This window comes from Heptranchias perlo, chromosome 5 (assembly GCF_035084215.1).
Source record: "Heptranchias perlo isolate sHepPer1 chromosome 5, sHepPer1.hap1, whole genome shotgun sequence".
Classification (NCBI taxonomy): domain Eukaryota; kingdom Metazoa; phylum Chordata; class Chondrichthyes; order Hexanchiformes; family Hexanchidae; genus Heptranchias; species Heptranchias perlo.
The window spans coordinates 66,573,918-66,695,813 of record NC_090329.1 but is presented as its reverse complement, the minus strand read 5'-3'; the positions used below and the strand labels follow the sequence as shown (position 1 = coordinate 66,695,813).

Genomic DNA, 121,896 nt, shown 5'->3' with positions numbered 1-121,896 from the left:
TTAAGGAAAAGCATTAGATAAATATCTAATTTCAAAACAAGATTAGAGACAATAAGAATGAAATCCCTCATGTTGCACAGAGTGTATGTTAATGGAAGGTTTTTTTAAAAACATCATTAGTAACACTTTACTCTGTGCACTTTCTGGAAGCTAGATGATTTAGGGTGTTAACTGACCTTTCATTCCAATTCTTTAATTTATATAGACACTGCAGTCTGCTACAAGGTTGTGAAAGGTTTCAAGGTTGAGATGTGTACCTCAAATTTATTGCTGCCTTAAAACACACTCCAGATTCATTCTGTATAATATTACTTACCATTATTTCTGCTTACTGTCTGGCATGCTGTGGCCAAAAGTGATGCACATATTGTTCCTGTGATTGAATTATGGACCTAGAACATAACGGACTATTTGAATAGCAGATCATTTGTCAAAGGACCACTGAACTAAGGAGAGTATCATGGCAGAATGTGATCATGTTCTCACCTGCCATCCATACAAATGTACTTTTCCAGCAGGTCATTGGGTAGCAACCAACAGCAGGAACTCTGGCTGACTTTTCCCCCTCACTAGCACTGAGGCCAACTGTTATGCTGGGACCTTCTGGTGTAGAACTTAGTACACCAGCCAGTGTCTTATGCCTCTAGGCTGTCAGGGGAGTTCACATAAGCTACATCATACTGCAGCTGATTCACATTCTTCCAGGTGCTCTCATTACCAGCACAAATGTTAACACGGAAGAACATTTAGTCATTTTTATATTGCAATTCTGGCATTCAGTTAGAGCCCCAAAGGGCAATTCCCCAGCTACAAAACTGTTGTACTATCGTAATTTATTGCTTTGAGCTCCACTAGTGGTGATCATTCTGAAGCTTTCTCCAGGACCAGAGAAAAACTTGTTTCAAGATTCAAACTCACTAATAAGCAGGAAAAGATTAAAACTAAACTGAAAAAAAAAACCTCATTAAGTGTCAAATCTTAACCAAAAGATTCCCTACAAAACGCCACGTTTGAGTACTATGATTAGAAAAGTATACCAATAGATCCAAAGAATGCTTTCAAATTCAACAGCTCTAATCCTGCTACTTCCAACCTACAAATAGTTTGTTTTTAGTGAAGGTGGGAAGCAGAAACAAGATTGCCACCATGTCTACCTTTTCCTACTGCCCATAGTCAACTTGAATCCAGCACAGTTTTTCTCCTTTACTAACAGCTAAAGGAGTTTTTTTAAAAGTACAAAAAAAGGCAACTACCAATTACTCATCTGGCCATGCAGTGGGTAGCTAAGCCATACAGACAAGGAAGATGTAACGCATTCAGTAAGAATGGCTAGTTAGGTCTACAGGGTTCTGGAAAAATACCTCAGTGGTGAGTCAACTCCTTCAAAAAAAGTGACGAAGGTACACGTGTGTGTGTGTGTGAGAGAGAATTAACATGCAATCGAATGTTCTTTAAAAGGCGGAACAAAATTTAGGTTACCAGATTCAAATAGCTAAAAAGGTAAAGTTGTATATAACAATGTACAATTCATATCTGTAAAAGCAACAATCAGTTAAACTTCATTATAAACATATACTGGTAAATTATTAGCTGTTAGGTTCATCATTACATTTTCAGCTGTTACTGACTGCGATTGAGTTTCTCCCATGACTGAGAAAAGCATAATGACAGGTTTATAATAATATGGAACAGCAGGGTTCCACTGAGTTCACAAAAGGATGAATGGGTTACTGACAATGTAGATCACTTTAAACTAACCATATTCATACAGAGTATAAATTTATATATGGTAAAAGGTAAATATTAAATATATAAAAATACAAATACAAAAATCTGATCAATTTATAATCTCCCACTTCTGATTAATTGATCATCTGGGAGTATTTTGTTAACGAGCATCTGGGACTATTTTGTTCAAAGTGAGTGATGCAACTAAGAAATGGAAAATAAGCTAATCTTCATGATGTGTAACTCCTGAGAATTTACGGTTAAAATAAACTAACATGTGAAACTTAACAACACAAAACATCTATCACGCAAGAGACCCATTAAACTTTGAGACCCAATGGAAAACATTTCACCTTTAACAACAGTGAAGAGCAGGTTTTTTTGGTGTTGATAAAATGCAATGACTTGGCATTAGACTCATCAGCAAACATTTCCAGACCAAGACAAGAAATTTAGATCATCAACTTGTCTGTTACTAGCAATACATTGCCAAAGTTTCTACGATTTAAAAAATATATATTTCAGTTGCATAAAAATAAACTGGACAGTGTAACTATTCACACTAGGTCATAAAGTCAAACAAAACCAATGGTTTGTTTGTACAAATGCATATTTAGAGATGAGGAAGTCATGTGGACAGATTGCCTACCTTGTAATTCCTCAAACGATATGCATTTGACATACAGTAGGAAAGGTTCTGGGGAAAGCATATGCTGAGCGTGCACATGAAAATGCCATCATGATGTTGTAGTAATTTGTACAGGCTCTTACTCCTGCATCATATAAAGACCCAGGAACTACAATATTGTGCCAGTTCATTTTGACTGGAGACTAAAGTAAAACTTAATGACTTAACACGGACCCCCTCAAATCTATACGCCAGCAGCAATGAATGGGTGGGATGGTGGTACATGGATGATGCACACCATTTGGACGATGAAGCTCCTACCAGGTAAGTAATTATTATTTTTTGATATTCTCCAAGTCATAGAAGCACAGCAAGGTAGTACAGATTTAGGATGTGGGAAGCTCGCACAAAATTGCCATACCACCAATTGTCAGGACTGATCTGCCAAATCTAGATGATAATGACAGCAAACTATAACAGCCTTACAAATGCCATCAATTGAAACTCAGTTGAGGGATGGCCAGGAAGCAGGTGCATTGACCCTTAATCTGCCCCATGGGTTTCTTCACTGCAAGCTAGTAGTATGAAAGATGCAAACAATTGGCTAATTAATAGTTTGCCTACAATCCTTGCACCGTAGGAACTGAATAACTATTGAGTGCCTTAAATTGCTGTGAGAAGGACATATCAACTCAGGGCATTGAAGGGAGCTACAGAGTGGAAATGATCTAGTTCTGACTTATAGAATCATAAAGCACAGGAGGCCGCCTTTTGGCCCACCGTGCCTGTGGCCGCTCTTTGAAAGAGCTATCCAATTAGTCCCATTTCCCTGCTCTTTCCCCATAACCCTGTAAATATTTTGCACTTCAAGTATTTATCCAATTCCCTTTTGAAAGTTACTATTGAATCTGCTTCCACCACTCTTCCAGGCAGTGCAGTCCAGATCAATACAACTCTCTGCATAACTTTTTTTCCCTCATTTTCCTCTGGTTCTTTTGCCAATTACCTTAAATCTGAGTCCTCTGCTTACTAATCCTTCTACTACTGGAAACAGTTTCTCCTTATTTACTCTTCTTCATGATTTTGAACACTTCTATCATATCTTCTCTTAACCTTCTCTGCTCTAAGGAGAACAACCCCAGATTCTCTAGTCTTTCCATGTAACTCAAGTCCCTCATCCCTGGCACCATCTAGTAAATCTCCTCTGCACCATCTTTAAGGCCTTGACATCCTTCCTAAAGTGTAGTACCCAGAATTGGACACAATACTCCAGTTGGGGTCTAACCAGTATGTTATAAAGGTTTAGCGTAACTTCCTTGCTTTTGTACTCTATGCCTCTATTTATAAAGCCAAAGATCCCATGTGCCTTTTTAATGGCCTTCTCAACTGGTCCTGTCACCTTCAAAAACTTGTATTCATAACCCCCAGGTCTTTCTGTTCCTGCACCCCCTTTAAAATTGTACCATTTAGTTTATATTGCCTCCTCATTCTTCCTACCAAAATGAATCACTTTACACTTCTCTGCATTAAATTTCATCTGCCATGTGTCTGCCCATTTCACCAGTCTGGCTATATCCTCCTGAAGTCTGTTCCCATCCTCCTTACTGTTTACTACATTTCCGAGTTTCGTGTCATCGGAAACTTTGAAATTATACCCTCTCCAGTCTGAAAAACTGGTTTTCACCACTACTCTCTGCTTTCTGTCCCTTTGCCAATTTTGTATCCAGGCAGCAGCTGTCCCTTTAATCCCATGGGTTTCAATTTTGCTAACAAGTCTATTATGTGGTACTTTATCAAATGCCTTTTGAAAGTCCATATACACATCAACCACACTACCCTCATTAACCATCTCCGTTACTTCAAAGAACTCAAATCAAGTTAGTTAAACACAATCAAACAAATCTATACTGGCTTTCATTTATTAATCCATATTTTTCCAAGTGCCAATTAATTTTGTACCGGATTAATGTCTCAAAGTTTTCCCACCACCGGCTGACTGGCCCGTAGCTGCCGGGTTTATCCCCCTCCCCTTTTTTGAACAGGGGTGTAACATTTGCAATTCTCAAGTCCTCTGGCACCATTCCCATATCCAAGGAGGATTGGAAGATTGGGCCCAGAGCCTCCACAATTTCCACCCTCACTTCCCTCAGCAACCTAGGATGCATCTCATCCAGACCGGGTCACTTTTCTACTTTGAGCGCCCTCTTTATCTATTTTTATCCTATCCAATTTCTCTGCTACCTCCTCCTTTACTGTGACATTGGTAGCATCCTCTTCTTTAGTGAAGACAGATGCAAAGTATTCATTTAGTACCTCCGCTATGCCCTCTGCCTCCACAAGATCTCCTTTTTGGTCCCTAATTGGCCCCACCCTTACTGTGACTACCCTTTTACTATTTATATGTTTATAAAAGACTTTTGGGTTTTCTTTAATGTTAGCCGCTAATCTATTTTCATACACTCTGCAACCTCCTTTCCTTTTTCAGTTCTCCCCTGTACCTTCTGTATTCAGCTTGGTTCTCTACTGAATTATGAACCTGACATTTATCATAAGCTTCCTATGTAGCATTGGATAAAACAATATCCAATTTCTTGATTCAAATGAAACTAGGAAGTAACCTGAAGTTAAAAATTCTCACTCAGGCATTCAAAGAAAAGTCTGACACAATTAACTTTCTACCATTAATTTGTTGAATGGGTGTAAACGTCAGTTTACAGACCTCTTTTGTATTTTAGTTTTTGTATACTTTGTTCAATCATTGGATGAGACACGAGAGGGCTCTGTTTGGCAGAGACCAAGGTCGACACAGAAAAGTTATTAGGTCCTCTCCCTTCACTGGAGGATCTCAGGGTCATTACCACCGCTCCCGTGGCCTATCGCCACCTTCTGCACGGTGGTCACAGGAAGCAGTAAAACTGGCAACAACGGGCCTCATTGCTGGAATTTCTCCATAATCTCCAACACTATCCTGACCCACTGCTGGCGGGATCACCGAGGGGAATCCAGCCCAATAGCACTGCTTAAACTTTTTCCATTTTGTGTTATAAACTGTTAGCTGATGACCTGTGGGAACTAATCAAAATAACTACTGCATGGTCCAGAAGACCCTAATCGAACAATCATTGTCTTTCAATAACCAGACAACCAACCAAAATGTTTCCAGGTCTAGAGGGATTATTTTCCACTGAACTACAGGAGATCCTTTCCACGAGGTAGCAGGATCATGTCTCTGCTCATTGCCATGATGTTTGTGAGTCGCAGATTGCAGGACCAGTCAGGAGCTACCAGCACAACTTTGCTGTGTCGACATGTACCTTTTGAACTGCTCACACAATCAGAGAAGACACGTACAGAAACCGTTGCATCCATAAAAAGGATTATCTAGCTTTCAAGCCAACAGCTTTTGGCCTCAAACAGAAACAGGGGAGATCCTGCTCATCTGGAGGCAAACAGGTTTATCTCTTCAACTCCTTATACTGTCCTGAACCAGTACTGGGTTTATCTTCCACTTCTGAGGATGAACTGAGACATGTCACACAGCCTCTAGCACTCTGGTGTCTACCCATGCTGCGTGTTGAGCTGAGAGTCATCTAACACCAACCCACACATCAAGACACTAGCCGGATTACCTCTCAACAAGAAGCAGAACGAGTTTTCCAGTCTAGAAGTTTTCTATGCCAACTTTACTGCTTTTATTTCCAATTGATTATCAGAGGTGGACTGCTCAATCAACCTTTTACCTCGACTCCAGTTCCCCTGTAGATCCCTAACCTGTCAAGTGTTCGTCATAGTAGAGCAGAACTCCTTGGAAGAATAGTGTGAAGGTAACCTCGTGCTGACTTGAACCAGGGCTGCATCACATATTTCAGTAGGTCAAGTGACATCAAAGGCAAGGGGAGCTCCATGTTGTCAGAGCAATAGTTAACACCTTAAAAGATAAGGTGTCAAATGACCTTCATTTAAAGTTCAGCACCAATTAACTTGGCAGATGATGTTGCAGGCATGTTGATTTAATGATGAAGCCACTTTGGTACATTGCCTGTATCAAAAGCAAAGGGCACACCATATAAACATAGCAGAGATGGACATACTCTGTAATCAGTATAACATTCCAGTTTTCTTGAGCCCTTGTCTGCCTTATTTGCTCCTAAAACAGCTGGCCTCAGAATACAGTATTGGTCAATGACATTTCTATGACCTAAAGCATAATTTTTGTTTTGTCCTTTCAAAAAAAGGCAGTACATCCTTCATCTGGTGTCAACATTTTTACTCTCCTGGGGAACCTGGAATGCAAAAACCCAGGTAAGCCAAATAATTTAATAGAATATTTCATCGCTGTCTGACTTAGCTAACTAACTCAGCTAACTAACTCTCGGAGAGAACAGGGGCTTTATGGTTAAGAAAAATAACTTTTATTTAAATAGGACCTTTCATGTCCTCAAACCTCTTCACAATTTTACTTTTGAAGTACAGTCACTGATGTAAGCAAACACAGCAGTCATTCACATACAGCATGTGCCCATAAACCGTAAATTAGGTAAATGACCAGTTAACCAGTTTTAGTTGTGTTCACACCACACGTGGTGCATTTACCAATTGAGCCATTAGAGCATTAAAGATATGATTCGTGCAGAAGATGGAAATAATCAGAGTCACAAATGACATCCTCTGTGACTGTTGTGTACTTTTTTTTTAAATTCTTGACCTCTCGGCAGCCTTTGGCATGGTTGACCATACCATCCTCCTGCAACATCTCCTCTCCATTGTCCAGCTCAATGGGACTATCCTCGCTTGGTTCCCTCTTATCTAATTGTAGATTGTAGAGCATCTCTAGCAATGGCTTCTCTTCGCACCACTGCAGTTACCTCTGGAGTCTCTAATGTCTATCCAGGGCCCCCTCCTCTTCCTTGTTAACATGTTGCCCTTTGATGATATCACCCAAAGACATATGGCCAGCTTCCACACATACACTGACTATACCCAGCTCTACCTTTCTACCAGATCTCTTGATCCCTCCACTGCTTCTGTTGCCAGACTACTTATCCAACAGTGCAACCTCAGCTTCCTAAGTGATCATGAGCTGGGCATTTTGATTCCATCTCCACGGCATTATAAAGACCGCCTACTTCCACCCCATAACATCACCCATCTCCGCCCTTGCCTCTGCCCATCTGTCAAAGCCCTCATCCATGTTTTAGTCACCTCCCGCCTTGACTATTCCAATCCTCTCCTGGCCTGCCTTCCATCTTCCATAAGCTTTAGCTCATCCAAAAACTCAGTTGCATTGCCTGTAGCCTATCTCGCACAAAGTCTCACTCACCCAGTACCACTGTGCTCACTGGCCTACTTTGACTCCCAGGTTACTAATGCCTAAAATTTAAAATTCTCACTCTCAGGTTAAAATCCATTCTTGCCTCACCCCTCCCTATCTCTGTAACCTTATCAAGCTTTACAACTCCCTAGAACTCTGCTTTTCTCCAACTCTGGCTTCTTCTGCATCCCTCCTCCTTTTGCCCTCCATTGTCGGCCATTCTGTCAGCCATCTAGGCCCTACACCTCTCTGCCACTCTCTCCTGCTTTAAGGCCCTTCTTAAAACCCAACTCTTTGACCAATCTTTTAGTCACCCCTTCTAATATCTCCTCCTTTGGCCCAGGATCAATTATTGCCTGATTATGATAGGTATTGCAATGGAAAGGATGTCATCTAATATGGACCAATGTTTGCAACTTTGTAGAATTGGCTGTGTTTAATAGCTTAATGGTACCAGAAATGGTCAATTGCTCAGTAAGCCTGGGATGCTGGTATTGAAAAACGGTAGAAATTGAAGCCGTTAGCTCCTCTGTTCTGGCCTGTGATGGGACCCAGGGGAAGGACATCACACAAATGTTTGATTTTAGAGCAAATCAGTCAAAATATAACAGATGGTCAGCTGCTGTGGTGTTGTGAGCCAGTTTGGAAGCACAACAATTAAAGATGTTTACCTGTTAACATCTTTGAACGTTTCCCTCAGAGAATTATGTTTGGTCCCACTGTTTCTCATCTTCAAAAAATTAGTGGATTTTCCTCTAATGACTCAAGATAAATTCATCAACATGGTGTGGCAATGAACTTTAGGTACCTGCATGAATAGCGTGTGACATTTCAGCAAATATGCAATTAACAAGGCCAACTTCTTCACACAGATATGATAAATGACTACTTCTCAAGAGGAAGGTCAGTATATTGGGAACAAATTTTACTACCTTTCACCAATCCTTGAAGGCGGAAAAGTCTTGGCTTAACCTCTTTCAGTTCTCATCACATGCATTTACCAACTCATTCGCCAATACTGTAGCAACTCTAGGAAATCATTTGTGTTTGTTTACATACTTTACTGTTGTGAAATGTGTCCACAATAGAACGGTTATGAAAAACTGAAGTCTGGACATTTTACTGCCAATCTGAGATGAGAACAGGTAGTACATACAAATAAACTAGTTTACTGCAGATCACAATAAAACACTAACAAAAGATACAGAAATCTATCAAGCCTATTCCATTCTAGGTGGCACAAATGCCTTTTTGGTTAGAATTCAATCCTCATTATTTACAAAATATATGGATGAACAGAAGAGAAAACTTATTATTCAGCCAGCTGGTTAACAATGAATGGCTTTGATCTTTCCATTTATAGTGGAAATATTCTCTAGCCTCTACCCACATTGCTAGCAGTATGTTAATAAACCATTAAATTGTTAAGACACTTTGCCCTGTGCCCACTATTCTCCAGCTGCATTCCCCATCTAGAGGTTAGCACTTAATGGGTAATGTGGGCAGGAACCATTAGACATCCATCACATTCATTCTTCCACAAAAACCCTTTGATCAAAGCAAAATCTCAGTACCATTGGAGACTACAGTGCCAACAAGTTCTGCTGAAATAGCCTCCTGAAGAGTTTACAATTTAAGTCAATGATAGCTGTTCCTAGGCTCTGGCGCTTGCTCTGAAGGATACCAAGTATTATCAAATGTCTGGGCTGGATCTTCACAATCGGCACAGTTGAAAACTTCATCTGGACAGGTCCCGGAGGTGAGAGGTGTTCTCGCCCATTTCCCTTATATATAATGCTCTTAAATCAGAGCAGAGATATATTCTGGGCAGGGGTTCAGAATCTGTTTCTCAGATGGTAGCCTACATTTGCCTAGCAACTTTGATTGTAGCCAAGATTCTATGAGCCAAGATGCTGACAATAGAATTCCTCTCCTTTCACTTAAATATTTCCCAACAGCACAATTTTTATGGCAACTTATTGTTACTCTCATTACAGCAGTGGCCTTGTGCATGCTGTGCTCAAGCACTTCCTGTAATACAAGACTGTGATCTAACTTTTGTTAGAGATGTTTATCAATCTGTATTTATTAGATATGTCTATGTATTTAGATCAGGATATTTCTGAACAAAATCTTAATGTTACAGCAAAAGGTGGCAAACAGTGGGAACTGTGTTTATGTACAATGCTGGCTTTCTGCCATACTACAAAAATATTTAATGTGATTTTTATTGCAAATGCAGACAACCTACATAAACTCAGTTTGTTTTTCTGCTTATTGATTAGCTTTGTTGGCCAGAGGCTGCAGAAGACTGCTGAGCTGAATTCAAAGTGCTAACAAAGACACTGACCTTTTGAACTGAGGTGACCTGGAGTTCAGTCACTGGTCTGAACTGGCCAGAACCGGTTTGAATTCGTTCCGCTTCTTACAGAGACAAAGGAACGGTGATGCTACCTGGGCCCTTGGAACAGAGCCAATCAGGGGATGACATCGGTCACTCCAGCAACTTTGAGCCAACCGGAGAAGACAGCATCATTCGAAAAGACAGACTTGGGGAATAAAAACTGAAGAGTTGCTGGTTTGGTCCCAGTGTGTGTCTGTCTTTGTTTGTGAGCAAGAGAGAGTCAGTGTGTGTTTTTGTTGGTGTGTGTTTGTGTCTTTGTTTGTGAGGGAGACTCTGGAGACTAACCCTCGTGGAAGTGAATACCTTACGTCAGGGACGTAAAGACTGCGTCGGGGACGTGGAGACGACGTCGGGAGTAAGAGGGAGAATTGCCTGGCCAGCAGCGTCTCTCCTTTCCAGGTAATATAATATCCTTTCTATTCTGGGACCACTCTGGGAGTGTTGTCAGGAAAACCTAGTGGGTGTGCTTTTAAATCCTAGTTTGAGTATAAACCTGTATAACCTGCTGTAAACTACATGCCTATATCTAACTAGACGTATAAGCGGTATGTACATGATCTAATAACGTTAATAAAGCGAATTGAGAATTAAGAGAGAATTGACTCTTCCTGTGTACTAAGCTAAAACCATTAACCGGTGACTTCCGGTCAACAGCTTGCATTTAATAACAATTCTTTTCCCCTTCCTCCCACACAAAGTTCTTTGCTGTAGGCTGTCTAACAGGTCTGAGGCATGTCACTTCAATTTCAATATTCAAATCAATATAAACAAAATTTCATTGGTGCGTTTAAAATCTCAACTTTTGTGGCTTATAAAATTTACCAACTGGTATCTTGCCTAAATTTGCTGGACAGCAATGGCAACACAATGATATTGACAAAGTTTATTTAAGCAGCAGAATTGCATTTTGTTATACGGTTCAGTCTAATTTTAAATCTGAAAAACCATATGCAAGCATATACTCAAAATGGCACAACTTGTATTAAAATGATTAATACATCCCCAGAAATACAAATATAGTCCTTTCTGTATTGTTCATTAAGAATAACACACAATACAAAGGGGTGTATGTGGTACAAAGTCAGACTGGTTCCATTCAGTGCAAATATTGCAAACACCAGACATTTGCAAGTTAATTTTCAGTAAGAAGTCTACAGATACACACTGTTGATTATGACTAAGTGCATTGTTACTTCATTTAGTGACTATTATGGGCAGGCATGAAACCAAAGCAGTCAATTGAGCAAAATAGAAAAAGGTTAACGTGGCATCATTTTAATGCAAAAACTGAAGTTTCCATTTCAGCACTGGTCCAGACATACTTATACCTAATGGAATGCCTTTTGCCTGGAAATTAAGTTCAACTAAAAAAATCTACAATAGTTAGCAGGGCCTGGAGATTAAGTTATGGCAACATGGCACATCAAAAAAAAATTCATACAAGATGTTTTGTCCCAAGCATTGAGACTATTGTATACTATTAAATCAGTGGCATTTGAATTTGCTAAGCATGGTATTTTAAATAAATTACATATTCTGATTACATTGTTAGAAAGCACACTTTGAATATTTGTTTAATTTTCTAAATAATTTGTTTGAATAAAGTATTAGGCTTCAGTAAATAACCTAGACTCTCTATTGTGATATTTAATGTTATGCCAGTGTTCGAGTGCAATGTCTATGCTAAATCTTCTGAATTCATTTTGTCGTTGCCCAGATAATAAGTCCCACGACCACAGCTAAGATTACCAAGACCACGATTAAGATGCATATCTTCTTACGAGATTTGCGCTGTGGAAAAGAAAAAAGTAAATCTAATTATTTTTAAATGTGTTAGTGGAAAAACAAAAAACACCCTTAAATCAACCGATAGGTTGATCTCAAGTATGAGAGAAAGGAAGCACTATACAGTTAGCTTTGTGTGATACAGGTTAACTAAATAATTCAGCAATACAATTTAATAATTCTGCAGTGAATTAGGTCAGGAACAATGAAAATAACCATAAAAGTTTGGTTTTCATTCTCAAATACCCCATGCATCTTGCTATTTGCCCACTACACTCCCCAAAAAACAGACCTTACCTGATATTCGGCTGCCCTATTGAGTTGCTGGTTTGCTTGCTGAACATGTACCTCAGCAGTTTCCACATTGGCTTCTATGCTATCTGCAGAAACATACAAGAACATTGAAGGAACACTCAAAAACAAACAGAAGTTTTGATATGCACAGAAATAAATAACCAACATTTATACAGTGCCTTTCACATCCTCTGGACAGCACAAAGTGCTCAAAGGCGAATGAGTTACTTTTGTAGTGCAGTCACTTATGTAGGCAAACATGGTAATTAATTGGAGCACAGTAAAATTGCATAACAGTGATAAGATAAATAATTCAGGGTTAAATAGGACACCAGAATAACTTCTCTGCTCCTCTTTGAATAGTGCCATGGGCCCTTATCACCTCAGTTTAACATCTTATCTGAAAAATGGCACATCTGACAATGCAGCACTCCCACATTGAAATATCATCTTAGATTATGTACTAAGGTCCTTGTTGTGGGGCTTGAACCCATGACCTTCTAATTCAGAGCAAAAATGCTACCACTGGACCAACCTGGTGCTGCTCATGGGGGAAGATAGGAGGAAGAGGGAAATTGGTATATCCCATGTCAAACATTTTGCTGGTACTTTTCTCCCCCCTTTATTGCTCATCTGTACACCTCATGTCACATGTGTCCCTCAGCCAAGTGGACAGGCTGGAGATTGAGGTGTAGGAATCAATGCTGCTGTAACAGGCACTAAATGTTTAAAACTTATAATTGTGTATTTTAGTTGCAAAGTGTTATTACAACAATGATAAAGCATGTGAACGATTTAGTAAGTTTTCTAAAAAAAATAGGGGAGCATGGAGTTCCAATTCATTGTGCTCTAGAGTTGTAGGCCATAAATTCACACCCACAGTTCTCTATAAGGAGCGGCAGAACACCGGAGGACTGAGCTGGTTGCCTGCCTGCAGTCATGGTCTGTAACAGTGTGGGGAAGAAATGGAAAAATTCTGAAGTCCTTTTTAAAGTTCAATGTAATCTGGAGTGATTAGAGTACACTTTGTTAAAAGGTCAAAACACCTTCCAAAGCAGGAATCAGGTATTAAAAGATCAATTTTCAAAATGCACGCCTTTCATGACAACATAGAATTTTACTATTAAAAATAGGGAGATTCTGTGTGTCTGCCATTTACCAATAATCAGGTCTGTGTGTCATGAACGTTGTGTCTGTCAATTTTCTCTCATTTGGTTGAGTGTTTTTGTTCCTCTGGTTGGGTCTGTTTTTTTGTCCTTCCTAATTGGTTAGCTTGGTTATTTTAATTATTCACGATATAGCTGGGCTCAGACGGAGAAGAAAGCTTTTGCTAATATTGTTCAAAAGCTGTAAATATTGTGAACTCTGAGGTAAGCTGATAAATGCTCACACGAATAAAATTGCACAGAAATTACTTGCAAAAACCTGCAATTCCATTTACAGCACTCTGGTATAGACACCTGGACTTCCACAAGTCTCAAGCTCAATTTAAGAAACCAATGCCCCAATCAGCAACTGCTTTGGCTTCTACCCGAGCACTCCTAATGGGTCTAAAACATAAGAAATAGGAGCAGGAGTAGGCCACATGGCCCCTCAAGCCTGCTGTGCTATTCGACAAGATCATGGCTGATCTTAGACCTCAACTCCACTTTCCTGCCCAATCCCCATATCCCTTCATTCCCCTAGAGTCTAAAAATCTATATCTCAGCCTTGAATATACTCAATGACTCAGCATCCACAGCCTTCTGCGGTAGAGAATTCCAAAGGTTCACAACCCTCGGAATGAAGAAATTCCTCATCTCAGTCTTAAATGGCCGACCCCTTATCCTCAGACTATGCTTCTCTTTCTTTTTATTTAATTTTCTTTTTGTAAATCAATCCATCTCATGAGCACCCAGCCCTGCCACCTCTTCAAAATTGAGCATACCCTTACCTAGGCCTCAGTTCTGATCTCTACTTGGACTTGGCTCTATCTGGACCTGACTCACCCACAGAGCTCAGTCTTTTTAGTCTGCAAGCAGTGCCATGAGACATCTGCTAGTAATGTTCATTATTCTGTATCAATTTAAATCGTGCTGTTACCTACCAAAAGGCATGTTTCTTTTAAAATTATGATCATTGTAAAACTGGGCACGTGGGAGGATGAAGAAAGGATGTAGTTGTGGAGTGGTGCACAGCCACACTACTGCAGCAGTTATTGCTGCTGACATGCCGTAGCATTCCAAATACCCTAGTTTATGTTTCTAATTTTACTATCCTCGAGGGATAAACCGGATAGTCACTTAAAACGGACAAGCTCCTACTCATGAATTAGTCTGTTAAACATTTTGCATTGTATTCGGAAATCAAAAATGAAGAAAACTGGCTTCCATCCCACCTCAATACAAATCTGGCTTTTTGTTTTTAACCAAAGAGAGAGAGCGTTTTTTTAAAATTCAACAGCTTCATCTCACTTACTTTTACTGACCACATTTCCTCAGTTTCTATAATAGTAAGATAAAAAAAAAATCAAACAAATTGCAAAAAAAGTTGGGCATATAATCACCGTTCCTTTGTTGCATGAACCTCACCCAATAGTTTAGTGAGTAAAGTCACTGATCACCGCCCAGTATAGCACTAAGCCATAAAGATCAGAAGGCCCCATGTTCAATTTCAGTCTATGCTGAGTTAGCTGCTCTCACATAGGGCAGTAGAGGGGAAAAAGAAAAAGTTAGCCAAGGTTCTGGGTCTGACTGCTATCCACTAATTCCTTGTGGAACAGTTGAGTACATCTGCTGAGGATACAATCAGGCTGGGTTGTGATATCCTTCACTGTAAATAAACTATCCAAGCTCACACATAAATAGCTTTTAGGGTGTGTCATCAAAGACTGCTGACACACAAGAATGGCACCAAGCAAGAGTCAGGGAGGGAAGAAAATGTGTTTTATGGGCTGGGGGGGGGGGGGGGGGGGGGAAGAGAGAGAAGGGGGAGTTAGAGGCTGAGTGAACCTCTTAAATTAATGCTGTTTACATTAAAATTACAGTTTCCAGTTTTAGATGTGTCCAAGTATGCTACCATAAACAAACATTCAGCGAGGAGATTTAAAGGGCATCCCAAAACATTGAGATAATTTTTTTTGGGTTATCACTGTGCAATTCCCTTCCTCCCCTCAAAAAAGATTAAATATCATACTGAATTAACAAATTCACCCTGGAGACCAACTATCATAAAAGGTGACAGACCAGTGTACAAAATGTGGTCCAATTTAAAGATGTGAATTATTAAGTATCACCCACTTAAAGGTCCAGGACAAAAGAAACCTCAAAGTGATGCATGTCACACTTAAGTCAATCCCCACTGCAGCAACTTGGTTGAAGTTTACAATATATGCCTATTTCTTTCTCCACTTCCTTCCCAAAAAATAGAAAAGACCAACCAGGAACAGGTACAGGGGACAAGTAGAGGGAAGTCTTAAATTAAGTTTACATCTGAAGGTCACTGAATGGATTGTCCATCTTAAATTGGTTAACTACAGACTGTACAATTTCTGCAGTCACCAAATTGCACTCTATTGTAGAATAAATGAAGGGCACTGACATACACACACAATGCATTATAGGGATCGTCAGCTTAAAATAATGAAGCCTCTATAGTCCTACCTGCTAATACAACACTCACTGGTGTTATCAACCCTGTGAAGACAGTGTTAAGTCCCAGGGTTTTCTCTTGGCTCCCTTGACATCAATTTTTCTTTAACCAGCACAATGACAAGTTTGAATATAACTCAAACGTCAGCTGTTATGTTCTTGTTTTTGCAAAAAGCTCTGGGTATGCATATTGTGCATACTTTAGTGGCACGTGTTTCAACGCATATAGTTTTTAGCTAACTGTGTTGGCTAAAGACACTCAGCTGATTTCAGCAACCTGCTGCATACTGTCAGCAAGAATTGACAGTTTTCTTTCCTGAGGCCAATCCAGTGGTATGAATTATGACTGCTTACTACTGTATACACAGTAAACACAAAAGTACCAACTCCTGCAATTGACACCCAGGACCAAGAGGATGTAATCAAAGAGGTGCACTAAAATTTTTGGCAAAAAGTAGTGAGGCCTGAGAACCACCCTATGTCTATAATGGAATCTTGGCTGGCTGCACTGTATTTAGTTGGGGGTCCAATCAGATGTTCTTACAGCAAAGACTGATTTTCTTGGGAGATATGCTTTCAGCCTGTAGCAGTTTTAAGACAAGAGCAGCTCTGGGAAAGGGAAACCATTGTCCCACCTACACTAAAAGGAGTTGTGGAAGTTGGTGTGCAAATATGGAAAATAACTTACAGCCTTGGATAAGTCAACAAGAGCCAATGGACATTTTACACTGAAGTTGCTCTAGGTCCAGATTCTAATGGCACTGGGAGCAGCTGGCCAGAAGCGGAGGTAAAGCTAACCAGAACTGAACTGACTGAGGTGCCATCTTGCATACCAGTCTACAAGTGATTTATCATAAGCAAAGCACTTTATAAACTATTTTAGAAATTAACAAAAACTTAAATCTTGACCACACTTTGCTGCAATTTCTTGAAGGGACAGTGCCCTTAGGTTAATTTGGCCCTCCTCCAATGTGATGATAGCTATTGTCTATTAGCATGTAAACATTGAACAAATGAGGAAGAATTCCACTTTTTATGATGTGGGTGATTAGACAATGCTCTTGAAGCTTAGCCCAAATCACCCAATATTTTGTAGTAATAGGATCTCACCTTTACTCCCATTCCTTTGAATGCCTCCCAAATCATACCAACCAAGTTATACTTGGTGCTTCTGCTTTCTTTAACTCAGTATATCATTCCACATGTACAGGCACATCTGCAACATTACATGTTGAGCCATGCCTAATTTGGCAGATCTATTTCAAAATTCTTGCACCATATTTATGCCACTACAAGTTTAAATACAGTGCAAAACCCTAGTATAACAAATACACAAAAACTATAAGAATAGCTTATGTGAAAATGTAAGTGTGTAATAGAGGTTGTGTTTAAGTTACACTGTTGAGACAATACAAGAGTATCCGTCTTATATCTGAAGTTGCAATAGATTTAACTTGGCCCTGACATTATTTGGGAAAAAAATAAATGTTTCTGTTCCCAGTATGGATATAAACCACCTGATCATAGTATCACACAACACAGAAAAAGGCCATTTGGCCCATCGTGCCTATGCCAGCTCTTTGGTAGAGATATCCAATTAGCCCCACTCACCTGCTCTTTCCCCATAGCCCCGTAAATTTTTTCCCCTTCATGTATTTATCCAATTACCCATTGAAAGTTATTATTGAATCTGCATCCACCACCCTTTCAGGCAGTGCATTCCAGATCACAGCAACTCCCTGCGTTTTTAAAAAAAAAACACTTCCTCATGTCATCTTTGTTTCTCTTGCCAATCACATTAAATCTGTGCCCTTTGTTTAACGATCCTTCTGCCGCTGGAAACAGTTTCTCCTTAATCTATCAAAACCGGTCATGATTTTGAACATCTCTATCAAAAATCCTCTTAACCTTCTCTGCTCTGAGAACAATCCCAGCTTCTCCAGTCTCTCCACATAACTGAAGTCCCTCATCCCTGGTACCATTCTTGTGAATCTCTTCTGCACCCTCTGTAACCTATGATTCTACCCTCTCTAAGGCTTTGACATCCTAAAGTGTGGTGCCCAGAATTGAACACAATACCCCAGCCTAACCAGTGTTTTATAAAGGTTTAGCATTACTTCCCTGCTTTTGTACTCTATGCCTCTAATAATAAAGCCCAGGATCCCATATGCTTTTTAACAGCCTTCTCGACTTGTTCTGCCACCTTCAAAGATTTCTGTACATATACTCCCAGGTGTCTGTCCCTGCATCCCCTTTAACATTGTACCATTTAGTTTATATTGCCTCCTCTCAGTCATCCTACCAAATTGAATCACTGCACACTTCTGCATTAACTTTCATCTGACCTGTGTTTGTCCATTTCACCTGTCTGTCTGTGGCCTCCTTACGTCTGGTACTATCGTTCCCATTGTTTACCACATGTCCACGTTGGGCACCACCACCATAGTGAGAAATAGAGATAGACCTACCCAACAGTTATTTAAAACAGTTTGTTTAGTTTTAAGGCTATTTAACTGTTTAGCTAACACTAAAATATTAACTTAAAACAGTAACCAAACACAAACGACACTAACCATTAAAAACACGAACCAATAAACTAAATACTTGCACTGACTTACCCTCAGTGCTCCTTGGGTTGTGATGTCACTGACATTTATCCCCCTGTCCGTTTCAGACTCACCGCTCTGCGTGCCTTTCACGATGCTCTCAAAATGATGGGCACAAAACTCACCAAGAACTGTCCATCGAGAAATTATTAAAAATCCTATGTAGAATGCATACTACTTGTCCACAAACCTTACTTCCTGTCAACATTTATCATTGTAATTTGCTATGCCAACATTTCCCATGCGAGGAGCTCATGGACAACTTTGTCACCAAGATTGAGACCAACCGTTCAGCTGCCTCACATCTTTCTCTAGTTTCTCTCCTATCTCCCCTCATACCCTCTCCGATCTCATCTTGACCATGAGACTCGACTCATCTGCTCCCTTGACCCTATTCCCACCAAACTGCCGACAACCCAGCTTCCCTTCCTGGCCCCCATGTTAGCTGATATTGTTAATGGTTTCCTCTCCTCAGCTACTGTCCCACTCAGCCATCAAATCTGCTGTCATCACCCACCTCCTTAAAAAAAAAACCCACCCTTGATCCCTCTGTCCTTGCAAACTACCGCCCCATCTCCAACCTCCCTTTCCTCTCCAAAGTCCTTGAATGTGTTGTCGCCTCCCAAATCCATGCCCATCTTTCCCACAACTCCATGTTTGAATTCCTCTAATCAGGTTTCCACCCCTGCCACAGTACTGAAACAGCCCTTATCAAAGTCAGAAATTATATCCTATGTGACTGCGACTGTGGTATACTAACCCTCCTCATCCTTCTCGACCTGTCTGCAGCCTTTGACATGGTCGACCATACCATCTTCCTCCAAAACCTGTCCTCCGTCATCCAGTTGTGACTGCGCTTGCCTGGTTCCATTCTTATCTATCCAGACATAGCAGAGTATCACCTGCAATGGCTTCTCTTCCTGCACCATTACCTCTGGAGTTCCCCAAGGATCTATCCTTGGCCCCCTCCTATTTCTCATCTACATACTGCCCCCTTGGCGACATCATCCAAAAACACATCAGGTTCCACATGTACGCTGATGACACCCAGCTCTACCTCACCACCTCTCTCGTCTCATTTGTCACACTGCTTGCCCGACATCCAGTACTGGATGAGCAAAAATTTCCTCCAACTAAATATTTGGTCCCCGCCACAAACTCCATTCCCGAGCCACCGACTCCATCCCTCTCCCTAGCCACTGTCTGAGGCTGAACCAGACCGTCCGCAACCTTGGCGTCCTATTTGACCCCGAAATAAGCTTCCAACCACATATCCGCTCCATCACTAAGACCACCTACATACACCTCCGTAACACTGCCCGTTTCCGCCCCTGCCTCAGATCGTCCGTTACCAAAGACCTCATCCATGCCTTTGTTATCTCTAAACTCGACTATTCTAAAGCTCTCCTGGCCGGTCGCCCTTCGTCCACATTCTGTAAACTTGAGCTCATCCAAAACTCTGCTGCCCGTATCCTAACTCGCACCAAGTCCAGTTCACCCATCACCCATCTGTGCTTGCTGACCTACATTGGCTCCTGGTCCGGGAACACCTCAATTTTAAAATTCTCATCTTTGTTTTCAAGTCCCTTCACGGCCTTGCCCCTCCCCATCTCTAACCTCCTCCAGGATCTCTGTGCTCCTCCAATTATTACCTCTTGCCCATCCCCGATTTTAATCGCTCCACTGTTGCCAGCCATGCCTTCAGCTGCCTAGGCCCCAAGCTCGAACTCCCTTCCAAACCTCTCGCTCCTCCTTTAAGACGCTTCTTTAAAACCTAACTATGACAAAGCTTTTGGTCACCTGTCCCAATATCTCCTTATTTGACTCGGTGTCAAGTTTTGTTTGATAACTGTCCTGTGAAGTGCCTTGGGATGTTTTATTACATTAAAGGTGCTATATAAATGCAAGTTGTTGTTTTGCTAGGACAACGGTCACAATATAATTGCAGGCTCTGGCCACTAGGTGACTATGGAGCAAGTTTCTTCAGTCTCTCTGCCAACTGAGTTATCATCCTGTATATTTAAAAACAACCTTCTATTCGTCAATTAACCATAGAAAATGCCCACAGGCAATTTAATAGTACATATTTTTCCTATTTCTGTGGTTCAAAAGAACCTCTAATCTTACTAAAGCAAGCCAAAAATGTTGAACTAGTAGCTAATGCAAACCTGGAATACATCAATTAAATCTAGTAATTGATACAACAGGAAGACGAATATCCTTAAATACTTCTGAAAGAGTGCACATCAGACCACAATTACTCATTTGATGAGCTTCTGGAAAGCCTACAAATTATTAATTCATCTCAAAATATATCTGAGAAGATACTGTCGCTCTCAGCAGTATATGCTATTTTAATTCCAAGTTTTAAAATTGTTGTATCTGAAATCAATAGAACACAAAAAACTGTATATCACAGCATAACCAAGGACACTATTGGAACACCAGATGCTTACCAACCAGGTCTCCTTGCTCATGAATCATCATTCCCAAGTCTTTAAATATTTCATTAATGTCCAGGATATCAGACTGAAATGAACAAAAGCAGCTTAGTCTTTGTATCAAATTGTAAAAATTAAGAAATGTTTCAGTCATTTATCCCAGCAAGGTTAGTCATATAAAACAATTTCTTTAGCCTAACTGGGGCATCTCTGATAGGTTTCCCCCCTCACCATCTATATCTATATTTCAAATTTGCTGCTCATTGAGTATTTTCTGTTTTTATTGCAGAACTATGGTCCATTAATTGGATAAAGAAGTGTTAGATTCAAAGCATGATTTCCTTTTAAGACTTATTATGGTTGAGTTGGAAAGGTCCAAGGTACTTGAGATGTCTGCACAAAAATAAATTAAAGATAACTATCTTTTAATATGGCCTGCCTCAGACTATTGTTATCAATCACATATCTTCAGGGTATTCATCACTCCAGCTGTGGGGAGGGCTGAAATTAAGACGACTTCTTCTAGGGGTTTATACTCATCTCTCGAGGATTAAGTGATATTTCCAAAACCCCACACTGTATAAAAACCTTGCTTAATGTACTTTTCAACTGGGGAAATGTATTAACTGTAAATATTCATTTTTAAAAATAGACTTCAAAACCAGGTTACCATTAAGGGTCAGATGACAGGCCTGATCTTTCCTTCCACAGAATACTGATCATAATTCCTTTGGATTATCATTGAAAATTTGCAGCCAGGTACATTAACAGCTTCTTATAAAGAAATATATTTAACAGCACTACTTGATTTTATTTCCCCCCAAAAGGAGGGATGGATGGAAAGGAAACTAATTCTTTCCAATGCAGATCAATAGGCAGCATGATAGGTCAAATGATAGAATAATCATACATGATGAGCAGGCCTGAGGAGCTGAATATGCTTTTCTTACTCTGGATTTTATGTTCTTCAATGGCTCTTGGGGTTTTAAAGTTTACCTACCTGAACAGAGATAAGGAAAATTGGATCAGACTGTTCCAAACTGAATTTATTGTAGAAAGATCAAAGGGAATCAAAGACTTACAATTACATTTGTGGACAGAATCACAGTACATCATGGAGACAGCAATGTCAATAATGACAACTGTGTTGGGACAGGATTGTCTGGGTGTTTTAGCTCAAACTGGTGCTTCAGCAAATGGAGGATTTGCTGACATTTCCAACCATGTTCCAGGCTCATCCGCTATAGTTGAAACCATTAGTACCAGATATGGCAATCACAGCCCCAAGGTTAGAGGTTTCTATCTCAGTGACAGCTGGAACAAATTTTGAAGACACTTGTGGCTTTGCACTGGAGGCCACTGAGGCAACTACAACACCAAGTCGTAATAAAGCCTCTTCAATATCTGCGTCAATGCTGAAGTATTACCATACAAAGTGGAAAAACTACTGGGTCACAGAAGTGTTTGATGTGTTCTCTTTAATTGTATAAGATAATATGGAATGTTAATTGTATTTGTGATTTATATCAATTAGTGTTAATTGTATTCAGGTGGTGGATATCAACTGGGGACTCTTGTTCCATTTATAGGAGGGTGTGTAATGTTAAGCTGTGTGAATAAAGGCTTGGAAGCAACTGAAGACTAGGCTCTAGTATTCTATCCTTCACCTCTGGCTAGCACACCTCAATTATTCTTGTCGAAATTGGAATGCTCCCGAATTATTTTAAAAATTGTTTTATCTCTCTGTGGGCTAGGTTTTTATGTATTATGGGGATGAGGGAAGGTCACATGATTCTCAGTTTCTGAATATAAAGCCCCTGAAGGAAGTACTACTTAGCAAATGAACCCTGGTGAATAATGAGTCTTTCCTGAACATTTGGCAAAAGAATGTAAAATGTTGTATCAAAGCTACACATTTTGTAAAGTGTTATGCAACAAAGATTATGTACCTCCAGCTGATTAATAGCAGACTCTCGCTCTCTGATGAGCTTCAAATCCTCTTCTGTAATTCCATCTTCCACTTGATCTTGAAACTGATTCTGACTACATAACATTGAAACCAATTGTTAATGCTAATACTAGATTACTTAATTTATTATATAAAAACATTTCAGTTTTTTTCAAAAAAAAGATGTTCTCTCATTTCCAGTAAGTCCATTATGTTCACACTTCGAAATTATTTAATGCTGAATTTTCTAACAATACAAAACTATTTTGTAAGTTGTAAAAGGAACCTCAAGATCCAACAGATACTTTTCCTACATCCAATGATATGATGCACACTCCTCCATTGACAGAAAATGGGTTTTACAATGGCTTGGTAAAGATGTATTGATTTTTTGCATCCTCATTCTTTTCTAAACCACTTTCCAGCTTCTATATCAATTCTCACTCCTCTGGCTATAAAAGTACTGAGCAGACCTCAGAATTCTCAGCTTTTAGAACAATTGTGACCCATCTGAAGTCTAGTGGTAATCAAAGTCAACAAACATTAAGTGTCAACTGGTTCAGTGGCAGCACTTTTGTTAAAATAGAAAGTTGTTAGCTTGAGCCCCATTCCAGGACTAGAGCATATAAATCAAGGTTGACATTGATTGCAATATTGAGGAAGTGCTGCAATTCAGATGAGGCACTAAACAGAGGACACATCTGCCTGTTCAAGTGGACATAAAAGATCCCATGGCACTATTCAAAGAAGAGCAGGGCGTTCTCCTGGTTTTCTGACCAACATTCCTCACTCGACCACAACAAAAAAAGACCCAATTCTTCATCTCATTTGCTATTGGGGGCATCTTTCTGTACACAAATTGGCTGCTGGTTTGCCTACATACCAATGTGACTAAACTTCAAAAGTAATTCAGTGGCTGGTACAGAAATTATACCAAGGGTACTCTGGTAAGAAAGGAGATTTATGAAGAATAGTGTTGTACCTTTGCCTTTTCTTTGGGACCTTGCTGTGCACGATTTAGCTGCTGGATTTACTCACATAAGTAATTACCCTTCAAAAAGAATACTTTGGTTGTGAAGCACTTTTGGATATGCTGAGGAACCATTAAGGTGCTATGTAAATTTCTTCTTTCTGAAATGGCATTAAAAGGTAGCGCATACTGCAGAACTGATGTAGTGCCAAGTGTTTTAAAAAAGATAGTGTACATTTACTGCTCCTTTTAGCCCCCTTTTGTTGTAGTGTTTTATGCTTTTAAATCTTTCAGCTGGGGAACAGATATTCGGTATAGAATCTCTTTTGCACGAATGAGCAGAGTGGGCAGTTCCAGAGAGCAAGGGATTTCAAATGCGCACCAATAATGTAATTCTTTAATTTTAGAAATGGCAATCCAGTGAAAAACATTTCCCACCCCCTATAAAAAGTCAAAACAAATCTGTTATCTACATATATGCTAAAGTAAAAAGCAGTTTCTGAGCAGTCTTCACTAATATGTTTATAAAAAGGAACTATCAGAATTCCTGGATTCAGCGACTACCTCAAGCCAAAAAGCTACATTATTTATATACTTGGACATCCACAGACATTTTGGTGCTAAAAAATATTTACAGGAGTTGGATATTAAATTTCATTAGAAAATGTCCAAGATTTGAGTATTTGATTGCTGTGACAGCCAAAAGCATAAGTTAGAAGCAATGTTGAGGCATGATATGATCTCTAGATAAGTTACATGGAGCTGATCATGCATCATTCACTTCAGGTTGGAATTTTGCAATCACAAGATAATTATGGATGAGGAAGGCCATTCAACCCATCTTGATTTATCCATCCAGCGATATTCTAATGATATCCCATTTTACTATCCAATTATTTCTTAAACGATTCCAGGATTTTTAGCTTCACCAGTCTGAGTAGAATAAACTTCCAGAAAATCAGACTGTGAGAAGAATTTTCTGATATCTGTCCCAAATGTACCCTTCTCTAGTAGGAGTGAAATCATGGCCGCATAGCCCCTCAATTTACTTTGACTGATGGGAGGGTCTCTGGCTGCACACGCACAATTTCTCAAAATGCACTCCTTAGGAGCACAGTTCCCCACTGGGAGCCTTGGATTGCAGTATCAACTCTAGATTTCAACTTTCTATCCCTGTTACATGTTTATGACGGAAGGAGATTGAGCTGGAAATATTTGCATTTATAGAATACCTTATGTCTCTAAGACACTCAAAATGTTTCAGCCTAATTTATGTGAAGTCCTGGAACGGAGCTTGAACCCACACTCAGGTGTGCACATGCCATCAAATGAGCCTCACTGACATGAACTGAATTGGATGTACAACTGGTCTTAATTAATTTGTCCACATAAGTGACTGCTTTTCAAAAATAATTCATTTTGTGAGCTGCTTTGAAACTGATGTAATTAAAAATTGCATTTATACAGCACCTTTGTGAAATTGGGTTTGGAAAGTTCTGCTAAACTGTTGATTTTATTTCAGTTCTTTAAATCATTGGCTAATTTCAACAAAAATAATCTTGTGTGGAATACTTGAGACCTCTCTTCAGACAAAAAAAATCTAATTATGAAGAGTTTAGAAAAACATTCCAGCAACCAAGCATTTTTTTTTAAAGTTTCAATTTATCACAATGGGATGAACTAATGGATTTTCCAAACCCAAAAATAGAAATAGTTGAGTAAAAGTTACTTAGAACTTGATTTTTAATGTGATAATTTAGCTGATAATACCATCCACTAAATCTTTCCCATTTACCCTCTTCAGAGCCAAAGTTTGCTTTGATCTTGCACATTATTTCAGCTGTAAACTTAGAATCATGGAATCTTACAGCGCAGGAGGCGGCCATTCAGCCCATCATGTACGTGCCAGCTCATTGTAGGAACTATCCAATTAGTCCCACTCTGCTGGTCTTTTCCCATTGCCCTGCAAATTTTTCCCTTTCAAGTATTTATCCAATTCCCTTTTGAAAGTTACTACTGAATCTGCTTCCACCACCCTTTCAGGCAGTGCATTACAGATCATAACTCGCAGCGTAAAAAAAAATTCTAATCTCCCCTCTAGTTCTTTTACCAATTACCTTAAATTTGTGTCCTCTGGTTACTGACCCATTTGTCAGTGGAAACTGTTTCTTCTTATTTACTTTTAAAACCCCATATAATTTTGCTCTATTAAATCTCTGTTTAACCTTCTATACTCTGAGAACAATCCCAACTTCTCTAGGCTCACCATGCAACTGAAGTCCCTCATCCATGGTATTATTCTGGTAAATCTCCTCTGCACCCTCCCCAAAGCCTTGACATCCTTCCTAAAAAGTGTAGTGCCCAGAATTGGACACCATAATACTCCAGTTGAGGCCTAACCAGTGATTTATAAAGATTTAGCATAATTTCCTTGCTTAGCTAAAATATATCCCACACTAAGCATTCTCCAAATTCCTGGATATAATTTTTGATTTATTTCTCAATGCCAAATAGAGCATCTGCTCTGGTACCGTTTTCATTTTATTACGTGTAATACACCTAGAAAACAGTCTAATCAATTGACAGAATGCAGATCTGCAATGTTTTCAAATACCAGTTTTCACGGTGAACTGAGATTTTTGGACACTTTTTTGGAGAGGTGAGCAATGTAAAATAAAAATTAAATAAGTTTTCAAAACAAATGGTAAAGTGAATATACATTCGTCAGCAAAGCTCTAAATCTCCATCCTAGAAATTTAACTCCCATTAAAATTCTCAAAAATTAAGGTCAATAAATGTTAAAACTGGTTGGTTACATGATCTTGCCACACAAGAGACCCCTTAAAATATGTGAAACATACAACATTCCATTCTATACAAGTATTCTTTGGTGAAGTTAAATTAGTACGGTGGCTCTATGAGATTCATTTTGATGGTAACATACTCTGCTGGACTGGCAATTTTCCTTTCAACAGCTGGCACAGTAAGTATTCATCATTTGAATTATAGCAAGCCATTATAAACCCTTCTTGGATGGATTATTACAAGAAAATGTAGGGGTCATATTGCTGAATACATATTTTGAAACTTGGTCCTTACCTGTCAAAAGACACTAGATGTCCTTCTTTTTGGCTATCAGGCAAACCTGTCTGGGAAAGGAAAAAAAAGTCTAAGTAAAGAATGTCCTGATGAAAAAATAAATTGAATTGCTTCAACACGTATAAGCTTTGAACTAGGATAAAACTAATCAGGAATCAATTCAGATGGAAGGTCCCACCTAAATGTTATTCTATCCTTTTATACACCAACTGATTTATTGTGTGATTCCAGCATTTTGTATTATTCCCATTTCCAACATTCACAGCTTGTGACGCCTCCATTAAAAACTAATGCAAATTTTTAAAAAATTTGTTCATGGAATGTGGGCATCACTGGCGAGGCCAGCATTTATTGCCCATCCCTAATTACCCTCGAGAAGGTGGTGGTGAGCCGCCTTCTTGAACCGCTGCAGTCCACGTGGTGAAGGTTCTCCCACAGTGCTGTTAGGAAGGGAGTTCCAGGATTTTGACCCAGTGACAACGAAGGAACGGCGATATATTTCCAAGTCGGGATGGTGTGTGACTTGGAGGGGAACATGCAGGTGGCGTTGTTCCCATGTGCCTGCTGCTCTTGTCCTTCTAGGTGGTAGAGGTCGCAGGTTTGGGAGGTGCTGTCGAAGAAGCCTTGGCGAGTTACTGCAGTGCATTCTGTGGATGGTACACACTGCAGCCACAGTGCACAGGTGGTGAAGGGAGTGAATGTTTAGGGTGGTGGATGGGGTGTCAATCAAGTGGGATGCTTTGTCCTGGATGGTGTCTAGCTTCTTGAGTGTTGTTGGAGCTGCACTCATCCAGGCAAGTGGAGAGTATTCCATCACACTCCTGAGTTGTGCCTTGTAGATGGTGGAAAGGCTTTGGGGAGTCAGGAGGTGAGTCACTTGCCGCAGAATACCCAGCCTCTGACCTGCTCTCGTAGCCACAGTATTTATATGGCTGGTCCAGTTAAGTTTCTGGTCAATGGTGACCCCCAGGATATTGATGGTGGGGGATTTGGCGATGGTAATGCCGTTGAACGTCAAGGGGAGGTGGTTAGACACTCTTGTCGGAGATGGTCATTGCCTGGTACTTGTCTGGAAATAGGGTTGATTTCACTACTGTCGGTAGGATTGGAGCAAGTGGGGACCAAGACATGGTGGGCCGGACCCCTGCTGAAAATGTACCCCATCCATGTTTTTACTGGGGCAGTATGCCTTGCAATTAACCTGTTTCTTTTCATCAGAAGCGCAAGTAAGTGTGCATCTTGCATGCTAATGAAGCGGATAAGCAATCCCATCCCACTTTGATGTTTGGGTGGAAGTCCACCCATTATAAATCAGGCATTAAAGGGAATCTGGTTAAAGTCTCTAATTAAAGGAAGAGAAGTAAAACATGTTAAGTTCTCTTTCCCGGTAATGTTTCCAGTACACAATTTTTAAAAAAATCTTCAGCGAACGTTTTGATACTTTCCTACTTTCTCAATCAGGCTTTGGAGGAAAGGTTTATGATCAGAGAAAAGCAGCAAATTCACTGTTACCAACAGTACAAGAGAAACTTGACTGCACAAAAAAATCTTTCCAAATCTTATGGAATAGGAAGATCCTTAAAAAGGTGATATCTGCAAGGTGTCTCCCGCAATACCGGTGCTCATACCTTTTCAGGGTGTGTCGCAGCATGAAACAAAGCTACAAGTGCAGTACCCAGTCACTGCTACCTTACTCCTGGGCTGCTTTGAAAATACTCCAATCAAAATACTTCATGCATTGAATTGGTACAAAATGAAAGGTGGCATGACAGGGAGATTAGCAGGCACCACAGTCATATTAGCCACACCCTCCATCCTGTCACCAACCACATCTCCAAGCCATGTTGAGACTACTGCAATTTGTCAGGAACTGGTTCCACTGGCTCCCTGCTGACCCACAGCCTGTTAAGTGTGCTGCACCATCTGCTGGAAGGGCATTTGCAACCAACCTGCATCGCAGGACTGGCAGCATCAGCAGCAGGCAAGGTTACCAAACAGTGAAACTTTTTTCTGACTTGACCTCCCTATCAGCTGCTCACAGATATACAAAACAACTGACTGATGCATCAAACAGCATATTTCATCTCATTTCTTATTGATCAGTAACAGGAGTCTGAAAGTTTGCCAATGTCACAACACTGCTACATTTCTCAAAAGTACAGGGAGTCCTTGCTAGTAGGTTCCCATTCCTTCTCTGGCACCATCATTTGCTCCTCCTCACTCATGCCCCATAACTCACCCAGTGCTGCTACTTCAAGCTCATTAACTATATCCTCCGTGATATGTGCCGATGCATGAAAAGACTGGGGAGAGGGATTTTGTGCTGTCTTGTTCCACTGGCAGTGCTAGCAGGCTCCTATCAAGCTCAGAGAAAAGTGACTTTTGTCACAATGGTGGCTCAAAGGAACACTTTCCAACAGAGCCTGTCTTACAAGGTACTAGCTGTGTATGTTGTTTTTGTGGTTTTGAGTATGCCTGTGTGGAAGTAAGTGAGAAACGGGACAAGACACAAGAACTAGATAGTTCTAGGCCACAGCTTGATGGGAATGGAGCCCTGCACCTTCACTTTCTCTCATCCTCTCACTGATCTTTTAGGCAAGATGGCACCTTACTGCATGGGTGTTCATTTGTGAGCCCTCTTCCAGCTTGGGTCTGTTTGTTTGTATTAGGTGCCATCTTGTCATGCAAACAGCATAGCCTTGATGTATTGTAAACTGAAGAAGCACATGCACAATGACAGCTGCAAACCATTCTGGTGTCATTAAGTGGCCATGCACCTTGCAGCTAGATTGTATACCATTGAAAATGTTAAGTTACTGCTATAAGTGCACGTCCTATGGGTATGCATGGTCATCAATATAAAAAGAGCTGCAAGAGCTGGGGTTTGGCAAGGGCCAGCATTAAATGTGCAACAGATTATCTGGCAACACACTGCAGCACACATATCTGCACCATACCTCTTGTAACCATAAGACAGGCTTAATGTGTGTCACGTCTGTTCCCAGGTTTTGTGGGTATTGCATACAGTGTTGAGCTTGGTAGTCAGCTTCTGCCATGCATGCTACCTTGCTGTCCTCTGCTGAGCATGCCCTGGAGAGGCAAACAGGACAGTCCTTCTCACACTCATCTCATGCAGTAGCTTCAACAGCTTTTAAACAGGAGGTCGAGTGCTGCGTGCTCATTATTTTCCAGACTCAGTTTCCTGCCTTCACATTGTGCCAGTCACTTTTCTTTAAAAATGCACAGGTGTACTAATTTGATTCCTTGGATGAGGGTTGTCCTATGAGGAAAGACTGAGTAGAATGGGCCTATACTCTCGAGTTTAGAAGAATGAGAGGCAATCTCATTGAAACTAAGATTCTAAGAGGGCTTGACAGGGTAGATGCTGAGAAGATGTTTCCTCTAGCTGGAGAGTCTAGAACTAGGGGACATAGTCTCAGGATAAGGGGTCGGACATTTAGGACTGAGATGAGGAGGAATTTCTTCACTCAGGGTTGTGAATCTTTCAGCATCCACAGTCCTCTGGGGTAGAGAATTCCAGTCGTTGAGTATATTCAAGACTGAAATCGATAGATCTTTGGACATTAAGGGAATCAAGAGATATGGGGATGGGGCGGGAAAGTGGAGCTGAGGTCGAAGAACAGCCAGGATTTTATTGAATGGCAGAGCAGGCTCTTGGGACCATCTGGCCTATTCCTATTTCTCATGTTCTTATTTAACACTTTTTGTTCCTCCCACCCCCCAACATAGCCACTTATCTTTAATAATTTTCTGTCTCCACCCCACCCAGCAAGTTCCCAGCATCAAGTGCAATATAGACTATGAACTCGGTGAAACTATTCAAATTAGGTTGGCCTCAGATATTCTGGTGGGATCAGCCCTTCTCCCACAGGGTCCATGCACGGACCCAAAAATCAACTCTAGTCAATTCAGGATTCAAACTGGAGTGAACATTGAATTCTTCAGTTGAGTTTTCATCTGGTTTTAATCTGGAAACAAGGGACTTAACTTAGACCCCAGAATTTGTATTTCAAATCAATGCTACTTGTACAAAGGTGACATTAAAAAAACCTAACCTGCCATTACAAACACGTGTGTGTATTTCCCAACTCTTCAGGTATAGGTTTGGAGTTTTTGCTTAAATAAAGTCGACAGACATCTGGGACCAAAGTTGAACACAGGCAACACTGATCTGAACATCACTAATGTAAACAAGACTTAAACACACAATCACCTTAGGGAAGTCATTAAGATTTTCCACTCTGGCTCTTGATGCTGTTTTGAAAACAGTCTTTAGCACCTAGCAGAAAGTTGCACTCACCCCAATAGCGGGTGATAAAACCCATTATCTAAATGCTTGAGGGACAGGATCAGTTAATTAGTTCAATCATACTGCACTGCACTAACATGTTAAGTCATAACAACTTGACAGCACAGCAATGACAATACTTACTTCAGAACACTGGTTGCTCCTCTGTCCCAATACTGACTGACAACAAGCCACAGAAGCTATGAGTTTCCATTCAGACTACTTATGCCCCGTTTACATGATAAACAGCTGTCAAATTTGGCAGAATTTGAATGCAAACATTTCAATGTTACCTCCAGCTCTGCAAACTGTCACATTAGACTGCAGGTAGCCTTCAGGTCCAGTAGGTTGGAGGCTGAGGGAGGAGGAAAAGAGGGGCAAAAAAAGAATGGACACAAGGGATAATTTCACCTTCACCACCTGGACAGTAGTCCGACAAGAGCAGATCGCCTGCCCATAGATGTCAATGGGCTGAAAATCAAGTGGTTTCTACAATGGGTGGGCAATCCGCTCCGCGGATTACTGCCCAGGCAGTGAAGGTGAAAATGAAGCTTCTTGAGCCTACGAAAAGCTGAATTAACAGCTCCACTGCTCCTCCAACACAGCATTTAAGCTGACTGCTGTTCAAGAAGCCACGGAAGAAATGAAGTTTACAAAAAATAACTACATGCAAAGCACTATGCAGAATAAAAAAGTTTGATAACACATGCTAAAAATTCAGTACAATACATCTACAAACTCAGCTCCCAATTAAAACATATAAAAAGGGCCAGAATTGACCCATGTATTGGGTTGTAATCTCTAGAGTTTAGAATGTTAAGGGGTGATCTGATCGAAGTTTAAAAGATATTAAGGGGAACGGATAGGGTAGATAGAGAAACTATTTCAACTGGTTGGGGATTCTAGGAGTAGGGGGCACAGTCTAAAATTAGAGCCAGACCTTTCAGGAGTGAGATTAGAAAACACTTCTACACACAAAGGGTGGTAGAAGTTTGGAACTCTCTTCCGCAAACAGCAATTGATACTAGCTCAATTGCTAAATTTAAATCGGAGATAGATAGCTTTTTGGCAACCAATGGTATTAAGGGATATGGGCCAAAGGCAGGTATATGGAGTTAGATCATAGATCAGCCATGATCTTATCAAATGGCGGAGCAGGCACAAGGGGCTGAATGGCCTACTCCTGTTCCTATATTATGACAATGGTTCAACCAAATACACCAGTGACCCACCCCAACCACACAATCTCCTGGAAGAGGCGACAAAAAAAATCTGTGGCTAATTCAGGAAAACTCTGGGAAATTCCTCTCCAAATCCTTATGGCAATCAAGCAACTAACAACTTAGTCTCTAACTGGAAATGTTCTCTTCTTTCAGGAACTTGTCCCTTTTAAAAAGACTATAGCAAACCCACTGCATGTTTCAGTAGTCTGTTCCAGAGGGCAATGCTTCTTTGTGAAAAGAAATACTTCTCTCATCTAACCTAATTCTGCCTCCAGATTTTACATACATGCCCTCTGGTCCTTGGATCCCTATCCATCTCAAATAACTTATTCAGCCAGATTCCAAGCGCGCTCTTCATTTTGAAAATAAAATCTCATTCCTTCAATAAAATAGCCCCAACTCTTGCAGCCTACTCACAGCTAAAAGCCCTCTTGGTACCATTCTATCTGGCCTCCTCTGCACCTTCTCCAGGATCTCAATAGCTTTTGTGTGGCACCAAAATTTATACATTAGCTAAATTCTGGCAAGTTGCTAAAATATTGACTAAATTATATGTATTAACATTATGCAAACTTAACTGACTATAGGGAAGGCATGATTTTAGTATACACTACATTTTTGCTGGGTGACTTGGGTAGTAAGCAAAAAAACCACTTCAAAACCAACATTAAATTCACATACTCACTTATATCCTCATTTCGGAACCATTTCAAGAAGCAGTTTTAATTACAAGGCTAGCTGTGCTGTGGAATCCATTGCATCATTGATAAATTCCAGTACCACTATCAACAAACTGCACATGTAATTCTTTGCAAGTCACTCCTGGCAATTATTTATGGCAGCTAGACCTTTCCCAGTGGTTCAAAAATATCTAGATGACAACAACTTGCATTTCTATAGCGCACCCAAGGTAGAAAAAAATCCCATGGCTTTGGTCTTGCTCCAGTTTAGCTGGAGGAAATTGCAACTCATCCAATACTGGGCGTCTGACAACACAGGGGCAGTGGAGGGGTCAAGAGAGGTTGTGGAGCATTAAAGTTGGGTGTTCTCAGCATACATGCGAAAGCTGACCCCATGTTGGTGGATGATGTTGCCAAGGGGCACTAAGTAGATGAGGAAATGGTGGGGGCGCAAGGATAGATCTTTGGGGGACTCGAGGTAATGAAGCCATTACTAGACAGTCTGCCTACAATCAGATAGGTAAGAGTGGAACCAAGTCAGGTTAGTCCCAGTAAGCTGGATAACAGGAGGCATTAGAGGAGGATGGTGTAGTTGACCATGTCAAAGGCTGCAGAGAGGTTGAAGAAGACAAGCAGGAATAAAGCACCTCAGTCAAACAGGATATAATTTGTAACTTTGGTTAGGGCTGTTTGGTACTGTGGTAGGGGTGGAAAGATGGGTACAAATTTGGGAGGTGACAACACATTCAAGGATTTTGGACAGGAAACAGAAATCGGGGATGGTGCAGTAGTTTGCAAGGACAGAGAATCAAGAATGGGTTTTGTTGATGAGGGGAGGGTGATAATGGCAGTACGGAAAGGTACGAGGATAGTACCCAAGAGGAGGAAACCATTTATAATGTCAGCTAGCATGGTTCCAGGATGGGAAGTTGGACAGTTAGCAGTTTAGTGGCAATGGCTTCAAGGCAACAGAAATTGGGTCTCATGGGAGAGAGGAGCTCAGAGAGGGCACGAGAAAAGATGGGACAGAAACTAGAGAGAAAGGTGGTTTTAGGGCTAGGGCAGGGGAGGGATTTGGCTTGGTGGGAAAAAGGGGGAAGATAAACCAGCAATAAGATAACTGCATCAGTGTCCAGAAAAAAGTGGCAGCAGTATTCTTGTTTGTGGCCAGGCAAAACTGTCCCTGGAAGTGTGGTTTGAAGAAAGCACCTGGTTAAGACACAAGGCAAATGACTATAGAACTTGCAAATATAGTTTGCAAAAAAATCTGGTTACAAAGGTTAGTCCATTAAGTAAGTAGCTGTTAAATCACTGAAAAGCTTGTTTAGATCCAGTTAAGTGCAAGGTATGTGTACTTGCTAAGATAATGAGGTCATTATCAATGTGGGCAGGAAGCTCAACAGCCCCATCAGGCCTCAGATTAAAAACATGAAATGTAAAAAGGAAACCTGTGGCATTTACAAGATTAGAACCAGCATTATTAGCCTGCTGCAATTTATTTCACAAATTGAGTTACAGAAGCTCATCAAAAAGTACAGACTATCAAAATTATAAAATGGGGCCCACGGACTCAAGTTTCATTCACTATGTAGCAAGCATATCCTGTTAAGGCCAAGCTTTTTCCTATCTTGGAGACTAATGTCAATGAGTTAGACACTATGTTCAAATGATAACAATGCAGTTGTTGTACTAGTCCCTGAATTAATGACAAATCCAGTTTGGAGCAGGATAATGATGAATGACCCACAGAGGAATCTAAATGAAATTAAAATTCCTTTCCTTAATTAGTTCTAATGTATACTGCATACTTACAGACAGACGTGAGCCAGCACGTACTCTCGCTACAAATTCTTTTTCCTTTTCGGCAGCTTCCCTTTGGATTCTTTGGAAATTGGCCAGTGCTGTAGTGAATTCCCCAACTAAACGATCTTTCTGTAGCTTTCTTTGTCGCTAAGAAAAAAAAGTGTACTAAAAATTCAGGCTCATTTCAAAGTAGTATTAATGGTCATAAATGATATATCCATTTTGCAAATAAAATGTAGTTTACACACAAGCTTAGGCTTCCATGTTAAAATGAGTTTGGACTATTGCATCAAGCCAATGGTCACATCCACAAAATTATTAGAGAAAATGAACAAGACGACTTTTCCACCACCATTTAAATATAGGTATTAAAGTATGTAAATGTAATACCATTTATAAAAGGAGTTTTACTTACAAATATTGAAATTAAGTGAATAAAATTACAATATTTGTAATCAGTGCTAATTAATGTTAGGTGAGGATTATAATTTTGGGACTGTTGGGTTTATTTTCTAACTAATGGCTACTAATCCACAGAAGGAATGTTCTCAATAAGCATCAAGACACAGTTTGATATATCCATAGGATTAGAAGACTCAAGTACAGTTATTCAGTGCAGAAGAAACCCTTACCTGTTCAATAGCAGGTGATAATAATCCAAATTCCTTTATGCACGTCTCAGTTTCTTTAGCAAGATGGTTGACTAACTGCTGCTGCTGCCGACTAGGATTAGAAGGAAACATTTAACACAAAATATCAATGGAGCAACGATCAGCAGCAATCCTGGACAGCAAATAGTTTTTGGCAGTCCTACAAAAATTGGTTAGAAAAACAAAAATGATCCGTACTGCATAGCAACTTTCACTTTTCTTGCATATTTAGATCTATAACTGCACTGTTTATTCAAGTTCATACACAGTCATTTTTAATTTGTTCTCTGGATGTGGGCAATGCTGGCAAGACTACATTTATTGCTCATCCTTCCCCTTGAACTATTGCAAGTTCGTGTGCTGCTTGTGCATATGACATTAGCTATGGAATTCTAGGATTTTGACCCAGCAATGAAGAAATAGTAGCTTGTGTCCAAATCAGGATGGCATGTGCCTTGGGGGTGATGCTGTTCCCGATATTGTTGCTCTTGACCTTCTAGCACCAAGAAGGACATGGGGCTGGGAGGTAGCGTCGAAGTAACCTTTGAGTTGCTGCAGTTCATCCTGTAGATAGTACATACTGCAACCACAGAACATAGGTGATGATGGGGTTAGATATTAAATCTAGTAGCAGAGGTGCCAATCAAGCAAATTGCTCTATCCAGGATGGTGTTGACCTTGATCTTTGAAGATCAGTGGGGAGGCTGCTGGGTTTTGTCACTGGAGATGGTCATTGGCTAGCACAAGTGTTACTCGTCAGCCCAAGCCTCCATGTTGTCTCCAAGTCCTGTTGTAGCTTGGCATAAGCTGCTTCATTATTAGAGGAGTTGTTAACTGAGCCAAACACTGTGGAATCAGTGAACAACCCCACTCCTGACCTTATGACAGAATGAATGTCATTGATGAAGCAGTTGATTGAGCCGAAGACCCTATCCTGAAGAACTCCTGCAGGAAAGTGTTAGGGATGCAATGATTGATCTCCAACCACCATCTTCCAGTGCATCAGGTACAACTTCAGCCACCAAAGGGATTTACTCATTGACCTCAGTTTTACTAGGGCTAGTTGGTGACAAACTCAGTTGAATGCTGCCTTGATGGAGAGGGCAGGTACTCCAACCTCTCCTCTGGCATTTAGCTCCTGCAACCGTGTCTATGTAAGACTAGGTAAACCAGGTAGAATAGTTAGCATTATGTAAGGGTTAGATTATAATAGTTATATGGGTTAAATATAATTAAATCAGTCTCTGGACACAGATGCAGAGACTAGCAGTTAAGTGTAGGATGATGAGTGCTACATTTTAATTGCTGGACTAGCACCAGCACGTCTGAGAAACCAGAAGGGAACGTGAAAGGAAAATGGGGCTCGCTAATAAATATTGGAGAGATAAGCAAGTGAAAGCTATCTGGGCAAATGCAGTGACTCATGGATGGAGAATGTCCGGAAGTCAACAAACTGATAGTAACATTAATCAGCATGCGTGTGTAGGGGGAAGGGGTCCTTACGTCCACTGTAGCCATACATACTTACATATTAACCTTGCACTAGCCTTGCATAATCAGCCATGTAAAAGTACTGCACATTTTAGGAACTCTACCTAATCTGGTATACATGATGTGGAGATGCCGGTGATGGACTGGGGTTGACAATTGTAAACAATTTTACAACACCAAGTTATAGTCCAGCAATTTTATTTTAAATTCACAAGCTTTCGGAGATTTCCTCCTTCCTCAGGCAAATGTTTCAAGAGCTCCTTGAAGCCTACGCATTTATACATATAGAACAATACATGGTGTTTACAGACTGCCCCTGCAACTGCCCGTTGCCAAGGCAATCACCGTGTTCAGACAGAGAGGTGTCACCTGCAGAACCCCCGAATACACATTCAACAAAAAAACAAACAGGGAAAAAAAAGAGAAAAAAAAACAGAGAGAGGCTTATAGGGCTAGTGTGAGCAGTCTGGAGCACACAGCTTATGAACCCCAATGAGTTCTCTGTTAGGGAGTTATATTGGTACTGGGTAATGGGTTGTATTAGTGTTTATCAATATAAATTATTATGCAGACATCTCTATCTCAAGTCCATGTGCCTATATTGTAATGGGCGAATAGTGAGTATCCTAAAATCCAACCGTCTGGATCAAGGGTGTGATGAGGTCCAGACAACAACTCTGTCAGTGAGCACGCTATTAGCGGTTAAGTGTCACTGGGTGGCACTACGGATGACTTCCATTACTTTGCTGACAACAGAGAGAAGGTTGATCGGGTTATAATTGACCAGCTTAGACTTGTCCTGCTTTCTGTAGATGGGACACGGTCTGGAAATTTTCTACATTGTCTGATAGACACTAGAATCATGGCTGCACTGGAATAGCTCAGTGCGAGGACTGCCTGATTCTGTGCGTATCTTCAGCACTACGGCCAAGAATGTTATCAGGGCCCATAGCCTTTTCTGTGTCCAGTGTACTCAGCAACTTCTTAATGTCACGTGGAGTAAACCGAATTTACTGGATACCAGCAGCAATGACAGTGGGGACCTTGGGAGAATGCCAAGTAGGATCATCCACTTGGCACTTTTGGCTGAAGGTGCTGTTAACACTTTAGCCTTTCCTCTTGCAATCACGTTAGGCTCACGTGTGTTAGGCCATGGTTTAGCATGGGAATGCAAGTGGAGCCTCCTCCTATTAGATATCTGATTGTCCACCACCATTCTTGACTGATATGATAGGGCTAGGGAGCTTTGCTCTAGTTGATTGTGGGACCACATAATATCTATAACCTGCTACTTTTTGTGTTTAGCATGCAGGTAGCCCGGTGTTGTATGGTACCTCAATCTAGTGTATGGCAGGTGCTGCTCCTGGCACACCCTTCCACACTCCCCAGTGAACCAAAGTTGATGGAAGGTGAAGTGAGGGAAGTTAACAGATTGTGGTGGTCTCTATTCTGCTGCTGAAGGCATACAATGCCTCTTGGAAGCCTAGTTTTGGGCTGCTAGATCTATTCTTAGTCTGTCTCACTACAGAACGTCCTCACTGTGAAGATGAGATTGTCTTCATTAGTCCTGAACGGTGGTTAGTTCTACCTAAGCTATCATGGACAAACATGTCTGCATCAGGTAGGTCAGCAAAGACGAGGTTGATCAGGTTATTCCCTTATGTTGGTTCCCTCACTACTTAATGCAGGTCCAGTCTGGCAGCTGTGTCCTTCAGGGCCTGACCAGCTTGATCAGTGATGATATACTGAGCCACTGGAGTGCATTTTGTAGCCTTGCTTCCTTTAGTGCTCCATCCCAGCAATGTTCAACATGAAAGAGTACTGATTCATCAGTTGAGGGGGGCAGCAGGTACCAATCAGCACGAGATTTCCCTGGCGTTGTTTCACTTCAAGCCATGAGACTTCATGGGTTCCGAAGTCAATGTTGAGAATGCCTAGGGCCAGGCCCACCCATTCAGAAATACTGGAAATATTTAAAAGTATTCAAAATATTAGAAGGAATTATAGTCGGGAACCCATCAAGGGATTAAGAATGTTTAAAGGATAAAGCTAAACAATTTGCAAGAGTCATCTGAACTACAATGTTAATTAGATTACAATCTTCAATTCCCTTCCAGATTTTATTAATGAAAGTGAATTGTGTTCTAGGAGGATAAACTAAAGACATTATATATGTCAGGAATGATACTGAAGTGTGCTCTATAATATCATGGCTTATATTAGAAAAAAGAGCAAATTGGGATAAAACTGGGATATGGGAGGGGGAGGGGGGGGAAGTAGGGTGTGGAGGAAGCTCTCAATAACTTTACAGGAGCATAACTGTAAAGTCACTAACAATTAGAAAGTCATTTTTAAAAAAATCCACTTTTTAAAAAAAGTTAAAACTGCTATGTACAAACTAAACCAAGTTTAATTGTTTTGGTTGTTGTCACCCTGTATTATATCTCAGAATTTTACAGCACAGCACACTGAGCCATCATGCCTGTGCTGGCTGGCTTTCAAAGAGCTATCCACTTAATCCCATTCTCCCACCCTTTTCAACTTTTCTTTTTTCAAATATGTGTCTACTTCTCTTATAAAAGCTGTCATGGATTCTGCTTCCAGTTTCCGGGAAGTCATTCCATGTCCTAATAATTTTTTTTTCTAAGCTCTTCCCTCCATTAGTTTGGTTATATTAAATTTATGCTCGAGTTACCAACTCACCAACCAATGGAAATAGCTTTTTCCAATTTAGCTGATTAAAACCCTTCAATTTTGAACACCTCTTTCTGATCTCGCAATCTTCGTTGTTCTAATGAAGGAATCTAGACTTTATACTTATGTTATACTCACAGCTGTTGTCGAAGTTCTACATTATCTTGAGGTTTTCCAAGCTGGTTTAAAATCCTTTGGATTTCTGCAGCTGAAGTGAAAAGTTATCAAATATTGAATTAATATTAGACAAAATAAATAACTTTCAGCAAGTCAAAGCCATGAAGGCACAACTACTGTTTAACATAAGGCAGAAAGAATAGATTTGCATGTGCACACAAGCAACACGGAAATTAAACATTATATATTTTCAATAATTTAAAAATCACAACATGCTGTTGAGGTCATACAGACAAATAACAGATTTAAGATACAGGAAAAGCCAGAGACTTAAGGAATAAGATGGAAAAATATTACATATAATCACGTTCTCAGAACACAATATATGAAAAACTTTAGAAACACTGTACATGTGCATTACATATTTAAGAGTATATTGCTGATGAATATAGTATCATTACTGGAATGCTACGGTCAGAGTTAATTTGCTAACTTTTATCAACAAAGAGTGAAGAATAGTTACAATATAGAATGATTTATGTCAGCTGGGTGACTAACTTGCATAAACTCATCACCATACTTCAAATCAAACTAGAGAGAAATGCTGAGCTCCTGCTTCCCCAATTGTGTTCATACTCTTCCTGTAAAGATACATCCCTCTTACCCAGCAAACCTAGGTGCAAATTAGCAAGAACCATGGTTGAGGGTTCATCAAGTATGTATAAGGATTCTGCTGAGGTTTAATCAGAAAAGCACAACACAAAGGCAAGTTTCTTGTTACTGCTCCAGCTCGGACCACCACAGCCATTAGGGCAATGGTTTGCAGGCCTAGTGAGAGTGGCAGGTCTACACCTCCAAGTCTCATTAAAAAGCTAAGCTGGCTAATCAAATAGTGACAGTCACCCTGAAAGTACTGTAGATCTGCCTGGCTCAGGTATCAGATTACCAATTCCACCAGAGAAGTTCAACATAGTTCTGATCATCTACCATGAGGCATGTCATCTCAATTCTAGAGATCATGCTTACCTCCTCTCCTGAAAAAGGAGGATAATCACTGGTTGCTTGTTTGATACTAAGAAAATCGGTATTATCACTTGCTAGGGGGACAGTAGACAACAGGAACTTCTGAGCAGCACTAGCCATAAAAAGTGACATGGACAAACCATATTCCATCAAACAGTGGTTTCTCCAGTAACAACTCCTTGCTTCTTTATAACCTATAGAAGGCAGGCAATAGTCCCTATATATGAGCACTTGTTCACATACCTGGGCTCCAGGTAACATCTTCCAGTACCCATTGCCCTGAGTTTCTTCATGTATTTAATGAACATCTGCTTTCAGTGTAGCAGAAGGACCTATTCAAGATAGCTTGCAACATGTCAGTCACCTTGATGTTCCAGACATTCAATCTTACACATCAGGCTGGTCACTAGGGGCTAATCCAGTTTTGTCCAATACATTAGCCACTAGCCACATGTGGCTAATTGGGAATCCAGTGGTGGACAATTGCAATTCTGATTAATAAATTTTGAAAAATGAGCAATGGACACTCATGCATCTTAATACTCAATTTGCATAGTTTATGCATGTGTATTTTAATCTTTTTTGTGCCTTTGTGAAATGGCAAGACAAAAAGCAGAGCAATTTTTGATCATTGAGTGCTTGATGAGTCACAAACGATGGATCATTTGCTCCGCTGCCAACTCTTGTCTGAGTCCTATAATGCTACTGACCTTGCCAAATACAATGATAATGCCAAGGCATGTGTAACCATGTGAAGGGGAAGAGTGTGAAGATACAATATGATGACCTCTGAAAGGTTAACAGTTTCAGGTAGAAATCCTATCTTTTCTCTTTTTGGGTACTGATAGATCAGCAGTACATTTCCAGAATTTTCTTTTTCTCTGCAGCATTTGTAATCGTAATTGCAATTGCAAAGATTATATCATTACTGCCCTCTGGTGGTATGTACTGAAAATATAATGAATGTCCTCTGATGCTGAATTGCTGTGAATTGTAGGCTTAAACTTTCCACTAGTGCAACCAATACCTACAGTGTTAATAAAGCTTTTAGTGCTTTTCTAAAAACGTTATTTGTTCTTGGGACGTCGGCAGCAATAGCCATCCATACTTGGCCTGAGGACATTGAGTCAATTACACAGTGTGGGACTGGGGTCACATGTAGACCAGACCAGGTTGAAATCCCTTCCCTGAAGAACATTAATGAGCCAGTTGGGTGGTAGTGGTAGTTTTTTTTTAAAAAAACAATCTGGCAGCTTTTATGGTCATTTTCTTTTCTGATGCCAGTCCACAAATTACCAAATTTATTGAATTTATTTTTATAATTTGCCATGGTGGGATTATGAACTCAACCTCTGGGTTGCGAGTCCAGTACCATAAGCAGTAGGTTACCATACCCTTAAGTAAAAGTTGTTGTACATGGTATGTATATAAGAAATAAGACATTGTACAAGTTACTGAAACTAACCAGGTACAAACATGAACTAACTGGAGGTGATCTTGCATTTCTCGCTATAGTGTGCTCAGTCAGATCGTCAACCCAATTTAAGTTATATTGCCACATTTGCATTGATGTGGACCCAAAACCATTTCACACTGGCTCAAATTTCACCCTTACACTGCAAGGATGGCCAATAAGACATAGAACCTCAGGGAAAGAGGGGCAGAAAAACATCCTAGTCCAATCTTATGCACCCTTTATCGACTGGTTATAATAAGCATTGGCAGAGACCTAGAGGCTGAACCTTTCAGTCATAGAAGTGTATGTAGCTCAGAAGGATCCCAAAAAAAGTTTTAAAAATTAAGCCAACAATTGTGCTATACTGAGCTCTGAGGCACTGTTATGCAGTTTAAGCTCTATGAAGAGATTTGCCTAATCTGGTGTGAAACCAAAAGGGGAGAAATTACAAGTTTTACATTCATTAATGGAAATAATTAATCCAGTCATCAGGGATCAATGGTTCCCTTTAAACAAATATATTCATATAGTACAGTGTTAGCCACTAGCCAGATGTGGATAATTGCATTTCTGATTAATAAAAAAGTGCTCAACACAGTCATTGGGCCAGTGATCTTGATACTCATTCACACAGTATATGCATGTGTATTTTAACCTTTGTGTATTTGTTGGTAAAATGGTATGGCGAAAAGCAGAGCATGGAGTGTTTTTTGATCATTGGGAGTGCTTTACTTCCTTGATTACTGAATGGTGGCAGATGTTTGTTAAGTAAATATAGACGAAATACATTTACTTATATAGCGTGAATATATGCACGGCATTTTCTACTAAAGTTTTAGCCATGCATTAATTTGTCACCATAGCCAAAATACTTCCTTACATTTGAATGGCTCGAATCCTATCCCTAAACCTCTCGGCATCTCTACTCTTTCGAGACCCTCCTTAAAAATCACCTCTTTGACCAAGCTTTTGGTCATCCCTTCTAATATCACCTTCTTTGGGTCAGCGTCCATTTTTCTCTGATTGTGAAATGTCTCGGAACATTAAAGGTTCTATATTAATAGAAGTTGTTGCTGTTGAGCTGCTTTTGAATCGGCAGCGTTTTAATTCAGAATCCGTGTTTGGCATTTAAGCTGCTAAATACAGTTCTTTTATCCCAGCGACAAAATTGTAGGCCTATGAACAAATGAATTTTTTTGGCTGCCTCCTGAGTCCAACTCCCCCTCAGTTTGATATATCATCCATGAATTTATCTACCGTGCAGACTGCAAATCCAAGACAAACCAAGAACATAAGTGTTCAGTACACAACCTACTAGAGGGAAGAGTTGTTCCTCATCCATTCCCTTCATTATTTTAAACCCCTTGATCATGAGATCTGGTTCTAGAGTTGCTGCAGCCAATATATAGAAATAACACGGAAAACAGGCCATTCAGCCCAACCAGTCCATTTTGGCTTTACCCTTTACGCAAGCAAATAGTCCTCACCAATATTTACCAACCCTGTTCTCATATCCCTTCATCTCCTTTTCCTCCATCCACCCAATATAATCTTGAATGTTGACAGTGTTGAGGCAGAAAGTAACACAAAGTGAATTCCACATTCAACTAACTCTGTGTAAAGACATTACTCCCACCATCTGTTCTAATTCTCTTGCATTTAATCTTGTATCTACAACCCTTCATTCTTGAACCCCATAACAACTAGAAACAGTAAGCTTCTATCAACCCCGTCCCATATTTTGCCCTGTAATCTGTATTCTTTTAATGAAAAACATTTTTAAGTCTTTCTTCATATTTGTATTTCCTCATACTAGGCATCATTCCAGTGAATCTGCTTTGTACCCTCTATGAAGCCTCAATATCCTTCCCATAGTGTGGAGCCCAATATTGCACACAATATTCTAACAGTGGGGTCTTAAGGTTTAATATCTAAACGATAATTTAGTTCCCTCTACCTTCATTAGTGAAAAAAAATCAGCGTATTGGTTTAACAATGACAAAAATGTTGGGGCTGCTACTCATGCAGGGAAAGTGACTTTTACTGACATGCTGCGTTATTGCTTGGGAATAAAATGCTGGCTTGTCATCAGATACTCAGATTTGCAGGTAAAACAACAAATAAAAATCAGAGTAGGGCAGCATCAGTGGAATCAGCTATGCTACAAATAGAACTTAATTGACCTTAAGCTTAAGAGCAAAAATCAAATCATGAGCTCCTGTGGTCTAGAAAAAAAATTCAATTTCTACCTGAAACAGCAATAGCCATGACTTAGGTTTTTTTATATTGACTTAAGCGCCTAGGTTAGTGGGTAGTAGGGTAAAACTCCAGCGGAGGAATTAGCCCCAGCTTTTTGGACCATATCCAAATAAACATTCCTAATGCAGTCCCAACTCTGTCTAAAATCTTGCCTCAGTTTGTTAAAGCTTATCTTCTGCAGCTTTGAAGGGATTGAGACATCTGAAGGATTTAAAAGTAAAATTAGAAATGGGGATTAAACAGATAGATGTGTCTGGTTATTGCTATTTTTAAATGCTTCAAATTATCTAAGATGTGGAAATGCCGTTGATGGACTGGGGTGGACAAATGTAAGGAGTCTTACAACACCAGGTTATAGTCCAACAGCTTTATTTGAAATCACAAGCTTTCAGAGCTTTCCTCCTTAGTCATGGCTCACCTGACGAAGGAGGAAAGCTCCGAAAGCTTGTGATTTCAAATAAAGCTGTTGGACTATAACCTGGTGTTGTAAGACTCCTTACATTGTCTAGCTCTTAAAAGAACATTACTTTGCATGCATGATGTGAATGGGGAAGTAGTGTTTCCTTGCACTCACATAGTTAGGCAGGGAAGTCACTGCAGAGTCAGAAAGCTGAAGTCAGGAGATATATTTTGTAATTTATAATTTGATACTGGCCAAGTACTGCTGGAGACTTCCTAACATGAAATGTTTGTTTCTGCTAGGGTATAATGGTAGATTTGTTTTTGGAAGTAAATAAGTTTACTAGAACAGAAAATAATTTGTTACTTACAATTTTGTGCAATCTTCTGGATGTTGACAGTTATACATTGGGAAAGCTGGTTTGCATCTGGAGATGGACCTATTCCACTCGAGTAATTTTCGTTCATTCTTCCTTGAGACATGGCTTGTTGGAAGTTTAAATAAAGTCTGCAGTGAAAGAAATGGAGTTGACCAGCATCAGAATTCAAGTAACCTTCCTGTGAGGATTATTTCCGGCACCTAGAAAACAAGTTGAAAAATACTTAAAATTTAATACCTACTGCTTTCTAAATAGTGAAATTATGAATATTCCAATGCCACTTGAGTCCAAGTAAAACACCACATTCAGTCCTCCCTCCAGTTTTATACTTTATTCAGTTCTCATTACAAAACATGTTTCACGACATATTATTGGGGGGGGGGGGGGGGGGGAAGGTAGCATAGGACAGTGCATTTAAAAAGTTAATATCCTGTGCAATTAATCTTCAATAATTCACCTACATGCAAGGCCTTATTTTGGATCTGACCCATACTCGAAGATGACAGCCTTGGCTCAGTGGTAGCATTCACCTAAGTCGTAGGTTGAAGCCCCACTCCATAGACTCGAGCACATAACCTAGGTCGACTCTTCAGTGCAGTACCGAGGGAGTGCTGCACTGTCGGAGGTGCAGTATTTCGGAGGAGGGGTTAAGCAGGTAGATGGGGTCTCAGCTCAGGTGGGCATAAAAGCTCCAGTATTTCGGAGGAGGGGTTAAGCAGGTAGATGGGGTCTCAGCTCAGGTGGGCATAAAAGCTCCAATGCCAGCATTCGAAGAACAGGGGGGTTTCTCCTAGCGTCCTTGCCAACATTTATTCCTCAACCGGCATCACTAAAAACCAATGATCTGAACATTTACCTTACTGCTGTTTCTACGGCCTCGCTTTGTGCAAACTGGGCGCCATGCTTGCCCACGTTACTATAGATTTTTTAAAAATTTGTTCATGGAATGTGGGCATTGCTGGCAAGGCCAGCATTTATTGTCCATCCCTAATTGCCCTTGAGGTGGTGGTGGTGAGCCGCCTATTTGAACCGCTGCAGTCAGTGTGCTGAAGGTTCTTCCACAGTGCTGTTAGGATGGGAATTCCAGTATTTTGACCCAGCGACGATGAAGGAACGGCAATATATTTCAAGTTGGGATGGTGTGACTTGGAGGGGAATGTGCAGGTGGTGGTGTTCCCATGTGCCTGCTGCCCTTGTCCTTGTCCTAGTCGGTAGAGGTCGCGGGTTTGGAAGATGCTGTCGAAGAAGCCTTGGCGAGTTGCTGCAGTGCATCCTGTGAATGGTACACACTGCAGCCACAGTGCGCCGGTGAAAGAGTAAATGTTTAGGGTGGTGGATAGGGTGCCAATCAAGCGGGCTGCTTTATCCTGGATGGTGTCGAGCTTCGAGTGTTGTTGTTGGAGCTGCTCTCATCCAGGCAAGTGGAGAATATTCCATCACACTTCTGACTTTGTGCCTTGTAGATGGTAGAAAGGCTTTGGGGAGTCAGAAGGTGAGTCACTAGCCACAGAACACCCAGCCTCTGACCTGCTCTTATAGCCACAGTATTTATATGGCTGGTCCAGTTAAGTTTCTGGTCAATTGTGACCCCCAGGATGTTGATGGTGGGGGATACAGCGATGATAATGCCGTTGAATGTCATGGGGAGGTGGTTAGACTCTCTCTTGTTGGAGATGGTCATTGCCTGGCACTTGTCTGGCTGCGAATGTTACTTGCCACTTATCAGCCCAAGCCTGGATGTTATCCAGGTCTTGCTGCATGCGGGCACAGACTGCTTTGTTATCGGAGGGGTTGCGAATGGAACTGAACACTCTGCAATCATCAGCGAACATCCCCATTTCTGACCTTATGATGGAGGGAAGGTCATTGATGAAGCAGCTGAAGATGGTTGGGCCTAGGACACTGCCCTGAGGAACTCCAGCAGCAATGTCCTGGGGCTGAGATGATTGGCCTCCAAAAACCACTACCATCTTCCTTTGTGCTCGGTATGATCCCAGGCACTGGAGAGTTTTCCTCCTGGTTCCCATTCCCTTCAATTTTACTAGGGCTCCTTGGTGCCACACTCGGTCAAATGCTGCCTTGATGTCAAGGGCAGTCACTCTCACCTCACCTCTGGAATTCAGTTCTTTTGTCCATGTTTGGACCAAGGCTGTAATGAGGTCTGGAGCCGAGTGGTCCTGGTGGAACCCAACTGAGCATCGGTGAGCAGGTTACTGGTGAGTAAGTGCCGACGACACCTTCCATCACTTTGCTGATGATTGAGAGTAGACTGATGGGGCGGTAATTGGCCAGATTAGATTTGTCCTGCTTTTTGTTGGCAGGACATACCTGGGCAATTTTCCACATTGTCAGGTAGATGCCAGTGTTGTAGCTGTACTGGAACAGTTTAGATAGAGGCACGGCTAGTTCTGGAGCACAAGTCTTCAGCACTACAGCCAGGATGTTGTCAGGGCCCATAGCCTTTGATGTATCCAGTGCACTCTGCCGTTTCTTGATACCACGTGAAGTGAATCGAATTGGCTGAAGACTGGCTTCTGTGATGGTGGGGATATCGAGAGGAGGCAGAGATGGATCACCCACTCGGCACTTCTGGCTGAAGATGGCTGCAAACACTTCAGCCTTGTCTTTTGCACTCACGTGCTGGACTCTGCCATCATTGAGGATGGGGATGTTTAGAGCCTCCACCTCCCGTTAGTTGTTTAATTGTCCACCGCCATTCTCTACTGGATGTGGTAGGACTGCAGAGCTTTGATCTGACCCGTTGGTTGTGGAATCGCTTAGCTCTGTCTATAGCATGTTGCTTCCGTTGTTTAGCATGCATGTAGTCCTGAGTTGTAGCTTCACCAGGTTGGCACCTCATTTTTAGGTACGCCTGGTGCTGCTCCTGGCATGCTCTCCTACACTCCTCATTGAACCAGGGTTGATCCCCTGGCTTGTTGGTAATGGTAGAGTGATGAATATGCCGGGCCATGAGGTTACAGATTGTGCTGGAATACAATTCCGCTGCTGATGGCCCACAGCGCCTCATGGATGCCCAGTTATGAGCTACTAGATCTGTTCTGAATTTATCCTATTTAGCACGGCGATAATGCCACACAACACGTTGGATGGTGTCCTCAGTGCGAAGACGGGGCTTCGTCTCCACGAGGACTGTGCGGTGGTCACTCCTACCAATACTATCACGGACAGATGCATCTGCAACAGGTAGATTGATGAGGACGAGGTCAAGTTGGTTTGCTCACTACCTGCCGCTGGCCCAGTCTGGCAGCTATGTCCTTCAGGACTCAGCAAGCTCGGTCAGTAGTGGTGCTACCAAGCCACTCTTGGTGATGGATATTGAAGTCCCCCACCCAGAGTACATTCTGTGCCCTTCCTACCCTCAGTGCTTTCTCCAAGTGGTGTTCTACATGGAGGAGGACTGATTCATCAGCTGAGAGAGGACAGTAGGTGGTAATCAGCAAGAGGTTTCCTTGCCCATGTTTGACCTGATGAGATTTCATGGGGTCCGGAGTCAATGTTGAGGACTCCCAGGGCCACTCCCTCCTGACTGTATATCACTGTACCGCCACCTCTGGTCGGTCCTGCCGGTGGGACAGGACATACCCAGGGATGGTGATGGAAGAGTCTGGGACGTTGGCTGAAAGGTATGATTCTGAGTATGGCTGTCAGGCTGTTGCCTGACTAGTCTGTGGGACAGCTCTCCCTATTTTGGCACAAGTCCCTAGGGTTAGAGAGGAGGACTTTGCAGGGTCGACTGGGCTTGGTTTGCCTTTGTCATGTCCAGATGGGCCGGTTTTATTCTTCTTATGACTTTTTTTTAAAGCAAGTTTGTACAACTGAGTGGCTTGCTAGGCCATTTCAGAGGGCGATTAAGAATCAACCACATTGCTGTGGGTCTGGAGTCACATAGGCCAGCAGGTGAGGACGGCAGCTTTCCTTCCCTAAAAAGGACATTAGTGAACCAGATGGGTTTTTAATGAAAATCCAGTAGTTTCATGGCCACCATTACTGATACTAGTTTTTCTAATTCCAGATTTTATTAATTGAATTAAAATTCCCCAGTTGCCGTGGTGGAATTTGAACTCATGACTCCCGATTATTAGTCCAGGCCTCTGGATTACTAGTCCAGTAACATAACCACTATGCTACCGTACCCAACATGACGACACTTCAAAAGTACTTCATTGACTGTAGTGCTTCAGAACTGCTTGAGGTCATGAAAGGCGCTACATAAATGGTGGATTTGTTTTTGGAAGTAAATAAGTTGTTTACTAGAAAGAAAGATACTTTACAAGAAATAAGAGAAAATGTAGAAAACTATTGTGTACATAATAAGAGTGCTGCAAGACAGATAATCTGACCATGCAGAATGCAAATGTTTTACAGAATTACTTTCTGGGGTACCTGAACAGGTCAGAAACATACCAAGTTGAGAATGAGAGAAGAAAACCCATATCCTACCAAAGCAGCCGTACTCCCTAACTTTTGGCTGAAGGCCACAACTGTTCAATTTCCTTTAAATTTATCGATTGCATTACTCAGTATTTCAGACAGACAAATCAGGCTGGGAAATAGACCATTTGCTAGCACAGGAGATACAACAGGATGAACTGGCTGGACTTCTAATTAACAGTAGTCAAATAGCCACTGATAGTTTAGTCATCTGAAAGTTTCTCTTTGCATACTAGTACATTGTTTTCTTAAGAGACTTGCATTTAAACTTGGAAAAAAACCATGAGTATCAGTGGAAGGATTTGGTTGGTTTGGCGGGGGGGGGGGGGGGGGGGGGGGGGGGAAGAAAAGAAAAAACTGATCTGAAACTTGGCAAGAAACCAAAACAGGCTGTTGTTACCTGCAGCTGCCCTGCAGACAGTATAATGAGTACCCCAGCTAACATCGCAAATCCAGCCAGCAAGCTGGGAATAGTGGAAACTTTAACCGAGGGAGCAATGAGGTCTATGCTGGGGAGCCCAAGGGTCAGCAAAAGCATACAGCAAACCTCAGGAGAGAAGGGAAGTAGATCAGCCCCGGCCAGTGAGGACCACGATTACCCCTTCCAGCTCTGTATTGCAAAATCAGAAAAGAGTAGGCAGAAGGCTGGGAGGGAGTATTCTGGTGAAAAATCTTTTGTGCTAGCACTAGGCAGGCTTAAAGAAGAATGTGGTGTCCTCTGCCAAAAGGTTTGGTATGAGCATTGCAAAATAGACAGGTATTACCTGTGGCAATAGGTTTTCTGGTGAGACTGGGGTAGAGGGTGGGCAGGGAGGTTGGTGGTCAATGTTCCAAAAAGATTGAATTAGGGTGCTGCATCACATGAATGCAACACAGGGTTTGATGTGGAAGTTAATGGACATGGCAAACTGCAAGAAGCTTTTACAGTAAGAGGGCAAAACAACAAAGGTGGCAAGTTACGCAGCAGAAAAGCTCAGCAAAGACAACAAAAGATGGAAGTGGACAGTTGTTGGGGGCAGGTGGGGGAAGGAGAGAAAGAGCAAAGGCAAGGGCAGACAGCAGTAAGGAAAGTTGAACATGTTGAAACACAGAGGAACATGATCAGTGAGAAGAGCAAGAGAGGAAAGCTACAGTTCCGGAGAAGACCTACCAGGAGGAGGACAAGTAAGGAGAGCACCAACAGGAAGATGCACATCAGGGAAGAAGGAAAAAGGCAACAAAGAGGGTGAGCTGATAAGATGGGATGGATTGAGGTGATTCAATGAGTGGGAAGTCTGCAACAGTGGTAAGCCACTTTGGAAAAGGGAGAAAATAAGCACGGAACTTGATGAGGTCTTGGTGTATGGAACAGAGGGTGACCAGGCAAAAGCAGACAGTACAAGACGGCATGTGACTGGAATATTAGAAATGGATCAAAATGAGACAACATGAGAAATAGAATTATGAATGAAGGCAAAAAAGACAATAAAAAAATAAACTAAAGATGAGGGAACACAGCCAGCAACTTCAAGATAACACAATCATATAACTTACTGTCTCAAGAAAACCAACTTAATGTCAAGGAAAATCTATAACATATCAAGAGTTTTGTATATACTATGTATTTCTTATGAGTATAACACTTACTTTCTGACACTGCATATGTCACACTATAGTGTATCCACTGAAAAACCTGTTAATTATGATAAATAGATTAGAAGTGTTACACTCACAGAGCAAACTTTTTTTTATATAAGCAGTATTGCTTTTGTGTAGTAGGAAGTGGAGCATGTTTCAGGCACTAAGATGCATTTTTTCAAACCAAAAAATGATTATTCTCTCTTTGGAGAAACTTCGCAGAACAGAATTCCCTACAAACATTAATAAAGCCTCACTATGACTGACCAGCGGAAAGTAAGAATCATGGAACAAAACAAATGTCGAAAATGACAGTCTCAGGACAAAAGTACCTGAATCAAAATAATCTAATAAATAATAGCCAACACAGCTTTAGAAGGTAATGACTGTGACAAATCTCAGTGACTTTTTATTTGAGGAAGTGATATCCCAAGTGGACAGTTGTATATTCAGATTTCCAAAAAAGCTTTCGATAAAATTCATGAAAAGCTGCCCTGAACAGAAAGCAGTGAGAAATCAAGGTAAAACCTGGGTGCAATAAGGAATTGGCCAAAGAAAAGAAAGCAATAGTTAGCGGACTGATGTCAGCATGGGGGGGGGGGGGGGGGGGGGAGTAAGATCTAAGTGGAATGCCCTAGGATCTTCCTAATCTAAACAACTTACATTTTTATAGTCATCATTATATTTCAGAGCACTTCATGCCAGTGGTCAACGAGTGGACATTGTTTACATTAATGAAGATACAGAAATCAAATGCAAATTGGTCATGTTCGCAAATGCTGCTAAACAAGGATGAGCAGTCGAGGCAGAAAAAGCAGCCAGGGACCAACGGAAAGGGTTGATTAAAATCTGCGTTAAATAACTACAAGATCCTAATGTTGGCAGGAAAAGTGGATGTCACAAGTATACTTTGAATTAGATAGTGCCAAAACAGCTGGAGCCAAAGCAGAAAGGGATGAGAGTGAGATAGTAGATTGTACACTTAACAGGTCAAACTACTTTGGAGCAGAAATGAACAAAGCAAATAGAATCAGAAAATGCCAGAAAAGCATTCAGAGTTCTGACGAAAGGTCTTCGACCTGAAATGTTAACTCTGCTTCTTTCTCCACAATGTTGCCTCACTTGCTAAGCTTTTCCTGCATTTTCTATTTTTGTTTCAAATTTCCAGCATCTGCTGTAATTTGCTTTTGAAAGCAAATAGAATGCTTAATTATGTTGCTAGGTCAGTTGAAAGAAAAATATTTAGATACCACCTCACTACATTAAAGACATTCCAAATTTCTTTACAAATAAATTACATTCGAAGGGCAGTCACTGTTATGGAGACAAATGCATGAGGCAAGGTCCCTAAAACAGAAAATGCTGGAAACACTCAGATCAGGCAGCATTTGTGGAAGAAGGAACAAAAGTTAATGTCACACTGTTTTCGGCGGTGTGGGTTAATGGAAGATTACTGGCCAGAATGTCAAGAAAAGAGCCTGCTCTTCTTCAAAAAGTGCCATGAAATTATTTACGTCCCCTTGAGCAGGCAGATAGGGATCCAAAAGATAACATCTGAGTGCAGCACTCTCAATACTGTGACAACCTAGATGTGCTCAAGTCCATAGTGGGACCTAAACCATCAATCTTTCGATTCAGAGGCAGGAGTACTACAAATTGATCCAATCTGACATGTTAGACGATGCTGTCAGCTGTGGCTCAGTGGATAACACTATCACCTCTGATTCAGAAGGTAGTGGGTTCAAGTCCCATCCCAGGGACACAAAATCCAGGCCGATACACCAGTGCAGTACTGAAGGAGTGCTGCACAGAGAGGTGCCATCTTTCAGATGAGACGTTAAAACTGAGGCCCCATCTTCCCTCTCAGGTGGTCATAAAAGATTCCATGGCACTATTTCGAAGAGGAGCAGGGAAATTCTCCCTAGTGTCCTGGCCAACATTTACCCTTCAACCAACACCACTAATGGTCATTATCACATTGCTGTTTGTGGGAGCTTGCTGTGCGCAAATTGGCTGCATTTCCTACATTACAACAGTGACTACACTGCAAGAAAGTACTTTGTTGGCTGCAAAGCACTTTGGGACATCCTGAGGTTGTGAAAGGCACTATATAAATGCAAGTCTTTCTTTTACAGAGTCCTGGTCAGACCACACCATGGAGTACCACTCAATTTGATCAAGACAGAAGGGAAACATTCAAACAAGGCAAGCTACATAGAGATGAGCCAGGTGGCTGCCTCCCCATCAAAGGACTGTTTTGAGAAAAATACTGAGAAAATAAAATAGGGTTCTTCAGCTTAAGGGCACGCGAGAGCAGAGGGAAAGGGCACGCTAGAGAGAGCACGAAAGAGCGAGAAAGACCATCCCTACAGCTGCTACCTCTCCCTCTGCTCTTGACTGACAAAATAGTATTTTTATTTATAAATCACAATATTGGCTTCTTTCTCAGTAGAAAGCAGATTCACTCAGAAAATGGTGCAGCTTGTTTTGATATATTAGCTCATGTATATGGATGTTATGTCTGCTCAGGGCCAAGACATTCAATTCAAATACGAGCATCTTGTAGGCTTTATTTGTGATTGATCGGCAGATCCTTAAGTCAAGAATGACATATTTTCTTCGTCCTAGTCTCATTTTTTAAAAAAAAGTATTTCTCAGCTGATCTTATTAGGTAACCCATCTATGCACTGCTGTTTCTCTCTCAATCTATATCAGAACATAGGAGCAAGTGTGGGCCATTCAGCCTGTCCCATCATTTGATTAGATCATGGCTGACCTGTGCATCAACTCCATTTACCCTCCTTTTCTCCATATCCCTTGATACTCCTACATAACAAAAATCTATCAATCAGTCTTGAAAATTTAAATTGACTCAGCATCCACAGCCTTTTGAGTTCCAGATTTCCATTACGCGTTGTGTGAAATAATGCTTCCTCATTTCACCCCTAAATGGCCTCTAATTTATTATGCCCACTTGTTCGCCCACCAGCAGAAATAATTGCTCCATATTTACCCTATCAAGCTTCTTTATGATTTTAAACACCTTGATTAGATCACATGCAACTGTCTAAACTCAAAGGAATACAAACCAAGTTTACACAATCTGCCTTTAACCCCCAGTATCATATGCAGGCTAAAGTCTCCTATTATTTTTCTTTTTAAAGGCCTCTTCAAACTGTATACACATACATTCCTCTATTAAGTTAACACAATCAGGTGTATTAAATACTTCCACCAGTGATTTCCATTCTTTTCTGTTCCTTAGCTCCACCTGTAGAAACTCCAACTACAGTGATTATACAGAGAGATTGCCTAAAAATGCCTTTCATGAAAATTTACTGCAGCAAAGACAGTTTTACAGTTGGATAATTAATGTTTCTGTTAAAAAAAAACTAAACATTGGCAGCAAAAGTGCCAGCAAATAGGACGTAGGGGAAAAAAAACTCTGGTTGTATCCGATGAGTCAACCAACTATTGGTCTCCCTGTTCCAATAAACTCTACTGGAATGTTCATCATGATCAAGGTTGTTCTGCAGGTAACGCCCTACATTGCTAAATCAATTCGTGCTGCTGGGATCGTTTATTTAACATAATTACAAATATACTGGGGGCGAAATTCCTATCAACAATTTTAGCAGAAAAAGACAGCATAAGTAGATGTGGCATTTTCCATTTTGTACTCAGTTACTTCAAAACTACAGCACAAAAACAGGCCATTCAGCCCAACTGGTCTATGCCAGTGTTTATGCTCCACATGAGCCCCCTCCCTCCCTACTTCATCTAACCCTATCAGCATTACCTTCTATTCCTTTCTCCTTCATGTGCTTATCTAGCTTTCCCTTAAATGCATCTATGCTATTTGCCTCAACTACTCCTTGTGGTAGCACGTTCATACCACTCTTTGGGTAAAGAAGTTTCTCCTGAATTCCCTACTTGATTTATTAGCGACTATGTTATATTTATGACCTCTAGTTTTGGACTCCCCCACAAGTGGAAACATTTTCTCTACATCTATCCAAACAAACTCTTTCATTATCTTAAAGACTGCTAAGAAGTCACCCTTCAGCCTTCTCTTTTCTAGAGAAAAGAGCCCCAGCCTGTTCAGCCTTTCCTGATAAATATATCCTCAGTTCTGGTATCATCCTTGCAAATCTTTTTTTGCACCCTCTCCAACACCTCTATATCCTTTCTATAATATGGAGACCAGAACTGTGCACAGTACTCCAAGTGTGGCCTAACCAAGGTTCTATATGAGTTTAACAAACTCTGCTTTTCAATTCTATCCGTCTAGAAATGAACCAGTGTTTGATTTGCTTTTTTTTTATGGCCTTAATAACCTGTGTTGCTACTTTTAGTGATTTGTGTAGTGTACCCCTTCGCTCCTCTATTCCATTTAGCCTATTATCCAAGCAGTATGCAGCCTCCCTATGCTTCCTACCAAAATGCACCACCTCTCTTATCTATATTGAAATTTATTTGCCAATTACACACCCATTCTGCAAGGTCATTAATGTCCTCTTGCATTTTGATGCTTTCTTCCTTTGCATTAACTACACCCCCCAATTTGGTGTCATCCACAAACTTTGAAATTGTACTTCTGATTCCTGAATCCAAATAGTTAATGTAAATTGCGAACAACTGTGGTCCCGCATAGATGCCTGTGAACAGCACTGCCCACCTTTTGCCAGTCTGAGTAGCTACCCTTAACCCCTACTCTCTTCTGTTTTGTAGCCAACTTGCTATTGATTCCGCTACCTATCCCGACTCCACATGTTCTGACCTTAACCATGAGTGTACAATGCGGTACCTTATCGAAGGCCTTTTGAAAATCCAAATATATTACATCTACAACAGTACCCTTGTCTAATCTTTATTACTTCTTCAAAGAATTCAATAAGGTTGGTCAAGCATAACTTTCCCTTCTGAAATCTATGCTGACTACTCTATTATATTCTAGTTTTCTAGATGTTTTTCTATTACATCTTTGTGTAAAGAGTCCATTATCTTTCCTACCAATGACATTAAGCTAATTAGTCTATAGTCCCCCAGACTTGTTCTTTCTCCCTTTTTAAAATATAGAAATAACATTAGTGTGTGCATGGATACAATCCATCTGGACCAGGGGTTTTATCCTCTCTAAGTTTGATTAGTTTATCAATTATCTCCTCCCTTTCTATCTTAAATGTTTTTAATACCTTTTTTGATCTCTTCTAATATCATGCCCACCTTGTTAGTCTCCCTAGTAAATAAACACTGAGGTAACATAGCTATTTAGTATTTCTGCCATTTCAGTTTATCTTGTTCATCTTTTAGTGGCCCTATTCCTATTTTTCTTGTGTGTCTGTAGAATAATTTACTATTTGTTTTTATATTCCTTGATAATTTAATTTCATAGTTTCTCTTTGCTTTCCTAATTGTTTTTCTGATTCCTTTCCTAACCTTTTTGTGATCCCTTTTGTCATCCTCTCTCCTTTATTGTCTTAGTATGCCTTTTTCTTTAGTTTCAATTTTACCCTTATCTCTTTATTCATCCATGGTATTTCACTGTTGGCTAATTTGTTCTTGCTTTTGAGAGGAATATATTTCTCCTGAACTCTACTGATCACTTTTAAATATTTCCCACTGCTGTTCTCTGTCAATTTTTTTTCCCCAGTTTACCTTCACTAGTTCCATTCTCATCCCCTCAAAATTAGCTTTTTACCAATCTATTACTTTGGTCTTTGTCTTACTTATGTCTTTCTCAATCATTATTTTAAACCTGTGTTATGATCCCTATTGCCTAGATGTTCCTCTACACTTACTTCTCTTACCTGCTCTGGCTCATTTCCCATCACTGGATCCAGCATTGATGCCTCTCGTCGGGCTTCTCACATACTAGGTAAGAAAGCAGTCCTGTACACACTGTAAAAACTCCATTCACTTTTCCCTACCTCTTGCAAGTTTATTTGGGGGTAGTTGAAATCTCCCATGATTATTATTCGTTTTTTTTTTAAAAACTAATTTCATAGATTAGTCTACATATTTCATCATCCATTTCCCAAACTCAACCTTTTTTTTTTGCATAAAGTTATCAATTGGTGGTATTTCACCCTCACCGACTTGTTTTTCCTAAGGAAGTACTCTTAGCTTTGAGACTAGGACTATCATACCCTCAAGCATATATTGAGAATGCACTTCAGCAGTTCTGGCCTAAGCCTCCACATTAAAAGCAGTGCCTCCTGATGGTCAGGTTATATGGCAGTGGCAAAAAGAACCAATGCTTGAGTCGACCATATTTCTAGTCATCTGATTAGGATGATATTGACAGGTATCTGAGTATTTCATGGTCAGCACTATGCTCTATGTTGGCAGAAGCTCCTATGGAAAAAGTGTGGAAATTTTAAAAAGAAACTGGCATTTTTGATCCAACCAGGTTTTTTTAGCAGGCGAGAAGAGAAAAAATGAGATAAATATTGTACTGCAGGGCAGTGAACATACATTTGGACTGAAGTGGGGTAATTTTGACTTTCATTGCCAGGCGAAAAACAGGTGATAGTGTAGAACAGACAGCTATTCACTTCGCCTGATTTTCTTTTCCATGGCAAACAAACAATACAAATACAACTTGAAAAGGGAACCTCAGCTAAACAAAGTTAATCTAACAAGGAACGAATTAGAAATTATCAGAAACAAGTAACATCTGTATTGAAAAGGGCTGATGTTTTAGTCGCAAGTTAAGTCACTGCAAGTGTTTATGTTTATTGCAAAGGTTAAATGGTTGCAGATAAGCTCACACAATTTTATGCACTCATTTTTGCAAAATTGTAACTCATGAAATTTATACAATTTACAGTACCTGAAAATTAGAACCCCCAAGTTTTGCTTTAGCACAAATCACAAGATCAAGGGAAAGGTTTTTTGCATTTCTTCAAATAGAGTACAGTATTAAGGAACCGTTTCAAAAAAGAGGAAGTTGTAACTTCCTGTTATAGTAATCAATTCCCTCAAACAGACAGCCGTTGGTAAAATATAAACAACAGCTGCTACAAAATATGTGAATAAACGTGTTCATGGAATGGCATGTCTATTATAAGCAAATTTGCAAAAGATAGTAAAGATGGCAGGTTTAATCCAAATACAAATGTGATCTTCACAATTCAAAGTTCAACACATGCATTTTTTCCCCCCCTTAAGTGGTTTGTCTCTGGTCAATTTCACCCCAGAGAAAGTCAGTTTTTGGGGAAAATATACTTTGACATGTTGCTGAAAAAAGGGACCTCCTGGTCCATTTTCCAGCAACAAGTCAGCATCATAGATCTTCAAATTACCCCCACTCCACAATGTCATTGATTTGCCATGCAACGCCCCTCCCAAAAAATGTTTTGGCCCAATCCTTACATAAAGTATATAGTATCTATAAAACATCAGTGTTAAATTTATGCAGTAAAATGCTTCAAATTAGTTTGTCCATCAGAATGTAACATTATGCTGTTATACACAGATGTCCTGAGCAGCTCCCAGTCCTAACAAAAGCCCTTTCATACTTCCAGGCTAAGAATTCACTCACAGACCTTTGCAGATCAGATACTGAAAAAAAGTTAGTCTTCTCTGGCTCCTTTCTCGAGCAACAAGTCTGCATCATAGATCATCCAATAACATTCTCTCCATGTGGTCACTGATTTACCATTTGCCCGCGAAAAAATAATTTTCTGGCCCAATCCTTTTTCAACAACACATTTAATTAAAGAATGAATGAATGAATGGATGTTCATTAACAAAGGTAGAAAAAGATTTGGGTGCCAATTTGCCATTTACTGCAAATATCCAGTCAACGTGAAGCTGTTATTAACAAGGCTAATAATACACTACAATAAAAGACTGGCACCTGACACCAAATATAAATTGGGGGGGGGGGGGGGGGGAAGGGAGAGGGAGAAGAGAACGAGAGAAAGATCACTCTGCTGATACAGTAAGGAAGAAAAACAAGCAATGTAAAAGCACCTAGAAAAAAGGTAATTAACTGACTAACTGCATGGAAAATCCAGTGTTAACATTTATTTATTTTCCCTCATCAATTAACTGTGGAGTCATGTTTGTCCTTCAGCTGAGTTCACTGCGTAAGCTTAGAAAATTTGAGAATCCCCTGCGTTAGAGAAAGGATAGCTTAGAGAAAGATATAATCCAGAATTTTAAAATTGAGTAATGGGCACATGTAGATACAAACAAAAAAGTGTTCACTTCATTCACAAATTGTGCATTAAAAAAATTACAAATAGAATGCACCTGAAGAGAAAGCAAGATGGCAGTCTCTAAAAACTCAAAAACTGCAATACAACCCAATGGTCAGAGCATGCATTTACATTCAAAATTTCAAACTGCAGAGCCACCTATTGGCTATAGCCTGTAATTACATTGTGACAGGAGCCAGTTGACATAAGCAAATTGAATGGGAAATGAGGACATAGCAATTTACAATGAGGAAATTTGACAAAAGTGACCGAAATGTGGCAGTGAGGTTTTTGTAGGCAGTAAATGTAGACAGATGCACAATTTATATTATTGTAAACAATTTTACAACACCAAGTTATAGTCCAGCAATTTTATTTTAAATTCACAAGCTTTCGGAGATTTTCTCCTTCCTCAGGCAAATGTTTCAAGATCTCCTTGAAGCCTACGCATTTATACATATTGAACAATAATAAATGGTGTTTACAGACTGCCCCTGCAACTGCCCGTTGCCAAGGCAATCACCGTGTTCAGACAGAGAGGTGTTACCTGCAGAACCTCCGAATACACATTCAATAAAAAAACAAACAGGGAAAAAAAACAGAGAAAAAAAAACAGAGAGAGAGGCACTTTTGTTTTTTTATTGAATGTGTATTCGGAGGTTCTGCAGGTAACACCTCTCTGTCTGAACACGGTGATTGCCTTGGCAACGGGCAGTTGCAGGGGCAGTCTGTAAACACCATTTATTATTGTTCAATATGTATAAATGCGTAGGCTTCAAGGAGATCTTGAAACATTTGCCTGAGGAAGGAGAAAATCTCCGAAAGCTTGTGAATTTAAAATAAAATTGCTGGACTATAACTTGGTGTTGTAAAATTGTTTACAATTGTCAACCCCAATTTATATTATATAGATGTTGAATTTATGGTGTTGCATTATGCTGTGATTTATGCCTCTACACAGAGCTCAGTTTTTCAAACTATTGCAAATACACAAGCGCCAGTTGCATCAAATAAAATTGCTAGTGCCAGTTCTTCAAACCATTTAAAATTTAGTCAGTTATTGAATTTAATTTCTTAAACCCATGACATCCCTTAAAAAAAATTGACAAGACTTTTGCAAAACATTTTATAGCCTCATTCTTCAAGCTCTACCAAAGATTAGCACATCTCCAGAAACACAAGCTTTAAAAGATTTCACAATGTATGTCCCACCTTAGTCAAATTACATGCACACGCCCCAAGTGATTCTTACAACCTGCCAGTTCAAGAATGCCATTCAAATGAGCTATTTTTAATGTTATTAAGAAAGGAGTGTGCATGCATTAATTTCAAACAGCGATAAGCTGCCGACTGAAATTGAAATGATTCTTAGTGGTCAGTGGGCTTTTCTGTGACTGTGTAAAATGAACAAATACACCCACTAATGGAGAGTGCTAAGTTCAAAGAAGCATGCCATTATCAAGGATGTCAATTCCAGTCAGTCAGCAGACTGATCACAAAGGAATAATACATAAAGTACAAATCTGGAAGTCCTTATGACAACCATTGAGGCATAATTTTTTTATAAAACAAACCAAAAAACCTTACACTTCCAAAAATAAACACAAGTGCTCCAAGCCTTATGTACAAAGTAAAAATTTACCAATCAAAACTGTCACAATTCACAAGAACTGTAGCCAACAGCATTATACAGCCTCCAGCATTCAAGTTTCATTTTTCATGCCCCCTCTATTGAAAATAAGGGGTTGACACACTTACAGTTGTTGCAACTACAAAAACAGTCTAAAAAGAAATAAAAGTAAAAAAAAAGCTTAACACAAGAAATGAGAGTCAATGTTATAATCTAATCAAGAATTTCAATTGTAAGCCACAGAGCTTCACTGACAATTTAGATTAGCCTTTTCTCACTGGGCAGGATGAATAACATCCTTACTGTTGTAAAGTGTATTACTCATTACCTGTTTATACTGCCTGGTTAGTGTTGTCAATTCAAGGTACTGACAACTGTCCAGAATTTAATAAAACAGAACCACAAGATAATGCTCTACCACAGGCTCTTTCTCCTCCCCCTCCAGAAATAGAATAATTTATTTTCTTACTAATTTTCTCCACAAAAATGTGTGAACTTTTCCCTGGGATATTTCCACATGCACCAGCCACCTACAGTCCTTCCCTAAAGTGGTCATCTCCATGGGCACATTTGGCAGTAGCTGCCAACTGGCAGAGTTATTAAAAACAAGCCATCTCCTGGGATTGCCCACTCCTGTGCTCCCAGCCAGTGGCTTTCTGCCCACTGAGACAAACAGAAGCTTAAAAAATCCCAACCTTGACTTCACCCGAGGACCACGCACTCACACGTCCAGTGAGAGTTGCTGGATAGGACCAGGAACTCCAGGAATTAGAACTCCCCTCACTGCTACTCTGGCTGATTTCAGGGGGGAAGAGACGGTGCGGGGTGAAGGGGGGAAGAGACGGTGCGGGGTGAAGGGGGGAAGAGACGGTGCGGGGTGAAGGGGGGAAGAGACGGTGCGGGGTGAAGGGGGGAAGAGACGGTGCGGGGTGAAGGGGGGAAGAGACGGTGCGGGGTGAAGGGGGGAAGAGACGGTGCGGGGTGAAGGGGGGAAGAGACGGTGCGGGGTGAAGGGGGGAAGAGACGGTGCGGGGTGAAGGGGGGAAGAGACGGTGCGGGGTGAAGGGGGGAAGAGACGGTGCGGGGTGAAGGGGGGAAGAGACGGTGCGGGGTGAAGGGGGGAAGAGACGGTGCGGGGTGAAGGGGGGAAGAGACGGTGCGGGGTGAAGGGGGGAAGAGACGGTGCGGGGTGAAGGGGGGAAGAGACGGTGCGGGGTGAAGGGGGGAAGAGACGGTGCGGGGTGAAGGGGGGAAGAGACGGTGCGGGGTGAAGGGGGGAAGAGACGGTGCGGGGTGAAGGGGGGAAGAGACGGTGCGGGGTGAAGGGGGGAAGAGACGGTGCGGGGTGAAGGGGGGAAGAGACGGTGCGGGGTGAAGGGGGGAAGAGACGGTGCGGGGTGAAGGGGGGAAGAGACGGTGCGGGGTGAAGGGGGGAAGAGACGGTGCGGGGTGAAGGGGGGAAGAGACGGTGCGGGGTGAAGGGGGGAAGAGACGGTGCGGGGTGAAGGGGGGAAGAGACGGTGCGGGGTGAAGGGGGGAAGAGACGGTGCGGGGTGAAGGGGGGAAGAGACGGTGCGGGGTGAAGGGGGGAAGAGACGGTGCGGGGTGAAGGGGGGAAGAGACGGTGCGGGGTGAAGGGGGGAAGAGACGGTGCGGGGTGAAGGGGGGAAGAGACGGTGCGGGGTGAAGGGGGGAAGAGACGGTGCGGGGTGAAGGGGGGAAGAGACGGTGCGGGGTGAAGGGGGGAAGAGACGGTGCGGGGTGAAGGGGGGAAGAGACGGTGCGGGGTGAAGGGGGGAAGAGACGGTGCGGGGTGAAGGGGGGAAGAGACGGTGCGGGGTGAAGGGGGGAAGAGACGGTGCGGGGTGAAGGGGGGAAGAGACGGTGCGGGGTGAAGGGGGGAAGAGACGGTGCGGGGTGAAGGGGGGAAGAGACGGTGCGGGGTGAAGGGGGGAAGAGACGGTGCGGGGTGAAGGGGGGAAGAGACGGTGCGGGGTGAAGGGGGGAAGAGACGGTGCGGGGTGAAGGGGGGAAGAGACGGTGCGGGGTGAAGGGGGGGAAGAGACGGTGCGGGGTGAAGGGGGGAAGAGACGGTGCGGGGTGAAGGGGGGAAGAGACGGTGCGGGGTGAAGGGGGGAAGAGACGGTGCGGGGTGAAGGGGGGAAGAGACGGTGCGGGGTGAAGGGGGGAAGAGACGGTGCGGGGTGAAGGGGGGAAGAGACGGTGCGGGGTGAAGGGGGGAAGAGACGGTGCGGGGTGAAGGGGGGAAGAGACGGTGCGGGGTGAAGGGGGGAAGAGACGGTGCGGGGTGAAGGGGGGAAGAGACGGTGCGGGGTGAAGGGGGGAAGAGACGGTGCGGGGTGAAGGGGGGAAGAGACGGTGCGGGGTGAAGGGGGGAAGAGACGGTGCGGGGTGAAGGGGGAGAGGCGGTGCGGGGTGAAGGGGGGGAGGCGGTGCGGGGTGAAGGGGGGGAGGCGGTGCGGGGTGGAGAGGGGGGGGAGGCGGTGCGGGGTGAAGGGGGAGAGGCGGTGCGGGGTGAAGGGGGGAAGAGGCGGTGCGGGGTGAAGGGGGAGAGGCGGTGCGGGGTGGAGAGGGGGGAGAGGCGGTGCGGGGTGAAGGGGGAGAGGCGGTGCGGGGTGGAGAGGGGGGAGAGACGGTGCGGGGTGAAGGGGGAGAGGCGGTGCGGGGTGGAGAGGGGGGAGAGACGGTGCGGGGTGAAGGGGGAGAGGCGGTGCGGGGTGAAGGGGGAGAGGCGGTGCGGGGTGAAGGGGGGAGAGACGGTGCGGGGTGGAGGGGGGAGAGACGGTGCGGGGTGGAGGGGGGAAGAGACGGTGCGGGGTGGAGGGGGGAGAGACGGTGCGGGGTGGAGGGGGGAGAGACGGTGCGGGGTGAAGGGGGAAGAGACGGTGCGGGGTGAAGGGGGGAAGAGACGGTGCGGGGTGAAGGGGGGAAGAGACGGTGCGGGGTGAAGGGGGGAAGAGACGGTGCGGGGTGAAGGGGGGAAGAGACGGTGCGGGGTGAAGGGGGGAAGAGACGGTGCGGGGTGGAGGGGGGAGAGGCGGTGCGGGGTGAAGGGGGAGAGGCGGTGCGGGGTGAAGGGGGGGAGGCGGTGCGGGGTGAAGGGGGAGAGGCGGTGCGGGGTGAAGGGGGGAAGAGGCGGTGCGGGGTGAAGGGGGGAAGAGGCGGTGCGGGGTGAAGGGGGGAAGAGGCGGTGCGGGGTGAAGGGGGGAAGAGACGGTGCGGGGTGAAGGGGGGAAGAGACGGTGCGGGGTGAAGGGGGGAAGAGGCGGTGCGGGGTGAAGGGGGGAAGAGGCGGTGCGGGGTGAAGGGGGGAAGAGGCGGTGCGGGGTGAAGGGGGGAAGAGGCGGTGCGGGGTGAAGGGGGAGAGGCGGTGCGGGGTGGAGAGGGGGGAGAGGCGGTGCGGGGTGAAGGGGGGAAGAGGCGGTGCGGGGTGAAGGGGGGAAGAGGCGGTGCGGGGTGAAGGGGGAGAGGCGGTGCGGGGTGGAGAGGGGGGAGAGGCGGTGCGGGGTGAAGGGGGAGAGGCGGTGCGGGGTGGAGAGGGGGGAGAGACGGTGCGGGGTGAAGGGGGGAAGAGACGGTGCGGGGTGAAGGGGGGAAGAGACGGTGCGGGGTGAAGGGGGGAAGAGACGGTGCGGGGTGAAGGGGGAGAGGCGGTGCGGGGTGGAGAGGGGGGGGAGGCGGTGCGGGGTGAAGGGGGGGAAGAGGCGGTGCGGGGTGAAGGGGGGAGAGGCGGTGCGGGGTGAAGGGGGGAAGAGACGGTGCGGGGTGGAGGGGGGGAGACGGTGCGGGGTGGAGGGGGGGAAGGCGGTGCGGGGTGAAGGGGGAGAGGCGGTGCGGGGTGAAGGGGGGAAGAGGCGGTGCGGGGTGAAGGGGGGAAGAGGCGGTGCGGGGTGAAGGGGGGAAGAGGCGGTGCGGGGTGAAGGGGGGAAGAGACGGTGCGGGGTGAAGGGGGGAAGAGACGGTGCGGGGTGAAGGGGGGAAGAGACGGTGCGGGGTGAAGGGGGGAAGAGACGGTGCGGGGTGAAGGGGGGAAGAGACGGTGCGGGGTGAAGGGGGGAAGAGGCGGTGCGGGGTGAAGGGGGGGAAGAGGCGGTGCGGGGTGAAGGGGGAGAGGCGGTGCGGGGTGGAGAGGGGGGAGAGGCGGTGCGGGGTGAAGGGGGGAAGAGACGGTGCGGGGTGAAGGGGGGAAGAGACGGTGCGGGGTGAAGGGGGGAAGAGACGGTGCGGGGTGAAGGGGGGAAGAGACGGTGCGGGGTGAAGGGGGGAAGAGACGGTGCGGGGTGAAGGGGGGAAGAGACGGTGCGGGGTGAAGGGGGGAAGAGACGGTGCGGGGTGAAGGGGGGAAGAGACGGTGCGGGGTGAAGGGGGGAAGAGACGGTGCGGGGTGAAGGGGGGAAGAGACGGTGCGGGGTGAAGGGGGGAAGAGGCGGTGCGGGGTGAAGGGGGGAAGAGGCGGTGCGGGGTGAAGGGGGAGAGGCGGTGCGGGGTGAAGGGGGAGAGGCGGTGCGGGGTGAAGGGGGAGAGGCGGTGCGGGGTGAAGGGGGAGAGGCGGTGCGGGGTGAAGGGGGGAAGAGGCGGTGCGGGGTGAAGGGGGAGAGGCGGTGCGGGGTGAAGGGGGGAAGAGGCGGTGCGGGGTGAAGGGGGGAAGAGGCGGTGCGGGGTGAAGGGGGGAAGAGGCGGTGCGGGGTGAAGGGGGAGAGGCGGTGCGGGGTGAAGGGGGAGAGGCGGTGCGGGGTGAAGGGGGAGAGGCGGTGCGGGGTGAAGGGGGAGAGGCGGTGCGGGGTGAAGGGGGAGAGGCGGTGCGGGGTGAAGGGGGAGAGGCGGTGCGGGGTGAAGGGGGAGAGGCGGTGCGGGGTGAAGGGGGAGAGGCGGTGCGGGGTGAAGGGGGAGAGGCGGTGCGGGGTGAAGGGGGAGAGGCGGTGCGGGGTGAAGGGGGAGAGGCGGTGCGGGGTGAAGGGGGAGAGGCGGTGCGGGGTGAAGGGGGAGAGGCGGTGCGGGGTGAAGGGGGGAAGAGACGGTGCGGGGTGAAGGGGGGGAGAGGCGGTGCGGGGTGAAGGGGGAGAGACGGTGCGGGGTGAAGGGGGAGAGACGGTGCGGGGTGAAGGGGGGAAGAGACGGTGCGGGGTGAAGGGGGAGAGGCGGTGCGGGGTGAAGGGGGGAAGAGACGGTGCGGGGTGAAGGGGGAGAGGCGGTGCGGGGTGAAGGGGGGGAGGCGGTGCGGGGTGGAGAGGGGGGGAGAGGCGGTGCGGGGTGGAGAGGGGGGGAGAGGCGGTGCGGGGTGGAGAGGGGGGGAGAGGCGGTGCGGGGTGTGAACACAACCCCGCGTTCAGAGCAAAGAAACCCCGCAAAATGCGGGACTCTGATCGCGGTGAAAGAGCAACCGAGGGTCAAGGAGCGGGTAACCGACAGCGACGGAAACAACCGCAGGGAACCGGCTCCAGCGACAGGTCCCACCGGGCAAATCCGCCCCAGCTGAAGCCGGGCCCGGGCCCGGAGACGGTGTATGGGCGGGTCCCCTCGGCCCGCAGCTGATCAGTCCACGGGGCCTTGCGAGCCGCCGCCGCTCGCAGTCAACAAAACACACAACGGGCGGGGCGGGGAGCCGGGGGACCGCGGCTCTTCCCTGACGAGGCGGCGGATACCTGGGTTGTGGCGGCGGCCCAGACTCTCGGTCCTCGGTTCCTCGGACTCTTCTCCCTCTCGCCCTTCGCTCACTTCACCTCTGACCCCGGAGGCCCCGCCCCTGCCCCCGCCCCTCCGTCACCTGGCCGCCTCCCGACACCAACTGCGCAAGCGCGCACCGCAGCGTGCCTGGCACGTGCCAGAGGTTGGCACTGGGATTGCTGGGCTGGCACAGAATGGGAGCAGGGAAGGGAAGGAAGGGGCATTGCCAATGACGAGTCAGTGTGAGGATAGAACTTTTATTTTGAAAATAAAAGCAGAATTATATTTGCTCAGTCTCTACATAATTTGAGTGGAAATTCGTGGGGTCAGGAAGCAGTGCAAATAGGCAATCCCTCTCAACCTCTGCCTGCTTTGTTTGCATATTGGTTCCTCAAAACCTTACAGGGTACGGCAGCATTGTGGTCATGTTACTGGACTAAGAATCCTAGAGAGCCTGGACTAATAATCCGGATGAATGTAAGGAATCTTACAACACCAGGTTATAGTCCAGCAGTTTTATTTGAAAATCACAAGCTTTCGGAGATAACCTGGTGTTGTAAGATTCCTTACATTTGTCCACCCCAGTCCATCACCGGCATCTCCACATCATAATAATCCGGAGTCATGAGTTCAAATCCTGCCACGGGAGCTGGGGAATTTAAATTCAATTAATTAAATAAAATCTGGAATTAAAAAAACTAGTATCAGTAATGGTGACCATGAAACTACCGGATTATCGTAAAAATCCACTTGGGTTCACTAATGTCCTTGAGGGAAGGAAAGCTGCCGTCCTTACCCGGTCTGGCCTATATGTGACTCCAGACCCACAGCAATGTGGTTGATTCTTAATCACCCTCTAAAATGGCCTAGCAAGCCACACAATTGTACAATCTCCTTAAAAAAAGTCATAATAAGAATAAAACCGGACGGACCACCCAGCATCGGACCACTAGGCACCAGACACGACAAAGGCAAACCAAGCCCAGTCGAACCTGCAAAGTTCTCCTCACGAACATCTGAGGACTTGTGCCAAAATTGGGAGAGATGTCCCACAGACTAGTCAAGCAACAGCCTGACAGAAACATACCTTTCAGCCAACGTCCCAGACTCTTCCATCACCATCCCTGGGTATGTCCTGTCCCACCAGCAGGACAGACCAACCAGAGGTGGCGGTACAGTGATAGACAGTCAGGAAGGAGTGGCTCAGGGAGTCCTCAACATTGACTCCGGATCTCATGGCATCAGGTCAAACATGGGCAAGGAAACCTCCTGGTGATTACCACCTACTGTCCTCCCACAGCTGATGAATCAGTTCTCCTCCATGTTGAGCACCACTTGGAGGAAGCACTGAGGGTAGCAAGAGCACAGAATGTACTCTGGGTGGGGACTTCAATGTCCATCACTAAGAGTGGCTCGGTAGCACCACTACTGACGGAGCTGGCCGAGTCCTGAAGGACATAGCTGCCAGACTGGGCCTATGGCAGGTGGTGAGCGAACCAACACAAGGGAAAAACCTACTTAACCTCATCCTTACCAATCTACCTGTCGCAGATGCATCTATCCATGACAGTATTGGTAGGAGTGACCACTACACAGTCCTAATGGAGACGAAGTCCCATCTTCCCAATGAGGACACCATCCAATGTGTTGTGTGGCACTATCACTGTGCTAAATGGGATAGATTCAGAACAGATCTAGCAGCTCAAAACAGGGCATCCAAGTGGTGCTGTCGGCCATCAGCAGCAGCAGAATTGTATTCCAGCACAATCTGTAACCTCATCGCCCGGCATATTCCTCACTCTACCATTACCAACAAGCAAGGGGATCAACCCTGGTTCAATGAGGAGTGTAGAAGAGCATGCCAGGAGCAGCACCAGGCGTACCTAAAAATGTGGTACCAACCCGGTGAAGCTACAACTCAGGACTACATGCATGCTAAACAGCGGAAGCAACATGCTATGGACAGAGCTAAACGATTCCACAACCAATGGATCAGATCAAAGCTCTGCAGTCCTGCCACATCCAGTCGTGAATGGTGGTGGACAATTAAACAACTAATGGGAGGAGGAGGCACGGTAAACATCCCCATCCTCAATGATGGCGGAGTCCAGCATGTGAGTGCAAAAGACAAGGCTGAAGCGCTTGCAACCATCTTCAGCCAGAAGTGCCGTGTGAATCATCCATCTCGGTCTCCTCCAAATATCCCCACCATCACAGAAGCCAGTCTTCAGCCAATTCGATTCACTCCATGTGATATCAAGAAACGGCTGACTGCACTGAATACAGCAAAGGCTATCGGCCCCGACAACATCCCGGCTGTAGTGCTGAAGACTTGTGCTCCAGAACTAGCTGCGCCTCTAGCCAAGCTGTTCCAGTACAGCTGCAACACTGGCATCTACCCAACAATGTGGAAAATTACCCAGGTATGTTCTGTCCACAAAAAGCAGGACAAATCTAATCTGGCCAATTACCACCCCATCAGCCTACTCGCAATCATCAACAAAGTGATGAAAGGTGTCATTGACAGTGCTATCGAGCAGCACTTCCTAGCCAATAACCTGCTCACCGATGCTCAGTTTGGGTTCCGCCAGGACCACTCGGCTCCAGACCTCATTACAGCCTTGTCCAAACATGGACAAAAGAGCTTAATTCCAGAAGTGAGGTGAGAGTGGCTGCTCTTGACATCAAGGCAGCATTTGACCGAGTGTGGCACCAAGGAGCCCTAGTAAAATTGAAGTCAATGGGAATCAGGGGGAAAATTCTCCAATGGCTGGAGTCATACCTAGCACAAAGGAAGATTGTAGTGGTTGTTGGAGGCCAATCATCTCAGCCGCAGGACATTGCTGCAGAAGTTCTTCAGGGCAGTGTCCTAGGCCCAACCATCTTCAGCTACTTCATCAATGACCTTCCCTCCATCATAAGGTCAGAAATGGGGATGCTCGCTGATGATTGCACAGTGTTCAGTTCCATCCACAACCCCTCAGATAATGAAGCAGTCTGAGCCTGCAAGCAGCAAGACCTGGACAACATCCAGGCTTGGGCTCATAAGTGGCAAGTAACATTCGCAGCCAGTCAAGTGCCAGGCAATGACCATCTCCAACAAGAGAGAGTCTAACCACCTCCCCATGACATTCAACGGCATTACCATCGCCGAATCCCCAACCATCAACATCCTGGGGGTCACCATTGACCAGAAACTTAACTGGACCAGCCACATAAATACCGTGGCTACAAGAACAGGTCAGAGGCTGGGTATTCTGTGGCGAGTGACTCACCTCCTGACTCCCCAAAGCCTTTCCACCATCTACAAGGCACAAGTCAGGAGTGTGATGGAATACTCTCCACTTACCTGGATGAGTGCAGCTTCAACAACACTCAAGATGCTCGACACCATCCAGGACAAAGCAGCCCGCTTGATTGGTACCCCATCCACCACCCTAAACATTCACTCCTTCACCACCAGCGCACTGTGGATGCAGTGTGTACCATCCACAGGATGCATTGCAGCAACTCGCCAAGGCTTCTTTGACAGCACCTCCCAAACCCGCGACCTCTACCACCTTGAAGGACAAGGGCAGCAGGCACATGGGAACAACACCATCTGCACGTTCCCCTCCAAGTCACACACTATCCCGACTTGGAAATATATCGCCGTTCCTTCATCGTCGCTGGGTCAAAATCCTGGAACTCCCTTCCTAACAGCACTGTGGGAGAACCTTCACCACGTGGACTGCAGCAGTTCAAGAAGGCGGCTCACCACCACCTTCTCAAAGGCAATTAGGGATGGACATTAATGCTGGCCTTGCCAACGACGCCCACATCCCATGAACGAATAAAAAAAAAAGAGTTTAGGCTCTAACTGACTCACACTTCATAAAGTTTGTAACTTTCCACTCTGTTTCTTCCTCCCACTTGTATTACATCAGATTCTTGGTGCAATGCCAGAGGTTCCAGATGGGAGGGTAAGCAAGGTTGGGGTGGTGGAAAGATGTGGAGAGGAGAGAAGAGGGGTGGACAGGGAAAAGAAGGGAACAATGGAGATTCCGGGTGTTATAATGGAGGAAAATCCAGCCCAAAATATTTAGATCAAAATAATTAGTTATAAGCCAAACATATTACTCAGATAAAGCACAGATTTTAAGTTCCACAAATACAGTAATATTTCACTATAACACAATGTTAGAGTAGGTGAAAACTAAATATGAACAAAATAATATTCCATTTAACTCGTGAGACAATCAACTGTCAACATAACATTTTATCACCTATCATACTAATGCTTACTAAATGTTTTATTTATTTTACAATTGTATTACCTTTTTGTATTATTCAAATTTTCACATCAATTGTTGAACAAAATCATGTTAGTTACAGCTTAACAGAAAAGTACATTTGTCAAGACAAGAAACAACTTAGCCCTAATTTTCCTTTTTTTTTATTCGTTCATGGGATGAGGACGTCGCTGGCGAGGCCTGCTTTTATTGCCCATCCCTAATTGCCCTTGAGAAGGTGGTGGTGAGCCGCCTTCTTGAACCGCTGCAGTCCGTGTGGTGAAGGTTCTCCCACAGTGCTGTTAGGAAGGGAGTTCCAGGATTTTGACCCAGCGACAATGAAGGAACGGCGATGTATTTCCAAGTCGGGATGGTGTGTGACTCGGAGGGGAATGTGCAGATGGTGTTGTTCCCATGTGACTGCTGCCCTTGTCCTTCAAGGTGGTAGAGGTCGCGGGTTTGGGAGGTGCTGTCGAAGAAGCCTTGGTGAGTTGCAGCAGTGCATCCTGTGGATGGTACACACTGCAGCCACAGTGCACAGGTGGTGAAGGGAATGAATGTTTAGGGTGGTGGATGGGATGCCAATCAAGCGGGCTGCTTTGTCCTGGATGGTGTCGAGCTTCTTGAATGTTGTTGAAACTGCACTTATCCAGGCAATTGGAGAGTATTCCATCACACTCCTGACTTGTGTCTTGTAGATGGTGGAAAGGCTTTGGGGAGTCAGGAAGTGAGTCACTCGCCGCAGAATACCCAGCCTCTGACCTGTTCTTGTAGCCACAGTATTTATGTGGCAGGTCCAGTTAAGTTTCTGGTCAATGGTGACCCCCAGGATGTTGATTGTGGGGGATTCGGCGATGGTAATGCCGTTGAATGTCATGGGGAGGTGGTTAGACTCTCTCTTGTTGGAGATGGTCATTGCCTGGCACTTGTCTGGCTGCAAATATTACTTGCCACTTATGAGCCCAAGCCTGGATGTTGTCCAGGTCTTGCTGCATGCGGGCTCAGACGGCTTCATTATCTGAGGGATTGCGAATGGAACTGAACATTGTGCAATCATCAGCGAATATCCCCATTTCTGACCTTATGATGGAGGGAAGGTCATTGATGAAGCAGCTGAAGATTGTAGGGCCTAGGACACTGCCCTGAGGAACTCCAGCAGCAATGTCCTGGGGCTGAGATGATTGGCCTCCAACAACCACTACCATCTTCCTTTGTGTGGAGATGCCGGTGATGGACTGGGGTGGACAAATGTAAGGAATCTTACAACACCAGGTTATAGTCCAACAAATTTATTTTAAAATCACAAGCTTTCGGAGATTATCTCCTTCGTCAGATGATTGAATGAAAAGGTTCTCAAATCGCATATCTTATACGATGTTGGGACAGCATCACACCAATCAAAAGGTGTCGTTGTTATTCAAACAGGCCAGTCACGGAGAACAGCACGTCCCAGTACACTCGATATACATTGTGTTTTTTACACAGGCAGGCAGAAAGAAACTTAAAATGGCAGAGAGAGAGAGAGAGAGAATTTTTCCCCCTTTTTGCTGGTGGGGTTACGTGTAGCGTGACATGAACCCAAGATCCCGGTTGAGGCCGTCCTCATGGGTGCGGAACCGGGATCTTGGGTTCATGTCACGCTACACGTAACCCCACCAGCAAAAAGGGGGAAAAAATTTATATGTTTTTTAAAATTCTCTCTCTCTCTCTCTCTGCCATTTTAAGTTTCTTTCTGCCTGCCTGTGTAAAAAACACAATGTATATCGAGTGTACTGGGACGTGCTGTTCTCCGTGACTGGCCTGTTTGAATAACAACGACACCTTTTGATTGGTGTGATGCTGTCCCAACATCGTATAAGATATGCGATTTGAGAACCTTTTCATTCAATCATCTGACGAAGGAGATAATCTCCGAAAGCTTGTGATTTTAAAATAAATTTGTTGGACTATAACCTGGTGTTGTAAGATTCCTTACATCTTCCTTTGTGCTAGGTATGACTCCAGCCATTGGACAGTTATCATAGTTCTTAATTAATTACAATAGTTTGCTCTAGTGTAAAATTATTTTGCTATATAGAAGAATGACACAATTGTGACACAAATTCCACCTGTTAAACATGACTGGTATCACAGAGGTATGGGGAGATTACTGTTGTATGGACACTTCAAACAATGGTGTAATGGTTTGATTGTACCTAATCATAGTGTAGGGCAGTTCAATCAGCCCTATTAGCTAAAGAAGGGATGATATAATTTGTTGGTGTCTGGAGTTGTTTAAAATGTGCAATTGAAATAATTAGTACTAAATCTCCTAAAATTGTAATTAATATTGAAAGTATTGTAACAACATTATATATGTGTATTACTGCTGATTTGGTAGCTTTTTTACAAGAGGTATTGATAAATTTGAAACAAAATTGTGCATTGTGTTCTGTTGAATTCATTTTTGTCTCAGCTGTAAGTACAATTCTTGAATCCCACTGTGAAAATTCAAAAAAATGTTTATTTTTAGATCTCCTTTGCTTGCTGTTAGGCTGTCATTCCTGTAGATACACACTTTATGTAAACAAAAATGTAATGTGACAATTTGGTATCTGCAGTGAAGCTTGCATAAAATGGCTGCACACCTGAGTTCTGATGATACCTGGGGAAGTGTAAGGAATGCATAATGCCTTAATGGCTTTGCATTAAAATCCGCTTAGGATGTAGTTATACTACACTTACCAGTCTGACACTGGTGAGTGTCTGAGTGCCCACTGGCTGCATACATTGCAATTATACTGTTCTTCTGCTGTGTTGATTTTTTTGCACTCCGAAAACTGTTGCTTATTTAGTGGAAATGTGCAAAATAGGCACTTTAATGTGAATATGTCCACAGCACACCAACATTGGGTTTGTAGAAAATGTTTCCAACGAGATTGCTATGGAAAAATGCAATTGAAGACATTTTATTACTTTGTTTTGTGGGCTGCACTTTTGGGTAATTTCTGGTAGAAACAAAATAAAATGAAACAAATTTGTGCACTTCAGATGAGGTCCAAAACTACTTACTGGAGATGTTTCACACCCCTGCTAAAATGTATTCTGGAGTTCAATTGCTGAATTGGTTTGCATCAAAGCAAAAGTGGCACTATAACAGCAGTGTTAGACTCATTGAGAAACCTTGCCCACTGCCAGCACATATTGGAGAAATTGTACTGTCCATTGATTTAATCAGATGGAAAAATGCAGGCAATGTGCTCGGAATGTTCCATTATGGACTGACAGCGAAGGTTCTCTGGCACTGATAGGTACTTGGGAAGACATCTCCACCAGCTTATTTTAAAACGATAAAGCCTTTAAAATCATAATTTAATATATTGCTTTCTTATCTGTGAGAAAACCTTGTTAGAATTTCCTTGAATTCACAAATCAGTGGATATTTATTTTTTAATATAATCCTTAAATGTTTAAATACATTTCTTATTCGGATTGGGAACAAACATATTTCTGGAAAATGCCACAATACATCATCATGTATTTTGTGAAATGTTTAGGCTATAATTAGTTTACTTTTGTAAAATGTTTGCTCTTTTTTAAACCTAAAACAGCAAACAAAATGTATTGATTGATATCATTAAACCATAGTGACATAGCATCTGTTGAAATATGTGAATAATATCTTTCTCATAATTTGTACACAAAACTGTATTGGTTCTTAGTCACATTGCCCATTAAAACATGATATGCTAAATGCTCTACTAATGTACTTAATATACAAAATGAAACCCTTATCACTATACTTTTATAGTAGTACAATATATGCAAATGTGTTTGCAAAACACTTCACTTGTATAAAGCCCATCAGGTATACAAACAAAAATCACACTCCAAATGTTTTGTAATGCAGTGCTAAAATTTTCTGTAACAAAGTCTTTGGAAAGGAACAAACTTCAACCAACAAATGACTGAACAAGTTCTGCTATTGCTTACATGTCTATCTATCAAGCGCATCAAGCAAATTCTACACAGCACAAGCCTAATATATTCCACATTTGATACACACGTACACAAGGTATTAGGTGATAGAAAATTTTGGGGGGGAAATGATAAAAAAGAAAATAATATTATTGTATGGTGGCACAGGGTGTTGAAGTTATAAACAGCTGTGCAACAGATTGAGAGGATATGGGTTTACACCTGCTGTTCCCTGAACGTGAGTTCCCCATCTCTAATGTTGCACTGCAGGGAGACACCAAATCGAGGCCAAGAACAGATCCCACACAGAAACAGAGGAAAAATTAGAAAGCAATTTACTGTCCCCCACCTACTAACACTGGTTACAGAGTGGCTGTGGCAGGGATCTGGGAGCAAGTTTGCAGCTTGTCTATTTAGCTGAGAAAAATGTGTGGGATGGAGAGAAATGAAAGAAAAAAATCTGTGTTTTGCAAATCCATGATTTTTGGGATAAATGCATCAGTTTCTGTTCTCAAGTAGCACAAATGTGCAAGACTATTGAAACTTAATATCATCATTACTGTATTATTAAGAAAAAACATTTAGAAGCAAGAACAGAGAAAATAGCAAAAGCATAAATCAAAGTGCAAAAATGTTTCATTTCAATGTATGCTGTGTAATGGTGATTTAATAAATTAAATGAAAGAATGGATCATATTCATTATATATTAATATTAATTAATCATAAACTCATAGATAAAATGATCCTAAAGCAACCTGTTAAACTGATCAAACTGCTAAATTAGTATCTACCTAGTTGGGGCTATATGCTGTATTATAATTGTATAGCAATGTTGACTTACAACATTACAAGTCTCCCACAGCATTGTATACACAGTTTCTGGTGCTTTGAAATTAAACAGATTGGATATGCTCCATGAACACTTAAGCTCAGTCTTAATGCTTTCTGATATCTTTTGGGTTTATCTTCTATTTGTTTTGTCCTCCTTTCTAATTATACAATTAAGATATTGGTATTCTTAAGGAACATTTCCTGGATCACAGGGTTTTTCAGGTGAATGAGTTTTATATGTCAGATTCTGTTTTCACATTTATTGGTAGCAATTTTGTGATTTGGTTCTGAAATGACTAAGGGCCAGGCAGCACTTGAAGAACTACAATTTAAGAGAAACAAAAATTCAAACACAAATTATAGTGTAAATTTCAACTATACTCTAATTTATTGATAGCCTGTTGTATGCATACATCTGTAAAGTACAATTAAACACATGTTAACATAGGATTTAGGTTTTTATGTATAGATATACAGATTTTTTTTAGTGTTTATCGCATTCTAGTGATCAATAGCTTTACTGTGAGATATCCTTCAAAAATATTTCCAGGTTGTGGATTGTGTAACTTGATATTGTTGATCCAACTCAGCATGTGATATCCAGGTCAATGATTCATGTGACTTTGTAATTCCTTGTGAAGTGGCTGAGTCAATACCCAGATACAACTAGAATCAGAAACACACCCTCACTCAACTTTAAGAAGAACAAAATACTGGGCTCATGTCCCAGTTTGCTGATGTAGAACTGTGTGGCCAATTAGGTAGTTTTATGATAAGTATCAAACATTAAACTTCACCCACTTCTTTAAAAGATTTTCCATGGTTGATCTAAAAGAAATCAGAAATAGATGTCACATAAAATTTATCATTTTTCTGTATTGTTCAAAATAACTCTGGTCTAGCATTTTTTTCCCTGTAAGATTTTATTCTTCATTTTGCTGTGACAAAAAAGCTTAGTTTACATAGTATTGGAGAAATGTATGTGAATAATACATTCTGATATTTGTTGTAAAGAACTGTTACAAGTTTCAGGTCTGCTTTAAGCACCAATATTAGCAAGCTTTACAATATCATAGACCATACTATTGGCAGGATTGATGCAAGTAAATAGCACAAGTGCTTAGTGAAGTTACTAGTCGGCTGATTCATTTGTTTAGTCCCATTTGTGGTGGCCAACTAGCAGTTTAAATGCCCATTTAAAACTATATCATCTCTCACCATACCAGCTTTCTATTCCCAGATTTTTAAAACTGAATTCAATTCTCAATCTGCCATGATGGAATTTGAATTCACATTCTCTGGATTATTAGTCCAGGCCGCTGGATTACTAGTCCAACAACAACAACAACTTACATTTATAAAACGCCTTTAACATAATAAAACACCCCAAGCTGCTTCACAGGAGTGTTAGCAAGCAAAATTTGACACCGAACCACATAAGGAGATATTAGAACAGGTGACCAAAAGCTTGGCCAAAGAGGTAGGTTTTAAGGAGTGTCTTAAAGGACGAGGGAGAGGTAGATGCAGAGAGGTTTAGTGAGGGAATTCCAGAGTTTAGGGCCTAGGCAGCTGAAGGCATGACCGCCAATGGTGGAGTGATGAAAATCGGGGATGTGCAAGAGGCCAGAATCCAGAAACATAACCTTTAGGCTACTGTACACATGATATCGTACCAGCCAAAAAGTCTTGAGAGTTTGGAAGATGAAGCAGGGCATGCACATTAATCGAAATGAGCACAGTCAGCATGCCAATTTAGATGTCAATAAATGTCAAATCCCAGATCTCATTTGAATGGACTGACATTTACACTTCCCCGAACCTGCTATTTTGGAATAGCAGATTCCCCCTCATTATCCTGTCATTTGCATACATCCACCATCTGGGGAATGGGTGCATATTCTGCCAGCGTCCAATGGAATTTAGCATATATTTTAGAACGGGTGTGATCTGATTTACGCCCCAAATTCCAACCTCCTGTGCGAGAAATACCCCACTTTTGACCCCAGAAAATTGTGGTATTTCGGGCCCATTAAAACAGATGTTGAATGATAAGTGCAAGGAGTAATATTAAATTTACAGTTCAAAATACATATTTAGCATCTCAGAAAATACTCCAACAAATATTCCTATTTATATGCTTGATATTCTTAAACAAACTGTGTTAGAATTGCTGCACATTAGCCATGGAACACCTCTTCAGAAACTGGGCAGACTCTATTGCTGAGACATCATAAACAAGCACCACATTGGCTGCACTTTTCTACGTCAGTAAACTAAGTACTTCAGTTTCTACATAAATGAGTGGGAGTGTCTCGAATTTTAATTCCGTGTGTGCAAGGCTCATAGTAATTTCAGCAGAATTATAAAGTGGAGTATCTGCAAGATTTGGGTATCACGTTCCAGGTTGGATTAACAGAATCAGGAATCAGTTACCAGATCCTGGAAACATTCCTCAAAGGTGTGATATTCCTACGGTAAAGAATTTGATATTTAAAACTTACAACATTGTACATTGATTACAGTAGAGTTGGAATATGTGGAAACCATTCTAAATCTTTCTAATGCTTTTCATTGAAACCTTACTGTGCTTTACATATGATTGTTTCATGAGAGGAATAATGACCAATTGACATTTTAAACATAACAAAGAGGCAAAAATCAATTTGAAAATTAGATATGGAAACCTTTTATTGAGACAATCAGTAACAGAATGAAACATATTTGAGGCAAGAAGTACCCTATACTTAATGCAGATAGACTAGATACAGGAATAATAAATATTAGTTAGTGGAACAGAAAGTAAATATATTATTATATTGTATAAGTATATAAGTATGGGTCTTAAATTACTTTATCAAGAATCCAAAAAGGTATTAAATCATTTTGCTGTCATTATTTGCAGGAGTCAAAGCTCATACAAGGATTATTTGCCTGCACCCTGAAATGTCAAAGCTGCAGTTCTGTATGTTATCTCATTACATAGAGAATAAATCTCTGTGATAAATAAGATCTAGGAGTGTTTCAGAGGCTGTAATAAACTCAGTGTTTTTTTTAATCATCTGTATTTTTAATGGCATATGCAGCTTGGTATTGTTTACCATTTCAGATCTTTCCCCATGGAAAGTCACCCACACTGTCCAAATCTTTCAAACTCATTGCTGAATTCTTGTAATTATGGAGCTGAATTTTTGTCTTTAACATGTGGGTGTTAAGCATTGCCGGGAGTCGTTCACAAAGGAACTGCTGGATTTTCCTTCCATGAATTGCAAAATCAGTCGGATTCTATTTGGGGTGTGTGATCCTTCCCACTAGATTTTCCTCTCTGTGATCTGCCCATGTGATGGTTAATACCAAGGCGGTAAAATCTAACAAATGGCCCTATGACTTCTCTTTGTAACTCCACATCACATGAGAGAAAGTGAATGCTTTAGATTTTTTTTAAAAACAAAATTAGGATTCAAGACAGGGAAATAATTTATCAGCTCTCCTACATAAGAATTAATAATTCAACTTATTTTACTGGGTTACAACATGCAATGTATTTGATAATCTTTTAAATGTGTCTCCTTCTGTAGAAATTTGTGTATTCTTATGAAATGAAACACAATATAGCACATACTGGGTTCTCAATAGACTCACCATTAACACCGTATGCTCTACTGCAAGTGCACAACTGTTTGTAAATCAAATATTTCCCACAGCTTCTCTATTCAATGATGATCACCACAGTTATCACCAAAGTGTAATTGAAACACTTTTGCTATTATATTCATCAGGTCACTACGATGATGTTACAGGTAATTGGTATAAATGTTGTGTTATTTCAAAATGCAACATTTTAGGATTTTAAGTTTTTAAAGAGAATAAAAAAGATTGTGGACAAACCATAAATTATATGAAAGTTGTTTTTCCATAGAATCAACAAATTAAGGAGAACACAGACTCTGGAATTACTACAAACAAGTATTTTGTGAACTGTCAGTCTGTATTTCTCAGTGTGAAGCAAGGAATGGAACAGAAAATAAATTCATCCTATCCAGTGATTCTGGAACATCTTGAAGTCTGCTTCAAATTTACCAACACTTCCTGTCCAAAAATGACCAGGTCCACAGCAAACCGAGCAATACTTTATGTCTGTTCTTTGATTTTAATTTTAACTACAATTCTTGGAAACTTGTTGGTGATTGTTTCAATCTCCCATTTCAAACAACTCCATACTCCTACTTATTATCTTGTTCCATCTTTAGCTGTCACTGACTTTCTACTGGGATTGCTTGTTTTACCAAACAGTATGGTTTATTGAAACATGTTGGTATATTGGAGACATACTGTGTAATATTCATACAAGTTTAGCTATAACGCTGACATTAGCATCAATCTATCATTTGGGTTTTATTGCCGTTGACCGTTACTATGCTGTGTGTGATCCTTTGCTCTACACTACAAAAATCACACTCCTGTAATAATTGCAATTATTATATTCATTTGGGTGTTTTCTATCATTTATGGATTTGGTTTAGTTTGTTCAAATATCATTAGAAAGGGAATAGAGGAATATATCAGGACAGTTTCGTGTCAGGGTAGCTGTGTGCTCACATTTAATAAGCTGTGGGGACATTTGAATCCACTGATTGGATTTCTTGGCCCCACTTTGACCATTTTAGCTATTTACATCAAAATCTTCTTTGTGGCAAGAAGGCATGCTCGAATAATTGGAAACACAATGAGGAAAACCCAGTCTAAAGAGGAAAACAATACTGGGGGTTCTCACGGCAAGGAACACAAGGCTGCTATAAAACTGGGCATAGTAATAGGAGTCTATATAATCTGCTGGCTACCCTATACTATAAACATTGTTGTTGATCCATATATTAATTACAGCACATCCAGAATTTTATTTTCTGCGACTCTATGGTTTGGTTTTATTAATTCCACTTTTAACCCAATGCTTTATGCTTTATTTTATCCCTGGTTTCGCAAAGCTCTGAAACTTATCCTTTCCTGTAAAATATTTAACCCTGACTCCTCCACAATGAACTTGTTCCCAGAAAATGAGAATGTGTACAGCACTGTGGGAATGAACATGATTCAGAGTTTGTGTTCTCCCTTATTAACGCAAGTAATCTGTCAATTTACATTAATGCTTTCTTAAATGTCAGCAAGCACATTATATGATTTTTAATTAAATAAATGTAATTCAGATTTGATTGTTTGTTCGAAGTACAGTGGAAGCTTAATTATCTAAAACTAGAAGAAAGAAGGAACTTGCAATTATGTAATGCCTTTCATGTCCTTAGGACGTCCCGAAGTGCTTCACAGCCAATGAATTACTTTTTGAAGTGTATTCGCTGTTGTAATGTACTAAATCTGTGCTCCTGTTATCCACCATCCTGATTATTTACCAAGATATTTGAAGAATAAAGCCTTCCATGAAACACCGCATGTTTTCATAGCTTATTTTGTTCTTTTCCTGGTGAATGAAAGTACAGAATACACAAGTGGTAAAGTCAATAGTGCATACTGCTTATGTGAAACAGTTTGGCATTGCAGTACATCAGCGAATGACTATTTGCGTACATACACAATGCATACACACGCACTATACATAAAATGAGAGCGGGGGGATAATCAGAGGTATTTTAGCATAATTGGAATGATTTTCAAATGCTGCCCGTCTGTTTCTCACTTGAAAAACAGGTAGCCAGCAATTAAAAATTGGCACGGTGGGGGTGGGGGGGGGGTCACTTTTGCAGTCCCATTGATGATTAGGGCCCGCCTAATGCAATTTTCAGCTACAAATGGGCGTAGCGTGCACCGTACATGCTTTGCCCAGTTGTATCAGGCATCGAGTGGCCCAACCAGCAGTCCTTAAAGGGTCTACTGGAGGACATTCACAAAATGGCGCAGCAAATCTTCAATTTTCTTTTGGTGGGACTAGAGGAGCACTCATGCGTGTCCTGGACCCCCAATAAAACTCCAGCCCACTGTGCCCCATTCGGGAACCACCCCCGAATCAACTCCCCCTCGCACCCAGGCTCATCCTATTGGCCAGCTCAGCATGGGAGCAGGGCATTTTCCCACCCTCCGAGAACCAGCGAGCAGCAGCGGGACATCTGCTTGGTTCCAGCAGCTCCCCGGCAGCATACTAATGAAGCCGGGCCTCAAAACGGCTCAGGTCTCATACTGGTACAAATGGGCGGGCGGAACGGCTGAGTCAGTACAAATAAATCATCACCACTCCCTCCCCCCATCATTATCTCTATATTCACAGAATTTCTTATATCTTCTTGCCAGCTCAGTGCTTCTCCTGCTCCTGAGTGGTGCTCATGGTCTGACCTCATCTCACTTCCAAACTGTGTCAATGGTCTAACTCAGTCCCCTGCTAAGTGCCTCCACCTGGTCCCACACTGGCTCCCATGTGCCACCAGCTCCTAAAGCAAACTATGAAGTGGTGAGCTGAGGCACTGGGGTAAATTTTTATTTTCAGTGCACTGGGAGTTAATAACACAAAAATTGAACGCACGTAGCCCAAGATGTTCTGTCCTTTCAAATTAATGTTTCTGCTGTTGGGCTAATGCTGAGCTACACTTTGAACCTTGGCAACATTTTTTTTTTTGTTTCCGTCTCTATGATCACCTCTCATCTATTTTTCAACAAATCTCAGATGAAATATATACTTGCAAGGCATGTGTGCAAAATGGATAAAGAATTGTCCATCCACTATGGGGTTCTGGTGAGGACAAAAAAATCTATTTCATAAGAACATGAGAAATAGGAGCAGGAGTAGGCCATATGGTCCCTCGAGCCTGCTCCACCATTCAATAAGATCATGGCTGATCTTCACCCTCAACTTCACTTTCCCGCCTGATCTCCATATCTCTTGATTCCCTTAGTGTCCAAAAATCTATCAATCTCAGTTTTGAACATACTCAACGACTGAACATCCACAGCCCTCTGGGGTAGCAAATTCCAAAGATTCACAACCCTCTGAATGAAGAAATTTTTCCTCATCTCAGTCCTAAATGGCCAACCCCTTATCCTGAGAGTTCTAGACTCTCCAGCCACAGGAAACAGCCTCTCAGCATCTACCCTGTCAAGCCCTCTAAGAATTTTATACATTTTAATGAGATCATCTCTCATTCTTCTAAACTCAAGAAAATATAGGCCCATTTTACTCAATCTCTCCTCATAGGACAACCCTCTCATCCCAGGAATAAATCTAGTGAACCTTCATTGCACCCCCAATAAGGCAAGTATATCTTTCTTCAGGTAAGGAATCCAAAACTGTACACAGTACTCCAGGTGTGGTCTCACCAACGGTCTATATAATTGCAGCAAGACTTATACTCCAACTCCCTTGCAATAAAGGACAACATACCATTTGTTTTCCTAATTGCTTCCTGTACCTGCATATTGACTTTCTGTGACTTGTGTACAAGGACTCATGAATACCAACATTTAGTCGTCTCAGCTTTTAAAAAATATTCTGTTTTTCTATTGTTCCTACCAAAGGGGATAATTTCACATTATACTACATCTGCCACCTTCTTGCCCAATCACTTAACCTGTCTATATCCCTTTGCAGACTCTTTGTGTCCTCCTCACAGCTTACTTTCCCACCTAGCTTTGTATCGTCAGCAAACTTGGAAACATTACACTCGGTCCCCTCATCTAAGTGTGGTTAGATGTGGTTAGATGCAGTTGATGTTGTGTATATGGATTTCCAAAAGGCATTTGATAAGGTGCCACATAATAGGTTTGTCATCAAAATTGAAGCCCATGGAATAAAGGGGGCAGTGGCAGCATGGATACGAAATTGGCTAAGTAACAGGAAACAGAGAGTAGTGGTGAACGGTTGTTTTTTGGACTGGAGGGAGGTATACAGTGGTATTCCCCAGGGCTCGGTACTAGGACCACTGCTTTTCTTGATATATATTAATGACTTGGACTTGGGTGTACAGGGCACAATTTCAAAATTTGCAGATGACACAAAACTTGGAAGGGTAGTGAACAGTGAGGAGGATAGTGATAGACTTCAAGGGGACATAGATAGGCTGGTGGAATGGATGGACACATGGCAGATGAAATTTAACACAGAAAAGTGTGAAGTGATACATTTTGGTAGGAAGAATGAGGTGAGGCAATATAAACTAAAGGGTACAACTCTAAAAGGGGTGCAGGAACAGGGAGATCTGGGGGCAAATGTGCACGAATTGTTGAAGGTGGCAGGGCAGGCTGAGAAAGCAGTTAAGAAAGCATACGGGATCCTGGACTTCATAAATAGAGGCGTAGTGTACAAAAGTAAGGAGGTTATGATGAACCCTTATAAAACACTGGTTCGACCACAACTGGAGTATTGTGTCCAATTCTGGGCACCGCACTTAAGGAAGGATGTGAAGGCCTTAGAAAGGGTGCAGAAGAGATTTACTAGAATGATTCCAGGGATGAGGGACTTCAGTTACGTGGATAGACTGGAGAAGCTGGAATTCTTCTCCTTAGAGCAGAGAATTGTAAACAATTTTACAACACCAAGTTATAGTCCAGCAATTTTATTTTAAATTCACAAGCTTTCGGAGGCTTCCTCCTTCGTCAGGTGAACGATGTGAAAATGAAATCCTCGAAATGAAATCGCATTTATAATTCACAGAACAATGCTTGGTGATTACAGACAGTTTTTTCAACTGCCCGTTGCCAAGGCAATCAGTGTGCAGACAGACAGGTGTTACCTGCCAGGTCTCAGAATATACAAATCACCAAAAAAAAACAACAAACAAAAAAAACAGAGATAGAGAGGTAGAAACATAGAAAAGACAGCAACTGACCCGTTATATTAAAAACAGATAATATGTTATCTGTTTTTAATATAACGGGTCAGTTGCTGTCTTTTCTATGTTTCTACCTCTCTATCTCTGTTTTTTTTGTTTGTTGTTTTTTTTTGGTGATTTGTATATTCTGAGACCTGGCAGGTAACACCTGTCTGTCTGCACACTGATTGCCTTGGCAACGGGCAGTTGAAAAAACTGTCTGTACTCACCAAGCATTGTTCTGTGAATTATAAATGCGATTTCATTTCGAGGATTTCATTTTCACATCGTTCACCTGACGAAGGAGGAAGCCTCCGAAAGCTTGTGAATTTAAAATAAAATTGCTGGACTATAACTTGGTGTTGTAAAATTGTTTACAATTGTCAACCCCAGTCCATCACCGGCATCTCCACATCATGACTACCATAGAGCAGAGAAGGTTGAGAGGAGATTTGATAGAGGTATTCAAAATCATGAAGGCTCTAGACAGAGTAGATAGAGAGAAACTGTTCCCATTGGCAGAAGGGTCAAGAACCAGAGGACATAGATTTAAGGTGATGGGCAAAAGAACGAAAGATAACATGAGGAGAACCTTTTTCACACTGTGATCTGGAATGCACTGCCTGAGGGGGTGGTGGTGGCAGATTCAATTGTGGCCTTCAAAAGGGAATTGGATGAGTACTTGAAGGGAAAAAAATTGCAGTGTTACTACAGGGGAATGGGTGGGGGAGTGGGACTAGATGGATTGCTCCTGCAGAGAGCTGGCACAGACTCGATGGGCCAAATGGCCTCCTTCTGTACTATAACCATTCTATAATTCTATGATTCTAAGTCATTGATATAGATTGTAAATAGCCGGGGCCCAAGCACTGATCCTTGGGGCACCCCACTAGTTACAACCTGCCAACCCGAAAATGACCCGTTTATTCCTACTCTCTGTTTCCTGTCCGCTAACCAATCCTCAATCCTTGCTAGTATTTTACCCCCAATCCCATGATCCCTAATTTTGTGTAACAACTCTTGTGTAGCACCTTATCGAATGCCTTTTGAAAATCCAAATATAATACATCCACTGTTTCCCCCTTATCTACCCTACTAGTTACACCCTCAAAAAACTCTAATAGATTTGTCAAACATGATTTCCCTTTCATAAAACCATGTTGACTCTGCCTAATCATATTCTGATTTTCTAAGTGCTGTGTTACCATGTCCCTAATAATAGATTCTTGCATTTTCCCTACTACTGATGTCAGGCTAACTGACCTATAGTTCCCTGTTTTGCCTCTCCCTCCTTTCTTGAATAACAGTGTTACACTTGCTACCTTCCAATCCATGGGGAACATTCTAGAATCTAGGGAATTCCGGAAGATCAAAACCAATGCATCCACTATCTTTGCAGCCACCTCTTTTAAAACACTAGGATGTAGGCCATCAAGTCCAGGAGATTTATTGGCTTTTAGTCCCATTAATTTCTCTAGTACTTTTTCTTTACCAATATTAATTGCTTTAAGTTCCTCACTCTCATTGAACCCTTGGTTGCCAATTATTTCCGGTATGTTTTTTATGTCTTCTACTGTGAAGACAGATATAAAATATTTGTTTAATGTCTCTGCCATTTCCTTATTCTCCATTATAATTTCTCCTGTCTCTGCCTGTAAGGGTCCCAAGTTTACTTTTGCCACTCTTTTCCTTTTTATATTGTAGAAGCTCTTACAATCTGTTTTTATATTTCTTGCTAGTTTACTCTCATATTCTATTTTCTCCCTCTTAATCAATTTCTTGGTCATCCTTTGCTGATTTCTAAAACCCTCCCAATCCTTAGGCTTACTACTCTTTTTGGCAACATAGTAAACATCCTCTTTTAATCTAAAACTATCCTTAACTTCTCTTGTTAGCTACAACTGGATCACTTTTCCCATGGAGTCTTTATTTCTCAAGGGAATTTATATTCATTGAGAATTACGAATTATTTCTTTAAATGTTCGCCATTGCTTATTTACCATCATATCTTTTAATCTAATTTCCCAATCTACCTTAGCCAACTCGCCCCTCGTACCCACGTAATTGGCTTTGTTTAAATTTAAGACCCTAGTTTCATACTTAACTACGTCACTCTCAAACTATTATTGTCATTAGATTGTTGGTTTGCAGCAAAAGTGGTATTCTATACGTTGCGAAGATCTGCTTCATTGCCCTTTCAAAATGTTGACCTGTAAAAACCTTATGCAATAATTCACTACTGCCAGCAAATGTTCGCCACTCAGTAAAAGTCCCATAAGTTCTGCCGTCAGATCCCGCCATGATCTACTTGGCAGTCTGCTTCATATCAATGAAAGGCAAATGGTCTTACCACATGGTGACCATGGCAATGCTAGCACACCCGTTCCATGTCCTGATCCATTCCTGGCCACCACACTTTGAGCCTCAGTCGGTTCTTCATTTTACTACCCCTTGTTGCCCTTCATGCACCAATGTCAAGACAAAGCCCTTGGGATGACACTTCTTATAAAAAGGGACAAATACCTTATTTTGTAGTTTCAACACACACACACAGGTCAGGCATGGTAATTGAAGTAAACTTTGACTTTTACACATGATCATATCCTTTCCCAGAACCCCACATGTCTCAATATGCTCAGTAAGTACAGTGCCATGCTCATTAAGTACAGCTACAAGATTCATCCAGGCTGTTCCTAATAACAACAACCAAGAAATGGGCTGTTATAGGAGAGCAGCCTGTAATCTAGGCTATTGATATTATTAAAGGTCAAGCTAATAAATAATCATTGGTTCACAGCAATGAGATGCAAGCTCTCCTAAGCCTCTAATATGAATATAAAATCCTTGTGTAAATCAAACAGTAACACAGTAAAATCAGCAAATATCTAAAAACAAATATCAGTAAACAAATTTCGATTAGGGATGAGGTCAAAGGTTGATGAGTATGCAGCGATGAAGGAGGAAGTGATTGCTCCTTAGCAAATTCAATTTTAACCACTATGATACTAAGTATCTATGATACTTTTAACCACTAATATATTTAGTATAAACTATACTTACTTGCTCATCATGTTATTTCCATAGAATCATACATGTTTGCAGCACAGAAGGAGGTTTTAATTTTCCCATTGTGTCTGTGCTTGCTCCTTGCTATAGAAATCCAAAACTAATCGCATTGCCTTACTCTCTACCCGATATGTTCCAGCAACTCTGTTAAAGAGATTTCTCCAAACCTCTCTCCTCATCATACTGAACCTCACACAGTACACTTGCTATGGTATGATGTTTTTCATGCCTGCCTGTCACATTTGAACTTATCTATATATAATATGCTTACTTTTGATTAAGTCTTCCCCAATCTCGATTTGTGGCTCCAAGTTAGGTGGTGCTGTGCTCCACAGTACCACTCATCTCAGGTCTATTAAAATCAGGCCTCTTTGTGGTCTTGTGCACGCTGCCTCGCTCTTCCTATTCCATTATCTGGAGCCACTTTTCCTCCTTCTGGTCTCTAAGATAGTCTTTTCTTCTTTCTCCACTCCATACTGTTAAGTACGAACTCTCACGCTATTGTTTTACACTTCAACCCCCTCCAGTTCCTTGCAGTACCACAACACTCTCCTAAATGCCAACAGTCCCCCAGTTCTCTGAACCTCCAAAGTTGTCCCAGTCTCCAGACATCTCCTTGAGTGTTCCTACCCTACTCTATACTCCCAGACTCAGTACCATCCTTCCCAATGTTACCAGGCCTTACAGCCAACCCCATAAATACTCCCATGCCCCAGTCCCCACTTCCCCACCCAACCGCCCTCCCTACCCCACCCCCCCCCACCCCCCAAGTCAGGGTAGCTGTGTGTTCACAATTAATAAACTGTGGGAGTATTTGAATCCACTGATTAGATTTCCTGGCCCCACTTTGACCATTTTAGGTAATTGCATCAAAATCTTTCTTATAGCAAGAAGGCACGCTCAAGTAATTGGAAACATGACAAGGAAAACCTAGTCTAAAGAGGAAAACAACACTGGGGTTCTCATGGGAAGGGACACAAGGCTATTATAAAACTGGGCATACTAATAGGAGTCTATATAATCTGCTGGCTACCCTATACTCTAAACATTGTTGTTGATCCATATATTAGTTACAGCACATCCAGAATTTTGTTTTCTGATACTATGTGTTTTGGTTTTATTAATTCCACTTTTAACCCAATGCTTAATGCTTTCTGTGACCCCTGCTTTCGCAAAGCTCTAAAACTTATCCTTTACTGTAAAATATTTACACCTGAATCTTCCACAATAAACTTGTTCTCAGAATAAAACAATGTACATCTGTACAATGTACAATGCCTTGGGCTGGGAGTGGTGGAGGAGATTTTGAATTATCCTGTCACACGAGAAATTAATCCATGCAATTTATATGAACAGTTTGCTGTAAATCAGGTTGACAATTTTAGCTTTTCTTATTCTATTGCTACAAATGAATTCCATAAGTAAAAACTAGATTAGATTTTACAGGGTAACTTTTAAGGATTCATGTGCCCAGCGCAGAGCTTCTACTCCTGGGTACAGAGATCAGCAAGCTTTGTGGATTTCCTGTCCATTACCTATAAGTGGTAGAAAATCCTATGGGGTTCACTGTCCTCTGCACCTGAACTCCCGATGAGCATTCTGGAAGATGAAGCTTTGTGTTGGGAGTGTGAATTTATAAAATTTCCCTTATTTTAAACTCTAGTTGGAATGAGAATATGAGTTTAATGTTTTGAAGACCATTATATATATTTAGTTAGATAGAAAGCAAAAAATTATGTTAGTGATATTTGTGGACAAACCCTTAATGCATTCTTATGCTGTTTATCTTTCCATATTTTAAATGGGTTAATGAATCTATTAAAACAGTGTACAATGTCATATGAAGATGTTAAAGTTTTGTCCAAATATTCTGTCAATATTAATTTCTAGCCTATAGAAATAGTGACCATCTCACTAACAGAGCTGGGTGGAAATTTCGATAATGTCTATGAAATTAAGGATGTATAATTCATTGAGATGGGGGTGGTCTTAGTAGTGGATGAGGTAGTGGGCCAGAGGTTCACCATATAAAGTGATCAGACACATTTGCCCAATTCATAAACCAATAGAAAGGCCTGTGGGCAGCAGTTGAATGTGACCATAGTCAACAGAAGTGAACAAATGGTTTAATGATGTCAAGGAGAAGCTTGTGTTCAACTACCAGGCAAGAAGAGTTCTCAGTTGATTCCTCAGACCCCGCCAAAATAGATATTCAGATAGTTTCTGAAAAGGCTGATGAGGGTCACCAGTGTTGACAATGGAGCTATCAATATTGACTCCTGTAAGTATATGAACATGATTCAAAGCTACCACATGTAATGATAGGTTGGTCACCTCAGTGGGATGCAGGAGGAAAGTAGCGATGCTAATATAAGTTATTATGGCGCACTATTGTACCTGAACAATATAGAAAAGAATAGCATTGTTGAAGATTAGTATCACCATTCCTTCACAATCAAATATGGATCACCTAGAACAGAAATGAAATCATCACAGGAAGTCACTTCACTGTCTACACAAACACACACCACTGATCTAGCGCCAGACCGGAAACAAGCAAATCTTCACTAACAGAGTTTAACCAATAATCAAAACTTATGCACTTATCATTTACATCACAGCGCTTCCACTGTGCAGCGAAGAATGTGAAAGTTCCAAGCCTGATTGTAGGTGGCAAATGAGTGAAGTGCAATTTCCTTGGTGACTAATTGAAATACTTTCAACCTCCATAAAAGTGTGTCAGTGATCCTGCTTTCATGGCTAAATTCCAAATTGGACTTTCCCAGTTGGATGTGATACATTTGACCAGAGGTGCAGCTACCAGTAAGGGAACACAGGTAGCATGCTACATGTACATATAGAGAGCACAGAAATGTAAATGTCACAACGGGTCAAAGTACATAATGGCCCAGAATTTGCTGTCAAAATAAAGGTGAGGCTAATGGTGCTCACCATTATTGATACTTAAATCGCACAGCAACTTCAGGTGAGGACAGATGAGAGGTTAAACACGAAAATCCAGAAGTTCCTGTCGGAAATGTGCCCCTCTGCCATTAGCTTTACAAAAACGGCATCTCGCTGACTGACTCACCATTCAAATGCATGGAACCATGTCAGGTTCGAGTACTTGCGTGGTAGATACGAACTAAACTCGCTACAGAAAATTAAGACTTGTCCATTTCAGTCTAAGTACCCTTTTTAATAACGTGATAAGTGTTAATTACTGCCAAACTCTGGAACTGAAAATTAACTTTTACAAGTGTGGAGTCTCATTCCTTCAGCTTTGGATTGCTGGAGATCTTAAAAAACATTCAAATCAAATATTTTTTCTTACTTTTTCTTTCTGTCTTTTTCTTCTCTCTCTCTTAATCCAATCTTTCTTTCCCTCTCTTTATTTCTCTTTCTGTACCTGATTTGACATTGAATTCACTAAACTAACATACAGTTCCTGGTTCCTTCAATCTGATTGGTTAAGGAGATACACAGTTGCTTGTCCTGTCCACACAAATCCCAGACGCCCTGTAGTGGGCATTTGTGCCTTTTCCATCTCACATTTCCAGCAACTTCGAGTGCAAGATCTCATGGAAATTAAACAGGCAAGGGCAAGTCTAACAAATGGCGGGCACTGTTCGACGACTGGCTACAGCAAATTCTGGGCCAATATACATAATAGACACAAATATAGAGGCAATTCATCACAAATAAATCAGTTGAAAAACAAAATATGTTCTCTTCTGCTTTAGCCAGCACTTCATCGTCACTACGAGATGCAGGTGACTTTCATGGGGCAGGGTAGGAATCAAAACAATAGGGGTTGGCATAGCCTGACTTAACAAAGGCATTTGTGGTATTCACTTTATAAGTGTGGCAATATCCATGCTATTAATGGACACTTTGGTCCTGTGCAGGAAAGACAGTTGTCTGATTGAGCTGTGATACAGAAGATGTCCACAAGGGAAATATGTTTGCAAATTTTTCATGTCAATAATAACTCATTCTTTGCTGGCATCGGGTGTTAAAGTTTGTCATCATTCATAGGCATGAAACAAATTTGCTCGTTGGTTTTGATGTGGACTCCCCACCAGGTTGCAAGACCACACGACCTTCAGAAAATCGTGACACTTTGGCTGACTCGTACTGCAGAGAAATCAAGGCATCTAAACTGTTGCTTGGGCTGAACAAATACTTCCTCTTTGATGGACCTTATCAACATGTGCGTGATTGTGATGATGTTCTGCTGGTGTTTCTGAATTATGAGCCATGGTTTCATGGATTAGTTTAGAAGCCAATTTTGCAATACAGAATTTAAGTAAATTATGAGGAAATTTGGAAATTCCATGTTAAATGTTGTTTAATAAGTATTTAATAAGCAAAATAAAAATTAACACAAGATCTGTATGTTTGTATAAATTAAATCTGTTTATAGCCGGAAGCAATTTTAGGAGCATTGGGAGAAGTTTGGGACTGTTCCATTAACACGAATGCATACAAAATTACTACATTTTAATGCACAATTAGTGTATATGTTCACCTCTCATGCTTCCATGCTGTTAGACTGCTTGTCCGATATCCAGTCTTTCCAATGTTTCTCTTCAGCTCAACATTGGGAAGACCAAAGCCATTATCTTTGGCACCCACCACAAACTTTGTGTCTTTGCCACTGAGTCCATTCCCTTCCCATGCCACTGCCTCAAGATGAACCTGACTGTTTGCAAACTCAGGATCCTAGTACTTCAGTGCAGTACTGAGGGAGTGATGTACTGTTAAATCGAGTGCCCCTCTGCCCTCTCAGGCAGACATTTGTTTTTATTATTCATTCACAGGATGTGGGCATTGCTGGCAAGGCTAGGCTGGCATTTACTGCTATCATTAGATCGTTAGTTGCCCTCGATTAGATGGTGGTGGGCCTTCTTCTTGAACATCTGCAGTCTGTGTGGTGAAAGTGCTCCAATAATGCTGCTAGGTAGGGAGTTCCAAGATTCGGACCCAATGACAAGGAAGGAACGGCGATACATGTCCAAGTCAGGTTGGTCTGTAACTTGGAGGGGAAATTGCAGGTGATGGTGTTCCCATGCACCTGCTGCCCTTGTCCTGCTAGGTGGTGGAGGTCGCGGGTTTGGGAGGTGCTGCTGAAGAAGCCTTGGCGAGTTGCTGCAGTGCATCCTGTAGATAGCACACACCGCAGCCATGGTACAATGATGGTGGAGGGTATGGATGTTGAAGCCAGTGGATGGGGTGCAGAACACTGTGTATTTGTCATTGAATAGCCCCACTTCTGGCCTTATGATGGAGGGATGGTCATTGATGGAACAATTTAAGATAGTTGGGCCTGGGACACTGCCCTGAAGAACTTCTGTAGTGATTTCCTGGTGGTAAGATGATTGGCCTCCAACGACCACAACCATCTTCTTCTGTGCCAGATATAGCTCCAGCAGCTGGAAAGTTTCCCCTGATCCTCATTGACTTCAGTTTTACAAGGCTCCTTGGTGCCACACTCGATCGAATACTGCCTTGATGTCAAAGGCAGCCACTCTCACTTCACTCTGGAATTCAGCTCTTTTGTCCATATTTGGACCATGGATGTAATGAGGTCTGGAGCCAAGTGGTTCTGGTGGAACCCAAACTGAGCATCGGTGAGCAGGTTATTGGTGAGGAAGTGCTGCTTGATAGCACTGTCGCCGACACCTTCCATCACTTTGCTGATGATTAGGAGTAGGCTGATGGAGTGGTAACGGCTGGTTTAGATTTGTTTTGCTTACTGTGGACAGGACCGACCTGGGCAATTTTCCACAGTGTCAGGTAAATGCCAGTGTTGTAGCTGGTACAGCTAGGGTAGAAAGGCAACTAGTTCTGGAGCATAAGTCTTCAGCACTAAATCCAGGATATTGTCAGGGCCCGTAGCCTTTGCCCATCATTGAGGATGGGAATGTTCATGGAGCCTCCTCCTCCATTTAGTTGCTTAATTGTCCACCACCATTCACGACTGGATATGGAAGACTGCAGCGCTTTGACCTGTATAAAATCCCATGGAACTATTCAAAAAAGAGCAGGAGTATTCTCCCAGTGTTTTGGCCAATATTTATTTCTTGGTTAACCTATGCTCCAAAAAAAAACAGATTATCTGGTCATTCCTCTCAATGCCGTTCAAGGGACCTTGTTGTGTGGAAGTTGGTTGCCTTGTTTCCCTATATTTTACTACAAAAGTACTTCATTGATTGTGAAACACTTTGGGACATCCTGAGGATCTGAAAGGTACCATATAAATACAAGTTCTTTCTTTCTACTTCTAGTTATCCCCAAGCTGAGCTCCTGAACCCATACCTCTCCATCACAAAGGCCACCTCCATAATATCGCTCGCTCACGCCCCATCTTAGCTCATTTACCATTGAAATCCTCATCCTTGCCTTTGTCATCATCAGACTCAATTACTCCAATTCTCTCCTTGCTGGCCTCTCATTCTCCATCCTTCAGTTCATCCAAGCCTGCCTATATTCTACCCAGCACCATGTACTGCTCCCTGTCCCCTTTGCTTCAAATTTTAAATTCTCCTCATTAAAGGCACTATATAAATCCAAGTTGGTTTTGTTATTGATGTCATTTAGGGGACAGAGCAATGATGGGGTCATTTATTATAGTTATCATTAATTACTTGTTTCATGACTTGATTGAAAACCTTATTTTTCCACCACAGGAAATGTTTGATCACAAAAATCATTCTTTTTCATCCTTGCAAAGTACATTGTTGCACAGAATGGTGGACAGATTTTCTTTTCTAAAAAAACAATTGATAATCAGCTTCTCTCCACAACCTAGGCAAACCAGCTTTCACTGATTAGCTTTATGGTTATTATTATTGAACTTCTTTTTTTGGAGAATCCAAATTTAGTTTTATTTCTATCTGGCGCTATTTGGTTCAGTCACACCTTCGCTAATTGGCACAAGAGCAATTCCCCAACTTGATCAGCTAAATTTTACTTTCCATTTTAAATTCTCCTGAGGGCATATGCAGCCCCTCTATAGAACAATGCAAGCATTGGCAGACATGAATATGACAGGTGCAGATTTCAGAGTTGTTTTTCCTCCACCTAATACATTGACCATCTGTATTCGAACATATTAGTGTAATATCTGTATCTAATTTAAATATATAAAGGATATCATATGGGGCCTAATGTGATATGATATTTGGGCAGTGAGTAGAACCAACAGCATAACCATGAGCAATAAAATTGATTTCCTTATAATTACTTGACTGAGCTGCTGTCCAAATTCAGTAATACAACCGATGGTGTCTAACTGAAGATATCAAATAAACCCTGTTTTCTTCAAATTTCATAAATTTGCAGCACCATACTTTATTACAAATGTGGTTTGATGAAGAATCTGTCAAGAATTATTCAGATTACAAAATTATTATACGTTCACCATTGTATATATATCTACCATTATATCTGGTGATCCTATACTGATCACTTCATCAGGAATTAGCTCAAACAATAGATTCATTTTTCAATACAAGTTTTTGGCTTGCATAAGAAATGCAGTTTGCCCGTGTACCTTTGTGTTTGGGAAAGAGGAAAAAAGTTCAGCCAGGGTTCCCTCTCTTGAGCATTATCCAGCGACTTGTTGAAGAGTGTGGATGTCGGATGATGACAGGGTCAGGTCATGGTGCAATGCCCTCCTTTGTTGAATAGCATATAAACTTTTACTGTCTGGGCTCAGACACAAAGATGGCAAGCTGAGAGGAATACCAGAGACTGCTTGGACCCTGCTTGTGGTATCCCAGCATGAGTCAATAATTTCACAAGAGATGGAATGAAAAGAGATCCAAAAAAAAATTCCTGAAGATGTAAGATCTTTTTGAACAATTGATCTTGACTGACAGCAAATAAATTATAAAACATCAAGTCCTAAAATGGTAAGATTGATTAAGTCAGTTCCTTGTCTAATTAAAAATTTTGCAACAGGCACATGTGAGAAAGAGGTGTCTATGTCCCATGTGTGGTAGGGTGAACATTTCACATTGCTTATGAAACAACCAATCAAAATCATGTATTTCACTAGCATATGGTGATTGGCTCAAATTTCCTTCACTATAAAGCAACTACTGCAAAAACAACCAATGAAATATCACACAAGGAACCAATCAAAACCTCATTTTCTACCACCATGACAGTTTGGTACTCACCCCACTATATACTGCTAAAAATGCAATTTATCATATAATAAACACATAATACACTCAATAATAACTCAGAAAAAATTGCAAACCTGCCCACAGACACACCCATTATACTTTTCATCCACAACCTGGTGCATCCCCTCCCTGCAGCTCATCGACAGTCTCATCCTCGAGTGTCCCATAACATACTTGCAGAGAGAATGAGGTCCGCTCACAACTAACTACTCCTTACCCAGCCCAGTTGAGTCCCCACATGCTCATGACTTACAACTTCTGTTCCACTCCCCACCTATAGCCTGCAGTCCGACTTTACTTTTTTCCTCCACAGTAAATCATCCTCTCCTGTACTCCCGGAACCAGGATGTAGTCTTTGTTTCCCTAATGTCTTCCAGTCTCTCCTGTTGTGTTCTGCTACCTCAACCAATGGTGAGGTCTGTGGAGTTAGCCTACAGATTGCCTTTCGTCTCTGTGTCAGACTCTGAAGATAGGTGTGACAAATATAGAAATAATTGAGATTTGAATGAAGCAGGAGAAGGAGTACAATGGAAAGTTGAAAAATTGGAGATGTACTTAAGTTGTCATAAAATCTGAAAAACAGGGAAAGCGACTACCTGAAGTTCAAAGAGGTAAAATGTATTTGAGAAGGAACAGAAAAAGGAAAATTGAAAAAATACATTGAGAAACGAATTTTTAAATTTAATTTCTTAAAGGCAATACTTGGAAACCACTTCTCTGAGAATTACGAAATAAAATGTACTAAGGCTCTGTGATTCACTTATTTGGAATAATATCTTAACTGAATGCGGACTGTAAATTATGGAATAATTCAGAATCTAAATGTGAATATAGAGTAATTGAGTAACTATGAGTGACTATAAATATGGAATCATTTATTATTAGAACAAGTTGTCCTGTGTCAAATTCTGTGAATTTCAACCTGGACCATCTGTAGTGCAATTTGCTACCTGAGTGCCACTGCTTTGCTTAAAAAGTCCCAGAGGAAGTGAAAATATGAGTTTCTGAGTGGATCACAGTGATACAAATTGTTTGCTCTATTTATTGTTTAATTGTAACAAACTATGCATGTGAGGCAGACTTTAGACATATAGGAAGTGATTCCGTGATGCAGCGGTCCCTACAAATAACAATAACTTGCATTTATTTAGAGCCTTAAATGTAGAAAAACATTCCAAGGGACTTTGCAGAAGCGTAATCAAACAAAAATTGACACTGAGCCAAAGTAGGAAACATTAGGAGTGGTGTCTAAAAGCTTGGTCAAAAAGGTAGGTTTTAAGCAGGATCTTAAAGGAGGAGAGAGAGGCATATGGGAATGCATTTTAGAGCTTAAGGCCTAGGCAGCTAAGGTAGAGTTACCAATGGTGGGGCAAAGGGAGTGGGAGATGCTTCTTCGGCAGCACTTTCCTTCTTCGGCAGCACTTCCCAAACCTGCGACCTCCACCTGGATTCCTGGCACTCCCTACCTAACAGCACTATGGCAGTACCTGCACCACATGGGCTGCAGCGCTTCAAGAAGAAGACCAACCACCACCTTCTCGAGGGCAATAAATATCATCCTTGCCAGCGATGCCCACATCCTGAGAATGAATATAAGAGAAAAAAGAGGCCAGAGTTGGAGAAAGGCAGAATTCTTAGAGGGTTGTAGGACTGAAGGAGGTTACAGAAATAGGAAGGTGTGGAGGCCATGAAAGGATTTGAAGATGGGGATAAGAATTTTAAATTGGAGGTGCTGGGGGACCGGGAGCCAATGCAGGTCAGTCAGGATAAAGATGATGGGTGAGTCGGACTTGGTGCAGGACAGGATACGAGCAACAAAGTTTTGGATGAACTGAAGTATATGGAGGGTAGAGAATGGGAGACTGGCCAGGACAGCATTGGAATATTGGAGCCTAGACGTGACAAACGTAGGGATGAGGGTTCTGGCAGCAGTTGGGCTGAGGCAAGGGTGGAAACAGGTGAGGTTACGGAGGTGAAAGTAGGCGGACTTTGTGATGGGGATACTATGGGGTCAGAGCTCAGCTTGCCATCAAATACACTGGAAGTAGCCTTCTTTCTCAGCAGCTTTATGCTTATGTAATTCTGACTTAGAAAGCTTTCTTCTTCCTTCAGTTCACACCTTTCTTTTTCCTATTGGAGCTTTTCTTTCTCAAGTTGGTGTTTTCTCTCTTCCATTTCCATCTTGCACAGTTCAGATTGGAGTGTACTTTTATCTCTTTCGGATGTATCCAAGCTGGATCGTTTGCAACAAAACAAGGAGACACGTCAACCATAGAAGCAGATGCTGGCCCATCACTACCTTGGAGCTTTGTATAAGAGATTTTGACCTTACTTAAACAGACCATTATCAATATTCATGCCAAGAATACCCATGGGCAAATTGCATAAAATAATGTAACTGTTTGATTGCAGTTTGCAGAGCAGATTAGCTTTACAGTTGGTCATACTGGTGTGAAGCCAGCATTCATCTTCCAAGTTACTCCAGAATACTGTCATTCAGAACTCCACTGGGCCCTCTGAAGGTCTCTCTGTGGGGGTCTGAGGTGGTTCATGATCCAACGTACCAACCTGTGGAACATCCTATAATTGGTCAACAATTAGGTTATAATATACATTGAAAAGTAAAAGTAATTGCTAATCATGCATACAGTATTTTGTCCACAAGGAATAAAAATCTTAATTAAGAAAACACAGATTTGTATTTGGTTATTTATGTATTCTAAATTTAGCTAACATAACATAATAAAACAAATTATGAGAAATAACTTTACTGAACAGATTTCATTATTCTGACACTTTCCATTATAACCTCTATTAGTTCTATCAGTATGTTTATGCTTCCCCAAATGATTTCAATGTATTTTATTTTAGGCCAACTATGGAGTCCCCAAGAAATCTGTCAGGTTGTTTATGGTTGAGGTGTGACATAAAGCAATCTTATTGGCTGCACCTCTCTACGTCACTTAAACTGCAAGGCAAGCCCAGTACTTTTCTCCTTAAAGTTTCGTGGGAGTACTTTTGCCTGTGTTTGTGCTCTGACTCGTCACTACCTCATGAAGAATAGTGTATTTGTGTTGAACACAACCCTGGAAGAGATTCACATACCAAGATCAGCAATATCAGATTACATAATTCAGACCTTGGCAGAATTCTTCAAAGGGATCAGCATCAGTAAAGGTATTTTCCAGGTTTCTGATTAATTTTTGGAAAAAAGGCAATATTTTGTTAATGGCTGGTTTCTTCTTGTAAATTTGTACGGTATGATCTGATTATAGAACATATGTACTACTAATGAATTGATTAATATCTTGTTGTTGTGTTTCTCTTTGCATTAACCACTGTATGATCATGTACAGTGCACTACTGTATTAAGTCCCAATTCTAACCAGTACAATTTTTTGAGAAATGCATGTATTTAAGATTTTTATTAAATGTTATATTATAATGTCACAATTGGTGCTTTGACCCTCAGTCATTTTCAGAATGAACAAAGGAGCATCAAGTTAGATCCTTGAGAGTATTTGTGTTACATTCAAATCTGGGAAGTATTTTTTATAGGTAACGAAAAATTACACTGATGCACAGATACAGGCTCAGAGGATGAAATATTAGACAATGAGAATTATTAATTACTGGACCAAGAAGCAAACATGTCAAACTCATTAAAAATTTATGGATGTTTAGTATTCTAATATTGCAATTACACGATATCTTTGCATCCCTGGAAATTGGTTTAATTGTCAAAGCAATGAAACATAAATAGGAAAACTCAGATGAACTGACATCTTGGGAATAACTTTAACCTAACCCTCCAGGTGGGAAACTGACGGGATTGGGCCAAATGGCAGATTTATACTTCGCTCGATTAAAATCAGGCGTGATGTAAAACGGGCATTCCCCCCGATTCTGTCAGTTTCCCACTTGGCAGGTTTGGTTCTAATTACCCCCTTAATGTCAGATGTGAGGCCGAGGATGTTAAGTCAGAACATTCGGAGCTATTTGGGTTCAACTGGATCAGGCTCATGACCATAGACTAATTATTGTTACAGACCCCCAGGACAGGCAACACCATTTGGACTTCACATTGGTGAAACCAGCTTTGTAGACTTTAAAATTAAAGCAAAAAAAAAAGTCCAGGTAACCTTCTGGACTGCCTTTAACTTTCCAATGTTAGAACCTGATTTTCCTATCAGCACTTCTCTAACATTAGACATTTCACTAGCAATCAGAGGTCAGTGAGCAGAGTGTTTAAGTATGCAGAAGCAATACACTGACTGAAGAGCTATGAGCAGGGTGTAAAACTCTGTGCCATGCTATCATAATACTCTCAAAATTGTACCAATGTCAAATGAGTAGGTGCAGAGTAACTGCATCACATGTGGAGCAAACCACATTCATGGTCCTTAATTTAATAACAATAACTGCCTGGGCATAAAGTACTGGTGAGTATTTTTAGAACAGTTAGAGTGCCACTGTTGTAAGATTATATATAAAGTCACTATCATTTCATCTCAAATATTGTGACTATTCTTCATAAATGTTCTCCTATTCTGTACTTGTAAAATGCAAACATCTTGAACTTACTGCCAATGAAGGTATGTACTCTTTAAAGGGCAGAAAAACTGTACAAAATGTTTATTAATAAGAATTATTTTGTGTTATTAAGAAAACTTGCTTGGAGATATTATTGCAGTGAAAATATGCAACAATTCATTACAAATTGCTCTAGTTTTTAACTTATTAAGTATTTGTATTAATCTTTATAAAGTATGGAATATAATAAATGTTTTCTCGATGCGATTGCACTTAGGTTTACAGTTTTTGCAAGTAACAGCTATTTAAACATATATTTTGCTCTGATGATAATCACCAGTTCTTACCAATACTTTGTTCTGTTTTCTATTTATGTGTTCATGTAGTAAGAGGGAACATTCAGCTATCTATTCTAGCATATATAGGTCAGGCAAAATGCTTAAGTACTAAATCAAAATTATTTGGGCAGTTTGGCTTTCACTGTTTGTAGAGGAATTGCGTGTGTTGTACCACTTTAACCAAATACTGTTACCACTGTACATAATGGGATACGTGTCAGAAACATACCATGCAAATGTTTTGTATTCCAGTGCACTATTTTGCAGGTATGCTTGTCTTTAGGTAATAGAATCTGGTTAGGCAAAATTGGTCAGCATAGATGAAGAAAGTGCATTAAATTAAACTTGTGTGTAATAGGAGACAGGAGACACCTACAGCAATGTATTATGTACAGTGTACAGGGCATTGATATGTAACCCCAGGACAAGAAAAAAAAAGATTAAATGAGTGATACTACCTGGATATTGATATAATGACATGTTTAAGGAGGTACTATACCATGTTACAGGATGTATGTGATTAATTATAACCTAGTGTCAAATATATATTGAAGCAAAAATCCATGATGGTGCGCATCTCAGTATAAGTGCCAAGGTGCGCCAACACGGAAACTCTGCCACTGACCCAGGCAGGTGAGAAGCAGGTTTCCTAGTTTGGTTGCCATTGGCACGTGCCTGCGCCATTAAGGGGCCAGGTGCCCCCAGCAGCCCGCTTTGTAAAAGGTCGACATTTAAAAATTCAAAAGATTTCACCCCCTTTTGCTTTGGGGGCCAAGCCTCAATCCTGGTATGGAACTGCAGGTAGGCCTCACTTCTGTCCCTCACTATACGTCCACCAACAATATTCTGGGTCCTACTGAGGGCTCAGGAGATGGGAACTCCTCATGTAGGGAATCCCTACCCCTCTTAAAAAGAAGGCAAATGTTTGGGGCTGGTGGAGGTTCCACCCCCAACAGGTCATTGAAGAAACTTTAGCACAAGGCTGGATCCTGGCATATTCGGGTGCCGGCCTAGATTCTAGCTGCTCTGTGGGATACTTGCTGAAGTTATAACAGGAGTTCACAAGAACAGCTATGGATTTTCAAGCCATCGGGCTCGATTTTCGGACATCCAAGCCGGCAGGTTCGTGGCGGGGGGGCTCTGAAAATTGGGGATTCCCGGGGCGGGTCCAGAGCCCGGCTGCAACCCGCCCACTTCCGGGTTAACCAGTGACGCGCTTAGATGCGCGCACAGCCCCCGCACGCGGGACTCCCGCCGGCTTTAATTGCCACTTAAACCAATTAATTAGATAGTTCGTTTGTAGACCTGATTTGTAGGATATTTTAGGAGGGGTGGGATTTTCAACTCAACTGAGCGTGTTTCCCGTCCTGGGGGAAACACTCCCAGTTGAAATGGACGTGTTGCAGCCACCAGCCTGTGGCAGCTGCAAAGGTCCTTTTGACAGGTGGTGGTGGGGGTGGGGGAGACCCTCACTCATTGCAGGAGGCCACTCTGTCACTTTGGACAAAGTTTAGCCTCCACCACCCTCCTCCTAACAATAACATTCACAAATTTGCAACCTCAACCCCGGTGTGCAGACACATTTACCTACCTTGCGGACCCCCTCAGATGTACATCTTCCGGATGGGGGCCGCCGTAGCTGCAGTCATGACCTCCTCGGAGGGCGAACAGCATCACCAGCCTCGCCGGCCACACCGTCCACCTCTGACACGTGGAGCTCCACAACACAGTGCTGTGACACATCCACCAGTACAGCAGGAGGGAGGGCAACCACAGAGAGAGATGCGTCGCAGAGGGCACTACCCTCACCACAGGGTCTACAGACCGAGGCTCAGCTTCCCGGACCTCTCTGAGGAACAGTGCACATGGAGGCTCAGAGTCACTCGACATGTAGTCGTGGACATCTGCAGCCTCCTTCATGCCGAGCTGCTCCCGGCTGGCCCAAGCACCATCTTCTTACCTGTCGCTGTCAAAGTCACCACTGCCCTCAAAAATTTCTCCTCCGCATCCTTCCAGGGTGCCACCGGGGACATTGCCGACATCTTTCAGTCGTCTGCACAAAAGAGCCCTGCAAATACACCTACACCCACTCTGCAGTGACACAATGGGTGGCATCAGGTGTGGGTCTTCATAGTGATCCTCAGGAAAGGGCATTATTGCACAAACCAGACAAGATTTGAAAAGACGTGGCAGTAGTGGTGCCAATACAATATGTAATGTAAATTGGTCAGAAATTCAATATAAGTAACACCCATGACAAACCCTCAGACACCCTTGTGCATCCACTTCATGCTCATGACATGTTTGCCTTACACTTCCTACTGCACATATCTGATGCATGCCCTGTGGCTGCAGCACAGGTAGTGGCAGGTTGAGTGAGGCTGACTGTGAAAGAGATGCATGAGAGGGTGAGTATGAGACAGAGCCATGAGATTGTATGAGGATTGGGTTGAGTGGTAGTGGTGGGATGAGTACTGGCGAGGTGAGTAAGTGCAGGTAAGATGAGGATGAGCTTTGAGTGGGTGTGACGAGTGATGTGATAGAGTAGTGTTGGCAGTACAGGAGGAGATGTGGGGTGGGGACGGTAATGTGGCAGACGGAGTGTAGGGGAATGAGTAAGTGTACTCACTTTGGCTGACCTACTTAGGTTATTGAAGCGCCTCCTGCACTGTATGCAGATGACCTCCTCTGCCACCTCGAGCCAGGCCTTCATGGTGGCAGAGGCAGGCCACTTCCTCCCGTCTGCCGGGGAGAAGATCTCTGTCCTCCCCCTCCTCCTCACCCCATCCAGTAGGACCTGGGGTAAGGCATCATTAAACCTGGGAGCAGCCTTCCCCCTGGGCTGCTCCATGTTGTAATTTTGGCTCCTTTCTGCAGGATCAGTCAGTGGAGGACTGCCCCTTTAAATAGGACTCCTCCAGCTGACAGCCTATGATGCGGCTGTGCAGTCCGCCCGCTGCGCAGCTTTCCAGCGTGAAACTCGGAAGCCCAGTCGACCCCCCGCTGCCAACCTGCCTCCCTCCTAAAATCGAGCCCATCCTGTCTGAATACAGTATAACACATTAGAAAAAGATTTTAAAAGATTATTAAATCTGAAAATCATCATATAATCAACGTGAAGAGAGGAAGGATGCAAATCTCTACACTCTCTAAACTGAAGTACAGTATCAGCTGTGGCTCAGTTGGTAGCATTCTCACCTCTAAGTTAGAAGGTCATGAGTTCACAGTCCCACCCCAGGGATTTGAGTACAAGATCTAGGCTGACACTCCAGTGCAGTACTGATGGAGTGCTTCACTGTCAGAGATGCCGTCTTTCAGATGAGATGTTAAACTGAGGCCCTGTCTGCCCTCTCAGGTGGATGTAAAAGATCCCAGGGCACTATTTTGAAGGTGGAGATCTCCCCTGTGTCCTCGCCAATAATTATCCCTCAACCAACACCTAAAAACAGATCATCTAGTCATTATCACATTACACTTTGTGGGACCTTGCTGTGTGCAAATTGGCTGCTGTGTTTCCTGGCATTACAACAGTGACTACATTTCAAAAGTACTTAATTGGCTGTAAAGTGCTTTGGGACATCCTGAGGTTGTGAAAGATACTATATATATGCAAGTTCTTTCTTCTTTCTTTCTAACTATTAGAAAAAGCGTCATCCCTCCTTTAGCTCTGGCTAAAATTACTAATTCAATTTTATTATAAAATGTAATATTTTATAAGAGCAAGCATTCCCACTCTGACTTCACAGTCCTTGGTATTCTACACTGTTCCAACCAAGTTCAGTGCAAACATCAGGAACAGTATCTTGTCTTTTTACTGGGCACCTTGCAGCCCTCTAGAATGCACTTCTAACTGTAGCTATCCTGAGACTGTAACTAGCTCTCTCATTTTTTCAGAGGCAGGATTTGCTGGGGATAAGCAGGGAATCTAGCAGTGTCTGGGAGAGGAGCAGATTGGCATTGTGAACACAGGTCCGGTGCAGGATCTGCATCTGGAGTGTTGGCATTTTCTCTTTGTATTTCACTGCCTTTTGTTCTTTTTATTTCTATTAATTCTCCCCCCTTTGTCCAGTTCCATTAAAAGGCTCATTTATTTTTCAGTTTACAGATGTGCTGTGTATTTTCAGCATTTTCTTTTTTTGGATTACTTACAAAAACAGAAACAACAGCAGGACATCCTCTGAATATCAAAGTTCCCTCCAGATAGACAGCTGTACATTACATTACACTCAGGCCCTCACGATAAGACAAAGGAATTCTCAAGACCCAGAGCAACATGCCTTCTATTTACAGAAAAATACAGTGATTAGGCTTATAAAAATATATACAGTAGAGAAAGTCACAGTGTCATCTGTGGCTCAATGGGAGCACTCTCGCCTCTGAGTCAGAAGGTTGTAGGTTCAGGTCCCACTCAAGAGACTTGAGTACATAATTTAGGCTGAGGCTTCAGTGCAGTACTGAGGGAGTACCGCACTATTGGTGGTGCCATCTTTCAGATGAGACTTTAAACCAAGGTCCCATCTGCCTTCTCAGGTGGATTTTAAAGATTCCCCGGCACTATTCGAAGAAGTGGAGAGCAGTTTTCCTGGTGTCATGGCCAACAACTAAAACAGATGATCTGGTCATTTACTACTGTTTGTGGGAACTTGCTGTGCACAATTTGGCTGCGGTGTTTCCTACATTACAACAGTGACTACATTTCAAAAGTACTTCTTTGGTTATAAAGTGCTTTGGGACATCATGAGGTCGTGAAATACGCTAAGCCTTTCTTTCTAACTTGGAACTAGACAGATCTTGTTGAATCAATCTTAAGCAGTCAACAATTTTTAACAGAATATAATTTATGATTTACCTGGTTGCCTTCTTTCAAATTCCATTCAAGATGTAATGATGTCATTAATTGTTTTAGAACCTTATTGTTTAGAGGCCCATTTTTTTGATTATGCCTCTGTGAAATGGTTTGGGATATTTATCTACATTAAACAAGTTGTTGTTTCAATCAGATAAATTGAAACATTGCGGGGTTTACTATAGCAACATTTCAATTTAAATTTGGCTAAATATGTTTTCCACAGGAACTGCAAATTAAATGAAAGTTATCTTCCATCTCATCCCAGTGGAACAGAAGAATCTGAGAAGAGTAAATAAAATGAATTCAACACGTCCTGAGATTTCGGAAGATGTACAGTGCTGCTTTGAATTTGTCAACACTTCCTGCCCCAAAGTTATTAGATCAACAATGGTCCGTGCAGCAATGTATATCTTCTTTCCATCTGCTATATTAATTACAATCTTGGGAAACTTGGGGGTGATTATTTCAATTTTACATTTCAAACAACTCCAAACTCCCACTAATTTTCTCATTCTCTCCTTGGCTGTTACTGATTTTCTGGTAGGACTGATTGTGCTGCCTTACAGCATGGTTAGGTCTGTTGAATCATGTTGGTATTTTGGTGATTTGTTTTGTAAAATTCATTAAAGCTTAGATGTCATTTTGACATTAGCATCAATCTATCACTTGTGTTTTATTGCAGTTGACCGTTACTATGCTGTGTGTGATCCTTTGCTCTACTCTACAAAAATCACACTACCTGTAATAATTGCTTTTATTTCATTCATTTGGATGTTTTCTATCATTTATGGATTTAGTTTAGTTTTTTCTGACATTATTATACAAGGAATAGAGGATTACATCAAGGCAATTTCTTGTCAGGGTAGCTGTGTGCTCATATTTAATAAGCTGTGGGGACATTTGAATCCACTGATTGGATTTCTTGGCCCTACTTTTACCATTACAATTATTTACATCAAAATCTTTCTTGTGGCAAGAAGGCAAGCTCGAATAATTGGAAACATGGCAAGGAAAACCCAATCTAAAGAAGAAAACAATACAGAAACTTCTCACAAAAAAGAACACAAGGCTGCTAAAAAATTGGGAATAGTAATAGGAGTCTATATAATCTGTTGGCTGCCTTTCACCTTAATCATTATTATTGATCCATGCATTGGGCTCGATTTTACCAGCGGGGTCCGGGTGCGTTCCCGGCGGGGGGGCGTCGAAAATTGCGATATCCAGGTGCGTCACCGGATCGCGCCTCGATCCCGCCCACTTCCGGGTTCCACGCTGACGTGCGGGGGTGCGTGCGCAGACCCCGCCGGTGGGAATCCCGCAGGCAATTAAAGCCAGCGGGATGCCACTTGAGTGTATTTACCTTGCTTGTTGAGGTCATTAAATGACCTGATTCAGCTGTCATAACAGGAAGTGTGGGATTTTACCTTCAACTCAGACTGTTTCACACACTGGGGGAAACAGTCTCACTCCAACCGGACGTGTTGCAGCCAGCAGCCTGTGGCAGCTGCCAAGGTGCACTCCACAGTGGGGGGGAGAGCCCTCACCCACGCAGGAGGCCACCGCGTCACATAGGGCAACCACTGCCCTCCACCACCCCCCGCCAAGCCAGAGGACAGACCGACGTGAAACCGCAGCCCCAGTGCGAGGAACCACCTACCTACCCTGCACAACCCCTCAGACCAACACCTGCCAGATGGGTGGTGCGTTGACATCCTCGGAGGACGAACAGCATGACCAGCCCCAGCAGCCTCGCAGTCCACGCCGTCCGCCTCAGCGACGTGGAGCCCCCCAACACGGTGCTGTGGCACACCCACCTGCACAGCAGGAGGGAGGGCAACCGCAGAGAGAGATGCGTCTCAGGAGGCACTACCCTGCGCACAGGGTCTACAGACCGAGGCTCAGCTTCATGGACCTCTCCGAGGAGCAGTGCATACGTCGGCTCAGAGTCAATCGCCAGGTAGTCGCCGACATCTGCAGCCTCCTTAACGACGAGCTGCTCCCGGGTGGACCAAGCAGCATCTTCTTACCTGTCGCCGTCAAAGTCACCACTGCCCTCAACTTCTTCGCATCCGGATCCTTCCAGGGTGCCACCAGGGACATCACCGGGGTCTGTCAGTCGTCTGCACACAAGTGCATAAGGCAGGTCACCGATGGGTTGTTCCGCAGGGCCTCGCACTACATCAACTTCGCCATGGACGAGCGCAGCCAGATGGAGAGGGCGGTTGGATTCCATGATATGGCCGGCTTCCCACGGGTACAGGGTGTAATCGACTGCACCCACATCGCAATACGGGCACCTCCGCATGAGCCAGGGCTGTTCATCAACAGGAAGGGGTATCACTCCATGAACGCGCAGCTCATCTGTGACCACCGCCAGAGATTCCTACACGTGTGCGCCAGATACCCCGGCAGCTGCCACGATGCCTTCATCCTCAGGGAGTCCGCCGTCCCGCCCATCTTCCATGCACCCAACGGCGGCAACGGCTGGCTCCTCGGCGACAAGGGTTATCCCCTACACACGTGGCTCATGACGCCTCTGAGGAACCCCATCACCGAGCCGGAGCGTCGGTACAATGACAGCCACACTGCTACCAGGTCTACAATTGAGCAGACCATAGGGCTGCTCAAGATGTGCTACAGGTGCCTTGATCGTTCTGGGGGAGCGCTGCAATACACACCATTCAGAGTGGGACGAATCATAGTTGTCTGCTGTGCCCTGCACAACATGGCCCAACAGAGAGGGGTGCCGCTGGAGGAGGCCCTATCCACACCCGCCACCCACATTGAGGACGGCGATGAGGACGAGGAGGTGGAGGTGGAGGAGGAGGTGGAGGAGGGGGAGGAGGAGGGGGACGCGCCAGTGGATGATGTACGACCCATGCGCCGAGCCCCGACTCACCGGGATGCTCGCCGGGCCAGGGAGGCACTCATATGTCAACGGTTCTCCTAGAGTCAGACAGTGCGAGGCATTCGCATCTCCTCACCTGCACATGCGAGGGGCCATACCAGCCCCCTCCACTGAAGAGTGTTGCCAGTCATCCTGCACCCACAGCAGTGTGCCCAATGGGCGGCAGCAGGTGTTCGCCGTCATGATGGGCTGCACGGAACGCACCTATTGCACAGGCCGCGGAAGAATGGACGAGAGGTGGCAGGAGTGGTGAGAACGATAGTGTTTAATATGTACAAGGTGCAATACTATAAACAAAAAGTGTACAAATTAACAGACACCCTGGTGCATTCCCTTTGTGCTCATAACGCCTTTGGATTTCTTTTCCGGGTACCCCTACGTGGTGCTACCCCTGTGGCTCCAGCAGAGGTAGTGACAGGTTGCTCCTGTTCTTGCCCTGACTGGGTAGATGCTTTGGGCGGACTGCCCCTGGGTTTCGGTGCCCGTGAGGGCACCTCCACAGACTGCTCCTCCTGCACCTGTGCAGGGGCAGACTCGGCCACCTGGAGAGGAGGCACCATTGCGGGTACTGGTTGAGAGGGGGGCAACGGGTGGGACGTGGGGGCACCTTGAGAAGCGTCCCCGCTTCCATGTCCCCGGTCACCATCATCCCTCTCGTGGCCTCGGCCCACATCACCCCTTCCACCCTGCTGGACGACAGTTTGGATGGCATGTGTGAGGCCTTGCAAGGCCACCCCTAGTGTATCCGTCAGCCTGTTTATGGCGGCGGAATGTTGCTCACCCTGAATCTGTACAGCCGTTGTCAGGGCCTGCACGGACTCGATGTGGAGCTGTGCGTAACGCTTGAGGGAGGCCAGCCTGTCCTCCACCGCAGACAGTCCCGCACCTACCCGCGACACTATGTCGCCGGTACCCTCCTGTGCCTGCGCCACCAATGCCCGCATGCAGGAGTTGGACTCCTCCATCGCCTGCGCAATTGTGGACAATGCGCGCGGCACCTCTCCCAGTACCTCGACAATTAGTGGAGCTCCTACATCGCGTAAACGGTAGTGCGCATGCGCAGCCCGCCGGCACGCAGCTGGGGAGCGGAGAACCCGGAAGCAGGGCTTAATGTGATCAATTATCCCGCGATCGCGCGGGGGGCGCACTCAATTAGCCGTCCGCGTTTTCCACGCTCCCGGAGGACCACCCACTGGGAACCCGCAGGCCTGCTAAAATCGGGCCCATTGAGTTCAGCACTCCAATAATTTTATTTGATGCATTTGTTTGGATTGGTTATATTAATTCCACTTTTAACCCAACGATTTATGCTTTCTGCTACCCCTGGATTCGCAAAGCTCTAAAACTTATCATTTCCTGTAAAATAATGAACACTGAATCATCCACAATAACTTTGTTGCCAGAATAATTATAACACTGTTGAATTCCAAAAGGACTTTTAAAAACATTTTTTTTAACTACATTGCCATTAAATAAATGGAGATTATGACTTAGATTTGTGTATAACACCACTTAAAATTAGAACTTTGTAATTACAGTTGTAGAAATTGTAAATCTATACTCAAATTAAATTATATTTCACCACATATTTCTGTATTAAATTATAATAATTTATTAATACATTCTGTAAGATCTCAAGTGACTAGCAGAATTCCAAGTTGCTACATGTGAAAATCCTAATTTTATTATAATTTATTTTACTGAGGCTTGTCACATGTCTGAATTTACAAAAATAATTTATGCCGGAGTAATGTTTAAACTATTGTAATAACAGATAGGTACTTACTGAAACTGCTCTAAAAATGTTCAAAATATCAGAAAAATACAGATCTTATGTCCATTTTTGGTTCTCAGAGCATTAACATGACATTCAAAATCTTTTTCCTCATCCTAAGTCCTTCCTGGCCTCACCTCACCCCTCCCCACAACCTTCTCCAGCTCTATGTGACAGCATATGCCCTCTGCTCTTTCAACTCTGGCATCCTTTGCATCACCCCCTCTCTCCACTCCACATCAGTGGCAGTCACCTTGACCCTGCTCTCTCTGTAAACCTCTTTACCGTGCTATCTCTCTCCACTCTTTCAAAAGCTTTCTCAAAATCTATTTCTTTAACAACACCTGCAGTCATCTCACCTAAACTTTGTCCCATTACTGCCTGGTATCTGGTTATTGTCTCTGTGCAATACTTTGGAATGGTTTATGTTAAATGTGCTCTAAAAATATAATTGTTTGGAGGGAAAATTGTGTGCTTTTATGTTGGAAAATCTCATGGATCATTTTGTTTCTAATACTTAATTGCAATTAAACTTATGTGTAGAATTGTAAAAATCTTTATTTCCTGCGGAAAGTGCTTGAGCCGGGGTGAAGCCTGTATACAATGGCAGCAGAAATGTATGTCAAGATAGTGTATAGAAACTTAAAATTGAAATATTAATATGTTCTATGGATTCAGTGTATTCAAGTTTTCAAAATTATAATACAACATCTCCCCAAAAGAATCTTGCTAGTTAATAAGTTTTTAAATGTTTAACTAAACTGCACAACTATTCATTTTTAAAACAGATGTGAGTGACACACTAAAAATAAACATATCATTCTGTGCCACTGAATCATGGTCAACAGAGTCTATTTCTTCTGTTTCTGTTCAAGAGTTCACCTCTTTAGTGAGAAATATTTCATTTATATTTACCACTGGAATGCTCTCTTTTTCTAAATCAGCTGTCACCTGGTTAAAGTCCAGCAATGTTTCCTTAATTTTCATGTGGAAATTGTTATTTGGGATATTCTTTCCCTGATCTCTTCAGCATGCACCCCTGCGCAGTGGGATGAGCCAGTATGCCTGCTCTCACCTGGCGTACTGACCCACTGATGCTCTGCCAGGCTGGGAATGGAAGATCCACAGGCCTGGGAATCCTTGTTCCCAGCTGCTCCTCCTCTTGGGGCTTATCCCCCAATAAAGCCCCAGGAAAGCCTAGAACCTCGCATATCTGTTTCCCAGCCTAATTTGGCTAACATATTGTTCACCCAAAAACTTTTAATCCACTGGAAATAAGGACTATTAAACCATGTTTACGTTGGGGTTTTTAATGTGAAAGTGACTTTGCTATCTGTGAAAACTGATCCTGGCATAGTAAAATCCTGATATGCAAGACTTGTTCATTATTGCAAAACTGAGCGTAATAAATAAATATTCTTTGGTCAGATACAGAGAAAAGAGGCAAAACAGCAACACCAAAACTGCCACTAAACAGAAGGGGCTGGTTAGGAATGGAACCCAAACTACTTGGCAAAAACAGGAATGCTCAGAGTACCACTACAGGTACAATACTATCAGAATGTTGAGACTACTCACTGTTTTTAATGTATAATAGATATTTCACTAATAAAGCTGTTCCTAACATCTTACTTGAATTATTATGACAATATTCGGTGATATTTGAGCCTTGTCCTGAGATAAGACATTAAAAAGTCAGCTGACAGTCTAAGGGTTAAATGATCAAGAAAATAAACTGTTTATTGGATGCATGACATCTACATCATTGTAATGATAATTAAATACCGGAAAAACTCCGCATCCTAGATTATATAAAGCTTCTTGTGAACGCCTTATCGAACAGCTTCTGAAAATTCATTTACATTGGCCCAGATTTTGCTAGTGCGGGATATCTCATGGTGTGCCCCGTTAGTTAGACTTTCTCCCTCACCCTTCAGCTTGAAAAATTTTTGCCCTGCAAGTTGCTGGAAGTGCGAGCTGATAACGGTGCCCGGGCAATGGGACATCAGGGGCCTTAGTGAATGACAGGACCAACAGTCTATCTCCTTAACCAATGAGAATTAAGAATTGAGAAAGAAACAGAGGAAGGACAGAGAAGGAAATAGGGTGAATTAGAGTCAAATTAGGTACAGCAGGAGAAATAAAGAGAGGGAAAGAAAGATTGGGATAAGAGAGATAGAAAAAAGAGACAGAATGGAAAAGCAAGAAAAACAATGTAAAAATTTAAAATTTGACATTTTTAAAATCTGTAACAAATGACTTCATGCAGGAATTAGATTGTACCATCTAAATTGTTCCCTTCCTGGGCCGGACAGGTTGATTGGCATTGCATTAATATTATTTTTTTATTCGTTCATGGGATGTGGGCGTCGCTGGCAAGGCCAGCATTTATTGCCCATCCCTAATTGCCCTTGAGAAGGTGGTGGTGAGCCGCCTTCTTGAACCGCTGCAGTCCGTGTGGTGAAGGTTCTCCCACAGTGCTGTTAGGAAGGGAGTTCCAGGACTTTGACCCAGCGACGATGAAGGAACGGTGATATATTTCCAAGTCAGGATGGTGTGTGACTTGGAGGGGAACATGCAGGTGGTGGTGTTCTCATGTGCCTGCTGCCCTTGTCCTTCTAGGTGGTAGAGGTCGTGGGTTTGGGAGGTGCTGTCGAAGAAGCCTTGGCAAGTTGCTGCAATGCATCCTGTGGATGGTACATTCTGCAGCCATGGTGCACCGATGGTAAAGGGAGTGAATGTTTAGGGCAGTGGATAGGGTGCCAATCAAGCGGGCTGCTTTGTCCTGGATGGTGTCGAGCTTCTTGAGTGTTGTTGGAGCTGCACTCATCCAGGCAAGTGGAGAGTATTCCATCACACTCCTGACTTGTGCCTTGTATATGGTGGAAAGGCTTTGGGGAGTCAGGAGGTGAGTCACTCGCTGCAGAATACCCAGCCTCTGACCTGCTCTCGTAGCCACATTATTTATATGGCAGGTCCAGTTAAGTTTCTGGTCAACGGTGACCCCCATGATGTTGATAGTGGGGGATTCGGCGATGGTAATGCTGTTGAATGTCAAGGGGAGGTGGTTAGACTCTCTCTTGTTGGAGATGGTCATTGCCTGGCATTTGTCTGGCCATGAATGTTACTTGCCACTTATCAGCCCAAGCCTGGATGTTGTCCAGGTCTTACTGCATGTGGGCTCGGACTGCTTCATTATCTGAGGGGTTGCGAATGGAAATGAACACTCTGCAATCATCAGCGAACATCCCCATTTCTGACCTTATGATGGAGGGAAGGTCATTGATGAAGCAGCTGAAGATGGTTGGGCCTAGGACACTACCCTGAGGAACTCCTGCAGCAATGTCCTGGGGCTGAGATGATTGGCCTCCAACAACCACTACCATCTTCCTTTGTGCTAGGTATGACTCCAGCCACTGGAGAGTTTTCCCCCTGATTCTCATTGACTTCAATTTTACTCGGGCTCCTTGGTGCCACACTCGGTCAAATGCTGCCTTGATGTCAAGTGCAGTCACTCTCACCTCACCTCTGGAAATCAGCTCTTTTGTCCATGTTTGGACCAAGGCTGTAATGAGGTCTGGAGCCGAGTGGTCCTGGCGGAACCCAAACTGAGCATCGGTGAGCAGGTTATTGGTGAGTACGTGCCGCTTCATGGCACTGTCGACGACACTTTCTATCACTTTGATGATGATTGAGAGTAGAATGATGGGCCGGTAATTGGCCGGATTGGATTTGTCCTGCTTTTTGTGGACAGGACATACCTGGAAAATTATCAAGGGTACTTATGCTATTGATTACCAGACTTAGCTTTCTGTGGCGAGTTTAATGGGCAATTAATGTGCAAATCCAGCCGGTTCTTAAAAATAATGGGGAGGCTATGGGCGAGATGCCTTTTGTGTGAAGCAAACAGCGGAGCAGTGTAAATTGATCAGCAAGTTCTGGAGAGTTGCAACCCACGGCGTATCTCTTAATCCCCTGAACTTGCTGGCGATTTGTGCATTAATAACGGCATGCATCGTTAACAGGCCGTTATTTTTCCAGCAAGATCCAGCTCAATAAGTCTCTCTCCCACCCCATTGAATGGAGTTTAGAGAATGATATCAAACCCCCAACCCTCACTAAAGCAACTTGATCGGGGATTGTGGGGGGGGGGGGGGGGAGGTGGGTGGAGGTGGATTACAAGAATCATAGAATCATAGAATGGTTACAGCACGGAAGGAGGCCATTCATCCCATCGAGTCCATGCTGGCTCTTCACAAGAGCAATTCAGCTAGTCCCACTCCCCCGCCATTTCCCCGTAGCCATGCAAATTTTTTCCCTTCAAGTACTTTCCCAATTTCCTTTTGAAGGCCACGATTGAATCTGCCTCCACCACTCCCTCAGGCAGTGCATTCCAGATCACAACCACTCGCTGTGTAAAAACGTTTTTCCTCATATCACCTTTGGTTCTTTTGCCCATCACCTTAAATCTATGTCCTCTGGTTCTTGACCCTTCCGCCAATGGGAACAGTTTCTCTCTATCTACTCTGTCTAGACCCTTCATGATTTTAAATACCTCTATCAAATCTCCTCTCAACCTTCTCTGTTCCAAGGAGAACAATCCCAGCTTCTCCAGCCTATCCACGTAACCGAAGATCCTCATCCCTGGAATCATTCTAGTAAATCTCTTCCGCACCCTCTCTAAGGCCTTCACATCCTTCCTAACGTGCAGTGCCCAGAATTGGACACAATACTCCAGTTGTGGCCGAACCAGTGTTTTATAAAGGGCCAACATAACATCCTTGCTTTAGTACTCTAAGGCCCCGATATTAGAATGGAGGCAGGATGGCAGCGGGGGTGGTGGGGGGTGTTGTTTGGGCGCGTGGGTAACCCGACCAATAAAAAATGGCTGTTTCCCAAGCGTTCACAATTCAATTGATGCCACTTAACTGTGCACCCGCATCACAGGCTGTCAGCTGGAGGAGCTCTATTTAAAAGGCCATTGCTCCAAAGGCTTTTGCTAGAGCAAAGACACAGAAATCACAAAGGAGCAGCACAGGGGCAAGGCGGCTCCAAGGTTTAACGATGCCTCACTCCAGGTGCTACTCGATGGGGTGAGGAGGAGGAGGAGGGCTGTGTTTTACCCGGCGGACAGGAGAAGGCCTGCCTGGAGGTGGCAGAGGAGGTCACCAGCAGCAGCAACATCTCCCGCACCTGGATCCAGTGCAGGAAGCGCTTCAATGACCTAATTAGATCAGCCAAAGTGAGTACATTTACTGATATTCCTACATTCGGTGTTCCACATCACCCCCCACCACCCCCCCCCCCAACATAATTCTGCACTGCCAACATTACTCTATCACATCACTCCTCACACCTACTCAAAGCTCATCCTCAACTTACCTGCACTTCCTCAGCACTTCCTCACCTCCCCATTAGTCACCCAACCACTACCACTCACCATAATCCTCATCCAATGTGATGGCTCTGTCTCATACTCGTCCTCTGATGCATCTATTTCACAGTCAGTCTCACCCAAACCAATGCATTAGTCGGTTGGCCACTTCATCATCACTCACTCACATATCTGTACTTTCTCCCCTTCTAGGAGAAGAGAACGCAAAATGCACGCGAGAGGGCGAGTACTGGAGGGGGGGGGCCTCCACAAACACTGGTCCTCAGAGACGCGGAGCAGGAGGCGCTGGAGCCGAGCCACACCCTCGAGTGCCAGTCTGTCGGGGACTGCAAGACTGGCACCCCACGAACGTCTGGTGACACAACTTTAACATTCACCACACACAATATGAATTGATGTTATCAATGCTTGCTATGTTCAACACCTCAGTATGCTCATCGCAATATGACACGTCTGTGATGATGTTTAATATTGCCTTCTGTTCTCTCACAGGCCCTTCAGCGACCACAGTGATGGCAGATAGGATTCCTCAGAGAACCTGCCGGCCTCTAAGGACGCACCGTCACATCTGAGTGAGCCATCCACGAGCGCAGATACTCACACCTCGGTGGGTCCTAGTATTCAGTTAGTTGGGTTGGCACCTGGTAAGTCACCACACACAAGTGAGCACGAGCAGACACTGGTGGCAGGGGCAGCTGTGGAGAGTCCGTGTCGGTGGGAGCACTCTTCTCCAGGCTCTGCTCATCTGGATGCAGATGTTGAACTCCGGGGGCCAAACTTTCAAAGGAGAATGATCAAGGGACAGCAGCACATTTGCGAGGTGCTGGAACAGGTGCTACGCGCACTCTCCACAATCGCGCAGAGGATAGAGGAGTCCAACTCCTGCATGAGTGGAATGGTGGCACAGGTACAGGAGGGAATCTCTGAGATACTGTCGCAGCGACGTGAGCAACTGTCTGAGATAGTGTCGCAGGTAAGTACGGGAATGTTTGTGATGGAGAGAAGACTAGCCTCCTTTGAGCTTCAAGCACGGCTCACAAATGAGTCCATTCAGACCCTGACAACGGCCCTTCGGACTCACAGTGAACAACATTCTGCTGCTTTAAACAGACTGACCGATACTTTCGAAGTGGCCTTCTCACACATCACACATGTCCACCACGCTGTTCTCCAGCAGGATGGTAGGAGTGATATGGGCCTGGCCCAGGGGAGGGTTCATGGCAAAAGTGGACATGGAAGTGGGGATGCTACCCAAAGCACTCCCGCGTCTCACCCGTTGCCCCCCTCTCTACCAGTACCTGCAATGCTGCCTCCTCTCCAGGTGGCCGAATCTGCCCCTGCACAGGTGCAGATGGAGCAGTCTTTGGAGGGGCCCTCACGGGCACCAAAACCCAGAGGGTGTAGGCCCAAAGCATCTAAGCAGACTGGGCATGAACATGAGCAACCTGCTACTACCTCTGCTGCAGCCACAGGGGATGCATCACGTAGAAGTAGTCGTAAGAGAAAGGCGAAGGTTTTGTGAGCACAAAGGGGATGCACAACGGTGTTTGACAGACTGTCATGTTATTAATTTATATTTGCTTTTTGTTAAAGTCACATTAAATATTATGATTCTCATCACTATTGCCACGTCTTGCCCATTCTTGACTGGCTTTTGTGATAAGGCCCTTTCATGAGGTTCACCATGAACGGCGACACTTGATGCCACCCAGTGGGTCACTTTACAGTGGGTGCATGTGTAGTTGCAGGACTGTTTTGTGCAGGGTTGGGGTGCTGGTGTGGCCGCTGCTCTATCCGGTGGTGTGATGACTGGCCTCTTCACACTGTCTGATGTTAGGAGAACCGTTCACATATCAGTGACTCCCTGGCCTCACGAGCTGCCAGGTGAGCCGCTGCTCTGCCCATAGGTTCCTCCTTCTCCTCCTCCTCAGTGTGGGTGGCAGATGTGGATGGGGCCTCTTCAAGCGGCACCCCTCTCTGTTGTGCCATGTTGTGCAGGGCACAACACACGACTATAATGCGTCCCACTCTGTCTGGTGCGAATTGAAGCACTCCCCAGAATGATCAAGGCACCTAAATCGCATCTTGAGCAGCCTTATAGCATGCTCAATTGTAGACCTGGTGACGATGTGGCTGTCGTTATATTGATGCTGTTGCTCGATGATGGGGTTCCTCCGAGATGTTACGAGCCACGTGTGTAGGGGGTATCCCTTGTCCCCATGGAGCCAGCCCTTAAGGGCGTTCGGTGCGTGGAAGAGGGGCGGGATGTTGGATTCGCTCAGGATGAAGGAATTGTGGTAGCTGCCAGGGAATCTGGCGGACACGTGATGGAATCTTTTGCGGTGGTCACAAACGAGCTTAGTATGGAGTGATAGCCCTTTCTGTTGATGAACAGTCCTGGCTCGTGTGGAGGTGCTCGTATTGCTATATGGGTGCAATCGATTACACTCTGCACTTGTGGGAAGCCAGCCACAGCGTGGAATCCCACTGCCCTCTCTGTCTGGCTGAGGTCGTTCATGGAGAAGTTGACGTACTGCGAGGCTCTGCGAAACAAGCCGTCGGTGACCTGCCTTATGTACTTGTGTGCAGACGACTGAGACACCCCAGCGATGTCCCCAGTGGCACCCTGGAATGATCTGGAGGCAAAGAAGTTGAGGGCAGTGGTGACTTTGACAGCGACAGCTAAGGAGCGCAGATACTTACACCTCGGTGGGACCTAGTACTCAGTTAGTTGGGTTGGCACCTGGTGAGTCACCACACACAAGTGAGCACGAGCAGACACTGATGGCAGGGCAGCTGTGGAGAGTCCGTGTCGGTGGGAGCAGCTCGGCATGAAGGAGGCTGCAGGAGTCTGTGACTACCTGGCAACAGACTCTGAGCCTCCGTATACACTGTGCCTCAGAAAGGTCCAGAAAGATGAGCCTTTGCCTGTAGACCCTGTGGCGAGGGTAGTGCCTCCTGCGACGTTGCTCTCTCTGTTGTTGCCCTCTGTGCTCTTGTACAGGTGCCTGTAGCGCAGCACTGTGTTGTGGAGCTACAAGTGGCGGAGGTGGACGGCGTGCCTGGTGAGGCTGGTGATGTTGCTCGTCCTTGGATGTCGTGGTGAATGCAGCCATGGCTCCCCCCCCATCCTGACAGCGTGAGTTTGAAGGGGTCCGAAAAGTAGTTAAATATGTGTGAATAGAAGAATTGTGATTGGAAAGTAAGAATTTTCAGTGAAAACACAAAGATCTCGCAGCCAAAAGTTTGTGTGAAAGAAGTGAGTGCCCTGCAGCAAGAACTCACCTTTTCTCCCCATCTGTCAAGCATGCATTTGAATGTCCAACTGGCTGCCGGCTGAAACATGTCTGGTAGAACATTCCAGGTGCTAAATTGGGCCGTGTAGCGCCCATTGTTTCGGTGCTACACAGCCTCTCTGACATCCAAGATGGCGTCTTGGATGCCCACGCACTTTTCCAGCGTGGCGTGCGCCAGACCCCATCTTGGTATAGGAGTCTGCGCAGGTGCAGATAACGAACGCTGGAATCGTGTAAAGTAGGGAGAAAATGGCTTCAATCAGTGTGCAGCGCTAATTTAAAGTGATAGACACCATTTTGGGCCTTAACGTTCAACTCAACGCACAATCTTAACCCCGACCATCTGAACGTGTCTTAGAGTGCCTGGAGGACCCCCCACCAGCGTTATTTAAAGGGACCATGCAGGATTTACAGGTTGGTGGCTGGATTATTGCTTTTGGCTGCTGAGACATTTGCAACTGTTTTTGGAGGCCTCCTACACTTGAATACTAGGACGCGGAGACACAGTCTAACATTTAGAGCCAGGATGTGCAGGAGTGAAGTTAGGATATGCTCCTACACGCAAAGGGTGGGAGACGTTTGGAATGCTCTTCTGCAAACGGCAGTTGCTGCTAGCTCACTTGTGAATGTTAAATCTGAGATTGATGGATTTCTGTGAACCAAGGGTATTAAGGGATATAGGGCTAAGACAGGTATATGGAGTTAGGTCACAGGTTCACCATGATCTCACTGAATGGTGGAACAGGCTCGGGGGGTTAAATGCCACTACCACTTGCTGCCTCTTGATATGCACCACCTTCCCCTGCAAGAAAGCGGGATGTGTGTCTGGGTGATGTGCCTGTCATGGTTAAATAGCTGCCAGTGTGTGTGGCCTGTGAGTTGTGGGTGGGTGGCTTGAAACAGTGGTAATGTGTAAGCGTGAGAGGATGCATCTGATTGGAAGAGTTGAGTACTGATGTAAAGAGTGAGTTTGTTGATATGTGGGAGATGGGGGGTATAGTGCATGGTGCAGTTGGTAGGAGGAGGCACTTGACAGTTGACCTCACTCACCTTGACCACTCGGGTCAAATCATTGAACTTCTTCCTACACTGCATCCATGTTCATGATGCTGTGCGCCTGGCATTGACTTCGTCCTCTGCTGCCTCCCACTGCCTTTTGGATATATGTCTGGAGGGCCTTTTGTTCCCCTCCGCCCACCCCCCCACCCCCCGCACTGGATGTAGGATGTTAGGATGTCCCTCCTTCTATCCACCACTTGCACCAAGGTCTCTAATGCATCAGCAGAGAACCTTGTTGCATGCATTCTTGCAAGCCTGGTACCAACTCAGATTGGCAGATTGGTGAGGTCTGACGGCAAATTGGACGATGTGGGATTTAATAGTGTGCAACCTTTATTCAATGTTTTGACATAACTCATCAGTGTGTAAACATAGGGATGGGACCTGCATTTGTGTTTTACGTGTGCGATGTCTGATCTCCGTTCAGACTCCGTATAGACAGTAGACTTATTTTCAGCAAATAACAGGTACCAGCTACCTTTAAGAGATTTCTAAGAACCTTCCTCCCTTTAAGAGATTGAGCTCCCCTGGTGGTGGAAAGTGTGAATTGCATTGATTCCACATGCAAGGCCCGGAATGGAATGCTGATTGCAGGTCAGTCCTGGGGTGGGCCGAAACTTGCATCCTGCCTGCACAGGGGCCATTGGGCGTGGGGTAATAGCACATCATGCTACCTACGCCCAAAAACGGCCCCTATCCAATCTTTTCCCCCCGGAGTTTTTCCCACACAACGGGAAACACGATGAGGATGTTTCCATAAGACCATAAGAGCATAAGAGGCCATAAGAGATTGGAGCAGGAGTAGGCCATTCGGCCCCTCGAGCCTGCTCTGCCATTCAATGAGATCATGGCTGATCAGATTTTTACCTCAACTCCACTTCCCCGTCATTTCCCCATATCCTTTGACTCCCTTGCTGATCAAAAATTTGTCTAACTCAGCCTTGAATGTGTTCAATGACTCAGCCTCCCATCTTTTTGGGGTAAAGAATTCCAAAGATTCACGACCCTCTGGGAGAAGAAATTCCTCCTCATTTCCATCTTAAATGGGTGACCCCTTATTCTGAGACTATGCCCCCTAGTTTTAGATTCCCCCATGAGGGGTAACATCCTCTCAGCATCTACCCTATCAAGTCCCCTCAGAATCTTATATGTTTCAATAAGATCTCCTCTCATTCTTCTAAACTCCAGTGAGTGCAGACCCAACCTGTTCAATCTTTCCTCATAAGACAAACCTTCCATACCCGGAATCAACCTAGTGAACGTTCTCTGAACTGCCTCCAATGCAAGTATGTCCTTCCTTAAATAAGGGCACCAGAACTGTACGCAGTACTCCAGGTGTGGTCTCACCAGCACCCTGTACATTGTAGCATGACTTCCCTGCTTTTATACTCCATCCCCCTAGAAATAAAGGCCAAATCGGACCCCTGCCTTAATGTGGACAAAATTAAGTACTTCAAGTATTTACATAAATCTCTTAACTATCGTCCCGCCAGCTTTAATTGCCGGTGGGACATTCGCATTTGGGAGGCGCACGCACACCCTAATGCGTCAATGGGGAACCCGGAAGTCTGCGGGTTGGAGCCCGGTTCCGAACCTGCTTGGGATGTCCGCGATTCTCGGAGCCCCCCGTCCCGAGTGCACTCATTCCAAATTCGACCCCTATGCCTCTATTTATAAAGCCCAGGATCCTGTATGCTT

At 43.0% G+C, this 121,896-nt stretch overlaps 1 protein-coding gene and 2 pseudogenes across 4 annotated transcripts; 2 read left to right on the top strand and 1 right to left on the bottom strand.

The window, feature by feature from the left end:
- Positions 1-6,745: 6,745 nt before the first annotated feature.
- Positions 6,746-66,992, bottom strand: LOC137321823 (syntaxin-7-like). 4 transcript variants are annotated; one of them, XM_067984527.1, is made up of 11 exons: positions 66,897-66,992; positions 51,406-51,451; positions 45,319-45,527; positions 39,832-39,901; positions 35,491-35,581; positions 34,868-35,005; positions 26,844-26,893; positions 22,776-22,869; positions 20,842-20,914; positions 12,154-12,236; positions 6,746-11,862 (listed from the first exon to the last, which is right to left on the bottom strand). In XM_067984527.1, the coding sequence occupies exons 3-11, from the start codon at positions 45,428-45,430 to the stop codon at positions 11,770-11,772; spliced, it is 804 nt and encodes a 267-aa protein (XP_067840628.1). In that variant the 5' UTR covers positions 45,431-45,527; positions 51,406-51,451; positions 66,897-66,992; the 3' UTR covers positions 6,746-11,769. The 4 variants fall into 4 exon arrangements, with proteins under 4 accessions (XP_067840628.1, XP_067840630.1, XP_067840627.1 ...); XM_067984529.1 differs by having other exon boundaries at positions 45,319-45,455; XM_067984526.1 differs by lacking the exon at positions 51,406-51,451.
- An 11,325-nt stretch (positions 66,993-78,317) lies between these two features.
- Positions 78,318-81,411, top strand: LOC137321407 (trace amine-associated receptor 1-like; annotated as a pseudogene).
- Positions 81,412-106,063: 24,652 nt separating this feature from the next.
- Positions 106,064-110,082, top strand: LOC137321406 (trace amine-associated receptor 4-like; annotated as a pseudogene).
- The last annotated feature ends 11,814 nt before the right edge of the window (positions 110,083-121,896 follow it).

What these genes read in the sequence shown, in the direction of transcription:
- LOC137321823 (XM_067984527.1), bottom strand. Translation starts at nt 45,430, where the DNA reads ATGTCTCAAGGAAGAATGAACGAAAATTACTCGAGTGGAATAGGTCCA. An exon ending in GTGCTGGCTCACGTCTGTCT is followed by an intron (nt 26,894 to 34,867) that starts GTAAGTATGCAG and finishes TTCCTTTCCCAG; the next exon opens with ACAGGTTTGCCTGATAGCCA. An exon ending in TGAGCAAGGAGACCTGGTTG is followed by an intron (nt 12,237 to 20,841) that starts GTAAGCATCTGG and finishes ATGTTTCTGCAG; the next exon opens with ATAGCATAGAAGCCAATGTG.